Source organism: Haematobia irritans, chromosome 1 (genome assembly GCF_050003625.1).
Source record: "Haematobia irritans isolate KBUSLIRL chromosome 1, ASM5000362v1, whole genome shotgun sequence".
Classification (NCBI taxonomy): domain Eukaryota; kingdom Metazoa; phylum Arthropoda; class Insecta; order Diptera; family Muscidae; genus Haematobia; species Haematobia irritans.
In genome coordinates, this window is record NC_134397.1 from 86,723,659 (window position 1) to 86,867,837 (window position 144,179).

Consider the following 144,179-nt stretch of genomic DNA (forward strand, 5'->3'; position numbering starts at 1 on the left):
AAATTAATGGCCTCTAACAGGGATGATAAATTATGTTGACGAAAAAGTACTAAAATTGTATTAAAAATTTACTTTTCGAAACCAAATGGTGCTAAAATTATATAATATCAAATTTAAAGACTATTGTAAAAGTATACGTATATTAAAATCTAGTCCGATTGAACATTTTCTTTTTAGTTTTTCTAAAAAAAAATCTTATTTTGCAAAATTTTATGTCTGTAGAAAATTTTGTCAAGATTTTATTTCTGCAGAAAATTTTATTTCAGCGAACATTTTGTTAAAAAGGTTATTTCTATAGAAAATTTTGTCAAATTTTTATTTCTATATAAAATTATGTCAAAATTTTATTTCTATAGAAAAATTTGTCAAATTTTTATTTCTATATCAAATTATGTCAAAATTTTATTTCTATAGAAAATTTTGTAAAAATTTAATTTCTATAGAAAATTTTGTCAAAATTTTATTTCTAAGAAAATTTTGTCAAAATATTATTTCTATAGAAAATGTAACAAATCTCCATAGAAAATTTTGTCACAAAGAAGTACCTCTTTGCAAAATCTACCAAACGAATGTGTTATAGACAATATTCCTCTCAAAAATTTTGAGATCCTGTAATAAAAACTAAAATATCCTAATTTGAGAATATGTACACTGAAAGAAAAGTACATCATCAAATTAATAAAACAAAATCATCAACAAATCTTCATCAAATTGATGTAGAAATTACATCGTTTTTATGAAATCGGTATTCAATTTGATGTTTTCTGTTTTCAGTTGAAAAACACCGTCATCAACTCAATGAAGAAACTTACATCAATTTTGGTCATCATTTTGATGAAAATCTTTCATTCATTTAATGAAATCAGTAATCAAGTTGAAGAAAACTTTCATCACATGTTATTAATTTATATTTTTTTAAAGGGTGGTTAAAATTTCAAGGGCCGATGTTGATTTTGAATAAAACACAAACTATTTAGGAAATTATTGTAATTTTATTTTATTATAATATATTGGTATTACTCAATTATGTATGGAACAAAATATCGGCCAAATGGGCGTCGCGACCTCGGTGGCACATTTTCATCCGATGGTCCAAATTTTCGATGACGCTGAGGCATAATGGAGGTTCTATGCCGTTAATGTGCCGAATTATCTCATCCTTTAGCTCTTGAATTGTTGCTGGCTTATCGACGTACACCTTTTCTTTCAAATAACCCCAAAGAAAAAAGTCCAACGGTGTCAAATCACATGATCTTGGCGGCCAATTGACATCGCCATTACGTGAGATAACTGACCGGCCTCATTTTGGAAAAAATACGGCCCGATGATACCGCCAGCCCATAAACCGCACCAAACTGTCACTCCTTGTGTGTGCATTGGTTTTTCGACAATCACTCTTGGATTCTCATTCGCCCAAATGCGGCAATTCTGTTTATTGACGAATCCACTGAGGTGAAAATGTGTCTCATCACTTAAGATGATTTTCTTCGTTGCCATTTCTTGGAACCATTGTCCATTCACGACGTCCATGGTTCAAATTGAGTAAGTCTAAAATAGAGAAATGTCAAATAAAATTCGGAAAAAAACTTAGCGTTTAGGTGTGGTTCACATTCAACATCGGCCCTTACAATTTAACCACCCTTTATGACAAACTCTAACAATTACATTATTTCCACATATTTTAATTATTATAAACTTTTTTAAGTGATGATTTAATTAAAATTTGGAAAAATAGAAAATAAAACTACAAAAATCTTCAAATGGGATATACTTGTTGCGTTGCAAAGTTTTTTGTGCTTTTATTGCTAAAACACACACACACAAAAGCAATGCCTTTGAGAAAATCCGTTATGCCTGCTGCATGTGAAATTTGTTGAAGAATAAATAAATTCATTTGTGAAGAGCATTTATTGTGATCGCACGTTGATAAAATAGCTTTTAATACTTTTGCGAATTGGAGATATTTTAAGTGTTGTAAGTTTAATCGGAGTGCTATATAGCTCGAGAAATTTTAGTAATATATAAAAATATTTGTGGCGTTTACAAACATTGTAAAGGTTTCCAAAATAGTGATACGATATGTTACAGCGCATTCACAAAAAAATTTCCTGTAAAAGGCATCTTGCAAACGTTCATATATTTTTGGAAATACATTGCGGCTCCAAGAGAAACTCCATCGGCCTGCGAGTTTAGCGATTTGGAAAAAATATAGTAAAAAAGAAGTATATACCACAAGAAGTAAGCATCGAGAGGCACTGTGAAGAGAGTTCTCACCCTGGAAAATTAGGTGAAGTACCCGTCATAGAAGACCTTTTCTGAATGAGAAACTGAATTCCTACCGCATAGACAGGTCTGACGATTGGATATTGACGTACTGAATACGTCAAATATTTGACGAACACAATAACCATAGTGATATATTTAGGGCCTTGCCACAGTATAAAGAATTTCGAGGAGCACAGCACATTGGTACAATTTAATTGAGAAAGAAGTGTTCTTTGCAAAGATTATCTGAAATAACAAGATGTATATATGCTTCCTCTTTTTTTCCAATAGACTCATGAGTTTAGGTCCATACATGTATGAGAGAGTTGGAAAAATGTGTATGATGTTACGAATTTGAAAAAGAAAAGAAAATTAAGAATTTTCAATTTGGTTAATAGGCCTGTTTCTGTACTCTTTTTCATTCAACATTTATGCTAAAAGAAATTACTTCAAGTAAATTGTGTTTATTTTTATTTTGTTGGGTCTTTATTGGTACCGTATCTTTACAAATTACATTGCCATACAAGACATAATGACTAATATGGTTTATTTATAATTATATGATGATAAAAATGGCAATTTTAACGGCTAAACTGGAACTTAATACCCACCTTAAGTCATTAAATCATTAAGAGATGTCTATTATGCTTTCTGGTGTTCTTTATGCGTTAAGTTGTCTACAGTTTTTCTGAGAAAATAGGAATTTTTACTTTACAGTTTTAATTTTGGAAACATGCCCGTAGTAGCGGCCAATTCAAAATGTTTCCCTCTTTTAACTTCTTTATTTGTCAATTGTTGTTTTTTTATCTCTTTTTGTTCGTGTTTTTGTCTAAACGAAAAATTTAACAGTCACAAATTATTACACATTATTGGTCCCCCGAACACAGCTATTTAGATACATGATTGCTACGAATACAATTTTAAAGAGGAATTGGAGAAAATGTTGCAAAGAAACCTTCCAACAAGCAAAATAGATAACGAACGTGTGTGAACCTAAAGTCGTGCACTTTTATCTATTCAAGAACAAGAGGCAATTTGGACATCTTGTTATAATTACAAAGTCTTTGGTTCTTTGTTAAAAATGCTGGCATTAGACAGGTTTTTGATAAAATTGATGTGCCAAACGCAGGTTTGTTATGAAAAAAAATTAGTTAGTACAATTATGCATATCATTAAATAACTAATATTTAAATCTGCCTTTATAGCCTCATCATTTATTATGCGTTTGACTTGGCGTCTATATGGCTACTTATTTCCAACATCAAAATACTATGATAAAAATGGAAAATACGTATGGAGAATACTCCCAGAAGTAGACAACCACTTACATTTTTTTAAAAAGACAAATTAGAATATTAAACCTTTTATTGTTGTTATTAGATATATAGATTTAGAAAATGGTGACTACAATTACTCTATTTATCTAGACCAAGAGTACTTTTATAATATTAAATCAGCTAACACAAAACACTTTTCGAAAATACTAATCATGTTAAGCGAATAATAACGGCTTATATTCCAATAGGACCAATAAAAAGATTTCTCATCTATAAGTATATTTATGTTAATATTATATGAAACGCTGAAAAGGTCTTATATTTATGTAAATTTTTGATTAATATCATATGTATACACTAAAAAAAAGCATACCCGGTTCCAAAGATTTTGTCTTTACTTTAAAAATTTTGGTATTGATTCCGAGCCAAAGAAGCGGAGAATACAAATAAGGATACTTTTAAGACACAATTCTCTTTTAAATTCGGGTTTTGTGTACTTGCTTCTAGGAAGAAAATTTTAATTTTTCGCTTTTTCAGCTTTTTTTCTTCATATGCTATCAAAGTCCTTTAAAAACGAAATAACGACCACTTTATTTTCCAAATTAAGACTCGACTTCCAGCAGAAATTATGCCGTGTTTCAAGTAAAAAACGTCTTTAAAATAAAGTGTTGAAAAACATGTCCTATATTTGAACTATTTTTTGCTTTGTAGTCAAGATGCAAAAAGACAACAAATTTAAAGACAATTTCATTAAATTTAAAGATTTTTTCTGAATTATTAAAGTCAAGTTGACCTTAGCCCAAACAGTTTTTCTTTCATGTTATGATATCCATTTTTAAATGAAATCACTTAATTGTAAGGACAATACGACTTCATTGAAAAGTTTATCGACTTTTGGTCAAGGAAAAAAACTTTATACTAAAAAAATGCGTCTTTTATGCTAAGCAAAATTTGCATTCGTATTTTAAAGACATGAAATCTTTGACCTCACGACAATATTTTTTTCAGTGTACTTTTTCCATTCACACATCTAAGTTAATGTTGAAATTTATAATCCATTTATAATCGCAAGTGTACTGAATAATATTTTTAAGATTTTTTGATAAAAATAATATTTCCTAATTCACTTAAAATATTTGTAATTATATTGGATATTATAAAATTTAGGACTAGTTTCTAGGGCGGAAACCAAAGTTCAGTTCGATATCAGTGTTTCATTGGTTAAATGTAAAATGTACATTAGTTTGATGCAATGTAATCATTGAAGTAATGTAATTTTAATGAATAAATTACGTACTTTTGATGAATACCTTTCATTGGAATGATGCAGAATATTCATTGTATAGAAATTATCGGACATCAATTTGAATACCGTTTTTCATTTAAAGGAAGAAAAAAATACATCAATTAACCTGTATTCTCCCGAGTTATAAAATAATCATCCGATTATAATAATGTTTGATTCACAGCATGTATAGGCTACCTTTAGTATATATATGAAAAACAAATTGTCATATCGGGTTCAGGTTTCCGGAAAATGGGTGTCGCAATTAACAAAGAATACCCTTGTTGTTTTTTATTTTTTTCTGTGCAGCCAATGCAATGCCAATGTTTTTGTCGTCATATGACGACGCTATGAGAATATGGGTTAAATGACACTTTTTCTTCAAGATGATGAAATTATTTCATTAAATTGATGAATATATTTGATGAAAAATTGATGTAAAATCCTTCATTACGATGATGAAATGCGTTGTAAGCTCAAAATCGAAGAAACATTTCATAAAATTAATGTAGAAAATCATCATATTGATGAAGTTTTTCCGTTCAGCGTATATTTCTTCAATGTCCGCTTTTTATAAATTTTAGAGTTGATTTGATATGTGAGAAATGTTCACATTTAGGGCAGAATAACTTCATATAGAGTAATTGTGATGAAAAAGTACAAAATGACGCGGTCGTGCCACGGTGCTTTTGGCAGTCGAAATGTATCAAAAAAAGCACAAAAGTGTCAACTTTATCAACCCTGGCCTCTAATGTCCATAACTGATAGACCATTTATAAATCGATGTTTCACGATTTTATTTCTATAGAAACTGTCCAGCTATTCCTGTCATCTGTTGTATGGTATTTAAAATTCCGCCGTCCTAAGTTTTGGCAATTTATGTTTGTTTTCTATATCCGGCCAATTACATTTTTTAACAACTAAACTTTGTCTGATTAGCCCGACATTTTGATTTTTGTGTATTTTTCTTTTTTATATAGATTTATTTTTTATAAAATGCCTATATCGATTATAAATACATATTCTGGAGATTGTTGTTATCTACCCATATTTTGATGTGGTTTCTATATATAGTCTTACGATATATATTGGCCTGACATTAAAATGTAGAGTTCTTTACATCCCTAAAATGTTGAGATTTGTCGTCGAGTCGTATCAAAATTTAAAATTAGGGTTCTTTAGGACATATAAAAACATATGGCAAAATATCGTTTTGGAACACTACATCTTAAAATTACAATTGGAATACTGTTAAAATGAGGTTTAGGTACACCACCTGGAGTCGACTCCGTAGACGGAGTCGAGGCTAATAAAAAATTCTGGAGTCGAAGTTGGAGCCGAAGTCGAGCAAAATTGACTCGACTCCACAGCCCTGGCTGTAACATCAGCAAATCTTCCAATAAATGCAGTTTTTGATTGAGGAAGGTTAGATGTAAAGATTATATACAGAATTTAACACATAACACTGTTTGGAGAACACCAGCATCTCATTCTGTCACATTTTTCGGCGAGCTCTATTAAAAAACGAATGTTTGAAAATTGTTCGAAATGAGCAATCATGTTTGCTCAGTGAACATGGTTCTAAGAAAAATAAAATTGTCCTCATCTAAAATGTTATTATATTGATCAAAATAATTTAGTTTGAATCAAAAGACAATGGTCACCATCTAAAATGTTATGGTATTCGTCAAAAATGTTTTTCTTCCAGTTAAAAGAACATGGTCACAACCTAAAATGTTTTGATCTTTATGAAAAAACTTTTTTCGTCGTCGAAAAACGGACGCCACTTGACAAAAGAAACACACAAAATTAATTTTATTTATTTCTTTTTATTTATTTATAATAATTTTCGTTTTATTTATTTATATATAATTTATTTATAATAATGTAGTGCAAGCAAACATCACATAATTTTACACACTCTATTTTGGTTCAATTTCAAAAATATGTAATCATTCCATGTTTAAGTCGTGCCCATCAAATGTACAAACGCAGGCATCATGTAACTGCAAATAAAAATAAATTTTACCATAAGCAAAATGTAGAACAAAAACCAGGTAAATTTTTTTCAATTACACTTTCCTTTTTTGTGTTCACATAAAACCACGTGCCTCTTCTGAATAAATAAATTAACAGAAAACACAGTAATTCCGTATTCTCCATCCATTCCAAGCAACAATCAACACGCGACTGACGCGCAAAATGAAAATCGTGTGTACCTACTCAATGTTTTTATAAAATTCTTTTCGCTGCAAAAAAGTTAAAAAATTAAATGGTCACGAAAAAATGTACATGGTCTTTATGGCCATGTAATGGTTCTACGCATGTCCATACGTAACCTATAAAAATACTTTTTTCCTTTCAAAAAAGGCGAAAACATGACAGGTACATGATTTTCCTGGCCATGTAATGGTCTCAAATTCTATCATTTAAATAATAAAATATGCTTACGGCATTTGAGAACCATTTAAATGCTTATTGACAGCATACATTTTTCTCTGCTCGAAAATTATTTTTACAAAGACAAAATACATGGTTTCGGCGACAATTACATACTCTAGATAAGTATTAAATTTATGCGGCAACCATGTCCAAATATGTTTTTTCTGTGCGTGTATTAATGTGAGCCACTCACCCACATAAAAATGCCACTCGGCCACAAAAAAATTAAAAATCTAAATTATAACATATATATAAAAACGTTTTCTTAATTAAAAAAAAACTTTTAACCAAAGATGCTTAATCTTCAAAATAAGTCTTTTTAAAAAATGCTATTTTTCATCCCTGGTTCCTTTCAACAATGTATTTGTTCAATAGTTCCATGTTTCTTTCTAAATCCAAATTGGAAATTTGGTAATTCGATATGATTTAACATGGTCATCTGTTGTTTCAGGAAGTTCAGTTTGCATTGTTGGACCTAAGATCAAAATTTCTCTCAACCCTTCGCTCTTTTTCACTTTTGAGTAGTTTTTGAAGCTTATTACGTTTAGATATATCTTGTGGTGATTTAGTTGTCAGTTTCTGTCTGTTCTGTGTTGTGAGTGCAAAGTTATGTGGACTGGTGAATGATCAGACGATAAATCATGGCTGGTTATACATTTTCAGAATTTCTTGGTATACCACATGAAATACAGAAATCTTTAAGGTTTTAATAAGTGCGTAAGATTTCCCTTTTTTATTAATTTATTTTATTGAACAATTCAACTGTAGTAGAGTACAAATCTGTCCCACGTCATATGACATTAATAAGACAAATTGGCAACTTATTTATACAATATTAAAAACATACATACACATTTAAAAAGAATTCATATACGATTTAATATTTGTTTCAAATAAACTATTTTAAAGATATTACAATTATAGCAGAAGCGATTCAAAGATAGATATTAATTCAAGTAGAACATTATTTTTAGTTAAGTTATGCCACCTCTATAATTATCCTTTTTTTTCGAATCTACACGCAAATTCACTCTGTTCCTAGTATTACAATTTCTTTGATTTATGTTTCAAAGCTTCTCTAAGTGGTTAGGTTAGGTTAAAGTGGAACCTCGATTTAGTTTTAGGCTTACTTAGACTATTCTGTCCATTGTGATACCACATTAACTAAAAGTAGCTATTACATATGGGCACTTCTAGTTTTAACCGTTGAACCTTCTCGATTATTTCCTTCTGTTGAAACAACCAGATTGTTCCACAAACATTAGCAGACTGCTTAAGTTAACGTTTAACATTAGCAGACTGCTTAAGTTAACGCTATATGCCCCTAAAACTCGCTTACGCCTTACACAAAATGCAGGACATTCCCTCAAGAGGTGTTTAATTGATTCCTTTTCCTCCGCATCATGACAGCTCATACAGTAGTCATTATATTTCGCGCCAATAGTTTTTGCAAACTCGCCTATCAGGCAGCGACCAGTTCTAGCAGATATCAGGAGTGATAGCTGACGTCTTGAGAACACTAGCATTAAGTTTAAAAGGGTCCTTGTAATTCTCCCACCGAAGAGCTTGCTGGTAGCCGGAGGCATACCAACGAATTCTAATTACTCTGGAATATGTAAGGTAGTTCTTAGCCATGCTAACTTACCAGCAAAACATAATTATAAAATAGGAAGCACTAGAATTATAGTGTCCATACTGTAGGCACTTCTATTCTGCGCAAAATTTTCGGCCCACAATTCAGTGCTATTTCTTCTAAACATGTAATCTTCGAAGATCCAGGTCTTTAGAATATACTCAGACACCCACTTGTCCATCCAATTTTGAGCCATCAATGTATATAACTGGACCAAGTCTTACTGTTGGGAATTAGAGTTTCAAACTTTTTGTCGGAAAGTGGTTTCGCCAGAGTGTAATCCACTACGTTTGGCACATCTGGCATTATTTTGAGGACCGAACTGTGACCGTACCTTTTTTCCGACACACAGCCGTTGTTGCAGCTGACTGTTTGGCCAAAATGTCTAAAGGCAACAGATGCAGCATGACATTAAGGGAATCTGTTCCAGTCTTACTGAATGCGCCTGAGATACACAAGCAAGCCATACCCTGAATTTTATCTAAACTTGTCGGCTGCTGAAGTGCCAGCCACCAGATAGCAATTTTCGCTTTTAGTCCCCACTTGTTTCCTATTGCTTCTTTGCACGAGTACAAAGCTACCGTGGGTTTTCGCGCCCTTTCTTCAATATTAAGCTTAACGTTTAGTTTCCTGTCTAAAATAACGCCAAAAGTATTTTGCGGAAAGGAGTATAAAACGAGCAGAAACACATCGAATTTTCACGACCATCTAAAAAGATACCATTCTGGCTTGGAAATTCTAGCCTCCGATTCCAGCTATTTCGGCGGATACTGCCAATATTGCACCGACAAGCAGAAGTTGTAGATCGTCAATAAATTCAGTAGCTTCTTACTTTAAAAGAGCCGTTTTGTACGACACAAACATCCCTGAAACAAAGCGGGACAAATTGTTTTCGAGAGGCGAAAAATGTTAATATTATTTTATTTTTAAACCAAATCTTTTGGATCAAATAACATTAATATCGTAAAATATTTATATTAAAATATTAAACATATTTTAAATACGAACCAAATATGTATATTATTGTGGACGATACTATCGTCGAATATCGATAGTACTATCGTCAACTATCGATGGTTGTGAAATTACTATCGTCGACTATCGATGGCGCCGGCTATCGATAGTTCTCCACCTCTAATGACTAGTTCTGTCTTTGCAGGCTTTACCCCAAACCCATCCCCTTTCGCTCATTTCTCAGTCATCCGGAGGCTCTTTTATAATATCTCTAATTATGGATGGATTTATCCCAATCCTTTTTCATTTTTTTCTTATAGAACATCAAATAAGGATACGTTTTAGGATTTTATCGGTCATTTTGGTCAAGTAGTATATGAGTTCCTTTCCTCCCAAATCGGCAATTTTGCAAAAAAAAATTGTTTTCAAAAATTCTCATTTGGCAAACACTGATTGCTAAGCCGATATCTTTTCCAAAAAGCCCTATGTGTTCACTAACCAACTGTAAAAATGTTCAACATCCTACCTGTAAATATCTGAGAGATATACAAATTACAAAAAAAAAATACTATTTTTAAATATATGTCCCCACTTTGGGGATTTTAGGTATTTGTGAAATCAATTTTGGGAATGGTATATTCAGCAATATTTCTTTAAACATTTTTTCCTGCAAAAATCAGTAAAATGATATCATAATTAGTTCAAAAGTTACTAAGGTTTCAATTCATATTTTTAATTCTCCAAAAATAGGAATTTTTTAACAAAATTGTTCCGTGCCCCAAAAACTTCAAATTTTCGTATTTTTTGTTTTTGTTTTTTTTTTTTTCAATTCCATAGGAATAACGCTCTATCAAATACCTTTCTAACGATGTATTATATTTAGACCCGCGCTTAGCCAAATGTGCAAAAAAACTTGCACTAACCGTCACTAACTCGGGTAAAATAATGCATTTCAGCAAATGTACGTTTATATTGGGACTATACCTAAATATGGACCGATTTAAATCAAACTCGGCACACTTGTCGATATTATCAAATAACCCTTGTGCAAAATTTCTAACAAATCAGAGAATAAATCTAGATTCTGGAGCCTATAAGTGCATATCCAGCGTAAGATAACAGGTTGGCTGATAAGTCCCCGGTCTGACACATAGATGGCGTCGCTAGTATTAAATGCATACAATTTTTATATAGTACCAACCATGGCTGAATAAGGAGGTTGAATCACGATAAAAAAAAACAACAAATTTCAATATGTTGTTTACAATTTTAAGAAGTCAAAATCAGCTGATAAAAGAATCGTATGGCATTGGTAAAAGTGGCAATTATTTATTCTTTCAATTGTCCTGAAAAAATAATTAAAATCCAGAGAAAAATAAAGGTTCAAATTTAATTGCGTCACCTATGAGTGATTGTGAAGTGGATAATTCATCCGAGGAACGCCGATATGAGACAAATAAGACTATAATACCCACCAAAGTTAAGAATGGAAGTCAGTCAAATGGATCTTCGCCATCTATTAACAAAAACAGTTTATGATGCAGTTTAAAAACTGATGTGCGTGGTATTTTGGGTCTGGAATATGTTATCAAGATACTCCAGTCATTCTTGAACAATTCTCCAGCTATGAATGCGCGAGTTTGTTTGAGATGCATTTGCTATGCAGTGTCATTTGGAGAGCTGCAATCACCATAAACATATGATTTTGACATCTTAAAATTTTGTCGAAATAAAAAAATTGTAATCATATGGGCCCATGATTTAACCTTCTTGTTCAGCCATGGTACCAACCTTCAAATGATTCGTGTCATAATTTAACGTCTGTAAGTCAATTAGTTTGTGAGATAGAGCGTCTTTTGAGAAGCAACATTTGTTATTGTGAAAAAAATGGAAAAAAGGAATTTCGTGTTTTGAGAAAATACTGTTTTCTGAAGGGAAAAAAATACGGTGGAAGCAAAAACTTGGCTTGATAATGAGTTTCCGGACTCTGCCCCAGGGAAATCAACAATAATTGATTGGTATGCAAAATTCAGTGGTATGCAAACGCAGTGGACGCCCGATAGAGGTGGTTACCGACGAAAACATCAAAAAATCCACAAAATGATTTTGAATGACCGTAAAATGAAGTAGATCAAGATAGCAGAGGCCTTAAAGATATGAAAGGAACGTGTTGGTCATATCATTCATCAATATTTGGATATGCGGAAGCTCTGTGCAAAATGGGTGCCGCGCGAGCTCACATTTGACCAAAAACAACAACGTGTTAATGATTCTGAGCGGTGTTTGCAGCTGTTAACTCGTAATACACCCGAGTTTTTCCGTCGATATGTGACAATGGATGAAACATGGCTCCATCACTACACTCCTGAGTCTAATCGACACTCGGCTGAGTGGACAGCGACCGGTGAACCGTCTCCGAAGCGTGAAAGACTCAAAAGTCCGCTGGCAAAGTAATGGCCTCTGTTTTTTGGGATGCGCATGGAATAATTTTTATCGATTATCTTGAGAAGGGAAAAACCATCAACAGTGACTATTATATGGCGTTATTGGAGCGTTTGAAGGTCGAAATCGCGGCAAAACGCCCCAATATGAAGAAGAAAAAAGTGTTGTTCCACCAAGACAACGCACCGTGCCACAAGTCATTGAGAACGATGCCAAAAATTCATGAATTGGGCTTCGAATTGCTTCCCCACCTACCGTATTCTCCAGATCTGGCCCCAGCGACTTTTTCTTGTTCTCAGACTTCAAAAGGATGCTCGCAGGGGAAAAATTTGGCTGCAATGAAGAGGTGATCGCCGAAATTGAGGCCTATTTTGAGGCAAAACCGAAGGATTACTACCAAAATGGTATCAAAAAATTGGAAGGTCGTTATAATCGTTGTATCGCTCTTGAAGGGAAATATGTTGAATAATAAAAACGAATTTTGACAAAAAAAATGTGTTTTTCTTTGTTAGACCGGGGACTTATCAGCCAACCTGTTACATTCTTTCTCTCGTAACATTGTTTTATAGATTTCTCCCAATCTTTTTTTAATTTTTTTCTTATAGGCGACCACATAAGTATACGTGTTAAGCTTTTATCGGCCATTTTGGTCAAGTAGTATATGAGTTATTCTCCCAAAATCGGCAATTTTTCAAAAAGAAGAAATTTTGTGTTCAAAAATTCTCATTCGGCAAAGCACCGATTGCTAAGCCGATCTGTTTTCTAAAAAGCCCTATGTGTCCACTAAATAACTGTAAAAGGTTTCAACATCCTACCAGTAAACAGTTTTTTTTTCAATATATGTCCCTACTTTGGGGATTTGTGATACCAATTTTGGGAATGGTATATTCAGCAATATTTCTTAAAACAAATTTCCCTGCAAAAATCAAGACAAATCATAATGATATCACAATTAGTTCAAAAGTTATTAAGGTTTCATTTCATATTTTAAATTCCCAAAAAATCGGAAAATTTTTCCGTGCCCCAAAAACTTCAAAGTTTCGTATATTTTGTTCTTTATAATTGCATAGAAATAAAGCTCTCTCAAATACCTTTCCAACGATGTGTTATATGCTAATTGGTAATCTTTGGAGTTAGTCGATAGAAAAGACATACCGGATACCTGCAAATCCTCCTGATCCTGATGTAACCCAGATTTTCCAACCGCTGCACGGTGGTTCCAAATCGCTTGTTTCGGAGGTAATTCTTTAACTTTTGAACGGATAAAGATATGGTCCCTAGTGGGCCCACGAGCTGACCTGTAGGCGTTGAAAGTTGGTCACCTCGGGGGGTATGAAAATTTGTTTCAGCTGTAAACTCCGCAATTTTGAACCGATTTCGATGATTTTTTCTTTGCTGGATAGAACTTGTAAAGCTCTAAATCTGAACCGATTTCCACCAAATTTTGCACACTTGACTGTACTATTAATAAGACTCCTCGCACAAAACTTGAAGCAAATCTAAGCAAAACTTTGTCTGTATGTATATCTTTTCTATCGACTAACTCCAAAGCGGCTCCTTCCCAAACTTCACCAATTAGCATCAAAGCAGCTTTAAAGCAATCCATAGACCTCACAAATGCTATTAACTTATATCGTCCTTGATACCACCCAGCATCTTGCCGTCGAGGACTTGCTCCGGGAAACTTTTTTCGCACCTCTTAGTAGACACCAGACATCGCGTTCTCAATTTCCCCCATTTTTGCTTTGGACCCATACCGTCCAATGCTCCTTAATTAATGATAGCCATCACAAGGCTGTCCAGTCTTAATAAGTTGTTGTCCAACGAGTTTGTCCTTCTATTATGAATATAATCCCTAAAATATAAGGTTAGCATCACTGAATGTTACCTGATAATTGTAGATTCCAAAATGAAGACGAATGAAGGGGTTGTTACTCTGTTGGTGTTTTCTTGTTCATGCTTCCTTTATACACCATCACGTGTGTTGATAGATTTATATTGTTCTGTTATTGATTTTCAAACAAAAACCGAAAATGTACTCAGAAATTTAAAACCCCAAACAGTATCCTCCGTACACCCAGAAAAAAGTGCCTTCGAAACTAAAGGAAAAATTTTTCATCAATATAGTTTATCCATTTTATTTCCATTAAGGTAAATTTTTGTGAGAAATAATAAAATTTACTCGTTTCAGTAAAAAAAACCTAAACTGTAAGCAGTTAGGAATAGTTCATTAACTAGAATAAGGCATGGAATTTTACTCATACTATTTTCTTCGCTGGGTATAAGAATTTACTACTGAACAAGAAAATTTTATTCACCGATAACAAAGCATTCGTAAAAATAAACAAAAACCGAACTAAAACCAAGTTTCCTCAAAATTAGTAAAATTTCGTATAAAATGATAATTGCGACTTCCTTTATAATAGAAAGTTTTTCATACATACGAACAACACTTGACATAAAAAAATATTTAAGTTCATTCGTACTAAGAAGTATGCAATCCTTTCAAAACTTAAGGAAACACACTTGAATTTTTCCTATATTTCTATTGTCTACCTGTAATCGATACCTGTCATCGTAATCGATGTGTTTGCGCGTGGGTGTAATCGATATGTTTGCGCGTGGGTTGTTTTTTAGTTGGAATCGCGTTGTTGTGGTATACGGAGAGATTGTTAAAAAATAATATGGTAAAATAATATAATAAATAACAAATAACATATATAAAATATTTATTATTTTAAATTAGTGAGAACAATTTTCGTTTTTTGAAAATAAATCTATCAATGTTCGTGATGGCGTATAAAGAAAGAAAACACCAGCAGAATAACAACCCTTTCATTTGTCTTCATTTTGGAATCTTCAATTATCAGGTAATATTCAGTGACGCTAACCTTTTGTAACAAAAATGGTTTATGATTTTTTATATTTGTAGGTATTGAAATTATAAAAGGAGGACAAAATCGTTAGGCAGCAACTTATTAAAAGTGAAAGGTACAAGAAGAAAAATGCGTTTTACAGTTGATGACATTACATGGAAATTGGAAATAGTGGAATAATAAACTAGTATTTCAAGGCCAGTCGATGCTGTTGATTCTTAATAAATATATTTAATATATTAATAAAACGTGTATTTTATTGAAGAAAAAATTGCCTATATAAATAAATAAAATTGTATTTAAAAACGAAGGTAAGCAGTTCTAATTATGAAGTAAAAGTTTTACCACAAATGTGTAAGATTTGTCCAAATGAATGAAAAATTTTCAATAAAATCATTCCATATATGAATTCAAATCAGTTAAATTTTTTCATTCTGTAGTATAGTGGTACATAAATATAGGAAAAGGTTAACTAATATATGGAATGCATTATACCTAATTTCTACGAAAATCACATCGTTCAAACAAATAAAAATGTCTTTGGCGCTATACGAAGTTCAACTTTCTTCACAATGAGTTCATTTTAACTTAAAGAAGGGGTCACTTTTTTCTGGGTGTATACCATAATAACACTATACCAACTGAAAAAACAACGCGCAAACGTACGGACATATCAATTACATCGATGATAGGTATCGATTACAGCAGACAAAAGAAATATAGGGAAATTACGTATATTCTAACAAGTGGGTTTTCTTAAGTTTTGAAAGTATTGAATACACCTTAGTACGAGTGAACTAAAATATTTGTCTATGCTAAATCTTGTTCATATACAGTAGTTTTCGCATAATATAGTCCACACCCATAGTTGCACAAATTTTTTGGACAATATATAGAAGAGCGCATGGTTACAGCGGAAGTAGTAGACTTTTATTACTAAATGTCACTGAGATAAGGAATACAATAAATGTCACAATACATAAATATATACAAATAGCGATATAATAGTATATATAGATTACAAGATAGTATACTCCCAATACTCCATGAACATTCTATTCAAGCCCCATTGCCTTTCTGAATAATTCCAATTTGGTCTTCTCAATCGGTTTTGTTAAGCTATCAGCAACTTGTTCATTAGTGCTTAGGTACATAACTATATAAACTAAGTACATAAACTTTCCATTTTGTAATTGATCTTGCACAAAGTGATGACAAACATCAATGTGTTTACTTCTGGAATGGTCTCCACTTGCTGATGTAATTGATATGGCACTTTGATTATCTCAAACTATTTGCATCGATTTTGGTCTCGGGCAAAAATGTTATTCTATACCACTCCACCATATTGTTTCTAGAACAGTTGCTGAAAGTGCAATGTATTCAGCATCACACGATGAGAGTGCTACGGTTTGAGAACCAGGATATGACTCCTCCATGAGCGATAAAGACATAGCCTCTTGTAGATTTCCTATCATCGAAACTACCAGCAGAGTCTGCGTCAGTGTATCCCATAATATCACTTCTCTCATCTTTCATGAAATTTAATCTTAATTTTGAGGTGCCACGCAAATACCTTAAAATATGTTTTACTGCTAACCAGGATTTGCGTTGAAGCAACTCAATTTATTAACAGCAAATGTAATGTCTGGTCTTGTACATTGAGACAAATACATAAGACATCCGATAGCTTCCTGTTACGAAACATATTCCATTTTCATTTCCTCGGATTTGGTAGGACAATCACCTTTTGAATATTTGCATTCATAGGTGTGCTGACTGGTTTTGCATTCTTCATTACAATCTTTTCAAGAATGCTCTCAATATAGTTTTCTTTATCAAGAGAAAATTTATCTTCTTCTTCAAATTTACTTTTTACCATAAATATTTTTAATATAATAGCAAAAAGCAAATGCGTTTTTTGCCAACACCATTGTAGATGCGCTATTGGAGAGTAGTTCTTCTGACGACGATGAAGAACTTACAACATCAGTTCTTGGACGAAATGACCAACGGCATTTTGTTGAGGATGTAATTAATTTGTACTCTGAAGTAGAAGTAATATCATTAAAAATATATAAAATCAAAAGTTTTAACGATTTCCCTTAGTTCGAGAAAAGTTTGCGTGTTAGTCGAGATTCCAATAATAGTTGTTAATAATAATCGAAATATTACCGCCAAATTTATTTTGTTTTGATTTTATATAAGTGTTGCACCTTTTTTGTTCGTTTTCACAAACGGTGTTGTCATTTCAAGGGGTTTCGGCGACACTGTGGTAACACCATAAAATGTTGTACCATTTGTATGCAACACTTTTTTCCCAAACGAAATCACCATAAGTTTTCCTTGATCGCAAACTTCGCAGGAGTATTTGTAGATATATTTTCATCAATTAATGATACATTTGGGCTTTTCAACACCATATTTTTATCCGGATCATAAAAACCATAACTTTTTGTGTGCTCAAAACCTACTAAAATACATTATTTTGCTTTTACGTTCCACTTTTTACGATTTGCATTGGGTATGTGGACCATATCAGTTGTTCCAAAAACTTTTATATGTGACAGAGCAGGTTTCCTGCCATTCCAAGCCTCTTCAGGAGTGATGCTAATGCCTTTCGATGGTGACCGTTTAAGTAAATAACTGATGCCCTGTTCCTGCATTATCGAACGAAACCCCATTCGAAAGAAAGGCAGTCACTCGAATTCGAATGAATTTCGATTTTTATATTTTTAAAAGTTTGTTTCGCTTGTATTTGGCTTGAAAATTCATTCAAATGTTAACACTGTTTTCACTTTCTTCTTCACACATATTGTATATGATCGTTTATTAGTCGACAGCAAAATATAAAGTGACTTGACTTTCGAAAAAGAGGAACCAAAATCAATTTTCGTTCGTTTGGAATAAGAAAGATTACGTTCGATATATAGGAACAGGGCATGAATGTGCTGCAGACTCTGCCCAAAATATTTTTGGCAAATTTGAATCTGATAACATACATCTCGCTTTTTCATCAATTGGGTGTGTGTGTGTGTGTGTGTGTTCATTTGTTGTTTGGTGATTTATTCCTTTCTCTTTTACTATATGCCGAAAGGTTTTGTTTACAAACTCCGTCCCATTATGGGTGCGTATGGTTTTTAGTTGTTTACCTCTTTGCCTCCCCGCAAAACACAAAAATTCTTTATATTTGTCGGCAACTTCACTTTCACTTTTCGTTGAGAAAATAAATAAAAAAAATTACGTTTTTGTCGTCGATATATGTTAAAAATATCGACTTCCACCAAGAGAATGTTATTCCATTTGGCCGCAAACCTCGTACCACCTCGTGTATTTCCTAAGCTCTATGTGCATTTTTGTTGAATGGTAATATAATTTGCTTTTCCATCGGACAATTTTACAATCATTCGTGTTTTCATTCGAAAATTCTTTTTATTACTAAATGTTAATAAGATAATGAATACAATAAATGTAATAATACATAAATATTTACAAATAGCGATATAATAGGATATGTAGATTACATGATAGTATAATCCCAATACAATATGTCAAAATTGACAGTTAGGAAAATTCTTTTATATGCCACTTTGGTATATAACTGTTTTCGCAGTTTAGTTCGTTTTTTTTATTTCATTTTTATAAACGCGTTGTTATCAGTGAATAAAAATTTCTTGCGCAGTTGTAAATTCTTTTATCCCGAGAAAAAATCAGTAGAATATTCGTGCTTAATGAGTTAAAAAAAAAATCGCAAATATATTTGAAATTATAGATTTCTTATTTTTCGCTCATTGCGGGGATGGCTAACACTAGTAATGCACTTTACAGACTATCAGTTTTTCCGGACGACAGTGCTCGTGTCGAACATATCCCACATATTGGACACATTATAAGTTAAGTCCGAAGGCATAATCGATACTGCTGCATGTTTATGGGATCGATAACACATTTGCCGATTATTTACTCATCGCCGACAAGTCGTATTGATTCGACACACTGTAAGATTCTTTACAAACACCGACATTCCGTCCGGAATAACTAATAGTCTGTAAAGCGCATAAAATGAATGTTGTAAAATCTTAGCCTCGTCGGACAAAAACAAAAAAATTGGCTATCGAAAAACAAATGGGTATACCACATTTGCTGCACTTACCCTATTAGAAAAATTACCATATTCTACTTAATGAACTATTCCTAACTGCTTTCAGTCTAGGATCTTTTTTACTTAAACAAGTGAATTCGATTTTTTACACAGAAATTTAACCTAATGGAAATAAAATGGCTAAACTAAATTGATGAACATTTTTTCCTTTAGTTTCGAAGGCACTTTTTTCTGGGTGTATAAAAAGCGAAATTTATAACTGCTAGAAGTTTTCAGGAAGATACGAAGAATTCCAAAAGTTTTACGATTCTTTAAAGTCGCCCAATGATATTGGTTTGGATCACTTTCCCATAAGCATAACAATATATGTTAAAAGTCTTTGATTCCGGTCCTTGATGTACATGCTAGAACCATTCCAGATAACACGTAGCACGGACCGTTGTGCTTATGGTTTGGAAGAATGCTTACTTATCACTTTATGGAAGATGTGTAATGGTTGTGTGAGCTTCCGACAAATAAGTGATCGATTGAACATAGCAATGAGCTCCGTCAACAGCATTTTCTATATTTTCCCTCCAAGTCCAAATGTGCTCTTATTATCACTTTGGTGCTTTTGGAATCCGCCTTTACCATAAAAACTTGTTCAAAGCAGTTAAAATAATACTATATGAAATAAAAATAATTGAAAATTTTAAAACTTAAAAGTTTTCCATTTAAATACTTCGTGTTTTTTAGTAGACTTGCGCAACATATGTTTGATTGTTGCTTTTTAGAATATTTGACGCTTGTAGTGTTGCCAGACGTTGCAATTATAAATGTGTTGTGCAGTACATGCAGAGCGGCATTGCATTTCCGAAGAGGCCCTAGTTCTTACTTAATTAGGGAATTTGTCATTTTATATAGTTCGTAATAAAAGAATTAGATCAATTTTCTAAAACAAATAAAAATTTTAACTTTTATAGAAATTGTATTTTTATTATGTTGTGCCTATATACTTTGCTACACCAATATGAGTGGGTATCACACCATATAAAAATTGAGTACCCCTATTCATTTATTATAATATTAAATTTTCCTTTCAATCATCCCATCACATTCCATCAATTGTTTTATATTTTACAATTTAAACCTTAACATTAGTTATATATCTTTTACAAAATGGAAATAAATTACAAACAAATTTATAAAACATGTTTTAAATTTTTACTAACTGTAGATTTCACAAAACACCATAATGTAATGCACGAAGTGAAGATATTATTTGCCATAAACGCTTCCAGAAATTAAAACCCCTAAACATTTTTTTGAATGCTAAACTTTATATCGAAAATATTATATTAAATCTATTTGTAATTTTTATATTTAGGAAAAACTGTGTCTACTTAAAAGAATGGGATGGCTATGGAGCAAAGTATTTCAAACCGATAATAAATTGAGAGTAATGCACCTTATATTAATTAATTATTAGATATTGGCAGTTAATTACTCTAGATTGAGATTTTATTTAGTTTAATTAGAGTTTGCCCATATTCTTACAGTGCTGCGACAACTAACAATAATTTACTGTTGTTAAAATATATGGCGAAGGAGACAGTTCCGGTGGGTTTCATCTGGCGTAAAAATCTTGCTTTATTATTGGATTGATTTGATGCATGAGTTATTAAAAAGAAGTTTGAGTCATTGACGAGAGATTAGATAATATGACCCTTCATTGTGTAGATTAAAAGTGTTCGATTCGTTGTTCCAAATATCAGCTTGCAAGGAACAAATGACCAATGTCGTAAGTTAGTTTATGCTACGTATATCCAAACGGATGGTGGTAGCTACGTTGCCACTTTATATTAACCGCTTTGAAAAATAAGAATAACTTTGCTTACAATATATTTTATTCTTAAAACCAAATTTGAAGTTACATAGATTAGCAGGCATTTCTTGGCACATCGAATGTATCTGTTTTTGGAAAAATAGTAACGAAAGTGCTTGTTTCGCATATCCGGTATAGATTGAACATTGTTTTTCTTGGAATGTGTTATTGCAATATTGTTGTCGATATATCTAGCAGCAAATTTTATATTGTTAAGATGTTGTTTAAATGTAGGTGAGTATCGAGAATGATGCGTTAAATATAACATAATTTGATAAGACCTTCGTGACTGTTTTACGTTCGCAACATATGGATTTGACAGCAAATATTTTTTCGGCATCTTTGCTGGCTTTGGCTTTACGTTGTGGGGCGTTTTCATAGACTGTGACGGGGCCTGCCTGCCTGTAATTGGGCGCTATAGATGATTTTCAGTCTGTTGTTTCGTTGACACTGAGCTAGAAGATGAAGCAGCTGAAATATATATTGTATTAGATAAACTGTTGAAAGTTGCGGAAAAAATACAGAATGTCAAAAAAAAGGGGAAATGTAAATAAAACTATACTATGGTACAAGTAATTTATAAAGTAGCCTTAATTCATCAGGTGACTTTCAAAGTCTCAATAAAATTTCAAAATATCCCAATAAACATATTATAAGCGTTTTTCAAATGTAACACCTTTCAAGTTTGAGGGTAAACATCATTTTCAACATAAATTCAACTTGTCTTGAAACAGTTCAACTTCACTACATTTTCAAATTGCTTGCGAATTACGCCCACAATTTTGATGAAATGTTTACAAATGTGCTGAAAATTATTGGAGAAAACTTTGAAAAAGTACTACCCTTAAATGCAACGAGAAGAACATGTGATTTTTAATACTTCTTTGTGAATCGAATTTCGTGGTCATTTGCAAGAAATAAACAATTTTGTGACACCAACATTATGGAGGAAAACGAATTCTACAAAAATGTTAAAAATAATGTTTAAGATATTTAAAACTTTAATGATATTTTTATGTATTACTACCCAGCAAAAAAATTTGGAAGTACTTATAAAGGCACAACTTTAAAAGCACTTCCAAAAATGTCCTTCCAGAGATGTTCTTTATTTTAACTACTCAGGAAGCTGTTTTAATTCAATTTTTATATAACTCGCTTTTTACATACTTTTAAAGGGCAATTTTAACATTTTTTGTTTCAAATATGTTAAAAACAGGGTAACGATTAATAAAGTGGTATAAATTATTTAAATTTTGTTGAAAAAATTTCTAAATTCATTCTAGAAAAATTGAGAAATTTTGAAAATATATGAGGTCAAGGGTTTCAGACAAGCGCTAGATTAAAAATTTTAAAAATTATAAAAATTAATTACTGGTCAAAACACCACAAAACTGTTTAATTCACATCCAAACAGTGATGCCATGCGTAGGGAAAAATCCTTTTTTGTAGGGATTTTTTCCTAAAATTACATCTGTAGGGAAAAAAGGACAGATTTTTCATTTTTCCACAAATGTAGGGAATTTTTCCAATTTCCAGAATTTACTACATTTTGCAACAAGAAGAGTACTTTTCCTTAATATTCCAGATATTTGAAGATCCAAAATATATGGTAGTCAAAGCTTCAACTAATGGAATACGCTATTCACCGTTAACGATGTTATTGTAATGATTTTATTTAGAAAATTTCAGCGGTAACGTTAAAAGATGTTTTGCATTGGTATTTAATTACAAATGCGTAAATAGATTTCATTTGCAGGAATGAACGCTTCCATTAAGGTTCATAAACAGGTGATGGCTTCCTCAACTTGGTGCCTCTCAATATTTTCTAATACAAAGATCACTTGCAGTGCATACGCGGATTCGTGTACATAAATGTAGGATTAAATATTATTACAATACTTATTCGAGCCTATTGGACAGAAGATTAAGGGAATTAGTACTATTACTGAAAAGAACTTGTCCAATAAGCTCGAATAAGTATTGTAATAATATTTAGTTTAAATGACTTGGACATTAAGCCCGCCTGCATTGGTGTCAGGATAACATAAAAATAGTAAATGAAGGATTTTTATTCCGGAATATCTTCAAAAACTGTTTTAGAACTGTTACATTCACAACAGTTTTTAATGTTTTAGAAAAATGTCGTCTAGAGAAGAAAATAAAACCATTCCAACAAAATTTTGAAAATAGTCTTCTGACCATATTGGCTCATTGTTGAATTAAAGCGTTGGCTAGAGGCGGTCGAAAAAGACGATTTTAAATACCAATGCATTGCTTGTGGAAAGTTCGTAAATTTGTAGAAATCAGACCTGAAGAAACACGCGGCCATTAACGTCCACAAGAAAAATGTTGGTAGTGTTAAAAATGAACAATGATGTTGCAATGTTCGAAATCCGAATAAAAATGTCAATATTCATATTATTGAACATTTGGTCCCTTTATTGAAGGATATAATCCCTGACTATTAATTTTAAAGAAATTGAATTCAATATAAAATATTTGTCATTTTCTTGGCAAATTTGTATGAATTTAGTACCGTAGGGAAAAATGTAGGGAAAAAAATTTTGGGCGTAGGGAAAAAAGGGAATTTTTAGGAGCCGCGTAGGGAATTTTCAAAAAACTTCCTGGCATCACTGCATCCAAAACACTAAATTCGGATCACATCTAAAGAAGATGTATATTCAATGCAACGGCTGTTGAAATGGTGGACATCCGTCCTATGACAAGCCCATGTTAAATTCATCGCTTCTGCGCCAATTTTGCACCACTTCCGGATCCAAAAAGAACATTTTCACTACTTTTTTGGCGACGCTTTTTGCTGGGTACACACAAACAATTGTCACCGATTCAATTAATATGTTAATTGATTCAATTAATTATTTAATTAAATCCGAAAAAACAATTAAAAAATGATTGATATTTGTTACGTTTCCAATTAAAATGTTAATTGATTCAATCAATTTGTTAATAAATTCGGAAATAATTTTCAATTACAAACGTGATTGAAAAATTTTCCGTTCTCAATGTGTGATCAAACATGTGATTGATTCAATCAACTTTGTGATTGAAGTTGAATAGTTTTGAGCGATGGACAGAATGAGCAAAAAAGAAAAAGAAAATGTGTATTTTTTCAACAACACGTGATGGAGAGATCAGTCTGTGGAAGTAACTCGTAACGAACGATTGGTTTTTTGTTTTTCGCGTAAATTGAAAAACATGATTGGCGACATTCTGTCTGCTTCGTTGGAAATGTGTGCATAAATATTTTTAATACAATAACAAGTCGAACAAAATAGTCGATAAAAATAAAGTGTTTAACAACAACCGTGGTGCAATGGTTAGCATGCCCGCCTTGCATACACAAGGTCGTGGGTTCGATTCCTGCTACGACCAAACACCAAAAAGTTTTTCAGCGGTGGATTATCCCACCTCAGTAATGCTGGTGACGTTTCTGAGGGTTTCAAAGCTTCTCTAAGTGGTTTCACTGCAATGTGGAACGCCGTTCGGACTCGGCTATAAAAAGGAGGTCCCTTGTCATTGAGCTTAACATGGAATCGGGCAGCACTCAGTGATAAGTGAGAAGTTCACCAATGTGGTATCACAATGGACTGAATAGTCTAAGTGAGCCTGATACATCGGGCTGCCACCTAACCTAACCTAACCTAACAACAAATGTCCATGCGGTAAAGGAATGCATTTGGAATTACCTGCGTTTGTGCGACTCCTAGTTGTACATTAAAGACACATGTGAAGGAAGAAAAGAAAACGATGTGCTCGCCACGATGGTTTAATGGAAACTCAATTTATTGTTAAATTTACAAAGACTTATATATTAGAAAGTAAAATACTTCTTATTCTAATTATAGCTAAGCGTTTGCTGTTATCTCTTCGTGTAGAAAATCCTTCACATGGATTAATACTATACGCATGTGTAGCATACTCATCTGTTTGTTGTCAGCCGTAATGGTTCTATTATATTTGGGTAGACCGCTGATAACTTCAACAATGTTTGGGTACAGCAAACTGTGCTTAAATTTTATTGAAAATATTGGACTCTATGAAATATCAAAGCCAACTGTACAGAGCTGAACATATTGCCGGCCTTAAAAGATCCCAATCTTTTAAAACTATATAAAAAGAATTATAAAATATGGACTTAAGTATTTTACCACATGTGCTAAATAAAAATAATTATAATTCTCGCTTTTTGGATTTCCTTGACGGAAACCGATCTAGGCATTGTTGTTGGCACCACAACATTTTTTCCTTTTATCAGCTCTTTGCACGCCTCAGCTTGAACAGTCATTTTTTCTCATTCGTGGTATGCATCGCATCTGTATTTTTTCCTTCGGTCTCACATACAGGTAAAACGCCTCTTGTTTTTGTCGACCTTGTCTCATTTGGGTTTTGAAATCCTTGGACAAAGAAAGACTTCCTTTGATGACCTTGGTATGTTACACCGACTACTGGGAGGGTTGTTTTGGTTTTGTCTGTTTCTTTTTCAGCTATCCATTTTTTCGCCTTTTCAGATTTCGCTGCCGTGTATAGTGATGTTCCTGCCGTAGTTGTTGTTTGCGACTTTTCATGTTTGGCAGCTATAATTTCTTTCTTTTTAAGTGGTTTCTTCAATACTTTTACCACGGACGTCTTTGAATCGATACCCGAATAAGGTTTTGACAACACGTTAATATTGCCTTCACCATCACGCAACACATCGCTTTGAACCGTTCTTCCATTCGATGCTTTTATATCTTTTGGGACCACTGTTTTCGTCTCTAAAATGTCCCTATTATTCTCATCCAAACAATTCTCAGTTTGGATGAACCTTCCCGACCTCCAGTCCGATGGCGTTTTTCTGTGCTCTCATTAAGCATGGGCTTTTTAACGACTATTGGTTCCTCATATATTTCTTCACAGTTCAAATCTGGAAGTTTTATTTTGGGAAACCACATTCCATTTATTTCGAAATGGTCTTCACTAATATCAACCATTGTTGAGGATTTACAAATTACTTTGATTAATGGAAACCACATCCCACCGATTTCAAAATAATCGTTTTTGATGCTTAATTTTTCTGATGCTGATTTTAATTAGTTATCATTTCCGACAACATAGCCACAAATACCAAGAAAATATTCTTTTTCACTAAGATTCCTAAGTTCTTGATATATAAATCTATTTACTTTAAAGGATACTTCCTCGATCCCTATTTCAGTACCTAATACAATATATTCGCCCAACACTTTTGATGTTGAATGATTTCTTCGAAAATCATTTTCACGAAATGTATGTTTTTTAATTTGTTAGAAAATTCCTTCCTCGAAATTTAACTACACTTTTTAATAGTTTAGACATTTTCACTATGCCTACCTATAACGTCGGTGTCACAAAAATGTACAACGACTCCTAGTTGTACATTAAAGACACAGGCGAAGGACCGCTGATAACTTCTGCCTACATACAACAAATTATCACCGAAATTTTTTCATTTAAACACTTAATTGAATCTGGAAACGGATTCAATTAATATGTTAATTGATTCAATTAACTATTTAATCAAATCCGAATAAAAAACAATTAAAAAATGATTGATATTTGTTACGTTTCCTCAAGGAGTTCTATCAACTCTTCTTTGGAATGTTGCTATAAACAACCTTCTGGTTTCCCTAGAAAAAGAAAGGATACAAGTGGTGGCATACGCAGATGATGTGGCGCTAGCAGTCAGGGGAAAATTCCCATCAACAGTTAGAGATATTATACAGAGAGCCCTCCGGATAACTGAGAAATGGGCGAACGATAATGGTCTTGGGGTAAATCCTGCAAAGACAGAACTAGTCATGTACTGCAAGGATCGCAAAACTCCCACGGTTAGGCCTATTTCCTTAGGGGGTATTGAAATTCCCTTTGGTGATTGTGCAAAATACCTTGGCGTTATTTTGGACAGGAAGCTGAACTTTAAGCTTAATATTGAAGAAAGGGCGAGGAAGGCAACTGTAGCTTTGTACTCGTGCAAAAAGGCAATAGGAAAAAAGTGGGGACTAAAACAAAAAATTGTGCATTGGCTATACACGGCAGTGATTAGTCCTATAATGCTATATGGTGTTGTAGTCTGGTGGCCGGCACTTCACCAGCCGACAAGTTTAGACAAAGTTCAGCGTATGGCGTGCTTGTGTATCTCAGGTGCACTCAGCAAGACAGGAACAAATTCCCTTAATGTCATACTGCATCTATTGCCTTTAGACATTTTGGCCAAACAGTCAGCTGCAACAACAGCTGTGCGGTTGCGCGAGCTATCGCTGTAGTCGGAAAAAAGTTACGGTCACAGTTCGGTGCTCAAAATAATGCCAGATGTGCCTAACGTAGTGGATTACACTTTGGCGAGGCCACTTTTCGACAAAAAGTTTGAGACTCTAATTCCCAACAGTGAATCGTGGTGTACATGGACCCCGGGGAATAAAAGATATATAGATTTCTACACTGATGGCTCCAAATTGTATCGACAAGTGGGTTTCGGAGTATATTCTAAAGATCTGGAACTTCGAATAGCGGAAAGATTACCTGATCACTGTATCATAGTGTTTTTCAGGCTGAAATATTAGCAATAAGAGAAGTGGTGAATTGGCCGAGAAGTAATGCTCCAAGCAATATTGGCATTAATATATGCTAGACAGTCAACCTGCAATAAAATCCTTGGAATCTGTGTTCCTCAACTCGAAGACGGCCATCGACTGCCGCAAATCTCTCAATGAGATTGCTGAGCAGCACAATATTCACATAATATGGTGTGCCTGGCCATAGGAACATACCGGGGAACTGCGAAGCAGATGAGCTAGCAAGGCTAGGAACTACCTTACATATTCCAGGGGAACTAGAATCTGTTGGTATGCCTCTGGCTACCTGCAAGCTCTTACTGCGTGAGAAGGCTGTCATGATGGCAATTGTTCGATGGGAGAATTGCAAGGATTGTAACGACACCAAGCAAATATGGTCCCATTTAAACTTAAACCGCACACTAGACATACTAGTGTTCTCGAGACGCCAGATATCACTCCTGATATCTGCTATAACGGGTCGCTGCCTGATAAGCGATTTTGCAAAAACTATTGGTGCGAAGTATAATGACTATTGTATGAGCTGTCATGATGCGGAGGAAAAGGAATCAATAAAACACCTCTTGTGTGAGTGTCCTGCATTTTGTGTAAGGCGTAAGCATATAGCTTCAGATTACTGCCGGACCTGGAAAAGGTTAACTTAAGCAGTCTGCTAATGTTTTTGGAACAATCTGGTTGGTTCAACAGAAGAAAATAATCGAGAAGGTTCAGCGGTTAAAACTAGAAGTGCCCATATGTAATAGGTACTTTTAGTTAATGTGGTATCACAATGGACTGAATAGTCTAAGTGAGCCTGAATCTTAATCGGGCTGCCACATTAATCTAACCTACGTTTCCAATTAAAGTATTAAGTGATTCCATCAATTTGTTAATCAATTCGAAAATAATTTTCAATTACAAACGTGATTGAAAAATTTCCGTTTCCAATTACACATGTGATTGATCCAATCACCTTTGTGATTGAAATTGAATAATTTTGAGCAATGCAAAGAGCAAAAGGAGAACAATAGCATGTGTATTTATTCAACAATGTATGATGGAGAGATCAGTCTGTGGAAGTAACTCGTAACGAACGGTTGGGTTTTTGTTTTTCGCGTAAATTGAAAAACATGATTGGCGACATTCTGTCTGCTGCATTCAAAATGTGTGCATAAATATTTTGAACGCATCAACAAATCATAGCAAAGGGTTGAAATAAGTAAAGTGTGCAACAACAAATGGCCACGTGGTAAAGGATATATGACAGAACGCATTTGAAATTACCTGTGTTTGTGTTTTGTGGTATTGTAAAAATGGAACACAATCTACGTTTATTGAAGGTAAGAAATTGTGAAATGTGAATACCGTTTCCCATTGAAGCCTGTTTACATTAAACGGACTAAATAATATATTTTTTATTCATTTCTTTTAGTGACCAATTTTATTTTGTGAAATTGACCAATCAATCCCATCAACTCCATAATTTTGTCAAATATATAAGAATATAAGAATATGTTTGCAATCAAAAGTTGGGTACCGTATTGATCTTTTAAAATTATAATTTTTTTCACTCCTAGTTTTCTTAAAACCAAGAGCGGTATGGGTTTGTTGGAAGATTCACCTTGAAGTTGCGAAGTAGCGTTGGCATTAAATTGTATTTTTATTTTACCTGCCTTTTTCGGTTTGAACCCAAATAGAGAGCAGTATATCTGATATATAAACTAATGAGCTGAGTTATGTAATGGTAAAAAAGTTCATTCTTTTGGATTTAAAAATCTGAAAAATATCCGAAAATAATAAAAATATGTATTTTCCATTTATATTTTTCCTATTTCCAGAATTTGCAAAGTATCATCAAGGTCAAGTGGCAGCCCGATTAAGATTCAGGCTCACTTAGACTATTCAGTCCATTGTGATACCACATTAACTAAAAGTACCTCTTACATATGGGCACTTCTAGTTTTAACCGCTGAACCTTCTTGATTATTTTTCTTTGTTGAACCAACCAGATTGTTCCAAAAACATTAGCAGACTGCTTAACCCTCTAACGCCCAAGCCCGCCTTTAGGCGGGCATCATTTAATAAGGAGGCTTTTAGTAAAACACACCTTAAGTCAACAAAAATGGGCAAAATAAAAAGAAAACTTATTTGAAACTATTCAAGAGGCTTTGCAGCATATGCTGAATTTTACCGTATAAATTTTTCTTGCTTAGTTCTTCTGCTTTTGTGTCGTTAATATTGAAAATTTAATCAGCTGGCAAAAAAATTGGGGCATTAGAGGGTTAAGTTAACGTTTTCCAGATCCGCCAGTAATCTGAAGCTATATGCTCCTAAAAGTTGCTTGCGCTTTACACAAAATGCAGGACACTCACACAAGAGGTGTTTAATTGATTTCTTTTCCTCCACATCATGACAGCTCATACAATAGTCATTACATTTCGCGCCTATAGTTTTTGCAAAATCGCCTATCAGGCAGCGACCCGTTATAGCAGATATCAGGAGTGATATCTGACGTCTCGAGAACACTAGCATATCTAGTGTGCGGTTTAAGTTTAAATGGGGCCATATTTGCTTGGCGTCGTTACAGCCCTTGCAATTCTCCTATCGAACATTTGCCATCATAACAGACTTCTCATGCAGCATGAGCTTGCAGGTAGCCAGGGGCATACCAACAGATTCTAGTTCCCCTGGAATATGTAAGGTAGTCCCTAGCTTTGCCAACTCATCCGCTTCGCAGTTCCCCGGTATGGCCAGGCACCTATGGCCAGGCACCCATATTAGGTGAATATTGTACTGCTCAGCCATCTCATTGAGAGATTTGCGGCAGTCGATGGCCGTTTTCGAGTTGAGGAAGACAGAGCCCAAGGATTTTATTGCAGGTTGACTGTCTGAGTATATATTAATGCCCACATTTTTGGAACATTACTTCTCAGCCAATTCGCCACATCTCTTATTGCTAATATTTCAGCCTGAAAAACACTACAGTGATTAGGTAATCTCTTCGCTATTCGAAGTTCTAGATCATTAGAATATACTCCGAAACCCAATTGTCCATCCAATTTGGAGCCATCAGTGTAGAAATATATATATTCTTTATTCCCCGGGGTCTGTGTGCACCACGCCTCACTGTTGGGGATTAGAGTCTCAAACTTTTTGTCGAAAAGTGGACTCGCCAAAGTGTAATCCACTATGTTAGACACATCTGGCATTATTTTGAGGACCGAACTGTGACCGTAACTTTTTTCCGACCACAGCGATAGCTCGCGCAACCGCACAGCCGTTGTTGCAGCTGACTGTTTGGCCAAAATGTCTAAAGGCAATAAATGCAGCATGACATTAAGGGAAGTTGTTCCTGTCTTGCTGAATGCGCATGAGATGCACAAGTACGCCATACGCTGAACTTTGTCTAAACTTGTCGGCTGGTGAAGTGCCGGCCACCAGACTACAACACCATATAGCATTATAGGTCTAACCACTGCCGTGTATAGCCAATGCACAATTTTTGGTTTTAGTCCCCACTTTTTTCCTATTGCCTTTTTGCACGAGTACAAAGCTACCGTTGCTTTTCTCGCCCTTTCTTCAATATTAAGCTTAAAGTTCAGCTTCCTGTCCAAAATAACGCCAAGGTATTTTGCACACTCACCAAAGGGAATTTAAATACCCCCTAAGGATATGGGCCTAACCGTAGGAGTTTTGCGATCTTTGCAGTACTTGACTAGTTCTGTCTTTGCAGGATTTACCCCAAGACCATTGTCTTTCGCCAATTTCTCAGTCTTCCGGAGGGCCCTCTGAATAATATCTCTGATTGTGGATGGGAATTTCCCCCGACTGCTAGAGCCACATCATCTGCGTATGCCACCACTTTTATCCTTTCTTTTTCTAGGGTAACCAGAAAGTTATTTATAGCAACATTCCAAAGAAGAGGTGATAGAACTCCTCCTTGGGGAGTGCCTCTGTTCAAATACCTTTGTATGTTTGCTTGTCCTAGTGTGGCTGAAATACGTCTCTTCATTAGAAGTTTGTCTAACAGCCTAAGTATACATGGATCAACATTCAGAGTTGTCAGTCCATTTAATATCGAGGACAAATTTACCAATTTTTCAAGCATCAACAAGTCTAGGCAGCAATCACATTTTTTAGTCAATCCATTTTAAGCCAGCGACAAAGTTATAAACCTTTCTGCGGAGTGCTAATCTAACCAGCTATATAAAACATGTGAAATAATAGAGGAGACAAACCCCAATATACTATATTTAGAAAAACGGCATTTTGAGAAAGTCAGTAAATAAAATTTTTGAAAATTTTTTTATTTTATAATTAAAAAGTGTATTTCAAACAATCAATTGTTATTCCAAATAAAAACTCTAAGCCAATTCAGAAAATATTTACCTTTTTTAAATAAAAAACTAATTGAGTTTTGCAATCAACATCAATTAAATTTTTAATTGAATCAATTAAAAAATTAATTGAAATTTGCTAATGAAATTAATTATTTTTTTAATCAAGAATTTTTTCTATGCCCAATTAAAACTGTAATTGATACTATCATTTTCGTGATTGAAGACATTTCAATTTAAAAATTAATTGGATCAATTAATTTCGTGATTGAATCAGATTTTTTTTTGTGTACACATCACAATTCCTACGCATCAAACAACAACTCTACGACCAATGACAGATGAAGGCTTCTACGATCATTGATCCAGTAAAAGTATGTAAGTACTAGAGCTCCACCGAAGCGGGTTTCGGCAAAAAAAAGCAATAATCGGCCGAAGCCGAACCCGATTATTTTCCTCAAATTTGTAATTAAAGAAATTTGGTGTGTTTTAGTTCAATATTAGCACATTTATTCAACAAAGGCATAAAAACAACAATAAAAGGTAATTCAGTCCATGTCTTATAATATTCTTTTAGAACTAACAGGCTTTATAGTATTCAAACTTTGTTTGATATTATAATGACTGTTTAGAGTTCTAACCATGCACTATCTGTGATATGTGTATTTGGGGTAGATAGGGTTTATGTCAGACAATTAAAATAAAAATAAAAACGCATTACATATGCAGCGGTGGCTGATAACGCACTAATGTGCTGCACATGTGTGGCCATAGAATCTTATCTAAGGAGTAACAGATACAAGATAGTGTTGTATAAGTATTTGCTTATCTTTACTTTTTAAGAATATTTAGATTGTAGCTAGTTTATGATTTAGTATATAAGGATGAATATTTTTTTGAATAAATTAGTGACTTACAACCACTCAATCGTGTAAGAAGTTATTTTTATTTCTTTACAATGACAAAAAAAAATTTTATATTTTTTACGTTTTATATGTACTGTATGTTTTGACTGAGGCAAATTCAACATGAAATAAATTATTCGAAAAGCATAGGCTTTGGTTAATCGGCCTCTTGACGCTGAAGGCCGATTCGTGGCCGATTACCTCACAATTCATTCATAAAACGTTTCATTAATGATGAAAAAACAAACAAACTACATTTACTACGTAGTAATATTTCAAACATAACTTAAAGTGTTATACTCAGTCACAAAGACCCAGCAAAAAGAGCGTCACAAAAAAAGGAGTGAAAATGTTCTTTGTGGATCCGGAAGTGGTGCTTAAAAGTTGTTACACTGTGTGGACGTGTTTTCAAGCTGCTCCAATTAAAATTCATTGTGAATATCCCGCTTAATTGGTACTAAAACCTGTGTATCGCTTGGTCCATTTGTACCGATAAATTAAACAGGGAGACAAAATATTATTGGTGTAATGTTGAACTGAAGTTCAGTGGTGGTGGGAAACGAACCTCCAAACCGACTTATTGGCTAGCGATATCGCTAACTTGGTTCTCTCATATAACATAACTGGACATTTCTTTGAAATAATTTATAAACACATTAGTGTTGATTACAGAGGACAACATACTGGACACTTGGTTGGCGATGGCTATGGAGGTAAGACCAAATTTCAGTTGAAGCCGTGTAAACCTCAGCCTCAAAATTAACTATACCTCTGAAGAAGGATCACCTTCATCTGCGAAATGTAATCTTCAAACTCCTCCTCCCTTTGCCGGCGAAGTATAATTTTCGTCAGACAAACTCCTTCCCTGCGTCTGCGAAGTATAACCTTAGTCAGACAAACTCCTTCCTCCGCGTCTGCGAAGCATGACCCTCACCAGTCATCCTGCATTCCCGTGCACGATCTACCCTCCTTGTCTCCAATAGTAGAAGTCGTAACCACGAGACCCTTCGATCCCCTGTCAGCCTTGTGGAGAGTGACTACGTGCGTGTGGAGAACTGAACTGTTAATTGTATTCACCATTAATTGTGAGATTGTATAAATAACGTGTGACAATAAATAATTGTAATTGTAAGAAAATAATAATTACTGTTTCTCTCTCTGGAAGTCTATGAAAAATACATGTTTTATAACGACCCTGGAACCCGATTAGTATATCCTGGCTTGTAGGGTGTGTTTGTAATATTACGTGATATTTGATAATCAGTAGTTTTCTTTCTTTTACGCAAAGTTTTAAATACGAAAATTTAATAGTTAATTCAATTCAATTTAATAGTTAATTCACTTCACGCTCCTGCTCAATATCTCTTTCATCTGCCGTTATACCACCATCTTGTTCGCCAACTGTTGCTTCTTGCTGAGCATTCGCCCAGGTTGTTTGGTGTATTCATTTCATTTTCTGCACTGTGGATATGGGGACGGTCAGTATGCAAATCAATGTGTCTCTTATAGTACTTCCCTTGGAAGAGAATCTCGAAGTGGATATCTCTCAAACACCTGGTCACCTTACCTTTAAGCCATTTACTATAGCGTGGATTTCCGGAGAGGAAGTAAACAATTTTGCCAGTATCCAGTTCTCTATATCTACAGTTGTTTCTCAGGTATTGCTTGGACGTTACATTGCTTCCAATTTCTTCTGGTCGAACTAGATCAAGTTGTCGACCCAAAAACAGCTGGGCCGGAGAATGATCTGTGGTTGCATGCGGTGCGATCCTATATTGCCTGAGAAATTCGTTCAAGTTTTCTCTTAAATTTTCTCTCGTCGTACACATAGCCTTTAACGCATTTTTCACCGTCTGAACGTTTCGTTCTGCTTGTCCGTTCGTTGCTGGATGGTAAGGAGCGGTGTATTTCCTATATTTCACACCTACCCTTTCTAAATAATTGTTTAACTCGGTCGAAGTAAAATTAGTTCCATTACCGGAGACTATCATTAATGACACACCGTATGTTGCAAATACTTATCGCCGCCGTAATCGATTTAGTAATTTTCACCTACAACCATTTAGAAAAGGCATTGCTAATAATGAGAAGCCTCATTCCTTCGAATGGTCCCGCGTAATCTATATGAACTCGCTCCCAAGCAGCCTTTGGATACTCCCAATGATGGTCCTTGCACTTCGTTGAGACATTGGCATTCTTTGCTCGGCGATCATTACCCTTTTACCGCATCCTCAATGTCCCTGTCGATTCCCGGCCAGTAGACGAAAGATCGAGCGATACCTTTCATCTTAACGACTCCTAAGTGAGCTGCATGCAATTCCCTTATGATATCACCACGAAATCTAGGTGGAATTACAATGCGATGTTCGAATGTTATACATCCTGATAACTTGTAGTTAATTTCTGGGGACTTGTAACTCGCTTTCGCCAAACATTTGCCACTTTTCAGCAACTGCAACACTCTACCAAGGTGTGGATCCTTTCTCGTTTCCTGTGCAATCCTTCCGCCGTTACGGGTAATTGGTTTATTTGTCGAATTATAAAACTGTCGTATTCGTCAAGATCGTTCCAAATAGCCTCGTCTGCACCGATCTTGTTTAACCTTGTTGAGGGCGTTATACGAGACAAATAATCGGCATTAATGTTCTCCTACGATGTCTTGTGCACCACATTAAAATCTAATGTAGAAAGAAAATCCGCGTAATTCACCATCCGGGGTATACACAATCTGGGCAACGTCTTACTTGTTGCAGAATTTGTACGAGTGGTTTGTGGTCTGTTACCAAAGTCCAATGCACACTATAGCCAATGCTTCTTTATCAATTTGTGAGTACTTCTGCTCCGTTGTGTTCATAGTATTACTTGCATATGCTATCGGCCGCTCCTGGCCATTAGGAAGTCTATGGGATAGAACAGCCCATGCAATCCACTCGCGGCCGCATAATGTATCCAAATCCCCATCAACTACGTATAAATTCAGCCTACGGGTACTTCGACCTAGAGAAACATTTACTGTGGTCCGCCCTATACATGCAATCTTGTGACCAGTATAGCTTGAAAATCGCCGATCAGACTTTTTCAACACAGGTGTCCTTTTTATTTTACGCAGATTTTTCAAGCTAATAATGCTGCAGGGGGCTCCTGTATCTAACTCTATTTCAACCCTTTGGCCATCGATACTCACTGTTATTAATTTTCTATCGAATACCCCATTTGTCGTAACAGTGGCAATCTGAAACAAATGCTTCTTCACCCACCGACTCTGATATCTGCCTTGTGCTGCTCTTACACATTTTACTTATATGGCCCACTTTGCCACAAGTAATGCACTTTTCATTTCTAAATTTACAATCCTTTCGTGTATGTTGCCCGCCGCATCCATAACAACTAGTTTCGGCAGTTGAATTCGACTTATGCGTTACTTGCTTCTTTGTCTTGACCGGAATGAAACCTAGTTTGAATGTAGGTTCTGTTATGCTATTATCGCTCGTATTCACCATACCGGTTGATACTAGTGTTAGCTCCTTGGAAGAAGCAATTTCGTATGCCTCAGCAAAGCTCTTTGGTTGTTTGGTAAACACCTCATCACAAACAATGCGTGATTCCATTCCAAAAATTAATTGCTCTATTAGCATTCTATGCAAAACACTCCCTATTTGCATGATGCTGCAGCTTTTTTGAGGCGCAATGAAAGTTTTGCCAACGATTCTCCCACGTCTTGGCGTATCTGCTGAAATTTTAAACTCTTTGCATTTATATTTCTCTTACCGTCATAGTGATTTATTAAAGTTGATTTAATCTCTTCATAGCTTAGCTCCTCGGGCTTCTTGGGGCTGACCAGAATCTTGAGAGCTGAGTTCAGTTCTGCACCCATGTGCACGCGTGCATAGTTGTGGTAATCCTCCTCACTGATTTTTCTTAATTCCAAAGCTCAGTCAAATCTAACGAAATAATCTTCCACTGACAACCCATCTGTGCACCTGTATTCACCCATAGTAAAGGAAGTGACCTTACTGAGTTTGTGGATTATGTTGCCACCGATTGTGGACGTGATTCTTGTACAGCATCTGTCACCGCTGTACGTATTGCTTGAGCTAACGTATTAAAAACTGTATTTAATTGTTCCTCGTTCATTTTGGTCACTTGTGACAACACTTTTAAACACGCAAATTTAATAGGTAATTCAATTTATTTCTAATAGATCAAAATCTTAGTTCAGAGTTGCCATATGGCACTTTCAATAATGTGACATTGATTCAGAGTTCTGCATACATAACACAAAGAATCGGGAGACTTATTTATTATGGAAAACCATTGGCTCTTCCAATTTATTGATCTTACAATTAGCAAGGCATAATTATTCAGTTCCAAATATTCAGATGCCGTGGTAACAAAAGCACTCACCAAACTAACGCCGTAGGTATATTGAAACAGAGAGAACGGCTGATGCAGCAATATAAAGTGATGACTGATAAAGAGCAGATTGATGTGACGAAAAATAATAGCACAAAACAGCAACAACTCTCTTTTCGTATGATGGTATTATTATAACCTAGAAGGCATTGCAAAACAATAACAAAAACACTGCTATCAGGCATCAAAACATGTTGATGCACCAAATAGATAAAATCTTTTGAGACTGTTCCCACAATCGTAATCGCAATAAAATTCCGATATATTTAATAATTCCTTCGACCATCGCAAATCGCAAAAGTTTTCCGATTTCAAATCGATTAAACATCTCTCTGAGAATTCAAATTAAATAAATGATTTTTTCTAGAAATCGTAAAACTTACTTATTTAAATCTTGAAATAATGTACTTGTAAATTAATCGTCGCATTTTATTGGAAACAGTCTACTAAATGCTAGTTTTGCGATTCGCATATTGTGTCCCAAACATTACCATTTTATTTAGAGAGATAGAGTATGAAACTCTATACTACACTGAGAGACATGACGTAACACGTTTTGGATTTGAAATCTTTCCATTTTTAATTCCATATTTACGATACAAATCGCAAAGTTTTGTGAAAATGGGAACAGGCTCGTATGTTTTGCGCAAGAAGCTACACAGGGCCGCAAAATTTGAAGGAAGAACCAGGCTTGAGGTCATGATAAATGAAAAATTCTGTTGTAATTGTTTTTCATTGTTTTATTATTGAAATATTGCTATTTTTAACGTATCAAAATATATATCAAATATATTGAAAAATCTTACGAATGACTCAAAGTACAATATAAAAGATGGAATAGAATTTAAGGAACGAATAAACAAGCAAAGAATAAAGGACAACGAGTTACTAATCTCATTTGATGTGGTATTCCTCTTTCCCAGTGTACCTATAAATCTAGCGATAAAGACGATTAAAGAAAAATGGACTATAATACAAGAATTTATCAAAATACCAATGGATTTGTTTTTAGAAATAGTGACCCTATGCATAAAGGATTCCAGATATTTCACATATGACGATAAGATATTTGAACAAACCGAAGGAATGCCGATGGGATCTCCTATATCTCCCATAATCGCGGATATTATAATGGAGAAATTATTGGACGACTCGATGAACAAACTCTCAAAAAAACCAAGATTTATGACTAAATATGTTGACATATTTTGCATCATAACATAGATAAAGATAAAGTTAGCAACACATTGACGACACTTAACGCCTTTAATCGACAACTTCAATTCACAATGGAATGTGAAACCGAAGGAAAATTACCTTATCTTCAAAGACATAAGAATCAATTAATGTTGGATTGGTATCAAAAGAAAACAGCATCAGGGAGATTAATAAATTTTCACTTTAATCATCCTCAGCGTATTAAGATCAACACTGCCACCAATTTTATTAATAGGGGTTTAAACATAAGCGACGTAAGATATCACAAGACTAACGAGAAGAAAATACGATGGATACTACAACAAAATGACTTCCCCAATGACACAATCAATGATCTCATAAAATACGTGAAAAATAAAGGGAACAAGGATAACAACAAACAAGAAGCCACATCCATGGCTTTCAAAAAGGCGACATATGTACCGGGGTTTTCCGAAAGATTTGAAAAATCAAATATTTACAAAAAGGATAAATACAAATTAGCGCTAAAGTGTAACAGGACGATAAATGTCCTATTTAGCAAAACAAAAACCAAGATAAAAATGGAAGACAAATCGAATGTGGTATACAAAATAAAATGCGATGGGAACGAAACCAATCCATGTCCAATGTCTTATGTTGGCACTACTAGGTCCAAATTAAAAACTAGACTTTCTGCCCACAAGTCCGACCAAAAGATGAAAGACAAGCCCCTAGAACTAAAAAACGGCCCTTGCAGCTCATTGCCGACTACAGGACACATACCAAATTTCAAGAATGTTGAAATACTGACGATGGAAGAGAATACTAAGAGAAGATACACATTGGAGATGTTACATATAATAAATATTCGCACTGACGAACGTATGAATTACAAAACCGACACAGACCACTCTGCACAGATTTATTGAAATCGAAATCTTATACAAAGACACAAACATAAGTAAGATAATTACAAAACCGACACAGACCACTCTGCACAGATTTATAGAAATCGAAATCTTATACAAAGACACAAATATAAGTAAGATAGGTTTAGTTAGATATGAGTTTTGCAAGGAGAAAGTCTATTACTTTGTAAAATGTAAATATAGAATCATTGTTATATTTTTGTTAATAACCATTGTGATAGTAAATATTGTTAAATGTTTAAATTATGATATTTTATAGATAATATCTTGCTGAAGATGATCACCGAAGGTGTATCGAAATATCCGAAATAGCAATATTTCAATAATAAAACTGAAAAACAATTACAACAGCATTTTTCATTTATCATGACCTCAAGCCAAACGAAAAAATCCCAATAATTATAAAATTCCAAAGGTCAACTAAGAAAACTAAACATAATTTAATATTATTATTTTTTTTTTCTTACGAATAAATATACTTTCAATCTATACATACCTTCGGAATCCTTTCTTTGTTGTGTTGGTGGACTTACAGCGCTACCTTCGCCCACGTTTTTATTTGCATTAGAGGAAGATTGTTGAATATATTTGTCAGGAGATATGGATATTTCAATGTTCGGTAATTTTGATTTAGTTGTTCTAACCGCATCATCAGGATAATTCTGTGATTGTCATTTCACCAACTCGACTGATAAGAATTTTTTTAACCTTTCGAAGTATTGAGGATGTAGTTCGACATCATTATGACCAGCACCCTTATAAAAACAGGAGGGAATGAAAATCATTTTAATATGTTGCGTAGCGATTTATATAGAAAATGTTTCTTTTACAACTACAAAAAAAATATAAAAATAATGTATTTTACTCATAGGTGAAAGGAAAAAGAAAAATTGTTCCCCTAAATACAATAAAAATGTAGTTAAACTTATAATTTAAGTTCTTAAATTTATGTTTAGTTTAATTCCTGAGCACCTTTATTATTAGTCGTTTACTCGATTTAAATAAAAACAAACGCACTACCCAGCAGTGATACCGTTCCTCCGACCTTTGAAGGGGGATCACAAAATAATAATTCTACGTACTACGGTAATAATCTGTTAGGAAATATCCCGCCGAATACAGGACCTAGACAGCCGACAACTGGTCATATGTTAATAATATACATTGTTCGCAACCAACTTTCGATCAAAGGAATTGAAATAACCGAAATGGTTTTGGAAACTTTAATGCGAATGTCAATGGGCATCCAGGAACTTTACGTTCCGAGCAATCCCATGAATATCCAATACATAACACCCAACCACGTTTTAACCCGAACCAACGATTTGAGAATCTGGCTTGTCCTGTCGACCCCAACATGTTTCATTCGCCGAACGGCGAATGTAAATGCTTCCCCAAATATTAGTGAGAATTATCACAATTATGATTGGTTAAGTCAACGAGCAATTCTTGCCGCAAAGAATAGTGATGTACACGCCCTGCATTTCACCATTCAATCAAAAATTGCTGGCGATTTGGTAACATAAAATTCCATAACAAATCCCGATGACGTGGTAAATTATCCAACGGAGTTTTTGAACGGATAATTTGCGGACACGAATAACGCTTCGATTCAGTAATTACTCTGGATTCACTTTCATTTACTTAGAGAAGTTCAACTAAATAACACTTCAATTTTGTATTCGAAAGAAATTCATTCTTGTTGTGAATTGAAATAAAAACGGCGTAGAATTTTCTAGGAAGATATATTTAGAGAAATGTGGTATGTGACGGGACCGAAAAGACTATGAATGCCGAGGATTTCATCTTCAGAGTAGAGAGAATGCGTGAGGATTATAGGCTGAAGTATTGAAGGGATTTGTTCATTTGTTATCTGGTGTCGCTCTTGATTGGTATTTGATGCAAAAGAAAATCCAATCGTTTAGTTCGTGGCAGGAGTTTAAAGAAGCCTTACAGAACCGTTTTAAAAGATTTGAGAGCGATAATGAAATACAGCGCAAGATAATGGACAGGCGCCAGCCTCAATTAGTTTTTCCTATTCGAAAAAAAACCGAGACATTTACATAGGGAATATCTCATAAATAACCAGAAACAGGCATATTCCGATCGTAAGGCGCAAATAGGGCGAGTACATAAGCTAGGTTACGAGCAGGAAATCGATTTACATCGTATCAATTTCTGCTAATATATTTCATTTCGTCGATGGTGGGTCAGCTGAAGTTGCGGTGCAATATACAGGGAACACGACAGTTAAAGAGACGAACAATGACAAGCTTTTTTCATTCTAATAATGCTATCGTTAATATGTTCAAAACAGCATTGGAACGAAAGCCATCGGATACGCACAAATTTGTCATAAGAACGAATTGTACCCCAACATGTGCGAAGATTCAATGCACCCACCGTTAATGATGCTGCAATTATTGTTGGCGATCCAACTATATCACGAGACATTGTCGTTCAGCGAAGAAGCAATATCATGCATCGTGTAAATGAGACACATCGTTTGTACGATGCGTTACAAAAACCAATCACAGGTACAATATTCATACACTAATTATTGCTATTATTGGTTTCCATTAACAATTCATTTAATTTTGCATTTTCAACGAATAAAAATCTTTGCGCAATGAATTACTATGCGTATCATATGATGATTCGTATATATGAGGAGAATGTCATTCTGAAGTGTCATCGGCTATTCCAGCAATTCGCTGTCGATACTTATGTAAAAGTCGGGGCCGAACGTTTAGCGTTCATCCGATTCAATCATGCAAAGCTACGATCTGAGACTATATATGCTATTCATATGCTTGACTATTGCAAACAAGCTACTGATCGAATAGGTATGATTGCGCCAAATCGATCGATGCATGATACATTCAACCAAGAATTAAATCGAGAGCTGCAATACAATGTTGATACATTGGAAGAATTAGTTCGAAATAATTTGCCGTTGCTGATTGAACAGCAAAAACAAGCATACGAAACATTAATGCTAGCGGTGGACAATAATACTGGTGGTCTATTCTTCCTGGACGCACCTGGAGGAACAGTGAAAACATTTATCATTTCATTGATTTTGGCCATTATTCGATCAAGATGTGGCGTTAGCATCATCTGGAATTGCGGCGACTCTTCTAGACGGCAGTCGTATTGCACATTCTGCGCTTAAGTTGCCAGTCACTTTAAATACAACTGATACTCCAACATGCAATATTTCCCGATCCAGTGCAATGGGAAAATTGTTGATGCAATGTAAGCTCATTGTTTGGGATGAGTGCACAATGGCATATAAGAAATCACAGCGGTTTGATAATATTGTTGACAGGCGATGCCAGTAATTCCCCGTGGAACGCATAATTTTATGACTTTTTTTACTGATTTAGTTTTCACTTTAGTGAAAATTAGCGGCTAAACTCCAACTTAATACTCACCTTAAAGGTGGGTATTAAGTTCGAGTTTAGCCGCTAAAAACGTCATTTTTTTCACGATTACTTTTCTTTAATAATCCATTTTAAGGAATACAAACTTTGTGAAAATTTGCTCTGGGCTATTCCCCATCATGTTATAATAATATTTGCAACAAATACGTATAATTTCATGCATTTTTCTTACAGATTTAGTTTTCACTTCAGATAAATTCAAAACTCGAACTGGTATAAGTCCCTCTTCATTTGTTGTTACCAGGGCATTTGCTATCAAGATGTTGTTTTTATTTTCTGCTGGTTCAACAACCCACAATTTGCCGACTTCACAATCTGCATTCATAGAAACCCATATAATTGTTTCGGCATTTGGTGGTATTGACTCTGGCTGGCTCATTGTCAAACATCTGACAGGTGTATTCCCACGTTTACCGGTATTTCAATATCGCACCAGGTCATTACACGACGCTTCATATCCAAGTTGAGACCAAAAGCAATCATAAAATCCGCTCCAATTATAACTTCGTCCACTATATCGGCCACAATGAATTCATAATTAACGGATTTGTTTGCAATGGTTAACTTTACAGGAACCTTTCCATATACAGTTGCGGGTTCACCTGTAGTCGTGCGTAGTGTGACTCCAATTAGTGGTGTAACTTTTCCTCTTACTAAATCGGATCTAATGATAGATTTCGATGCACCAGTATCCAACGTCAAAGTTCGCTTGTATCCATTAATACCACCCACAATAGTCAAATTGTTATTTTTCTGTTGAACTATTGCTATAGAGATTGTGGGGCCATCACATGTGGGAGCCAACTCTTGCCCTGCTGAACTAGCTCGATTTAGTTTAAATGTGAATCACTGGCCTGTGGGTTCACCCACATATGGCTATTGTTTGGTGGTGAAGGTGATTTCGATCTTGATCGCTTACGACGTGCTTTACATTCACGAGCAACATGTCCAGGCTTATCACAGTTATAGCACTTTATTCTGGATTTAGTTGTCTCCTGCTTTATTTCTTGCATTGCCTGCTTAATGGCTTCTTTCACTGAGTCAATCACGGGAATGCTTCGTATCACATCAGCGGCATTGCCCTTTAATGCCAATAGAAGTTCAATTGCTTTGCCATTGTCGTTCCATAAATTTCTAGAAGCAACCATTTCGAACTGGAATTTGAATACATCAAATGAAGTTGAGCCATCGAAAACAGGTTTGGTTTTCGAGCCCTCGATAACGCGCACTGGTCCACCTTTAATTTCCAGCTCTGACATTTTTCTTTCAATGTGTGGAAATTTCTCATCATGAACCACAATTTTTTATCCACGGAAAGGACTTTCTTATCTAATTCCACAATTTGACTCTCTATTTGGTCCACACGCATCTCCATACCTTCAGAAATTTGTTGTAGTTTCTCATGGAGAATTCTAGAATTTTCGTCCAATTTTCTAGAGTTTGCTTCCATTTTTAGGGCGTTTTCTTCCAGCAATTTTCTAGAATTTACTTCCATTTTTAGAGAATTTGCTTCCAGTTTTCTAGAATTCTCTTCCATCATTTTGCTCAAAACATTGAGCATTGAGGTGTAATCCACAACACATGAAGCCACAGATGGATTTTCTACACTGCTGGTATTGACGAGTATTGATTCGTCAATGTCCTCCTTATAATCAAACTCATGTGTCTCGATATCCATTTTGCGCCGTTCGAACTCTTCCAGTAGACGCTTTTGAAGCTGAGCTTTGTTTCCTGTAGTCGGCTGCTCCAGTTTGCTCAATTCCTTTTTTTAAGTCTTCCACTCGAAGCTCATTAAACTTCATTGTAGATTTCTTTTCGTTATTTCACTTCCGACACCAATTGTTACGTTTTTATATTGAGGCGTATTTAATTACCCGATAATTCAAACACAGTTCTTTTCAGATAACGACAATCTACAATTTATTTCTTTAACTGATTGGTTTCACTTATTTGCTCTACGATGTGTACTGTATAAACTTTAGCTTACGACTGACTTGACAGCTCTCTCCGCTAGGGGTTTATATACCGAGATATGACGATTTCGAATGTTCTCGCTAATTGGCCTACAACCTTCTAGACTAATCTACTACTATCTGGTACGCACATATTTATCGGCTTATGTTCATTGTCTTTGCTATCTAGAACATTCTATCGGGCGTTATTGTACAGGTGATATAGCACACATACTTTTAGGCTTATGGTCATTGTCTTGGCTAATAATCTAGTGCATTCTACTATCTGGTAGATGTCGTGCAGGCATAAAAGATTATGGTCATATTACTACAACTATAACAATAAGTAAAACAAAAGGCGTTACTTTTACAATGAACGAATGGATAACTAAGAACACAAAAGATGCTTAGGAAAGTACTAGAAAATAAAGGAATGACTCTAACAAGTTATGACGTAATTTTATCGTTACAATTTGAAATTTAAATTAACGGAAACTAATTTAAATAAACTTAAATCTAGAAATATCACATTCGCAACAATATGATGAATGTTAATGATAATTTGGAGCGAGAGCTAGTGGTGTTGAAAGTAGAAAAGACTCGTACTCGCTCCGATATTTTCCATGCCAAGGAATATGTTAAAAGCCTTATACAGCCTCTTAACGAGGTAACAAATATCAGTTTAAAGCAACAACGAGAACAGGATATAAAACTAATCTTGGAGGAGAAGGATAATTTCTATCTGCAACGAGATATTAATTCAGAAGCGACTCTGACACAACACAAAAAGTTAGTAGATTACCTTCCGTTGAAAGTGGAAGATCTGACTCAAACAGAAAGTATACACGAGAAGAATATCTCAACATTAAGAACTTCTTTAAAAGGAAAGGAAAATCATATGGAATCGGATATTAATAAATCTCCAAGCAGACACCCAGATAAATATCGACCAAATATAAAAGATAATGAATTGGACATTTCCAAGTTGGACAAAAACGATTTGTTGGTGGAAACGAAAGAAGAGCACAAACAATCCGTCGTATTAAAATTGGCGGAACGAAGGAACAATAGCAAATATATAAGGCAAATGACAGGATCACAACCACACGCAGTTGGACTAAAGCTCAGGTACATCTCACTTGCCGCCAAAGTGATGGATGTAAAGGAAGGACGTCCAATTTCCATTTACAAAGAAGGAAGAAAAGCACTCAATGCCGGAGTGAAAAGAAGATGATAATGCGTTGGCGACGGAAAAAGAAGATCCCGAAGGAGCCCGACCATGACGTACTTGTATACTTTGGAGCTTGCAGCAGGATGACAGCGCAAACCGTATGCTCCAAAAATTTGAGGAAGCAGACATCAGTGGTTGGCTCTACGGTCAATCTGCTAAAATAGCAACAGATTATTTCACTTCACACTTTATGGAAGTAAAGTATAGATTTGAAAATAACAGTGTTACCACAAAGATTATATAAAGATTATTTCTAAATTAGATTAGTCCTAAATAATATTTGTGACTTACAGTTAATGATTATATATCTCAAACATTAGAATGTGATTATATGAATACAGTCCACTAACTTAAGTATATAGCCCGGTAGAATGTTGAAAGATATGGGAACTTAGCACTTATTTTAATTATCCTAGGATTAATAATTCTCAAAATCTCAATTTATAACAATGCTCAAAATAGCAGCAATATTAGACATTCTATTTTCCGGTCGTCAGAATGTTCAAAATAAATATCTTTTGAACATGGATGCGATAATGGCGACAATAAAAATATGTTAGAATTGGTCCCTATCATTAGATGGAGATTATGGACGCATTTGTTTACTTAGGATCGCAATAAAATCATTACACAAGCTGATAAGAGCGCATGCGTGTACTTAGGTTCTTAATGTAACAAAGTGGATAAGAGAGTTGTGTGCTACGATCAGTTGGTCTGATGCACAGGCAGTTTAGTTTGTAAGTGTATATAAGGAAGAATAGTTTTGTAAATAAATCAGTATCAAAAGAATACTCATCTCGTTTGGTTGTTACCCAAACAGGTCGAATCATACGATTCTTTTCCTTTCGGTAAATATCAATATTCTATAACAATTCATTCCTTTACCCAATAAGAATTTGGAAATACCACTCCATAAAGATTATTTTCTAAGTGGAAGCTAAACAATAAAATTATTATTATTGGAGATATACCTAGATTAAGTTTATGGCTATTTGCAATTGTTTTGAACAGCACTGTATATACATACATATTTTAATCTGTTTGTTTATTTATTTTGTTTGTTAACCCTCACGGGGCCGCGGGTCGTAAATATTTTGAGGAAAATTATAAAAATTGTTGAAATTGAGTGTTTTGGGGTTTCGTGTTGTATGACCCATTAAAGTAGGGGTGTATTTTACAGTCCGTGCACCCTACATTTGGCCTTACAGACATTTTTATATATATATATATTTTTTTTTTTTGATTTTTTAGTTTTCGTGTGTGAAGTTTTGATATAGTCGATACCCAGTGGACGGGTATCGTCTGGAGTTATAGGTTAGGTTAGGTTAAAGTGGCAGCCCGATTAAGATTCAGGCTCACTTAGACTATTCAGTCCATTGTGATACCACATTAACTAAAAGTGCCTATTACATATGGGCACTTCTAGTTTTAACCGCTGAACCTTCTTGATTATTTTTCTTTGTTGAACCAACCAGATTGTTCCAAAAATATTAGCAGACTGCTTAAGTTAACGTTTTCCAGATCCGCCAGTAATCTGAAGCTATATGCTCCTAAAAGTTGCTTGCGCTTTACACAAAATGCAGGACACTCACACAAGAGGTGTTTAATTGATTCCTTTTCCTCCGCATCATGACAGCTCATACAATAGTCATTATACTTCGCGCCAATAGTTTTTGCAAAATCTCCTATCAGGCAGCGACCCGTTATAGCAGATATCAGGAGTGATATCTGACGTCTCGAGAACATTAGCATATCTAGTGTGCGGTTTAAGTTGAAATGGGGCCATATTTGCTTGGTGTCGTTACAACCCTTGCAATTCTCCCATCGAACATTTGCCATCATAACAGCCTTCTCACGCAGCATGAGCTTGCAGGTAGCTAGGGGCATACCAACAAATTCTAGTTCCCCTGGAATATGTAAGGTGGTCCCTAGCCTTGCCAATCATCCGCTTCGGAGTTCCCCGGTATGTTCCTATGGCCAGGCACCCATATTAGGTGAATATTGTACTGCTCAGCCATCTCATTGAGAGATTTGCGGCAATCGATGGCCGTTTTCGAATTGAGGAACACAGAGTCCAAGGATTTTATTGCAGGTTGACTGTCTGAGTATATATTAATGCCCACATTTTTTCGAACATTACTTCTCAGCCAATTCGCCACCTCTCTTATTGCTAATATTTCAGCCTGAAAAACACTACAGTGATTAGGTAATCTTTTCGCTATTTGAAGTCCCAGATCATTAGAATATACTCCGAAACCCACTTGTCCATCCAATTTGGAGCCATCAGTGTAGAAATCTATATATTCTTTATTCCCCGGGGTCTGTGTGCACCACGCCTCACTATTGGGGATTAGAGTCTCAAACTTTTTGTCGAAAAGTGGACTCGCCAAAGTGTAATCCACTACGTTAGGCACATCTGACATTATTTTGAGGACAGAACTGTGACCGTAACCTTTTTCCGACCACAGCGATAGTTCGCGCAACCGCACAGCAGTTGTTGCAGCTGACTGTTTGGCCAAAATGTCTAAAGGCAATAGATGCACCATGACATTAAGGGAATTTGTTCCTGTCTTGCTGAATGCGCCTGAAATACACAAACACGCCATACGCTGAACTTTATCTAAACCAGTCGGTTTCTGAAGTGCCGGCCACCAGACTACAACACCATATAGCATTATAGGTCTAACCACTGCCGTGTAAGCCAATGCACAATTTTTGGTTTTAGTCCCCACTTTTTTCCTATTGCCTTTTTGCACGAGTACAAAGCTACAGTTGCCTTCCTCGCCCTTTCTTCAATATTAAGCTTAAAGTTCAGCTTCCTGTCCAAAATAACGCCAAGGTATTTTGCACAATCACCAAAGGGAATTTCAATACCCCCTAAGGAAATAGGCCTAACCGTGGGAGTTTTGCGATCTTTGCAGTACATGACTAATTCTGTCTTTGCAGGATTTACCCCAAGACCATTGTCTTTCGCCCATTGTTCAGTCATCCGGAGGGCCCTCTGAATAATATCTCTGATTGTGGATGGGAATTTTCCCCTGACTGCCAGAGCTACATCATCTGCGTATGCCACCACTTTTATCCTTTCTTTTTCTAGAGTAACCAGAAGGCTATTTATAGCAACATTCCAAAGAAGAGGTGATAGAACTCCTCCTTGGGGAGTGCCTCTGTTCACATACTTTTGTATGTTTGCTTGTCCTAGTGTGGCTGAAATACGTCTCTTCATTAGCAGTTCGTCTAACAGCCTGAGTATACATGGATCAACATTCAGAGTTGTCAGTCCATTTAATATCGAGCTCGGATGGACATTATTGAACGCCCCTTCGATGTCTAGAAACGCCACGATTGTGTATTCTTTGACAGATAGCGAGCTTTCAATAAAGCTGACTAGTTCATGTAGTGCGGTCTCAGTAGACCTGCCCTTCGAGTATGCATGCTGTCGTTTCGAGAACAAACTTGAATCGATGCTAGTTCTAAGATATATATCTATCATCCTCTCCAGAGTCTTAAGTAGGAAGAGGATAAGCTGATTGGTCGGAAATCCTTCGCCCTCGAGTGAGAGGCTTTTCCCGCTTTAGGTATGAAAACGACTTTTGTTTCCCTCCACTTTCCTGGGATATATGATAAGTTGATACATCATTTATATATCACCGACAACCAGGGGATAATTTTGTCAGTTACAGCTTGTAACTCCGCCGGAGTAATTCCATCAGGTCCAGGGGATTTGAATGGTCCAAAGCTATTTAGCGCCCATCTTATTCTAGTTTCCGATACAATTTCCTCGACAGGAAACGACCGCTGAGCAACTGTGGCACCGCCAGTACATGGTTCAACCGTCTGATTTCCAGGAAAATGTGTGTCCAATAGTACCTCCAGCGTCTCCTCACTGGACGTTGTCCAATTGCCCTCCGATGTTTTAATGAAACCTGGAGCGGAGTTGGTGGATGCTAGAACCTTCCGTAGTCTGGAAGCCTCGGACGTATTCTCAATACTGCTGCAGTAAGCATTCCAAGAGTTATGCTGAGCCTTTCTCAGTTCTCGCTTGTATCCTCTCAGATTCTTCTTGTAAGCGTCCCAGTCCTCAGGGGCTCTGGTGGACTTTGCCTTGTTAAAGAGCTTCCTGCAGGATTTCCTCATATTACTTAATTCCGTAGACCACCATGGTGGTCGATGTTTCCCCCTTGGCTTTCCTCTAGGGCATGCAGCTTTCAGTGAGATGTTGAAGGCCTTAGTAATCCGCTCCACTGCGTGTTCGATATCTTGCACATTTCTCATATTTGTCTCTGTTATTTCCGGTATCATCATATTGAACGATTCCCTATACCTATTCCAGTCAGCTTTCCTAACATTTGGCGGAAATATGATCTTGGTGATATGAACATCAAATTTGAAACTGATGTAGCGATGATCTGAGAAGCTGTGTTCACTTAAAACCTGCCACTCAGATATCATTTCATTCAGTTCTTGCGAGGCCAAGGTGATGTCCAAAACCTCTTGCCTGTTTTTAGTGACAAAGCTTGGGACATCTTCCTTGTTGCAAACTACCAGATTAGTACGCAAAATAAACTCTATTAGCGACTCTCCCCTTGCATTAGTATCACTATTTCCCCATATACTATGATGTGCATTCGCATCGCATCCCATAATGAGTTTCGTCTTTGTTTTCAGTGACTCCTCCACTATGGTCTTAACGGCATATGGAGGCATCTCCCTGTCATGTCCCATGTAGACCGATGATACCCAATATTTGCATTTGGCTATGTCTAAACTTGCAACGACAGTGTCTGTATTGCACATTGAAGGAAGCAGAAACAAGTTGAGCTCGTTTTTAGCAATTATACAGGCTCGATTTACATCATTACCAGTATACTGCAATAGTTTGAACCCCGGAGTACTTAATTCACATATTTTGTTTTTATAAACATATGGTTCTTGAATAAGAACTATATCTATGTCCCCTTTCATCAGGAGAACTTTTAAGGCAGCACATGCAGCCTTACAATGATGAAGATTTATCTGGAGGATCCGTAGGACCATCGAGATTTTCAACAACCGTCACATCAGCCGCTTCAATCGAGTCATCAAGAATGTCCTCTTCAGAGATATCGGTGACTCTCGCAATAACCATAGGTTCAACTTTGGTGAGTTCTGAGGCAGTAGAAGCCTCCTCACGCATACGGTATCTATCCATGTCTTCAAATGTCTTGGTATCCCCCTCGACTTCGCAAGAGGATCCGCTTACTTCTGATTCAGACAGAGGCTTGTCCATTTCTGAATCCTTTAGCTGATCGTTTTTATACACCTTCATTTGGATATAATGAAAGCCATAACATACACGGCCCTGGGACTTTGCTAGATGTGGCAAAGACTGAGTGTTCAATATAAACACTGCATGCCGTCTTGGCCCATCCACTTCATCCAAACGGCCAACCTTCCAATCAGCTGTTGGAAGATCTGGATTGCATTGTTTCAGTCTATTTAAACTAGATTCAGGGTCAGGAGGGTTTGCAGGTATCCACGCATGTGCTCTTGGTCTAGCCGGTATGTCTTTCTTCTCGACTAACTCTAGAGCAGCTCCTTCCCAAACTTCACCAATTAGTATCAGAGCAGCTTTAAAACATTCTATAGACCTCTGGTCCTCAAATGCGACTAGCTTAAATCGTCCTTGATACCAACCAGCCTCTTGGTGTCGAGGATCTGGGCCGGGAAACTTTTCCAGCACCTGTGAGTAGACGCCAGACAAAGCATTCTCAATTTCCCCCATTTTTGCTTTGGAACCATACCGTCCAATGCTCCTTTATTTATGATAGCCATCACAAGGCTGTCTTTAGCAACTGAGGCAAACGATCGTTGATCCCTTTTGGAGGATGGCAGCTCATCCGGTGATCGTTCCCTTTTTCCAGCCTCAAGAATTCCGTGAGCCCATTTTAAGGAATCGCTTTGTTTAGCCGACAACGTGCTTGGGTCGACTGATCCTAATTTCTTTAGGATAAAAAAAGCATTTCTGCGTTCTTTGAATCTCTTTCGTGAGGGATTACCTCCTTTTGATGCCGTTACCTTGGAAAAGGTCCGACTTGTCAAATTGTCGCCACCTGTCAACCCGTCTACAGGTCGACTAATTGGGCCTAACTCTTGGTCATTGCCCAGTCGATACCCATAACTCCAGTCGATACCCGTCCACTGGGCCCTGAAGTTAGCAACCCAGTGGATGTCTTTGAATTTCTCTGCATGGTGGCCTAATATCCCACCACACTTGAAATTCGTAGTAGGTACTTATTACGATGATTTTATCCGCTATTAAAAAAGGCCCAATTAGTCGTCCTGTAGACAGGTCGACAGGTGGCGATACTCTGACAAGTCGAACTTTTTCTAAGGTAACGACATCAAAACAAGGTAATCCCTCACGAAAGAGATTCAAGGAACGCAGAAATGCTTTGTTTATAATAAAGAAGTTAGGATCAGTCGACCCAGCGATTCCTTAAAATGGGCTCAAGGAATTTTTGAGACTGGAAAAAGGGAACGATCACAGGATAAGCTGCCGTCCTCCAAAAGGGATCAAAGATCGTTTGCCTCAGTTGCTAAAGACAGCCTTGTGATGGCTATCATTAATAAAGAAGCATTGGACGGTATGGTTCCAAAGCAAAAATGGGGGGAAATAGAGAATGCTCTGTCTGTCGTCTACTCACAGGTGCTGGAAAAGTTTCCCGGCCCAGATCATCGACACCAAGAGGCTGGTTGGAAGGAGCTGCTCTAGAGTTAGTCGAGAAGACATACCGGCTAGACCTAGAGCACATGCGTGGATACCTGCAAACCCTTCTGACCCTGAATCTATTTTAAATAGGCTGAAACGATGCAATCCAGATCTTCCAACAGCTGATTGGAAGGTTGGCCGTTTGGATGAAGTGGATGGACCAATACGGCATGCAGTGTTTATATTGAACACTCAGTCTTTGCCACGTCTAGCAGTCTCCGGGCCGTGTATGTTATGGCTTTCATTATATCCAAATGAAGGTATAAAAAAACGATCAGCTAAAGGATTCAGAAATGGACAAGCCTCTGTCTGAATCAGAAGTAAGCGGATCCTCTTGCAAAGTCGAGGGAGATACCAAAGTTGAAGACATGGATAGATACCGTATGCGTGAGGAGGCTTCTACTGCCTCAGAACTCACCAAAATTGAACCTATGGTTATTGCGAGACTCACCGAGATCTCTGAAGATGGTACTGATGTAAGGCTGTATGTGCTGCCTTAAAACTTCTCCTGATGAAAGGACATAGGCATAGTTCTTATTCAAGAACCATATGTTTGTAGAAACAAAATATGTGAATTAAGTACTCCGGGTATACTGGTAATGATTTAAATCGAGCCTGTATAATTGCTAAAAACGAGCTTAACTTGTTTCTGCTTCCTTCAATGTGCAATGCAGACACTGTCGTTGCCAATTTAGAAATAGCCAAATGCAAATATTGGGTATCTTCGATCTACATGGGACATGACAGGGAGATGCCTCCATGTGTCGTTAAGACCTTAGTTGAGGAGTCACTGAAAACAAAGACGAAACTCATTATGGGATGCGATGCGAATGCGCATCATAGTATATGTGGAAGTAGTGATACTAATGCAAGGGGAGAGTCGCTAATAGAGTTTATTTTGCGTACTAATCTGGTAGTTTGCAACAAGGAAGATGTCCCAACCTTTGTCACTAAAAACAGGCAAGAGGTTTTGGACATCACCTTGGCCTCGCAAGAACTGAATGAAATGATATCTGAGTGGCAGGTTTTAAGTGAACACAGCTTCTCAGATCATCGCTACATCAGTTTCAAATTTGATGTTCATACCACCAAGACCATATTTCCGCCAAATGTTAGGAAAGCTGACTGGAATAGGTACAGGGAATCGTTCAATATGATGATACCGGAAATAACAGAGACAAATATGAGAAATGTGCAAGATATCGAACACGCAGTGGTGCGGATTACTAAGGCCTTCAACATCTCACTGAAAGCTGCATGCACTAGAGGGAAGCCAAGGGGGAAAATCGACCACCATGGTGGTCTACGGAATTAAGTAATATGAGGAAATCCTGCAGGAAGCTCTTTAACAAGGCAAAGTCCACTAGAGCACCTGAGGATTGGGACGCTTACAAGAAGAATCTGAGAGGATACAAGCGAGAACTGAGAAATGCTCAGCATAACTCTTGGAATGATTACTGCAGCAGTATTGAGAATACGTCCGAGGCTTCCAGACTACGGAAGGTTCTAGCATCCACGAACTCCGCTCCAGGTTTCATTAAAACATCGGAGGGCAATTGTACAACGTCCAGTGAGGAGACGCTGGAGGTACTATTGGACACACATTTTCCTGGAAATCAGACGGTTGAACCAGGATCTGGCTGTGCCTCAGTGGCTCGGTGGTCGTTTCCTATCGAGGAAATTGTATCGGAATCTAGAATAAGATGGGCGTTAAATAGCTTTGCGCCATTCAAATCCCCCGGACCTGATGGAATTACTCCGGCGGAGTTACAAGCAGTGACCGACAAAATTATCCCCTGGTTGTCGGCGATATATAAATGATGTATCAACTTATCATATATCCCAGGAAATTGGAGGGAAACAAAAGTCGTTTTCATACCTAAAGCGGGAAAAGCCTCTCACTCGAGGGCGAAGGATTGCCGACCAATCATCCTATCCTCATTCCTACTTAAGACTCTGGAGAGGATGATAGATATTTATGTTAGAACTAGCATCGATTCAAGTTTGTTCTCGAAACGACAGCATGCATACTCGAAGGGCAGGTCTACTGAGACCGCATTACATGAACTAGTCAGCTTTATTGAAAGCGCACTATCTGTCAAAGAATACACAATCGTGGCGTTTCTAGGCATCGAAGGGGCTTTTAGTAATGTCCATCCGAGCTCGATATTAAATGGACTGACAACTCTGAATGTTGATCCATGTATACTTAGGCTGTTATACGAACTTCTAATGAAGCCACACTAGGACAAGCAAACATACAAAGGTATGTGAACAGAGGCACTCCCCAAGGAGGAGTTCTATCACCTCTTCTTTGGAATGTTGCTATAAATATCCTTCTGGTTACCCTAGAAAAAGGAAGGATAAAAGTGGTGGCATACGCAGATGATGTGGCTCTAGCAGTCAGGGGAAAATTCCCATCCACAATCAGAGATATTATTCAGAGGGCCCTCCGGATGACTGAGAAATGGGCGAAAGACAATGGTCTTGGGGTAAATCCTGCAAAGACAGAACTAGTCATGTACTGCAAAGATCGCAAAACTCCCACGGTTAGGCCCATATCCTTAGGGGGTATTGAAATTCCCTTTGGTGAGTGTGCAAAATACCTTGGCGTTATTTTGGACAGGAAGCTGAACTTTAAGCTTAATATTGAAGAAAGGGCGAGAAAAGCAACGGTAACTTTGTACTCGTGCAAAAAGGCAATAGGAAAAAGGTGGGGAAAACCAAAAATTGTGCATTGGCTATACATGGCAGTGCTATATGGTGTTGTAGTCTGGTGGCCGGCACTTCACCAGCCGACAAGTTTAGACAAAGTTCAGCGTATGGCGTACTTGTGCATCTCATGCGCATTCAGCAAGACAGGAACAAATTCCTTTAATGTCATGCTGCATTTATTGCCTTTAGACATTTTGACCAAACAGTCAACGGCTGTGCGGTTGCGCGAGCTATCACTGTGGTCGGAAAAAAGTTACGGTACATAGTGGATTACACTTTGGCGAGTCAACTTTTCGACAAAAAGTTTGAGACTCTAATCCCCAACAGTGAGGCGTGGTGCACACAGACCCCGGGGAATAAAGAATATATAGATTTCTACACTGATGGCTCCAAATTGGATGGGCAATTGGGTTTCGGAGTATATTCTAATGATCTGGAACTTCGAATAGCGAAAAGATTACCTAATCACTGTAGTGTTTTTCAGGCTGAAATATTAGCAATAAGAGAGTTGGCGAATTGGCTGAGAAGTAATGTTCCAAAAAATGTGGGCATTAATATATACTCAGTCAACCTGCAATAAAATCCTTGGACTCTGTCTTCCTCAACTCGAAAACGGCCATCGACTGCCGCAAATCTCTCAATGAGATGGCTGAGCAGTACAATATTCACCTAATATGGGTGCCTGGCCATAGGAACATACCGGGGAACTGCGAAGCGGATGAGTTGGCAAGGCTAGGGACTACCTTACATATTCCAGGGGAACTAGAATCTGTTGGTATGCTCCTGGCTACCTGCAAGTTCATGCTGCGTGAGAAGGCTGTTATGATGGGAAATGTTCGATGGGAGAATTGCAAGGGATGTAACGACACCAAGCAAATATGGCCCCATTTAAACTTAAACCGCACACTAGATATGCTAGTGTTCTCGAGACGCCAGATATCACTCCTGACATCTGCTATAACGGGTCTCTGCCTGATAGGCGATTTTGCAAAAACTATTGGCGCGAAGTATAATGACTATTGTATGAGCTGTCATGATGCGGAGGAAAAGGAATCAATTAAACACCTCATGTGTGAGTGTCCTGCATTTTGTGTAAAGCGCAAACAACTTTTAGGAGCATATAGCTTCAGATTACTGGCGGATCTGGAAAACGTTAACTTAAGCAGTCTGCTAATGTTTTTGGAACAATCTGGTTGGTTCAACAAAGAAAAATAATCAAGAAGGTTCAGCGATTAAAACTAGAAGTGCCCTTATGTAATAGGTACTTTTAGTTAATGTGGTATTACAATGGACTGAATAGTCTAAGTGAGCCTGAATCTTAATCGGGCTGCCACTTTAACCTAACCATATAGATTATCTGCAGTCGGTATTCTTCGATGCACTGAGCGTAATTTTCGTAAATTTATTCATACGCTGAGAGAAATATTTCGAAGGTTTTGGTAGAATTTTGTGATTTTTGGAATTCGACGTGAATAATTTGCCTTTGTTTTTTGTACATGGGAGGAAATATCGGGTGATTCGGTACACTGAGAGAAAAATAGTCCAAGTGTTTGTTTTACGAACAATTGTTTACACTTCAAGAAATTTTGTGGTAATTTCGGTAGTGTGATAATTCGATACACTGAAAGAAAAATTTTGTTAATTTTTTTCCGCGTTTTTTGACATTTCGTGCAAATTTGATTTTTCGACGGGTTTTCGCGTTGCGTTTGGAGTTATAGTCAATATGCCAAGTACTGCATTCACTCGATTCATTAGGGCCGCTAATGCGGTTGTGAGATTTGAGGCCAGTTCTTTGAAAGAGGAGAATGTAGATGTGTATTCTCTAGAGGCTCAAAGCGAAGAGATTAAATCTCTATGGGAGAAAGTGAAGGATAAGTAAAAGGATTGTATAGATTATCTTCAGGAAGAATCGAGTAAGGAAACGATAGAATCTGCTGACGGCAAGTATGAGGCAACTTATGATGCCTATATTCGTATTGTTTCCTCTATCATAAGGAAGATAGACGGTCTGAAAAGCGTTCCTACGTAGGGTTTTATTTTTCCCGGACTTTATTCATTCCCGGGAACGCGGGATTTTTTTTTTTTTTTTTGAATTTCCCGGGACCCCATTCAAAGGGAAACTTGCTTCGATGTGGCATATATTTAGACATTTGAATAAATTAGAAATCGCCTACAGCTACTGTTATAAGGCGCTGTCTGGCCAATTACCAATGTATGTTATGTTAGTCTCTTACATCAGCCATAAATCATACTAAAATAAGAAATATTTTCTAATACACAAAATGCAAAAAACCTTTTTAAAATGGTTAGGTTAGATATAGTGGCAGCCAGATATTTCAGGCTCACTTAGACTATTCAGCCCATTGTGATACCACAGTGTTCTTCTTCTCTCTGAGTGCTGCCTAATCCGAACGTTTACAATGGTTGCAATGGAAGGTATCTTCCGGTATAGAGATTTTTTTTCAATCTATATTCCCAAAAAGAATACGCCATCTGTCCAAATTTTCCATTTTCAAATTTCATAAACACATCCCTTCAATAAATTTGAAAATATTTTGAAATTATGCAATTGCAAAAAGAGTTTATATAACGTAAATGGCCCATTCTTTATAAGGGTTTATTTAGTATGCCAGACTATTAAATTTCGGTTTACAGAAATATGACGATAATAAATTAGAATCTGGGCTAGAACCCACGACTATTTATATCGGACAAGGAAACTATTACTATAATCATATTTGAATATGGTACAAGTAGGATAATTGACTCAAAGTCTACTAAAATTGGATTTGAAATTCCTTATTTACAAAGAAAATGACAGTTGAAAAATATTTAAAGTTGATTTTGGAAGTGTAATGGTTCTAAAAATAATGTTTTTATATATATTTATCACTCCATTTTATATAAGATATTGTAAAGAAAAATTCCCGGGAACGCGTGAGCGACAGAGTAGTGAATTCCCGGAATTGGAGTAGAATTCCCTATTCCTGGGGCTTCTACTCCAATTCCACAGGCCGATGTGGCAAATATTTCTGCTCATTCTGAGAATGGTAATGGTAATATTTCCTTTTTGTCAGGTGTTGACCGGGGTGCGGCCCATAGTTTGGCGTATCATGCGATATTGAAGTTTTCGATGCAGACTGTCAGTCTTGGCCAACATTTAGCGAATTGTTCATGTGAGGAATTCCCGTTTGACTGATATTGAGCGATTGTGTCATCTGCTCAAAAAGACTAGTGACAACGCCCGTGAAATTGTTAGGCGATTTCCTCGACTTGGCTTGGAATACTTTAACGGACACTTATGACAATTTAAGGATTTTAGTCAGCAATCAGCTGAAACAACTTTTTGACCTTCCGGTCTTGGACACTGAGACAATTTCAGGATTGAAGAATTTGCAGCGTGGTATAACCGCTTGTATTTCAGCAATGGCGGTCAACCGAAAATTAGTGTTACATTGTGGGAACAGTGCATTAGGTATAAATCTTCTTTGTCGTCCTGGCGGGATATGGATCGCTTTTCGGAAAGGATTCAGACACTTACGTGTCTTTGAAGAAAACAGAGTGCTACTTCTGACGATTCTACATATATTTCGCGTTCTTCGCGATCTACTTCTCATTCTTCTAGAGATTCACTCGGCAAGATGTGCTATATGTTCAAGACAGTCTCACCATCTTCGAATTTGTCAAAGATTTAGGAATCTCTCAGTTAAAGATAGGTTGGCTGTGGTCAAACGTCTATCACGTGGACATTACGTTAAAAACTGTGCTAGTACCCAAAGTTGTGAGAAGTGTAATAGGAGACACCATACTTTTCTGCATCGAGATGTTTCTACGGATGTGACGACTACGTCGTCTACAAGTTTGAATGGACATTTCTTTTTCATCCTGAAGCTACGCGAAGCCCTCAGCCTTCAACTGCAGTTGAAATCCATGGGATTGTTTTGGGCACCTCAACTACACACAAACAATTATCACCGAATTGGAAGGTCGTTATAATCGTTGTATCGCTCTTGAAGGGAACTATGTTGAATAATATAAACGAATTTTGAAAAAAAAATTTGTTTTTCTTTGTTAGACCGGGGACTTATCAGCCAATCTGTTATCTACTATATCGAATAGGATGTGTTCGATATCAATTGGCTCGCCTATGGGTAATTCAGTGAGGATAGATCATCGCATCAGCGATGATTCTACCAAGTATTTCGGATGATTTACCATCATGCTCGGTCGGCAGTGATGCAAGAAGTCTCTTGCCAAATCTACGTTTAGCAGATTCAGATCTTTTCTACAGTTTTTTATGGTACGAGACATGTTTTGGATTCCTTAATCATCCAGAATACGGTCTTTGGATGGATTATAACTGGTGCGATTTCGCCACGCTATATTCGGGTGTTTACGACAACATTTAGCGAGGCTAGAGGTTACGCCAACAGCGATTCGGGTTATCGGAGCCCACATGAGAGAAATCGTATAACGTGCGGTTTCAGTCGAATTTGTTAATGTGACCAAGATTTTATTTCGGTCGGGATAGGTTTGTGTCGACGACGAACATTGTGCTCACGGTACATCGCATTTTGTTTTTGTATTTCATTACGTGAAATTACAACCGGTTGAAGTAATTGAAAGTTGTAAGACGACGGCAGGTAACAGGTAACTGATCGAATAGTTGTTGAAAATTTAGCCGTTTTTTTATTTTACATTGTTGTTCAGACTGGACAACGGCGATGATTACGTCCTCATAACTGAATGGGTCTACGGAATATTGGTGTTCCGGTTCCTAAAGAGCCTAAACCAACTATCGAACAGGCTTCTGACGTTGGAATAACCCCATTTGTCGGCTCTTTACAACAGGTTGTACCAGCGCCTCAATTTGTTACAACATAGTTGGATGTTGCAAGGCGGGCGGAATGTTTAAGTTCAAATGATGTTTTTTTTTATATTTGTTCGTATTAAGGGGATTTAATTCAAAGTTTTCCCCTCTCGTTAGAAAATATGCACTAAGCTCTGAATGCAGCACAACTTGTTACATTTTCTAACGTGTCGGGTTATTGACGTTTACCGCCTTTCGGCATTCTAGCTGTGTTAGTTATTGGATTAGGTCGTTGTAACAACGAGTTGTAAAAGTTATATATTGATCTCCTAAAATTCAATAAAATTACGTTTTATTGATTGCTTGAAAACAAATTAAATTCTGTGTTTTTTTTTTTATTTTATTTTCGGTGCTACGCATTCACTTTGTTTGACAAAACTCATTGAAACTTTTGTAAATGAAAAAATATTTTAATGCTTGTTACTATAAGGACGGTACTATGGTCGATTTCCGCAACGAAATCCCATAGAAACCCCCTTCACTTGCTACAAATTGTTACTATAAGGACGGTACTATGTTCGATTTCCGCAGCGAAATCCCATAGAAACCCCCTTCACTTGCCAAAAATTGGGCTTTGTTTTGACAAAACTCATTGCAACTTTAATAATTGAAAAAATGCTTGCTACCTTAAGGTCGGTACTATGTTTGATTTCCGCAGCAAAATTCCATACAAGTGGGTAAATATAACCATAGCGATAGGCAAACATATGTTTACGTGCATTTTTTATGGGAAGCCCAAAATTCGCGACGGAATACCGTGACGACTAGCGGCGTGTCGCCGAATTAAAATACATACTAATTCTTTGGAGGGATATGGAATAGTGTTACCATCGCTTATCAATTTTTTGAACTCACTAGGCATTGTTGTTGCCTGTCCACGTGGAAAATATTTTTTCTTGAAATAACTCAACAAATAACAAGCCATTACATGTTTTTATTCAACTTCAATATTTAATATTGGAAGATCATGCTGTATTGACAACAAAAACGCGTTGAAACACGAAAAAAAGGAAATATAATAAAACCAAAAAATGCGAGAACTAGCGAAATGTTTTCCATTTGTGGTACTATGTATTTTCGAGTTGAAGAGCCGACGGAAAGCGTATAGTTCGTAATTGGAGCGTGTTAATAGAAGCATAAAATACAAAATAATCCACAATTTTAAATTTATAAGGCGATGAAAATACATAAATGCGTAAATAGAAACTATCGTACATAAATTATGAATTTAGAAAATAAAATAATATAATATACTTATGGTAAGTCTAAACTCCATGTCCTGTAGCTACTGGTCACTAAACGGTTTTTGAAAGAAACAGAAAATAACTTCATGCGATCGCAAACAATCGCCACAAATTTTAGTACATAAACATGTATATACGGCCGTAAGTTCGGCCAGGCCGAATCTTATGTACCCTCCACCATGGATTGCGTAGAAACTTCTACGAAAGACTGTCATCCACAAATTTCAACTCACATGGTTGTTAAATATCATATACTACCACCACTTACCAAATTTCAACCAGATCGGATGAATTTTGCTTCTCCAAAAGACACCGGGGGTCAAACTGGGGATCGGTTTATATGGGAGCTATATATAATTATGAACTGATAGGAACCAATTCCTGCATGGTTGTTGGATACTATATACTAACATCACGTACCAAATTTCAACCGAATGGGAAGAATTTTGCTCTTCCAAGGTGCTCCGGAGGTCAAATCTGGGGATCGGTTTATATGGTGCCTATATATAATTATGGACCGATATCGACCAATTTTTGCATGGGTGTTTGAGACCATATATTAACATAACGTACCAAATTTCAACTGAATCAGATGAATTTTGGACTTCCAAGAGGCTCCGGAGGTCTAATCTGGTGATCGGTTTATATGGGGGCTATATATAATTATGGACCTATGTGGACCAATTTTTGCATGGTTGTTTGAGACCATATACTAACACCATATACCAAATTTCAGCCGGATCGGATGAAATTTGCTTCCCTTAGAGCAACCGCAAGCCAAATTTGGGGGTCCGTTTATATGGGGGCTATACGTAAAAGTGGACCGATATGGCCCATTTGCAATACCATCCGACCTACATCAATAACAACTACTTGTGCCAAGTTTCAAGTCGATAGCTTGTTTCGTTCGGAAGTTAGCGTGATTTCAACAGACGGACGGAGGGACGGACATGCTCAGATCGACTCAGAATTTCACCACGACCCAGAATATATATACTTTATGGGGTCTTAGAGCAATATTTCGATGTGTTACAAACGGAATGACAAAGTTAATATACCCCCCATCCTATGGTGGTGGGTATAATACAAATATTTACCTATAAACCTTCTTGTTCTTACTTTTTAATTATAATGAAAATAAAAATATTAAAACCAAAATGTTAATGCAATGTTGTTGCCTAATTTGTCAATTTTAAAGTTTCAATGAAATAACGGAACTAACGATAAAACTTTTTTGATAATTTATAATTAAAATAAGAGAGTTTTCGCCAATTCAAAACATTTACAACTAATAAAGGGTGATTTGTTAAGAGCTTGATAACTTTTTTAAAAAAAAAAAACGCATAAAATTTGCAAAATCTCATCGGTTCTTTATTTGAAACGTTAGATTGGTCCATGACATTTACTTTTTGAAGATAATTTCATTTAAATGTTGACCGCGGCTGCGTCTTAGGTGGTCCATTCGGAAAGTCCAATTTTGGGCAACTTTTTCGAGCATTTCGGCCGGAATAGCCCGAATTTCTTCGGAAATGTTGTCTTCCAAAGCTGGAATAGTTGCTGGCTTATTTCTGTAGACTTTAGACTTGACGTAGCCCCACAAAAAATAGTCTAAAGGCGTCAAATCGCATGATCTTGGTGGCCAACTTACCGGTCCATTTCTTGAGATGAATTGTTCTCCGAAGTTTTCCCTCAAAATGGCCATAGAATCGCGAGCTGTGTGGCATGTAGCGCCATCTTGTTGAAACCACATGTCAACCAAGTTCAGTTCTTCCATTTTTGGCAACAAAAAGTTTGTTAGCATCGAACGATAGCGATCGCCATTCACCGTAACGTTGCGTCCAACAGCATCTTTGAAAAAATACGGTCCAATGATTCCACCAGCGTACAAACCACACCAAACAGTGCATGGGCAGTTCTTGAACGGCTTCTGGTTGCTCTTCACTCCAAATGCGGCAATTTTGCTTATTTACGTAGCCATTCAACCAGAAATGAGCCTCATCGCTGAACAAAATTTGTCGATAAACACATTTCGAACCGAACACTGATTTTGGTAATAAAATTCAATGATTTGCAAGCGTTGCTCGTTAGTAAGTCTATTCATGATGAAATGTCAAAGCATACTGAGCATCTTTCTCTTTGACACCATGTCTGAAATCCCACGTGATCTGTCAAATACTAATGCATGAAAATCCTAACCTCAAAAGAATCACCCTTTATTAAGTGTCACATATATTTAAAAATAATTAAAGTTTTTGTAACTTTTAACGATTAGGTTAGGTTAGGATTAAATGGTCAATGATATCCTATGGTTCAGATTCAAATAGATTTCGTAAGTCTGCTGCAAAAACTTCGAAAAAATTTTTCGTTTTACAGCTTTCCAATTTTTCATCGGAAATCCATTGTTTTACCACATTACACGTGTACTAGAGGTCATGATGGCGCTGAATAATCCATTTAGACGGTATTTCCCGGAATGCTTACGGCAATATCACATGGGACAAAATGTTTGTGTGGACTTCCGACAGCATAATACCCTTGACTCTACAAATCAGGCCAATAACTTGTCCAGAAAAATACCCTCAGACCCTAATATTGGCCCACCAGGATTGACGTAACTTTTTGTATATTTTGGATTAAGGCTTTCTTTGCAGCCTTCGTACTAAATTTCTACCATCCGATCTATGCAAGTTAAATTTTGAGTCGTAGGAAAATATACCACATATCCACTGCTCCTGAGGCCATTTAAGGTATTTTTGTGAAAATTGAAGGCGCCCTAACCTAGTTTTCTTTGAAATCGGTGATTTTTGACATTCTTCTATAATGGCACTCCGACTTCTAATGCTCTACCTCTTTACCGTTATGGTAGATATGGTATGGTTATGGTAGAATGATGTTATGGCAGAATGATGATACCATTAGGTATAATTATTCACATAATTGAGCATTCACTTAAAAAATCAAAAAGAATATGTAATGTAACGTAACAAATAATTCATAATAATTGTGTTTTAAATAAATGACATTATCATATTATGTTTTAAATAAATGCTTTCTTATACCTCATTCACATTACACTTCCAAAATGCATTTAAACTAGATTTCAAATGCCATTTGCCTGATAAAAAAGGGGCTTAAAATCCACTTTTAGTACATTTCGAAACTAATGTGAATTGGCTATTGGATATATTATAACGTAATTCACGAATCCAACTTTCTTAAACAACCTACATTTATTTCTATTTTAAGTGTAATTGTAATGTTATTTAGATGATTTATTAGATTTTTTGTTTATTTATACAATATTCGTTTTTATTCAAGTAGTGCTCCTATTACAGCATTACTCGCCACATTTTGATCCATTGTAATCGGCAATAGAAATCAATATTTTCGAGATTTGGTTGCCTGAATAAGTGGCTATTTTGCAAGCTTTGGTGTATCTATGAATAAGTGATTACATATTAGGTGATTATATGCTTTAAAAACACTACTTATTTCATGGCCGAAAGTATGCTGGGGGAGAAGTACTTTCCTCATGCGTATATAAATGTAATCCGGAGTGGTGCCAATTAATAAGTGGTTATTAATTTTTAAATAGGCTTACCTACACGATTACCGGGTAATGAGAGTTTTTGCTGGGTTATTAAGCGAAGACTTAAGATTAGAAAAAATAATAAATAGTTCCGATACCGTAAACCATCTGAGTTCTTCCGTGATCTTAGCGCTCTCCGTGTGATTCCTTAATCGGCATCAAATTGCTAGAAAAATTATGGACACGAAAACTGTCACCAACCATCCAAATGCACCTCGCAGCCTCCAACCTCAGTAATATTAATTAAAAATTAGCTTTGGCAGATCTAATACATAGCTTAACGACTAAGCAGCCCATTCAGTCCATTTCAAGCAGCCCATATCCACTATCACAACAGTTAACTTCAAAAGGTCGGTACTCCGTTCGGTTTTCGCGTTGAAACTCCATACAAAACCAAAAAATGCGAAAAACTAGCGAAATTTTTTCCATTTGTGGTACTTTGTTTTTTTTTTCAGTTGAAAAACTGACGTTTATAGCATGGCGCCATTTGCAATGTGAATTAAGAAATAATTTATTTATTAAAACTATTTGTGTGGGTTTATAACCAAAACACGGATCATATTTTTGTTCCGAAAATATACAAAGGATCACAGGAGTAGCAGATCAATTGCCCAAGGAAAAATAAAATGTTAATTTTGTATTAGCAAGCAGTAACCACCAACTTAATTCAATATCGCTTCCTGTTTAATAGCGCTCCCTGTTACCTAAATAAACACCGCTTTCTATGTGCGAAATAATGGTTTCTGTAACTTTTTTTCGCAAGAATGAACATAGTACCGGCCGTAACTTTGTAGAGATTACTGCAAATTTGGCTGATCGACTGGATAAAGTATCTCTTGAAATATAAGAAACACGAAAGAAATAGATCAATAGGAACAGACCCAGCAACGCCAACAATGTACCACCGCAATCGTAGATGATGCTGGTATCATCTTAAATTCAGTATATTGGGCCCAGTTTTATACTTAATATATACATATGACCTACCCTAACATTCTCAATGTACGATAGGGACATTCGCCGACGATACCATTTTAATTGCTATAGGAAAATGCAATGAAACATCAACATTGAAAATACAAATCGCCTTGGTGGAAGTAGATGAATGGACGAACAGATGGGGACTTAAATTAAACGGTTCGAAATCTGTCCACGTTGATTTCACGCAAAGACAAGTACAATATAAACCCATCTTCATAAAAGGCCAACAAGTACTTGTAGCTGACTCTGCAAAATACCTAGGAATGACACTAGACAGCAAATTAAACTGGAAAACCCATGTATCAAACAAAAAGAAAGCCCTTGAATTAAAATATCGGGAGTTGAAATGGCTGATAGGTAGAAAGTCATCAGTATCCATGGAAAACAAACTTATGATATACAAACAAGTCCTGAAGCCAATATGGTCGTATGGTATCCAGCTCTGGGGATGTGCTAGAGAAAGTATTATTCAAAGTATTCAAATACTCCAAAACAAAATCTAGAAATATTGTAAATGCCCCTTGGTATATAAGGAACAGTGATATAGGTATCTGAAAATCAACACTGTAAGAGATGAAATTCTGCAAGCAGCAGACAACTATGAAACACGTCTGCACCATCTCATAATACGGAAATTCCCAAACTCATAGAAGCAAATGTAATGCGAATACTAAGTCGGTATAAGCCTCTAGATCTAAAGACCAGATTTACCCAGCGAGTTGTGCACTGAATCACAAGCTGCATCACATTAATATTAATACATATATTAAAAAAACTACTAGTTAGTCGTACATTAAAGGACTAGTCGTAGTATAATACTTAAGCAATTGTGTTATGTTTAAGAAATAAAAAAATAAATAAATTCGGAAATAAGGCTTCATAGTGCGTTGAACCTTGCTTCTTTTTCAAAAAACATAATGATCGAAATTTAAACTCAACAATCCCATTATTATGACGACTAATAAAGGGATGCCCAAGAAACAACCCAATCACTGGAGACCGTGCGGCGATTATCGCAGATTGAATTGCATTACAGTACCAGATAGATACCCAATTCCCCACATACAGGATCTCTCAATAGAATTCCGGGGAAACCCTATATTTTCGAAACTCGACTTAACCAAGGCATACCATCAAATTCCCATGGGCGAGGAAGACATCCACAAAACGGTCATTAGTACACCATTTGGTATGTTCGAATTCTTACGAATGCCCTTTGGACTGAGAAACAGTTTACAAACATTCCAAAGATTCATTAACGAGATACTCTTCGGAATCGATTTCGCTTTCGCATATGTCGACGACGTTTTAATCGCTAGCGAAAACGAAAGTCTACATATTAGACATCTAAGAACTGTATTTGAGAGTCTGAAAAAATACGGTCTGAACATAAAAACCGAAAAATGTGTATTCGGGGCCCCGAGTTTAGAGTTTTTAGGGTACCAAATATCTGCAGCACGGATCAAACCTTCAGAAGAACGCGTTAAAGTTATATCATACGGAACTTTGACGAAGTTGCACAAATTCATTGGAAAGGTGAACTATTACCACAGATATATACCAATAATAGCAAAATAATTATCACCACTCCATGCAATGGGCACCAACGCTTCTAACACAAAATATAAAGATCTCGTATGGAGTGAAGAAAGTACAAAAGCGTTAGAGGCATTAAAAAATAAAATTTTCGAAGCAAACTTTGTTAACACACTACAACAAGACCGCACGTTTAAGCTTAGCAGTAGATTTGAAGCATCTGAATGAAGCATGAAGTGGCCGGAGTGGTCGGAGCAGTGTTACAACAAAACACAAAAGGATTGGCCTACTTCTCCCTAAAGTTGTCGGAAGCTGAATACAAATATTCAACATTCGACAGGGAGTTACCAGCAATATATTCCGCCATCAAACATTTTAAACACTTTCTAGAAGGAAGAGACTTCGAAATCTTTATAGACCACAAGCCTCTGACGTGTATCCTGGCTTCAAAAGCAGACCGATCGCCGAGACAAGCCCGTCACTTACAATACATCGCTCAATTTACATCGAAGATATACTACATTAAAGGGAAAGATAATTTAGTCGCGGATACATTATCCAGACTACCAGAACTTGATGCAATATGCCCCAACGACATCGACTTTAAGCAACTTCTTAAGGAACAGGAAAATGATGAGTTACAGGTGATAGTATCAAATAACATAACTGGAAATAATATGAAACAATTTAGGATCCCGGGCCTCACTGGAAACATATGGTGCGAAATTACGGCCACATTCCGCCTTCTTTGAGAAAGACAGTCTTCAACAATGCACATTCCCTATCGCACCAGGTGTAAGGCCTACTAGGAAAATGATTCAGACGAGATATTATTGGCCCTCCATGAGGAAAGATATTAATACATGGGCCGCAAATTGCATCAGCTGCCAAAAGTCTAAGATTCACATCCACACCAAAACTCCACCGCAGAAAATAATCATTCCGTGTGGAAGATTCGAACACATATATATATATATATATATATATATATATATATATATATATATATATATATATATATATATATATATATATATATATATATATATATATATATATATATATATATATATATGGATTTAATTGGTCCTTTTCAAGTATCCGCTGGCAATAGATACGTGCTGACTATAGTAGATCGGTTTACTAGGTGGCCTGAAGCATATACCATAAGGGATGTATCTTCAGAGAAATCATAAAAGCATTTGTGGAAAATTATGTACCAAGCTTTGGAGTACCACTACAAATAACTGTGGATCAAGGAACACACTTTACTTCCACATTGTTTACTGACTTAACAAAAGATAATTGGCGTCCACAAAATTCATATTTCTAGTTATCACCCTCAAGCTAATGGTATGATCGAACGATTCCACTGTCAACTAAAGACGGCCTTAAAAGCATGTTTACGGACTAGTTTACGGACAGACATTGCGGCTACCGGGTGATTTAGTGGTGAGTGATAATTCTGAGAATGACGACGTAGCCGATGTACTTCGATCTTTAAGGGAGCCTATGACGACAGTGAGCAGTGAAATTATTTATCACAGTAATAATATCCAATCATTTATTCCCCCACCTTACACAATTGTGAATACGTGTTCCTCAAGTGGATTCCATATGAAGATCCTTTCAAAGTAGTGGAAAGAAACCAGAATACATTTAAAATACATTGTGGCAATTTAATTAAAATCATTAACATAAATTTACTTAAACTTGCAATTGTAGACAAAACGGAAGAACATTCTTCTCACAATACGAAGCGCAACATCACATATGATATTATTTAATAATTATTGACATATTTTGTAACATTATCATTGGAGGGTGGCTGATGTAGTGTTCTCTTACTTGTTTACCATTTACTATACATTATAAATATTTTTATCAAATATCTTCTCTCCGGTTAACTTTTACTGAAAAAAATTCAGCGGTTAAGTTCCTAACTGCCATATGAAATATATAGGCAAGATGACAGATATGTCCATAGTACGGTTTAAAATTTCGTTAGCTAACGGAGTTTCATGAAAATGGGGGTCAAATGTAGATACTTGAATAAAGAAGTAATTTTAAGCTTGTTTGGTACGTCGTGTTTTATCATATACCGCGTACCGCTATCGACTTCAGTGTGTATGATTATGCTCAAATTTTTAATAAAAACAAACTCATTTTTGAACCAAATAAGACAATGAAAAGAATATTTTTGATCCCAGAATTTCTATAAACGATTGGGCAGCATAACTTCTGCAAAGCGTGACACGCAAGAGTCAGTCAAGTATAATAAACTGCGTTAAGAGTTATACAAAATAATCCACAAATTTGAATATTTAAGACGATGAAAATTCATAAATTACACTTGCAATCGATTTTAGTGCGAATATCAATATTTTTTATTTAAAGGGTTAGGTTAGGTGGCAGTTCGATGTATCAGGCTCACTTAGACTATTCAGTCCATTGTGATACCACATTGGTGAACTTCTCTCTTATCACTGAGTGCTGTCCGATTCCATGTTAAGCTCAATGACAAGGGACCTCCTTTTTATTGCCGAGTCCGAACGGCGTTCCCTCAGAAATGTCACCAGCATTACTGAGGTGTGTGGGATAATCCACCGCTGGAAAGTATTTTACTATACAGTAGTTCTTCTTTAGATTTCAGAAGACGAGTTTCTTCGCATTTCCCTAACATTTTGCCACAATCTTAGAAATAAAAAAATGTACAAAAAGATGTTATATGTTTCCATTCATTCAACCGTCGAACTGAACGGACGTGTTTTTTAATAGCGGGTAAACTCATCGTAATATGTACCTACTACGAATTTCAAGTGTGGTGGAATATTAAGCCACCATGCAGCGAAATTCAAAGACATCCACTGGGTTGCTAACTTCAGGGCCTAGTGGACGGGTATCGACTGGAGTTATAAATTTGGGCAATGACCATGAGTTAGGCCCAATTAGTCGACCTGTAGACGGGTCGACAGGTGGCGACACTTTGACAAGTCGAACCTTTTCCAAGGTAACGGCATCAAAAGGAGGTAATCCCTCACGAAAGAGATTCAAGGAACGCAGAAATGCTTTGTTTATCCTAAAGAAATTAGGATCAGTCGACCCAAGCACGTTGTCGGCTAAACAAAGCGTTTCCTTAAAATGGGCTCAAGGAATTCTTGAGGCTGGAAAAAGGGAACGATCACCGGATGAGCTGCCATCCTCCAAAAGGGATCAACGATCGTCTGCCTCAGTTGCTAAAGACAGCCTTGTAATGGCTATCATTAATAAAGGAGCATTGGACGGTATGGTTGCAAAGCAAAAATGGGGGGAAATTGAGAATGCTTTGTCTGCGTCTACTCACAGGTGCTGGAAAAGTTTCCCGGCCCAGATCCTCGACACCAAGAGGCTGGTTGGTATCAAGGACGATTTAAGTTAGTCGCATTTGAAGACCAGAGGTCTATAGAATGTTTTAAAGCTGCTCTGATACTAATTGGTGAAGTTTGGGAAGAAGCTGCTCTAGAGTTAGTCGAGAAGAAAGACATACCGGCTAGACCTAGAGCAAATGCGTGGATACCTGCAAACCCTCCTGACCCTGAATCTATTTTAAATAGACTGAAACAATGCAATCCAGATCTTCCAACAGCTGATTGGAAGGTTGGCCGTTTGGATGAAGTGGATGGACCAAGACGGCATGCAGTGTTTATATTGAACACTCAGTCTTTGCCACATCTAGCAAAGTCTCAGGGCTGTGTATGTTATGGCTTTCATTATATCCAAATGAAGGTATATAAAAGCGATCAGCTAAAGGATTCCGAAATGCACAAACCTCTGTCTGAATCAGAAGTAAGAGGATCCTCTTGCGAAGTTGAGGGAGATACCAAAGATGCAGACATGGATAGACACCGTATGCGAGTTGAACCTATGGTTATTGCGAGAGTCACCGAGATCTCTGAAGAGGACATTCTTGATTACTCGATTGCAACGGCTGATGTGACGGTTGTTGAAAATCTCGATGGTCCTACGGATCCTCCAGATAAATCTTCACCATTGTAAGGCTGCATGTCCCTGCCAGCATTTCAATGTTCCATTTCATCCTCATCGCTACCACAGACTCGTAAGCGACACTGCAACAATCGCCAACTGTGATAGTATTTTGCCATCACTATTAGCATGATAGTATTTTGCCATCACTATTGTTACAAGAGCCATTTTATATTTTGTGAAACACCACAACTAGCTTCTTATAATTTATTTAACCCTTCCGATCCCGAATTTTTATAGGTATCGCTAAAATTTTTTTTACTTTTAATCATGTTGAAGTCATTTAAGAAGCGTCTAGCCAAAATTTCGGGTCGCCACGCCCATTCGTTTAGGCGGTAGAGAATGTTGCCTGTAGGCAACTTTGGGCAATTGTGACTACAAACTATTTTGTTTTGCAATGATAGACGTATTACGTTGTATTGGATTTTTGTTAAGTTTTTTTGTTATTTTACAGTAAATATATACTTAGATGCGCGCGTGAGTGGAATTTCAATCACGCTCAAACACATTCACGAAGAAATATTTGTACTCACGCATGCCATGTAGGTAGGAATTCACGGTCACGAATTGGAAAGTCATAATCGCACACGCTCACACATGAACAATGGTTTTGTCTCACGCTTTCGCACGATTCACGACAATTTTCGTAATTCACGACAAATCTCGTAAGTCACGAATATTTTCGGAACACGACAATTTTCGTGGCTCAATAAAATTCTGGTAATTAACGAAATTTCTCGTAACTCACGCTATTGAAATCTTAAGCGTGATTAAATATGTAAAGGTGATTAAAATCGGTGAGCTTGAATTTAATCGTGAACGTGAATTTGTTCGTGATTGTGACTTTTTGTGTCTGTTTTACTGTGAGTGCGAATTTTATCGTGAATATGAATTTTATTGTTAACGTGGATTTTATCTTGAGCGTGAGTTGGATCGTGAGCGTGGGTTGGATCGTGAAAGTAAATTTTTATCGGGAGCGTAATTTCGCAGAAAGTTTACTCACTCACAATCACGAACACAATTTGATTTTTACTCACGCTCACGCGCCACACATTTTTCTTTAATCCCGTTCACGCACATTCACGAGGTTTCGTTTAAATTTCATTCACGAGATTTCTTTTAAATTTCATTCACGTCTTCGTGTGAATCAAGCGTGACTCACGAAAATGTTTTGTTTTTTTGTTTGTTTTTAACCCATGTCAATTTAACTGGCGGTGTAAAAAACCAAAGTATTATAAAGCGTCAATATTCGTGCTAGTATGTTGCCAAGAAGTGGCTTCCTCCCTTTTTACGATTCCTTCCAAATTCCCCACTGCACTCAGATATGTTTTCCACATCATCGCCGCATTTCTCGTCACTGGGACATCCCAATTGAAGTTCAAAATTTTTTCAAAATTATTGTTTTTCAAACCTTTTTTCTCCAGGTCTTATGTTCAAAAATATGTAATTTTACTACCACAATTGCCCAAAGTTGCACACAGGCAACTTTTCAATTTTAAAAATTTCCCATCTGTTGTTTTTTTGCAATTCTAAGATTTGACTTCCAGAAATATTTTATTTGACATGTACTACAATAGATTTAATAAAAACTTTCAACATTTTAGTTGTAATTTTTGAAAAAAGTCACATGTATAAAAACCTCTTTTTAAATTCGCAAATATTTTTTTCTTGAGGTACGTACGTATTAATGAAAATTTTTTTGCTAATTGACAACCAAATTAGCCGATTTTTCATTCAACTTGAAGAAAACACTTGTAGCTTTTGATACCGTTACAGCTTTATGAACAGAAACAAAAACAACGCTGACAGTGAGTCTCAAAACACAAAAAGTTGCCCACAGGCAACTTTAGGGTCGAAAGGGTTAAATAAAAACGATAATGAAGTGCTGAAAACATAGTTATTTCGCTTAAAATTGTGAAAGGTATATTAGTGAATTTTGACTTTCCAAATGGAATAAACCCAGTCAGAAATTCCTGATGGTTATAAATATTGAGCGTTGTAACGCTTGCTAAACAAATTGACGGTTTTTAAAAAGTATATTTTCCACAAAATTATCGTTGGAAATGCATTTTCCTTCAATGCTTGAGGTCTTTTTTTATGAATAATGGAGGTATTACTGTTGATTTGAATTGATTTAGAGTAACATAATATTCATTTTTCATATAAATTGAAGGTGTACACTAAAAAACAGTGAACCTACCAGAAAGAACAAGAAAATTAGGAATTCCCGACTTATGTTGTTTTGTCATATGATATTTTATTTAAAACAAAAAAGGAAACATATCTATTCTATTTATATGTTTTGTCGCATTGAATCCTGATAATATTCTGACTAAAAAACAACACAACTGAAGTTAAATATGCGTTTATTTTTATTTGTTTTTTTTTTTTTGACAAAACACCATGACTCGAAATATGTTGTTTTGTAAAAAAATTGCCAATTACACAAACCTTATGTGGACTTATGTTGTTTTGTCAAATGTATCATGCAAGTATTTCGATTTTATTTTACAACATATGATGAGATATGTTGTTTTGCTAAAAATTAAACTTAAAAAATTCGAGACACAATTCTATATCACCCGAACTAGGGCAGATATTCACCAATGTAGTATCACAATGGACTGAATAGTCTAAGTGAGCCTGATACATCGGGCTGCCCCCTAACCTAACCTAGGGCGCATATTGTATCTATATCTGTAAACACAGAAAGATGCGTCTTCAAAACTACACACAACATAAAATTTTTGAGAAATTGTTCTATCTCGACTTATGGGGTTTTGTCATAAGTCCACAGATATTTTTTCACATTTTAAAGATAATTTCGTTGTTTGAAGGAAAAAATTGGAGTTCAAAATTGCAAGAATGTTCTTTTGGCGCATTTGGGGTAAAATGTATGTTATAAACATTAATTACAATGTACCCTCTTTGCATAGTAAATATTAATCCTTTTTATTTTCAAACATCTGGTTACATTGCATAAACATCTGGTTACAAGCATAATGTCAAAGTAAACCTACACTAACATCATTATAACTTTTGATCTTGCTTTTTGTTATTCATTCCCTTCGTAGACAGTTACCTACAACACCGGCTTTTGTAACTCCGTTTATAATTGGAAATAAATTAGAATTAAAATATCATTAGAGATACAGTCGTGCATTTTTATTCCAACTTGGCCTTCTGGTTAACAGGGATATAACAGTTTTGGCGACGAGGATAAAAATTCGTTGAATTTATATTCAAATATAAGTGGCTTGAAGTACGTTACACTAAGCGTGTGCTAGTTTCTTTCATTGTTTTACAAAATGGAGGCCGCTCAATTTGAGCAGTTCATGAAAATGCAAAGCGAATTGGTTACGCAACTTTCAAAGTTGACTGCGAGTGCCCCTTCTACAAGTACATCACAAGGAGGTAGCAGCATTATAAACACGGCGTTGGTACCCAACTTCGAAACTTTCGATCCAACCAAAGAAACGTACAGGAATTATATTCAAAGATTTACCAATTACGTGACAATGAAAGGTGTTGACGGTAACAAGGAGTACTGTGCAAAACTCCTCTTAAATTCAATCGGGGCAAAGCTTTTCAATATGGTGTCGGCGTTAGCAGCTCCGAAAGCAGCAACAGACTTGTACTATGATGAGCTCGTAAAATTGTTGGAGGACCATCTTTCCCCGAAAAAGAATGTTCTAGTGGCACAACATAAATTCTTGTCGAAGTATCAGAGCGAAGGGCAGTCTGTGGCAGATTTTGTGGCTATGCTTCGCACTGATATCAACGATTGCGAATTTACATCTGCGTGCAAGTGCAACAATCCTATTTCAGATGTGTTTTTAAGGGCACAATTTATCAGAGGGATTTTCGACAACGGCATAAGAGAGCAGCTTCTCCAGTCCAGTAATGTTAAATTTGATGACATCGTTTCGAAAGCACTAGCACTAGAGGCGGCGAAAATCAATGCAATGGAATTGTCACATGCATCCACAAGTTCAGCCAGTGTAACTGTAAACAAAATTTTTAATAAAAAAAGTACACAACACAGTGCAAAAAACCATTACGGGCCATCATCGAAAAAGAAAATTAATTATGAACAATTGGGAATTGCTGGACTTTGCTTGCGATGTGGCAAAAATGACCACTTTGCGAAGGAGTGTCGATCAAGTTCGATATTAAAATGCAGGTTATGTGCAAAGAAAGGCCATGTTGCCAAGGTATGTATAGCATCTCTAATGGGTGAAAGTACATCATCTAGGAATAAATCCACAAACCAAGTACAAATGGACCCAGAAAACCCGATACAACCGGGAAATTCAGAATACGGCATTTACAAAATTGTGGATGTATACTCCAACGAATATACAAATGTGAGTTCGGAGCGGTATTATGCGGAAATTTCAATTGAAGGTAAATTGGTGACATTTGAAGTCGATTCTGGTTCCGGATACTCGTTCCTGCCGAGGTCCATGTATAAAAACTTAAAATTAAAGAATGAATTGATTGCCACTGATATTGTTTTCCGTTCGTATACACAAAATACGTTCATTCCTGATGGAAAAGTTCGTGTTCATATCAATTTCAACAACACGGCTATTTATGACGATCTTTACATAGTACCAGACGGGTGTGCCGCTCTGATTGGCCGAACATGGATCCGCCGACTGTCCATTAACCTCAACGAATTAGATAGAAATCATTTTGATAATTTTGCTACAAATACAATAGATGTGTCATATACAATTAAAGAAATAACAACTGAATTTTCTACTGTATTTCAACAGAAAATTGGGTGTATTCCGAATTACAAAGTGTCGCTGCAGCTAAGGGAAAACGCTACACCCACTTATACCAAGGAACGTCAGATCCCTTACGCATTAACTGAACGTGTAAATAAAGAACTAGATGAATTGGAAGCTGCAGGGATTATTTCAAAAATAGCCAATAGCGATTGGGGGTCGCCATTAGTGGTCATCCCTAAGGCGGATGGAGGAGTGAGACTTTGCGTCGACTATAAAATCGGTGTGAATCAAAGACTTGTCAACGCTCACTATCCAATTCGGAAAATCGACCAAATTTTCAACAGCTTGAAGGACTCAAAATATTTTTGCAGGTTGGACCTGTATAAGGCGTATTTACACGTCCCTGTCGACGAGTCTTCTAGTGAAATTCAAACCATATCAACCCATCGTGGGACATTTCGCATGAATAGACTGTCTTTTGGTATTAAGACCGCCCCTGCTGAATTCAACAGGATAATTGATCAAATACTGCGTGAAATACCAAAGACTGAGTCATATTTCGATGACATTGTGGTGCATGGAGAATCCATGGGTGAGTGCAAACGGAATTTAAAATCTTGTCTAGCACAATTGAAAAAGTACGATCTTCACCTCAATATGGCAAAATGTACGTTTTTCAAAACGCAAATTGAATTTTTGGGCCACATTGTGGAATTTAACAAAGTTCGAAAATCCAGGTCAAAAGTAAAAGCAATTTTGGAAATGCCACAACCAAAATGCGTGGAAGATGTCCGTCGTTTCCTTGGAATGGTGACGTACTATTCCAGATTTATACCCAATTCGTCTACCATAACTACACCATTACGCTTGCTGCTACGCAAAAATTCAAATTTTCAATGGTCTTCAAAATGTGAAAAAGCATTCAATATTCTGAAAGAGGAAATTGCTAGCGATAGAGTTTTAATGCCATTTAATCCAGATTTAAAAGTGCAACTCGCATGCGATGCTAGCCCTACGGGCATAGCAGGTGTCTTGTCTCACATTGTAGATAGGGAGGAAAGGCCTATTGCGTTCGCATCGAGGTCTTTGACCTCCGCAGAACAGAATTATTCGCAGCTAGACCGCGAGGCATTAGCCATCGTTTTTTCTGTCCAACATTTTCATGAATATTTATTTGGCAGGCATTTTAAACTCATTACGGATAATAAGCCGTTATCTAGAATATTCCACGAGAATTCTAAATTACCTTCAATGACTTCATCAAGGCTTCAGCGTTATGCAGCTTTCCTAACTGGCTATGACTACGAAGTGTCAACGAAAAAGAGCGATGAAAACGTTAACGCTGATTGTTTATCGAGAGCCCCGTTAACAACAGATGTAAAATATATTAATTCTATTGATATGGAAGTACATGCTATATGCGAAACAACATTGTTCCAAATTAATTCGTCAAATTTGAATTATTTTTCAATTCGGGATGCTACAATGAAAGATCCAGAACTTTCGAGAATTTTATATAGTCTTCGCAATTCAGACAAAACGGACACAGAATACACAATTGATTCAAATATTTTATTTAAGGGCCAAAGAGTTGTAGTACCACTAGCCCTTCGGCAGGACGTTCTTTTCGAACTTCATCAAACTCATATTGGGATAACCAAAATGAAGCAGCTAGCTAGACGGTACGTGTACTGGCCTTCCATAGATAAAGATATTGAGAAGTTTGTAAGGTCGTGTTCTGCTTGCGCTTCTGTTCAAAACAATCCAGCAAAAGTAATTCTTCATCCTTGGGAGGAACCACAACATAATTGGCAGCGCATCCACATTGACTATGCGGGACCGTATCAAGGTCATCAACTCCTTGTAGTCATCGACGCAAAATCAAAGTGGGCTGAGGTGGGCGTTTGTTCAGTTGCCCCCACATCAGCCTCCACCATCGAAATGCTTCAAAACATTTTTGCACGTAATGGATATCCTGATGTCATAGTATCCGATAATGCCACAATTTTTAAGAGTGAAGAATTCACCATGTTTTGTCGTAAGTCGGGAATTTTTCAAAAATTTATCGCCCCAGGGCATCCCGCAACAAATGGATTGGCTGAGAGGAATGTCCAAACCCTAAAAAAGAGACTTGGAGCAATGGCGGATGACCCATCGCCGATACATAAGAAGATTCGTAAAATTATATTCCGTTACAGGGCGACGCCACTCCAAAATGGCAAATCACCATCTGAGCTATATCTGGGAAGGCAAATAAGAATCCAGCTCGATGCGTTAAAGCCCACCAAAGCGTTTGGGAAAACCGTTACAGACGTTCCTATTCGACAGTTGAACGTAGGAGATAGAGTTCAAGTCAGATATTACACCCAAAACAAACCGATCTGGAAGTTTGGAGAAGTTAGTAAAAAACTTGGACGTTTACATTATTTAATACACCTTGACAATGGATACGTTTTGAAACGCCACATAAACCAGCTGCGACTTACGGAGGTAACCACATCTGATGCAAATAATAGTCAACAATCTAGGAACGAAGTAGATAAGAACCAAAATGGTGACCATATTCTTCAACATTATCCGATTGTGGAACAATACCTTCTACCACAAACATATATCCGAGGGCTAAGACCATCTACTTCATCTGCACCAGAACAAGTATCGGAATCTGTGCCTTCAAATTCTTCTAGGAGTACCGAAGAGGCATCAACACCAAGTCGACGGACTTCATCTCGTCAACGAAGACCCCCTCGCTACTATAGCGACTATGTTCGTCATTAATTTGTTATGTCTTCTTCAAGTGGGGGAGAATTGTTATAAACATTAATTACAATGTACCCTCTTTGCATAGTAAATATTAATCCTTTTTATTTTCAAACATCTGGTTACATTGCATAAACATCTGGTTACAAGCATAATGTCAAAGTAAACCTACACTAACATCATTATAACTTTTGATCTTGCTTTTTGTTATTCATTCCCTTCGTAGACAGTTACCTACAACACCGGCTTTTGTAACTCCGTTTATAATTGGAAATAAATTAGAATTAAAATATCATTAGAGATACAGTCGTGCATTTTTATTCCAACTTGGCCTTCTGGTTAACAGGGATATAACAATGTACAAATTGTAAGAAATTCTTAAGTATTTTGTTTCAAATGCGGACATTTGTAAATAACTTTTCCCCTTTTTTAGTTCATTTAACCAACCTACGCAAAAAAATATTAATGTAATTCCCTTACTTTCACAAAACACAATAAGTTCATGAGCTAAAATAGAGTTAAAGTGACTTTAGTGTCCTCGAGGGTTCACCTTATTAGTGTACCTTTGGCTTTTTGAATGGATAATGTATAGTCAAATTAAAAACTTCAATTTGAATTTTCAGTGTTTTTTATTGGTTGTAAACCATCGATACACCGTATAACGATGTTATCATTTTGGGGTTGTCAAAGCGTTCCTTAAACAATCAAAAAAGCTTATAAAATATTGTTTTCATGACGCTTTGGAAACGTTGTTAAATACGATCGATACACCGTAGAATGATGTTATCATTTTGGGGTTGTATCAACCCTTTTTCCCACAGTGTATCAACCGTTTACAATGCTTTTACAACGCTTTTCCGATGGTTTTTTCTGACTGGGAAGTGATAGTTTTTCAAATATTTTTCGAGACACGCTGCCTCCATTGGCAAAGCACTGGCTGATAGACGCTACAACATGTAACTTGCAACTTGTAACTCAACATCAATCTTTTATTAATGCATAAAAATATGTTAAATGTGATGTGATAGTCGTATAAATGTTATATTTATGAGAATTTATAAATGTTTAATAAAATTAATAAACATCTAAACATCGTGTTGTACTTGACCACAATGATTCTTTTACAACTATCTTAAAATGCACTTTCTCTAATTGTTTGAAGGGGCTCTTATTGGCGTCCTTCTAAATGTATCCAGAAGGGCACCTAATAATTACACTCATGCGATACTTTTTTGTAGTAACTTGGCGTGGTACAACTTCTCAATAGTGACGGCGCTTTTCCGAGGAGTTTTAGATATCGTATACGACTGTTTTCGACGTAGTGGGGATTCTCAGAAGCGCCCCCAAATTCAAAAAATGTTGGCAGTGGTGCTGCCTTAAAAGTTTTCCTGATGAAAGGGGACATAGATATAGTTCTTATTCAAGAACCATATGTTTATAGAAACAAATATGTGGGGTTCAAACTATTGCAGTAATGGTAATGATGTAAATCGAGCCTGTATAATTGCTAAAAACGAGCTCAACTTGTTTCTGCTTCCTTCAATGTTCAATACAGACACTGTCGTTGCCAGTTTAGAAATAGCCAAATGCAAATATTGGGTATCTTCGGTCTACATGGGACATGATAGGGAGATGCCTCCATGTGCCGTTAACACCTTAGTTGAGGAGTCATTGAAAACAAAGACAAAACTCATATGGGGAAGTGGTGACATTAATGCAAGAGGAGAGTCACTTCTAGAGTTTATTTTGCGTACTAATTTGGTAGTTTGCAATAAGGGAGATGCCCCAACCTTTGTCAATAAAAACAGGCAAGAGGTTTTGGACGTCACCTTGGCTTCGCAAGAACTGAATAAAATGATATCTGATTGGCAGGTATTAAGTGAACACAGCTTCTCATATCATCGCTACATCAGTTTCAAATTTAATGTTCATACCACCAAATGTTAGGAAAGCTGATTGGAATAGGTATAGGGAATCGTTCAATATGATGATATGAGAAATGTGCAAGTTATCGAACACGCAGTGGAGAGGATTACTAAGGCCTTCAACATTCCACTGAAAGCTGCATGCCCTAGAGGGAAGCCAAGGGGGGAAAATCGACCACCATGGTGGTCTACGGAGTTAGGTAATATGAGGAAATCGTGCAGGAAGCTCTTTAACAAAGCAAAGTCCACCAGAGCTCCTGTGGATTGGGACGCTTACAAGAAGAATCTGAGAGGATACAAGCGAGAACTGAGATAGGCTCAGCATAACTCTTGGAATGATTACAGCAGCAGCTTCGAGAATACGTCCGAGGCTTTCAGATTACGGAAGGTGCTAGCATCCACGAACTCCGCTCCAGGTTTCATTAAAACATCGGAGGGCAATTGGACAACGACCACTGAGAAGACGCCGGAGGTACTATTGGACACCCATTTTCCCCGGAAATCAGACGGTTGAACCATGTACTGGCGGTGACACAGTGGCTCAGCGGTCGTTTCCTATCGAGGAAATTGTCTCGGAATCTAGAATAAAATGGGCGTTAAAAAGCTTTGGACCATTCAAATCCCCCGGACTTGATGGAATTACACCGGCGGAGTTACAAGCGGTGGCTGACAGAATTATCCCCTGGTTGTCGACGATATATATTGGATGTATAAACTTAAGATATATTCCAGGAAAGTGGAGGGAAACAAAAGTCGTTTTCATACCTAAAGCGGGAAAAGCCTCTCACTCGAATGCGAAGGATTTTTGACCAATCAGCTTATCATCATTCCTACTTAAGACTCTGGAGAGGATGATAGATATTTATCTTAAAACTAGCGTTTGCTCTCGAAACGACAGCATGCATTCTCGAAGGGCAGGTCTACTGAGACCGCATTACATGAACTAGTCAGCTTTATTGAAAGCTCACTATCTGTCAAAGAATACACAATCGTGGCGTTTCTAGACATCGAAGAGGCGTTCAATAACGTCCATCCGAGCTCGATATTAAATGGATTGACAACTCTGAATGTTGATCTAGAGGCACTCCTCAAGGAGGAGTTCTATCACCTCTTCTTTTTTGGAATTTTGCTATAAACAACCTTCTGGTTTCCCTAGAAAAAGAAAGGATAAAAGTGGTGGCATACGCAAATGATGTGGCGCTAGCAGGAAAATTCCCATCAACAGTTAGAGATATTATACAGAGAGCCCTCCGGATGACTGAGAAATGGGCGAAAGATAATGGTCGTGGTGTAAATCCTGCAAAGACAGAACTAGTCATGTACTGCAAGCAGGGCTGTGGAGTCGAGTTAATTTTGCTCGACTCCGGCTCCGACTCCAGCATTTCTTATAAGCCACGACTCCGACTCCGGAGTCGACTCCAGGTGGTGTACCTAAATCTCATTTTAACAGTAATCCAATGCTATTTTTAAGGTTTCAAAAAAAGACCGATATTAGTATTCTATTTGTCCAAAACAACTCTAATTATAAATTTTGATACGACTCGACGACAAACCTCAGTATTTTAGGGATGTAAAAGCTCTACATTTTAAATACGAAACAAGACTATATAGAGACCACATCAAAATATGGGTAGATAATAACCATCTCCAGAATATGTACATATTTATAAAAACACAAAATTTCAAAAATTAAATTCTAGAAGTTTAAAAAGTAAAATCCTGGCATTGGTCTATATAGGCATTTAAAAAAATAAATCTGTATAAAAAAGAAAAATACACAAAAAAAAAAACAAAATGCAAATGGGCTAATCAGATTGAAAGTTTAAATGCTAAAAAATGTTATGCGTCGTATATATAAAACAAACATAAACTGCCAAAAATTAGGACGGACGGAATTTTTAATAACCACTACCATACAACAGATGACAAGAATAGCTGGACAGTTACGAATATTGTTTCTATAAAAGTAAAATGCTGAAACATCGATTTATAAATAGTCTATCACCCACCAAAAAATTTGGAAGCTCTTCTCAAGGCACAACTTTAAAAGAACTTCCAAAAATGCTCTTCCAAAGATGTTCTTTATTTTAACTACACAGGAAGTTCATTTGAGTCACTTTCTTTATAACTCGCTTTTTTCATATTTTTAATGGGAAATTTGTTTTTTTTTTCAAATAGAATTTGAATGGAATTTGTATATACACAGTAAAGGATATTTGGCAACTCTGAAATGTCAAGCATGTAAAAATTGCTGGCTCGCGAAAAATTTAATAAAAATTAAAAAATACGTCTGTTTTGTAGCAGAAAAATACTGATTTATACGTTTTAGACGTCAGTGTTTTCTGGACAGTTGGAGTTTATAATTTGTTCCAGTTATTCAAAACGTTTTTGGCCTGTGTTTCATTGAGTGTGACTGCGGTTTACCCGCCATTGGTGCTTGCTGTTTTGTTATTTTGCGCTGTGCCTGTTGATGTCTCATATATTTCAAAGATAACATTGTCATTTGCTATTCTTCAAAATATAAACATTGTCATTTGCTGCTTTCCTGATCTTCAAAAACAAAAATTGGTGTCTCATATGCTCTTAACATAAACATTGTCATTTGCATCTCTATTTATTGCGCCCAAAGCTGTGTATTTGTAATTGTTGGAAATATGCCTTCAAAGAAAAAAGTATACAAATGCCCTGCCTGCACCTCAAAAGTATCTGGATATAGTATTGGGTGCTTTGTTTGCGGTGAATTTTATCATATTGCCTGCTTAAAGGTTCAAATGCAACAGTTGCATGATAAAGGAAAGTGCTTGTGTTGTGAGTGAAGATGATGCGTCTTGTACTAGTGCCGGTGGTACTCTGCCACATATTGGTTTAAGCAGCACAATGTTTGAGCCAGTGGGAGATAGTTGCAACATGACTACTCCTGACTTAAATGTACAGCTACGTAAATACTGTGAAGAATTCAGCTCAGTTATTGAGGCACAACAAAATAAACACAAAAAGGAGCTTGAGGAAAAAATTTTGGCCATTCAGGCTAAATCAAATGAGACCATACACAAAATTCGTGATGAATTTAGTAACAAGCTTGAGAGTTTGGAGAAAGAATTTAAAAATGCCTACGACACTTTCAAACATTTGGGCAACAGTTATGCCAATGATATTCGAGAAATAAAAGGACACAATGATATCTTGCAGCGAAGGCTTAATAGGTCTAACATTGTTGTCAATGGTTTACCTCGTGGCATTAAGGATTTGAGGATACCCATCATTAAGATTGCTGCCATGTGTAATGTGGAGCTTTGTCCTTCTGATTTGCAACATTGTTGCTACATATTGAGTGGGAATTCTGTGCTTGTTAAATTTAATTGCATATATAAGCGTGATTTAATAATGGCCAATTATCATCGTGGAACTCGTATACTGCTCAATGAAGTTATGGGTGTTAATGTGAGTAGCCGAATATTCTTAAATGATCATCTTCATAGCTCTGCATCCAAATTAATTTATATATGCCGGAGGCTTAGAAGTGAGAACAAAATAAAAAGCTTCAAGCTCGTAAATCGTGATATTCCGAAAGTGGAAATATATTTACTTAATGGGGAATGTAAGCTATTGGATGCTGAGGAATGTGAAAAGCTACTGGATGAGATATAAAGCCAATCGTTGTAGAACTTAACACTAGGTAAATTTATTTTATTTTACTTTATAGATTTGTTATTTTTTTATTTAATTTTTCGTTGCCATTAAATGTTTTTTTTTTATGGAAAATTTTTTGTCAAATATTGCTAGTGATAATAGTTACTTATCGTCACAATTGAGAAATTTTAGAGGAAATTTAAATGTTGGTCACTTTAATTGTCAGAGTTTTTCTGTAAACCGTTTGTCATCGAAACTTAGTGAAGTTCGAAATGTACTAGAGGGGAACTATTTAGATATCGTGGGGGTGAGTGAGACGTGGCTTAAGCCATACATGGCTTATGATGTTGTTGATGTGCCGGGGTATGAATGTCATAGGGTTGATCGACCAGCTGGTAGGGGGGGTGGTGTGGCGTTATATATTTTAAAAGGTATTAGACATAGAGTGGTTTTTGTTGGTCAATTGTTTGGTGAAGTTGAGTGCATATTTATTGAACTTTTAATTGGGGGGACAAAATACTTGGTTGGTACTGTCTATTTGCCACATGGTGATGTTGGCAAGTTTCATGAACATATATCAGATATTATTGTTAGATATGACAGGGTAGTTCTTATGGGGGATTTCAATACGAATTTATTTGAATTGCAGAAATCTGCTACTATGAGGGCGGTCTGTTCAGACTTGAATCTTTCCATAGTACACAATGGCATTCCTACACATTATGATACCTTTCACAACTCAACTTCACTTATTGATTATTTTCTTGTGTCTTCGTCTGATTTGGTTGAGTTGTCTGGTCAGTTTCAATGTCCGGGTTTATCTCACCACTCGTTTATTTTTTGTTCGATTCATGTTGTGTTTTCCAGTGTACCGCAATTTTATGAGTACGTTGATTATGATGCTATTAGCATCGATCAGATAAAGGACGCGTTTGAATCCTGTGATTTCTCTGGAGTCTATTGCACGTCGGATGTTGACGTTCAGATGGACCTGTTGTATGCCAATTTGCGCCAAGTCCATGGAATTTTCCCTATTCGTAGGAAGAGGTGTTCTTACCAGAGGAAGGATGTGTGGTTCAATGATCCGAGTATTAGATATCAGGTATCTCTGCGTGATATTGCTTGGAAGGAGTACGTCCGTCACCCTTCCGCTGAGAATAGAAGGATATTTTGCCGAAGTCGGAATAGAGCGAAACGTGTTATTAGAAGGGTCAGAGCGTCATTTCATAATAGATTATTTGATGGTAAATCAAATAAAGAAGTTTGGTCAATACTTAAAAAGTATGGGGTGGGGAAGTGCAATGATGTTATTGATGTTGACGTTGAGGAATTGAATAATGTGTTTGTGTCTCATCAGAATGTAGTGTCTCATCAGAATGTTTTCCCGAGTGTCTCTGATGCTAGTGAAGGTAATTTTTCGTTTCGTGCTGTTACTTATGCTGACTTAGTTGATGCTCTGTCTCTTATCAAGTCGAATGCAGTGGGTTCTGCCGGTTTTACTTTAAAGTACCTGAAAATGTGTTTCCAATTTTTTGCTAGGCATCTTTTGCATATTGTCAATACTATTTTCATGACTTCGTCGTATCCATCTTTATGGAAAATTGGGAAGATTATTCCTATACGGAAGAATGATGCTGTAGTTAGTTATAGGCCTATTTCTATTATGCCCATTCTATCGAAAATGGTGGAATATCTCATGAAGTCTCAGATGATGGACACTATTATCGAGAACTCCTTGCTCCATGATTCACAGACTGGCTTTAGAAGGAATCGCGGCGCAGCATCTCTTTTGATCGGGCTTACTGATAATATTAGAAAAGTAGTGAGTGACCGTGGTAATTGTGTTCTAGTGTCGTTAGATCTTGAAAAAGCGTTTGATAGGGTAGATCATGCTATTCTTATATGTAAACTTATGACTTTCTTTGGATTTTCATCTTCTGCATGTTTGTTAGTTAAGTCTTACCTTGGAAATAGATTTCAATATGTTTGTAGTGGTGGTCATTGCTCGAGTATGTTGCGTGTAGTTAGTGGTGTTCCACAGGGGTCTGTGCTTGGGCCGCTTTTATTCATTATGTTCATTAATGATCTGTTTGATTTAGTAGCTAGTCCGAATTGTTTACCATTTGCGTTTGCTGATGATATACAACTTCTTTTTAAAAGTCAGTCTGATTTCCCTGATGTCCTGCAAAGTGTTATTGACGATACGTCAAGAGTTTTATGTGACTGGATGTGTACAAATGGTCTTTCTGTTAATACTGACAAAACTAAGGCGATTAGGTTCACTAATCATGGGGATGTGTCTGTGAATTTTGGGAATGTGCCAATCGCCTTTGTTGATCGTGTCAAGTGTCTTGGTGTTGTCTTGGATTCTGACTCATCATTTCAACCTCATATCAGTGCAATATGTTCTAGGATTAATTTTCTTTTAAGTAAGTTGTACAATGTTGAATTACATATGCCGTTTGTGATTAGGAAGAGAGTAGCTCATTCCCTGTTGATGCCTGTCATTTTGTATTGTTTAGAGGTGTTTTCTGGGACGTTAGGATTTGTCTTCAAGAAAATTCAGCTGATTTTTAATAGAATAATTAGATTTGTTTATGCTCTCAATGTTCGTCAGCATGTGACACCATGTGTCATTGACTTTTTGGGATGTGAATTTTGCAAATTTGTAGATATTCGTGTTTTGTTGCATTTCCATAAGGTATATAGGACACAAACGCCTAGGTACGTTGCGGAATTGTTTACCTTCTGCAGGTCGGTTCGTAACCCACAAATATTTATACCTAGGTTAACGACTTCATTAGAAAAGTCTTATTTTGTCCGCGTTGCTCGCATTTTCAATGCATTACCTATTTCTCTCAAGATATTTAATTGTTCCTCAACTACATTTCGTAAAAGACTACATGTTCATTTTTCTAATTCATGAGTCAAATGTGTGATAAGTACTAAGTCTTATATAATTTATGTCAGTTAATAATTTTAATTTTATTTTTATTATTTTTATTATTTTTTTCTTTTTTTTTTGTTATGTTAAATGTTAATTTAATTTTTATCCTGCATGTATTGTCTCATCCCTAACGTTGTGTTAGCAGATGTTGACTAGTTACTGAGTAGCTGTAAATTCTTTAATTAATTTTTTTAATTTTTATTTATTTTTTTATATATATATATATTTTTTATTTAGTTTTTAGTTTTTTTTTTATTTAGTTTGTATTATGTTATATCATTTTTTTATTTATTTTATTGAGTCTCTTTACTAGCTTTTTATGTTAGTATTGCTGTCTTACTCACATATTCATGTTTTTTTTTTTTTACTTTGTTATTTTTTTTATTGTTCTTATTTTTTAATTTTTTAAATTGATAATTTAATTTATTTTTTTTTAATAGTTTTTTTTTCTTAATTTTGTTAATTTGTTTTAATTATTATGTATTTGTTTGATTCAAATTCAGTTTAGTCACTTATTGATACTATTTTTGTTATTAATTTCTAGTTTTTAAGCGCATAATTTTTATAATTTGTTATTATTGCTATGTTTGTGTAGTTTTGGAATCCGTATATGGCTTTGCAGCTTGGATTCGCCAAGAGAAAATAAATAAAAAAAAAAATAAAAAAAAAAAAATAAAAAAATAGGTTAAAAACAGATTATGAATCAATTTGGCACCACTTCCGGATCCAAAAAGAACATTTTCACTACTTTTTTGGCGACGCTTTTTTTGGTGGGCAGTTATGGACATTAGAGGCCATTAATTTAATGTAAAGAATTTCGTGTGGCTTTGATGAAACAAACTTTCTCCCAAAAGACCGGCTCAGATGGCACGTAGGCAGAGGTTATTACAGCTTCCAAGGACATCGGGTGTATATGAAGGGCTATCTCAAAATTTGGGCCGACGGGAAATTTACGCATTTATTTATGGATCTCAAATAACTCTAAATTCAAAATTTATGACAAATCTTATGAAAATTTAGACTGGAAAAAAATTCTTAAAACAAATCGGTAGTTGGGTTTATATGTAGCTGCTATATCACAAAATTTTCCTGTATGACCCATCTTCGAACTCGACATGCTTGCCAAGAATCAGAACGTTAGGTTCTACTGCTGTATTGCCTTAAAATTGTACCCTTATCAAGAGTATATAGGGTCAAAAATCGATATTTTTATGTGATAAAAATGGACAATACAATTCAGCCCATATTCTAGTAAAACCTTACTTTTTATATCACCGTGAAATTTCACCCATATAAATACACTTTGAATGGCTTGAAATCCAGTACTTCGTTTTTCGATTAAAACCCCTAATGGAATCTAAATTGTCGAAATATTTCCTTAATTACAAAGATATGAAGTGTTTTTCAAATTTTGTTTCGCCGAAGTCGGAGTCGAGTAAAATTTCTACGACTCCAGCAAAATCTTCAGACTCCGACTCCACAGCCCTGACTGCAAGGATCGCAAAACTCCAACGGTTAGGCCCATTTCCTTAGGGGGTATTGAAATTCCCTTTGGCGAGTGTGCAAATACATTGGCGTTATTTTGGACAGGAAGCTGAACTTTAACTTAATATTGAAGAAATGGCGAGGAAAGCAACGGTAGCTTTGTACTCGTGCAAAAAGGCAATAGGCCGGCACTTCACCATTCGACAAGTTTAGACAAAGTTCAGCGTATGGCGTGCTTGTATATCTCAGGTGCATTCAGCAAGACAGGAACAAATTCCCTTAATGTCATACTGCATCTATTGCCTTTAGACATTTTGGCCAAACAGTCAGCTGCAACAACGGCTGTGCGGTTACGCGAGCTATCGCTGTGGTCGGAACAAAGTTACGGTCACAGTTCGGTCCTCAAAATAATGTCAGATGTGCCTAACGTAGTGGATTACACTTTGGCGAGACCACTTTTCGACAAAAAGTTAGGGACTCTAATTCCCAACAGTGAGGCGTGGTGTACACGGACCCCGGGGAATAAAAGATATATAGATTTCTTCACTGATGGCTCCAAATTGGATGGACAAGTGGGTTTCGGAGTATATTCTAACGATCTGGAACTTCGAATAGCGAAAAGATTACCTGATCACTCTAGTGTTTTTCAGGCTGAAATATTAGCAATAAGAGAAGTGGTGAAGTGGCTGAGAAGTAATGCTCCAAGCAATATTGGCATTAATATATACTCAGACAGTCAACCTGCAATAACATCCTTGGACTCTGTATTCCTCAACTCGAAACGGCCATCGACTGCCGCAAATCTCTCAACGAGATGGCTGAGCAGCACAATATTCACCTAATATGGGTGCCTGGCCATAGGAACATACCGGGAAACTGCGAAGCAGGTGAGCTAGCAAGGCTAGGAACTACCTTACATATTCCAGGGGAACTAGAATCTGTTGGTATGCCTATTGCTACCTGTACTGCGTGAGATAGCTGTCATGATGGCAAATGTTCGATGGGAGAATGCAAGGGTTGTAACGACACCAAGCAAATATGGCCCCATTTAAACTTAAACCGTACACTAGATATGTTAGTGTTCTCGAGACGCCAGATATCACTCCTGATATCTGCCTATCGCTGCCTGATAGGCGATTTTGAAAAAAACTATTGGCGCGAAGTATAATAACTATTGTATGAGCTGTCATGATGCGGAGGAAAAGGAATCAATAAAACACCTCTTGTGTAAGGCGTAAGCAAATTTTAGGGGCATATAGCTTCAGATTACTGGCGGACCTGGAAAACGTTAACTTAAGCAGTCTGCTAATGTTTTTGGAACAATCTGGTGGGTTCAACAGAAGAAAATAATCGAGAAGGTTCAGCGGTTAAAACTAGAAGTGTCCATATGTAATAGGTACTTTTAGTTAACGTGTTATCACAATGGACTGAATAGTCTAAGTGAGCCTGAAACTTAATCGGGCTACCACTTTAACCTAACCTTACCTAACCTATGTTTCCGTTTTTCTCTACAAATCACTTGAATTTTTCGACAAGCAAATATCTTGTTTCACGTAAAACCAAAAATATTTTGGGGGGAATCAAAGCACAAGGTGAAATCTATTTGAAGAGGTATTAAGACCATGCCCGAATTTTTTGGGGGAAACTAACATTTTGATTTTGTCGTTGGGAGCAACCGTGGTGCAATGGTTAGCATGCCTACCTTGCACACAAAGGGTCAATACCAGTATTGTCCGAGCATCAAAATGTTTTTCAGCCATGGATTGTCTCCTCTCACATATTTCCAAAGTAATAAAATTTATGTAGATTATATTCTTACACTATCATTGATAAAAGAAAAATATACATATATCTCTATCATCAAAAACTATCTTCGCAGCAAAAAAAAACGTCGCCAAAACAGTAGTGAAAATGTTCTTTGCGGAATTGGTGGAAAATTTGTGCAGAAGCGATGAATTTAACATGGGCATTTCAGCAGCCGTTGCAGTGAATATGCATCACTTCATAATGTGTGACCTGAATTCACTGTTTTGGACGTGAATTAAAACATGTGATATTTTGCCAAATAAATAAACTTTATAATTTTTAATGCATTGTAACACTTGTCTGAAACGTTTGACCTCAAGTATTTTCAAAAATTCACAATTTTTCTAGAATGGATGTGACATTTTTTTCGACAAAATTTACATTATTTGTACGATTTTACTACCTCTTATTCAGTTTTTAGCCTTTTTGGAACAAAAATGTTAAAATTACCCGTTAAAAATGTGAAAAAGGTAGTCATAAAAAATGAATTTGAAGAACTTCTGCGCAGTTAAAATAAAAACATCCTTTGGAGGACTTTTTTGGAAGTGCTTTTAAAGTTATGCCTTTAGAACAAAACCCAATTTTTTGCTGGGAATTGTTATAGGCATATCATAGGAAACAGTACATCTAAACTAAACCACATCAATTTTAATAGAGCAACAAAATTAATGGTACCAATGGTACTAAATGTAAAACATTCTTAAGATATCTTTTATGTCTTATAGTTTAAAATACATTATATTACTATCGATCATTTAACTAACGAACAAAACTGCAAGCGAAACTCACCTCAACCCATAGTGGTTCGACGGCTTTAGGACACCTTTCATAAATTCCAATTCCATGAGAAAAATCTATTACTTCATCCTCCGTTCCATGTATCACCAAAACAGGAGACTTTACTTTTGATACTTTATCGATACTGTTTGAAATATCTTTATTAAAGCAATTCAATTATTAAAATTGCTAAAAACGCTTAATATTTACCTTGGAAAAGCATCAAAGAACCAGGTCCTCTTCGTATTTCTAAAAACGACTCTCAAACCAGACATAAGCGGAGAATGAAGTATGACAGCACCTACTTCATGTTTAGTGGCCAAATCTACCGTGGGTACTGTGCCAATACTTTGGCCGTAGAGAATAATTGATTCAGGGTTGATATTAAATCTAGACGAGGGATTTTTATTATAGTAATAATTATTTTAATAATTCGTACCTCGATCTCAAGGCCTGCCATGCCGCTTCGATATCGGCATACAAGTTCTTTTCTGAGGGTTTACCACCGCTCATACCATATCCAGAATAATCATAGCCAAATATGTTGCAATTGAGTTGGGATCCTAATGATAAAAAGAAACTGCTCATCTGTCCCAGGTCTACTGCATTACCATGTGAAAATAAAAGTGTATATTTGGCGTTTTTACTACAACGAACATATACACATGTTATAAGGTTACCACGAGAAGTACGGGTAAAAAATGCTTCGACTTTCGATTTGTCTCTTTCAGAATATTGCCATTCAGCTCTATCATAAAAATGTAAATTATATTTGATATTGTTTTCGTCAGCAGGAGTTAATTTATAGGTTGCATCTGGAGGTTGAAAAGCTAATTTTGCTGCTATGGGTCCTGGACAGGGAGGACAACAAAACATACAACAAAGCTCGCTAATGCTGAACATAACGCCAAAAATTATTTCAAGGATGAGTAGCTGGGCAAGTACTATTGTACTATTGAAATCCTGCTGAAACAGATCAAAATTAAAGAAACTCATAATTTCTTTAAACCACTTTATATCATAGATAATACCTTCAGAATAATGCTTCCTAAACTTCTTTTAAATCCCAGGAATATGTAGATGTTATAGACACTTCAAAATATTCTGTTGTTTATGTTACCATCATTTAGACGTCAACATGTAGATGTACTAGCATTTTTAGCTTTTAAATATGTCAAGAATTTTAGATATCTACTGTAATCAGTGTGAAAATACATCCATAGCGACTGTCGGTAGCGGAACACTTATTTCACAACAAACACAAAAGCGACCATATATTAGGTCTATTTGTTTGCGACCATATATTAGGTCTGTTTCCAGTAAAAATTATACATTAAAAACTTGCAAGAGAGTAAAATTAGATTTTACTCTCTCTCTCTCTCTGCTAAATTTGGCAGAAATGTGCACTAAAATATTCCAGTACCATTTACAATAAACCAATTCACAGCATTTAAACCAATTCACGGCCATTTTCATGTAGCTTCGATAAGCATTTAAAGCCGACACACAATGAACACGCTGCTTATTTCATTACTTCGAAAAAAAAAGTGTAAACATTCACAATTATATTATATAAATATAATAAGGCGCCGAAGCGTAAAAATGCAGCCAGAAAAAAGTGACCCCTTCTTTAAGTTAAAATGAACTCATTGTGAAGAAAATTGAACTTCGTCAAAAACGATGTGATTTCGTAGAAATTAGCTAGAATGCATTCCATATATTAGTAAACATATTCCTATATTTATGTACCACTATTGGAAAGTTGGCAACACTGATATTAAACAGACGTTTATTTTTGTGCGAATTTTCATCACAAGTTTAATTTTTTTTAAAGGTGAGTACTATGTTCTTATTTTTCACCAAAACACTAAATTAAAAGTACAAAAATATTTATCAAGACGATTATATTTATAAAAAGTCTTGCGAAATAATGAATAGAAAAGATCTAAGGAATTGCCCTGCCAACATTTTTTAAATTTGGGGGCGCTTCTGAGAATCCCCACTACGTCGAAAATAATCATATACGACATCAAAAACTCGTCGGAAAAGCGCCGTCACTATTGAGAAGTTGTACCACGCCAAGTTACTACGAAAAAGTTTCTCATCAGTGCAATTATTAGGTGCCTATTTAGATCAATTTCGAAGGGCGCCAATAAGAACCCCTGCAAACTATCAGAAAAAGTGCATTTTAAGGTAATTGTAGAAGAATCATTGTGGTCAAGTAAAACACGATTGTGTAGATGTTTATTGATTTGATTAAACATTTATAATTTCTTATAAATATAACATTTTTCGGTTTATCTCATCACATTTAACATAATTTTTTGCATTAATAAAAGAATGATGTTGAGTTTTAAGTAGCAAGTTACATATTGCAGCGTCTATCAGCCAGATGGAGACAGCGTGCCTGGAAAAATATTTGAAAAACGATCACTTTATTCTATTTGGAAAGTCGAAAATTGTTCACCATATACCTTTCACAATTTTAAGCGTAATATCTATGTTTTCAGAACTTTATTTTCGTTTTTATTTAAATAAAATATAACACGCTGGTTGCGCTTGGCGTTTCACAAAAAATAAAATGGCTCTTCTAACAGTAGTGAAGGCAAAATACTTTCATGTACATTTTGTACTTTTTGATATGCTTCCCCCATCACAGTTCGCGATGGTTGTGGTGACATTTACGAGTCTGTGGTAGCGATGAGGATGAAATGGAACTTTGAAATGCTGGCAGGGTGATTGTGAACCATTTTGTATTTATAATTTAATTAAATTAAAAAAGTAACCGTGAAAATATGCGGGTTTTCAGCTTGAAAACTGAACATAGTACTCAGCTTAATACATAAAAACAACATCTCTGACATCCTATTTGCATACAACTGCATCTATGATACCTGGTCCTTTACCCCAAGAGCCACCGTGGTGCAATGGTTAGCATGCCCGCCTTGCATACACAAGGTCGTGGGTTCGATTTCTGCTACGACCGAACACCAAAAAGGTTTTCAGCGGTGGATTATCCCACCTCAGTAATGCTGGTGACATTTCTGAGGGTTTCAAAGCTTCTCTAAGTGGTTTCACTGGAATGTGGAACGCCGTTCGGACACGGCTATAAAAAGGAGGTCCCTTGTCATGGAGCTTAACATGGAATCGGGCAGCACTCAGTGATAAGAGAGAAGTTCACCACTGTGGTATCACAATGGACTGAATAGTCTAAGTGAGCCTGGTACATCGGGATGCCACATAACCTAATCTAACCTACCCCAAGATATGGAATTTGATGTCGTAGAGGTTGAAGCTTCAACTTCTCAGCACTACTCACACAGGATGAGCGTTTTTCAAATGCAACAACTTTTCAGTTTGAGGGTAAATATAATTTTCAAAAGTTGGAAAATTTTAGACAAATAACTGAATTTACTCCAAATAGTTTATAATAATAGGTAAGTGAAAATAAAAAAAAAAAAACATTAAGGAAGTCACTAAATGTATATCTCTTTGTAGAAAACTAAAATTATGGATTCTACGTTCTTGAAAACATTAAAAAGCTTACCGATGAAAAAATGTTGGACAATTGGCTGTGGCTGCTTCAAATAGTTTATAATAATTGGTAAGTCAATTTGAAAAATTAAATCAACATTTTAGAGAAGTCACTAAATTTAAATCTTTTTGCAGAAAACTAAAATCTTTGGATACTACATTCTTGCAAACATTAAGAAGCTGACCAATGAAAAATGAGTGGCTTATCGAAAAGAAAAAGTTTCCAGAAACCTTTCAAAGTGCAACAAATTAAAATTGTTAAAAACAACCAATTGTTAAAATCAACAACTTCTGGATGAAAATGTGCATCACATCGTCGGTTTAATTTATATCCTATTATCAGTTTAAAATGGATATTTTGTGAATTCCTTCTGCTGGACATCTATTCTAACACGCGGTCCAGCACGTTCTAATTTCAAATTTTAATGCTGTTTTATGACACCAACAGGAAGGAAATCAATGCAAAAGTGTTTACAAATAATGTTTAAGATATTTAATGTTTTGTTCTTTTTTGTTGATATGTTAAATAAGATTATTATTTTTCATTTGGTATTGTAGTGTATTATGTAGCGAAGTGTATTATTATATATTTTATTTTGACGAAAATTAATAAATTATACAAAATTCATAGAATTTTGGCTTTGACTTCAAATTTGAAGTGGGGATATCATTCATACAAATTTTGGCCGAAAAGTATTTGCAACGATAGGGCTGTTTTTTTTAGCACTGGATACCCTAAGACTAAAAGAAAACAGAGTACTCGTTTATCCAGGACATCTCCAAAAATATGCAACACTGTCATCAGCTGTTTAAAAACAATCACAGAAAAGAAGTGAAATCTTGCATTTTTAATGTATGAAATGCTCCAATTAGTAATAAATATTTACTGCTGCGATTATTTATGACACTATACCACTTTGAATTACATGTGTTTCGATAAATTAATCACAATAAAGTGCTATTGTGAATCGATGAAGCGTCACTTTATCAAAACACAATCTGGCAAGATCGGCGCGACTTGCACTGATGAGATGTTCTGGATAGAACACCAGTGCAACGATGTTCTGGATAGCCCATACAAATGTTGTATCCAGTGCAAAAAGAAAACAGCCTTGATGTTAATTTTGAATTTGACTCGCGTCGAAAATTGTTTGAGAAATTATTGAGTAGCGATGCATTTCAATTTGAGGATAACACTTGAGACATTATTGCTAATGTGTTGAAATTTACTGTTGAGGGTAATGTCTGTTTTTTGTTGATATCGCGATTTTCTCAACAATTTCTCAACTTGTATATTACACTAATCCTTTGAAAAAATGTTTGAAAAATTGTTGAAATTTAGCATTTTTAAAACGTTTGTGTTTATTTATATGGTATGTTATTCCCCTGCCAGCATTTCAAAAATCCATTTCATCCTCATCGCTACCAGAGACTCGTAAGTGACACTGCAACAATCGCCAACTGCGATAGTATTTTGCCATCACTATTGTTACAAGAGACATTTTATATTTTGTGAAACACCAAGCACAACTAGCTTCTTATAATTTATTTAAATAAAAACGATAATGAAGTGCTGAAAACATAGTTATTTCGTTTAAAACTGTGAAAGATATATTGGTGAACAATTTTTGGCTTTCCAAATGGAATAAAGTGATAGTTTTTCAAATATTTTTCCATACACGCTGACTCCTTAAGGCCGGTATGCACCTCTAGCGAAAAATTTCATTCCCATAAGAAATGCATTGCTATTTATGCTAACGAAATTTTCGGTAGCATTCAATTTCGTAAGCTGGTACGCACCTCTAATGAAAACAACAGGGTTGTCAAAAGCATATTTTGGCAGCAAACATTTAATTTATTACAATCATTGTGTGCGTAAAAGTTTTAAAAGGTCTGTAAATAATAAACAATTTATTTGAGGAGTATTTGGAACATATATTAACAATTTTTAAAAGCCATTAGCTGGTTTAAACTTTGTGTACACAGCCCTGTTTTTTTTTATAGACTTAAATAAATTTTTGCTACCGAAAATTTCGCTAGAGGATACCGGCCTTTAGGGAATAAAAGCAATGGCTGATAGACGCTACAACATGTAACTTGCAACTTGTAACTCAACATCAATCTTTTATTAATGCATAAAAATATGTTAAATGTGATGTGATAGTCGTATAAATGTTATATTTATAAGAATTTATAAATGTTTAATAAAAATAATAAACATCTAAACAATCGTGTTTTACTTGACCACAATGATTCTTTTACAACTATCTTAAAATGCACTTTGTCTGATTGTTTGAAGGGGCTCTTGTTGGCGTCTTTCTAAATGTATCCAGAAGTGCACCTAATAATGACACTCATGCGATACTTTTTTTGTAGTAACTTGGCGTGGTACAACTTCTCAATAGTGACGGCGCTTTTCCGAGGAGTTTTGGATATCGTATACGACTGTTTTCAACGTAGTGGGGTTTCTCAGAAGCGCACCCAAATTCAATAAATGTTGGCAGGGTTGGGGTATATTCCAAATTAGGTGGGTTCACATTCTAAAATTGACGCGTTTTGGAGGAAAACTTGTGTTTTTAACTTGTTTTTTAGTATGGCGAAAACGACTCGTTTTGAAGTATAATAAGAGTGACGGGCGATGTGTACATATTTTAGAGCTAAAATAAAATTATTAATCTTTATAATTTTACTATCAAATCCACTTTCATTAAACATTTCAAATTTAAATCCATATAAATAATTTTATTGTAACCCATTTTGGATTTGGAAGGTTTTTGTATGTCAGTTGCGCATCTAATTAAAGTATGATCGAATTAGAAAATATAAATAATGCTAAAAAATATTATACTTACCTATACTTCGCTATATTCACTGAATTCATTTAATTTTCGTCATCTTATCCCAAACTATTGTTATTTACAAGCCGCATGAAAAAAACTAAACTACTAGGGCTACCAATTACAATTGGTCGCAACGTCTACATATCATGTGTTACGGCGTTGTGATAGTTAAAGGCCGATACTCTGTTTGTTGGTGCGAAAAAAGTTCCCCTAAATCATTGTTTCGCGTTGAACAATGATAGTGTTGACAATATATTTTGAAGGAAAAAACAGCCATTTTGGAACTTTTTCGCGTTTATTTAATCGAAATGTATTGACAACATCGCAAAATGTCACGAAATGATTACATATACATAGGCAACTAGTGGCTCGATTTACACACACACACACGCATACATAATAATTAAATTGAAAAAGAAGAAGCAGAAGTTATTTTACAAATAACTGGATTTAAAAAATCTAATTTTACAATGCTGCATTTTATATTTTGGAACATAGCAATTAATTCTTATGATTCCATTCATTGCTACCCCGGTACTATACATGTTGGTTGAAGTGCTAATGTTTGTTTTGCAACAAATGAAACGATTGTAAAATATAATTCACCAAATAAAGCTTTTATTTTGTTAACAATTGCGTTTAAATTTCATGTTTTATACATTATTTATGTCCTACAATAGCATATAGTAGCGAGCGGCTGGATGTTGGTCTCTAGTTTATTACGGAAATACAACTCCATGTTATACTTTGTTTTATCAATCGATCAGATTACATTTGTAAATAATAATCCGATCCACTTTTGCATTATAAATTCACAAAAATCAGTTTAATAAATAAATTATTTCTTAATACACATTGCAAATGTCGCCATGTTATGAATATACTGACTGGTCGATTTACGTCAGTTTTTCAACTCAAAAAAAAAAACAAAGTATCACAAATGGAAAAAATTTCGGTAGTTTTTCGCATTTTTTGGTTTTGTATGAAGTTTCAACGCGAAACCCGAACAGAGTACCGGCCTTAATACAACAATAGCTCCGTTCGAGAACCCGATAATTTTTGATAATTATTACAAATTTTTACTGGAAGTCGTTCGTTTACACCAAAATGCCAGCAAAAGAGAGCCGGAGAGAGACTTCATTTGACAGTTATGAGATCGAGAAATTGCAAGTTTTTGCTAGAGATTTTTTCCCCAGTAAAATCTTGCAAATCATAGCATACGTTGCAAGCTGGTTATTGACAACAAACAAAGTACCAATACAATGTACATGTTCGTTTTTTGTTTTCAATGTTTTAGCAGCTGAAATTTTCAATGTGCAAATAGTTACTGGATACCGTTCGTGTACTTTTCTGCAATTTTAAGCAAAGAGTGTAAAATACACTCTTATGCGCTTTACAGACTATCAGTTATTCCGGACGACAGTGCTCGTGTCGAACATATCCCATATATTGTGCACATTATAAGTTAAGTCCGATGGCATAATCGATACTGCTGTATGTTTATGGGATCGATAACACATTTACCGATTATTTAGTCATCGCCGACATGTCGTATCGATCCGACACACTGTAAGATTCTTAACAACCACCGACATTTAGTCCGGAATAACTGATAGTCTGTAAAGCGCATTACTCTCTTGCTAATTTTTACTGGATATTTTTTACTGGAAAAGTACGCGAACAGACCTATTAATACCGGATGAAAATGATTTGATACAAAGTGGTACCAAAATTAAAAGGTAACGTGAATCAATTTATTAATACCAAACGGTAATGGCCACATACCGCCTTTTTTCTACCAGTGTAATGACCGCAAACGCCAGCGACTCGAAAGTGCATTGTCACCAATAAACATCTCAATTCCTGACGTTTCCGAGAGATTGGCGAACCACAACACCACTGATCAGAACAGATTTGGCATATTAGGTGTTCTGGCAGATATTGACATTGGAGCGAGCCACAAAAAACTTAGCAAACACACCAAAGTAACGAGAACAAAAACAATACTAAAGTAAAATGGTGTCCTCCAAAATTTCTTTATAATTTGAACATTGCCACACTTGTTGACAAATTGAAAGCAACAATTCCCACTTTCTCATTTAAAGGTGGGTATTAAGTTCAAGTTTAGCCGCTAAAATCGTATTTTTTGCACGATTACTTTTCTTTAATAATCCATTTTAAGGAATACAAACTTTGTGAAAATTTGCTTTGGGATATTCCCCATCAAGTTATAATGAAATCTGCAACAAATATGTATAATTTTATGACTTTTTTACTAATTTAGTTTTCACTTTAGTGAAAATTAGCGGCTAAACTCGAACTTAATACTCACCTTAAAGGTGGGTATTAAGTTCGAGTTTAGCCGCAAAAATCGTCAATTTTTCACGATTACTTTTCTTTAATAATCCACATTAAGGAATATACATTTTGTGAAAATTTGTTTTGGGATATTCCCCATCAAGTTATAATGAAATCTGCGACAAATATGTATAATTTTATTACGTTTTTTACTCATTTAGTTTTCACTTTAGTGAAAATTAGCGGCTAAACTCGAACTTAATACCCATCTTAAAGTAAAAAATATAAACAAAAGTAAAAGCAAAATTTATTTTTCTGACCCAGCAGTTCACACATCCATGATGTCAATTTTACGTGAGAAGAAAATACATTCTCACTCATTCACGCCAAAGGAATTTAAACAAACATCTGTAGTTCTAAGGGGACTATTTGCCAACACTGCGATAGAAACACAATTGCAGATGTCACACAATTTAGGACATCTAGTTCCATCAAAAAAATTATGACACTGGCCTATTTCTGGTAACTTTGCTCCCAGGAAAGGACATTTCTCTTATTTCCAACATCAGAGGCCTTCTAAATCAAATTATCAAATGGGAAGCCCCCAAGAAAAAAGATACTGATATTCAATGCCGTAGATGCCAAAGGTGGGGTCACATCTCGAAGAATTGCAATTCCCCTTACAGGTGCGTCAAATATAATCTCGACCATGAACCAGGTGAGTGTCTCCGTACCAGAGAGGATCCTTTCAGTAATAACAGTGGTGAAGCTGGTCACCCAGCCAATTGGAGAGGCTGTCCTACATACAAAAAGTATGTGGCCATACGAAAACAAAGTATAAACAAAGCCATAGAAGAAAAGGCAGCTGCCAGAAACAATGTAAAAAGAGCCATAACTTCGTCCATAGTGTCTCCTGGACGAACATTTTCTAATCTGTTCCAACAACAACCCACTAAAAGGCCCCCTATCCAACATGCACCAAAAAGCATCATAGAGCAATTCATGAATCTAGCAAGTTACCTTATGGAACCTGAAGAACTTACGCTAGAACAGGAAATAAGTATATTATTATCAAACTACAAAAGTATGTCAAAGTCTGACGCAAGATCAGAGTTCATGCGTCTATTTAATAAAATTAAACATACACTGGTAGACAAAAGGCGGTACGTGGCCATTACCGTTTGGTATTAATTGATTGGTTCACGTTACCTCCTAATTTTGATACCACTTTCTATCAAATCATTTACATCCGGTATTATTATGGTATTAACTATCACATACCCGTAGCATATGATATGTCGCCGTTGCTAAAAACTAAGTTATCGTCTTAGTAGTTTAGTTTGTTCACATAAAGTAAACAGACGCGTTAATTGCAATATTTCTTGGAAAACATGATGACTGAAAAAACTAAATTTGTGGATATAGCGATGTATTCGTAAGTATAAAATGTTTTAGTATTATTAATGTTTACCAATTCGGAACCATTCAACCATACAGCGCCTGTGATGGGACATAAAATTCAAAGAATAATTTTGCATGAAAAAAGAGGTGAAGTGTATGTACTATGTATTTTATAAATGTATTAAACCCAATACCGTTTTGGTATTATTTGGTAATACCACACTGTTTATACATCAATAACTTAATGGTATAAATATTAATACCGTTTAGGTGTTATTTTTAATACCATTTTGGTATTTTCATAATACTGTATGGTACTTTTAGGCTTTGTGTACCGTCTGTACCGTTCGGTATTGATATTGTACCTACGGGGTTGGCTAACTATCAATAACGTACGGTATTGATTTGAGCCCGTATGGTAATAATTTTTCTATGGGTGTATTAATAATGATCCATAGGTCCCTAAAATTAATAACATTTAACGTAAGGTCTCCTAATCACACTAGTCGACAATTAGACCGTATTCACACTAGTCGACAATTAGATCGTATTCATCCAGGCGTGTCACCTGCGAAGAAACAGAAAAGTTAGAATCAATGGATACAATATAATAACCGATAACTCACCTGTTGGTACAGTTGTGGTAATCAAAAATTGCATTAACTTCAATCGAGTATATCTCAACAACACTGGAATGAATACCCGTCTTGTTCAAATTGATTTCATGACATCTCGCACACGCAAGCGATACCTCTTTGGCTCTGTTTATATCCCATGTAACCATCCATCAAAAACATTAGAATCTGATCTTAAAAAGCTGATTCGATTTTGCAAAACTTTTGATGCCTTCGTTCTAGGGGGTGATTTAAACTCAAAACATCCATCATGGGGTGACTCTAACGAAAACTCAAACGGCAGGACACTTCATTCTTGGCTTGGTAATAATGTGCTTGATATCATACGTATTTGCTTGATATCATATCATTTCTCGACCATTTTTTTGTCAGTACCCAGCTCACAGATACCGTAAACCAAAATTATAAAATTCAAACACTTTCAACATTTTCCGATCAAACTGGATTTGCGGCTTCATCAGGCCGGACCGCTTATGAGATCTCCTAGAACTTTACTTCATACCCTGCCACAAACTGGGACAATTTTCGTTACGATATTGATGACGCCATCTGCAGGTTAATCCCTACAACAAATAATAATCAAAATCATGAAATTGATTCACTAATATCTGACTTCAACTTATCTTTCAGCACAATCCATAATAATCATTCACAGCAAACTGAAATCAAGTATGGAAAATTTCCACTCTCAGAAAGGACAAAAAAGCTCTTTAGATTGAAGCACTCCAGGCAGAAAGATCTTACAAAAATGTTTCAACGTGCTGGAAACAGGACATCCAGTGAGAATAAAATCTTGTCCAAATAAATTCAATTACTGAAAATAATAATAAAAGAGTCAGTAGCTATCGAACAATATAATAAATTAAAAAATACATTGGGGAAAATAAACCCTGGTCCTTCCGCCTTCAAACAAATTTACCAAGTAATTGGGAAAAATAAAAGCTCTTTCTGCAATAAAATAATGCACAATGATAGCACCATTACCAACGCCACTGATATAGCTGAGCACTTCAAAAATTTTTACTCCGAAGTTTTCCGGGAAACAATTCCGCAACACCTGGTTCCTGATCTTGCTTCTAGAGTGACTTCATGCATCGAGCCTATTCCACGTCATATATACTCGTTTAATGAAAGCTTTACAGCATTTTCCAACACGGATTCCCAAAATTTTACAACTTCTGAAAAAAATTACAAATATTATTCAGTTTAGAAACAACAAAAAATCATCCGGCATGGATGGAATTTCAAATTTTATTCTTAAAAAATTTCCCGAATCGGCAGCAAATCTGTTGTTGCAAATTTTATTAGAAATTGATGGGGAATAGCCCAGAGCAAATTTTCACATAGTTTGTACTCCTTAAAATGGATTATTAAAGAAAAGTAATCGTGAAAAAATTACGTTTTTAGCGGCTAAACTCGAACTTAATACCCACCTTAATATGGGGAAAATTTTTGAAAATGTCATAAAAGAAAAATTGGAAAATAACTTCATTGTAGAGCCCATCTCTGATTTCCAATTTGGTTTCAAAAAGATGCACGGAACGCAACACGCACTCATCAAGTTTCATAATGACATTGTCGCGAACTTGCGAAACAAAACTTGCACCGTAGCAATGTCCTTGGATATTGAAAAGGCATTCGACTCAGCATGCCATAAAGGCATCCTGTATAAACTGGTAGAGTTTGAAACACCACCTCACCTGGTTAAATTAATCGAGAGCTTGCTAATAAATCGCCAATTTTCAGTATTCATCGAAAACGAATCATCCACAATGGGTTCTATCAATAGTGGAGTCCCCCAGGGCAGTGTCTTAGCTCCCTATCTATTCAACATTTTCCTCAATGAATTCCCACACACAACAGCTGACTCTCAGGCTATTCTTTACGCCGACGATTGCTTGATATACGCGTATAGTCTGTTACCGATTGATGCCTTACAAAAAGCTGAGTCACATCTTAGCCTCATAAACGAATTCTACCAAAAATGGGGCATCAAAATAAATGCAGCCAAATCAGAAGCTATCTGTATCAGGATTAGTCGTCCTATACAGAAAAAAAAAGTGTCTCGTAAATTTAAGAAGATTTTTACAATAATTTATTACAAGAATTTTCCAGAATTTTAGTTCATTTTTCGTATCTTTAACGAAAATTAACTACTCCAAAGGAAGTTTTACAAATTTTAAGTAGCAATCGTTTAGTTCATAACCTACAAACTACGATGGAAATTTTCTTAAAAATTTTCTTAACTGGTAGTTAAAAATTCTTTCGTCATACTATAAAACTACTTATGAAATGTAAAATACTTTCTAAATAATAAGTGTATTTTACTATAAAGAGTTTTTGTATGAGAAAATATTTTTTTACGAAAATTGAACTTGAAAGCGGATAGCAATTTCTTACTGGCAATTCCTATAGTTAATAATAGTTGGTACAACATTTCTCAATGAAATATTTTTAGTTCACATGTAATTAAATTTATAGACATTTTCGTCAAAAATGGGTAGATATCATTTCATGAAGTTTTTGCTAATTTTAAGTTAAACGTTTCATCGTTCTTATACTGACATGCATTTAAGAGTATTGTTTTTAGAGTAAATTGTGGACAGATGCGATGAACTAATGCATAGTATAGAGATCTTTCTCGTCAACGTGGAATATGTTTTATGTAAAGATGATGTTACTTGAAATTTTTTGAGAGTGAGAGCATGCAAGGCAATAATGAGAAATGGTAGCGAGTGATGGGGATGTTGTGTATATCTGAGCGTGGGGTTGTTTTTATTTTTGTTCTTTCAGTGGTTTGTGTGTGTGTGTGTGTTATTATTCGCGAATGGTTTATTTGTGTGGATGAGGTGTTGTTTTCAATGAAGGCACATGTGTTTTTGTTGTTGTAGAAATGTTTTGGTTTTGCTTGGTTTTGTTTGGCATGCTTCAGTTGTGTAGTTGGCGTTGGCGTTGGCGTGGGCTGTTGCACCTTTTTAGCAAGTATGTAACAAGGGAATACAAAGGTATGGAATATTTTGGTTTTTTGAGACATTATTGGTGTTTGTTTATTAAAACTTTTAAATGAAAGTTATTAATATTTTAGCGATGAGGTGTACAATGGTGATGATCGGTAGCTTAGAAAAAAGTTATTAAGAATGTTCAATATTTAGGAAAAAATGCTGAAATGGAAAGTATATTGAAATTGTTTTATCTAATTTAATTTTTATTATTCAATGTAAAAAATAAATATTCAATTTCAGAGTAACTCCAGATGAATTTGGAAAATTGTTTGTTACACCTCAGCGTATAGTTTAATCATAAATAGGTAAGTGTTCTTTTTTCAACGTGGTTTTCTTTTAAAAAATAATATTCTTTATGTATATTATTATTTGCTAATTATTATTATTATTATTTTTTTTTAACCAGTTTCATGTTTTTCTTTGTTGTAAAAAATATTTAATTTAAGAGCAACCCTAGATGGATTCGGGCAAATTTTTATATTTCTCCTCAGCGTATAATTTAATAGAGAAGTGGTAAGTTTTCTTTTAAAAATTGGCTTTCTTTTCACTAGAATATTTACGTTTTTATGACCTTTTTAGTATCAAAATTACAGGTTTTAAACCTTATTATAATATTACTTTAATGAAATATTTTTGGAAATCAATTTAATATTTTTAATGTAAAAAACAAATATTTAATTTCAGAATAACAATTTGGAAACATTTTTATGAATTGATAAGCTTTCTTTAACATTCTTTTAACCAGAATATTTATTTTATTTATTTCTTAATTAGATTTTTTGGAAACTAATTTAATTTTTTTATTTAATGTAAAAAATAAATATTTAATTTCAGAGTAACCCCAAAGGAATTTCGATAACTTTTTAACCTCAGCGTACAATGTAATAGAGAATTGGTAAGTTTTATATTAAAACTTTGGCTTTCTTGTACAAGAATATTTATTGTATTATGTCCTTCACATCGATAACAACACAATTTTATGAGTTAATATAACATATTACTTAATTCATTATTTCTCTAATTGTTTCAGGTACAAACTTTATGAGGTACGTTTATCTAAGAAAAGTTGAATTCCTTACACCATTTAATAAAATGCCCCCAAATATGGTAAGTTACAAGCTAATTTAAAGAGCTATAAAATTATATTTTATTACATGTTAATTTTTAACAATTTTCATTATTCCTTCCATTTTTTTCAGCAAGATATGTGAAAAATATACTTACGATGAATAAAAAACTAAGGAAAAGTCAAAATGTCCAAAAAGCGAGTTAAAATAAACTACTTTCTTGTTCCACGTGGTCATAATTTTTATTCACAAAAACATTGTATTAAGAACTTTCATCATAAGTTTTTATAATAAAATACTTTTGCTTAAAGAAAGTTTAATTTTATTGTATGAAAATTTTCATAATTGTAAAACGGTTTGTTGTTTCTTTAATTATTTAATTTCTCTGTACTGTGGAATGATTGATTTAAAAATAGTTTAGTCGTCGACATTTTAAAGAGACTGTTAACCAATATTTATTATCGGGTTTCCCAAAAAATAAGCAAGTAAACCATAATAATACTGACTTTTTAACTTGGTAGGGGTATATATCTTATGGTGTTGTAAAAATGAACTAAAATACAATGTTATAGATTAACTAAAATTTAAGAGAATTATAAACTAAACAAGTTGAAAAAAATCTTAAGGGCTAAATCATGGTCAATATTACTACAGTTTAGTTCATTTTGCAATGGAAAAGGGTTCACTGTTTTTTCAGTGTACAAAGTAAAATACTACAATTGTTTCTCGATGACACTGAAATCCCATTCATGGATACCATCAAATATCTCGGGGCCAATTTCAATCATCTACTTAAATTTAATGAGCACGGCCGGAATTCCCTACAAAAGGCAAAACGAGTATTAGGATAATTTTCATATATCATGAATAGCAGATACTTACCACAAAAAACTAAATTATTGCTGTACAAAGTGGTCATCAGACCGCTGCTTACTTATGGATTTCCAATTTACTTTACCATCTCGCCGATAGTGTTCAAAGAATTGGAAATCTTTGAACGTAAAATACTGCGGGGATGCAAAAATAAACATTATGCTTCACAGAAAAAAATTCCAATAAATACATTTACGACGTCTCGGAAGTTAAGCCTTTCAGTGAATATGCGTTTAACCTCCATACGACGTTCGCTCAGAAACTTGCCTCTCATGAAAATTATCTTTTGAAAGAAATCTATAACTTGGAAGAACATACACATTGGTCTGGTTCGACCTACTTGTCATCAGTCGCCATAATCAATGAAAATACATCCGATAATCCAGACCATCCCAATACACAGCGATTCTATCACAAGATTCGTAGAACGCACAGACGATAAATTCCTGCATTATTTGCACACTTTTTATGGTCTACATAACTAATATTACCCATATCCTTGTATTATTATTACTATATTTTGTGTAACATATTTATTACAGTCATATGTAAGAATAATCCATAACTCACCAGAACAAAATGTACCTGATATACTCTCCTTAGTAAGCCATTTACACTTGCATTCGGAACTGTGATTTTTTATCCAATCAGAAACTTTCAACATATAAAAGCTTCACATGAGCATCCGTTTTATAATTATCCAACATAATTACCGTAATTCATTCTGCATTACAATAAGATATTTTATACACTGTTAGTAATTTTTTAACAGTCTAATTGTTATCTCGTTTTAAGTGTTTTTGTTATTTATTTATTATCGGTAATCCCTCTTGCATTATCTTCAATCGATATAGGCCGTGAGTAAACCTTTTCTTACATTTGTTTTGCTACGTATTTTCTTTATACGTCCACTAGTAGCCATTGCAAGCAAGTAGCAGTGTATTAGAATAAGATAACAATAGTTCTAAGTATTATAAATATACATTCGCTCTTTATTCATTGTACCACAAACAAGAAGAAGACTCAAAAAAAATTACTTACTTACTTACTCTACCACTATCCCTGCCAATATTTTTTGAATTTGACGGCGCTTCTAAGAATCCACACCACGTCGAAAACTGTCGTACACGAAATCCAAAACTCGTCTGAAAAGCGCCGTCACTATTGAGAAGTTCTACCACGCCAAGTTACTACAAAAAAGCATCGCATGAGTGCAATTATTAGGTGCCTTGTTAGATAACTTTAGAACGACGCCAATACCCTGCCAGCATTTCATTTTATATTTTGTGAAACGCCAAGCGCAACTAGCTTATTATAATTTATTTAAATAAAAACGAAAATAAGGTGTTGAAAACATAGTTATTACGCTTAAAATTGTGAAAGCTATATTGGTGAACAACTCGCGAATTTCCAAATAGAGAAAAATGATAGTTTTTCAGATATTTTTCCAGACACGCTCCATCAAGAAAATCACTGATAGACGCTGGAGCATCATCCGAATATAGCAGAATTGCAACTTTTAAATCAACATAATTCCTTTTTAAGGCATACTTTCATGTACATTTTGTACTTTTTGATATGCTTCCCCCATCACAGTGTGCGATTATGTAGTGTCATTTACGAGTCTGTGGTAGCGATGAGGATGAAATTGAACTTTGAAATGCTGGCGGGGATGCTACAGAATGAAAAAATTTAACTGAATTGAATTCGTATATGGAATGATTTTATTGAACTTTTTTCATTCATTTGGACAAATCTTACTTTTACTTCAAAATTACGTTCGTTTTTACCCTGCCTTGTGGTTATTAATTTGATTAAAAATTTATAAATTCTTATAAATATAACATTTATACGACTATCACAAATATAATATAATTTTTTTGTAGTAACTTGGCGTGGTACAACTTCTCAATAGTGTCGGGCTTTTGCGAGAAGTTTTGGATATCGTATACGAATGTTTTCGTCGTAGTGGGGATTCTCAGAGCCGTCAAATTCAAAAAATGTTGGCAGGGTTAGTACCCACCTGCCATTTCATCCCCATCGCTACCACGGACTCGTAAGTGGCACTACAACAAACGCCAACTGTGATGGAGAAATGTATCAAAAAGTACGAAATGTACATGCAAGTAGTTTGCCATCATCACTGTTATTACCATTTTGATATTTTGTGAAACCCCAATCGCAAATAGTTTCTTGTAAATTACTTGAATAAAAACAAAAAAATAAGTTTTGAAAACATAGTTATGTTAATAAACTTAAAATTGTGAAAGGTATATTAGTGAAAAATTCTGTACATTCCAAAAGGAATAAAGTGGTATCTTTTCAGACATGCTGCCTTGATAAAGGATTAACACACTGGCTGGCGATGGTACATCAGCAGAATTTAGCAGAATTGCAACTTTTAACACAACACATCCCTTTATTAATGTAACGTGTCTTACAGACTATAAGTTTTTCCGGACGGAATGTCAGTGTTTGTAAAGAATATTACAGTGTATCCAATCGATACGACAATTCGTTGATGTATAAATAATCGGTGAATGTGTTATCGATCCCATAAACATGCAGCAGTATAGATTATGCCCTCGGACTTAACGACACGACCACTGTCGTTCGGATAAACTTATAGTCTGCAAGGCGCATTAAACATTATGTGCAATGTGATTTTAGACGTATACATTTTATGCATGGAAGAATTTATAAATTTTTATTCGAATTAATAAAACTCTAAACAATCCTGTTTTACTTTACCTAAATGATTCTTTTACAACTATCTTAAACTTGTTATGACTTATTGGCTTCGTGCTGAATGTATTTTTTTCACATGAATTGTTATTCAATTATTTCAAATTAATTGTCTTTCAATAAAATATATTTTTATATTGCGAAAGATTTATGAAGTTGCAAAAGTGGTGTGACAAATATTCATGTTACAAACCGGCATTGTGTACACTGTGAAATTGTGAAAAAAATATTAAAAAATAACTTAATAGTTTCCCAACATTTCAATTGGAAATCATCAAATCAATTACGTGTATAGTGCAAATTTTTAGTGAATTTAAACAGCAGACATTTGCCTTTAAAGGCCGGTACTCTGTTCGGTTTTCGCGTTGAAACTCCATACAAAACGAAAACATGCGAAAAACTAGCGAAATTTTTTCCATTTGTGGTACTTTGTTTTTTTCGAGTTGAAAAACTGACGTAACTGCGTAGTCAGTATTTTCATAACATGGCGCCAATTGCAATGTGAATTAAGAAATAATTTATTTATTGAACTGATTTTTGTGAATTTATAACACAAAAGTGGATCTGATTATTATTTAAAAATGTAATCTGATGATTGATAAAACAAAGTATAACATGGAGTTGTATTTCCATAATAAACTAGCAACAATATCTAGCCGCTCCCTACTATATGGTAGAATATAAATAATGTACATATATAACATGAAATTTAAACACAAATGTTAACAAAATAAATGCTTTATTTGGTGAATTATATTTTACAATCGTTTCATTTGTACTGGGCATCGGGATAATAAACACAAAACATAATTTAAACAAAAGGAGGCACAGCAATTGATGTTCCAAAACAAGCATTAGCACTTCAACCATGTATAGTACCGAGGTAGCAATGAATGGAATCACAAGAATTAATTGCTATGTTCCAAAAAATAAAATGCAGCACTGTAAAATTAGTTGTTTAATTCCAAAGATATTTGTAAAATAACTTCGCCTGCTTTTTCTTTTTCAAATTATTTATTTTGTATGCGTGTGTGTGTTAATCGAGCCACTAGTTGCGTATGTATATGTAATCATTTCGTGACAGTCTGCGATGTTGTCAATACATTTCGACGAAATAAACGCAAAAAAGTCCCAAAATGGCTGTTTGTTTCCTCAAAATATATTGTCAACACTATCATTTTTCAACGCGAAACAATGATTGAGTGGAACTTTTTTCGCACCAACAAACAGAGTACCGGCCTTAAAGCTGAATACTATGTTCAGTTTTCATGCTGAAAACCAGCTTGTTTTCACAGTTACTTTTTTAAATTAAACTATAAAAATAAAATGGTTCACAATCAATTCCTTAGATCTTTTCCTTTCATTATTTCACAAGACTTTATAAAAATATAATCGTCTTCATATAGATTTTTGTACTTTTAATTTAGTGTTTTGGTGAAAAATACGAACATAGTACTCACCTTAAAGCTGAATACTATGTTTAGTTTTCATGCTGAAAACAAGCTTGTTTTCAGGGTTACTTTTTTAAATTAATTAAACTATAAAAATAAAATGGTTCACAATCAATTCCTTAGATCTTTTACTTTCATTATTTCACAAGACTTTATAAACATATAATCGTCTTCATATAGATTTTTGTACTTTTAATTTAGTGTTTTGGTGAAAAATACGAACATAGTACTCACCTTAAGGTAGTAAGTTGAACTGTGTAAATTATGGGGATCGTGCATTTGAAGTTAACTTCACCACTCTGTCCATAGACCAAAATGCCTTCAGAGCGGCGTGCGAACATCGGCCGCCGCACAAGACATGCAAGCCAGCAGCAAGTGTATTCACAGAATTTAAGGGAAGAAAGACAAAATATAATAAGAGAAAATGCCCGATTGAGACAACGCGTGAGCACACGAAGATCATTGGCATCATACAATCGCTTGGCATTCCAATGTGATCCCATTGCGAACTACAGTGAAAATTAAGATATTGGACCAATGACGACTATATGCCGATATTGCAATGCGTTAAAGTTCAAAAGAGAAACGGTTGGATTGTGCTGCGCAAGTGGAAAAGTCAAACTGGAACCATTACTTACACCACCACAGCCACTGAAATCATTGTTCGATTGAAGTAATCCCGATTCCAGCAATTTTCTTCAACACATCCTTGAATACAATAACTGCTTTCGCATGACTTCTTTTAGAGCTAATATCATTCGAGAAGGCGTCTTCATGCCGACTTGCAAGGTAAAAGATACAACATACATAACCAATCACTCACACCAACACAATGAATTGCAACACATAACAACTACGTATACACCACTCAGGGCTGCCAATAAAATTTCAAGAAAAATCGTCACTTTTTTCCGAAGAAATCGTCAAATCATCATTTCTATTTTAAAAATTATCAAAAAATCTGCAATGTAAATAATATTAAAACCAAACTAAATGTTTGGTTAACAACAAAAGTATTTATTTCATATAAAGAATAGAAAATTAACATACGTAACTATGCATTTCAACAACAAAAGAATAATGAATTCAGTTTTGTAAAAAAATAAAAAAACAAACAGTTTTATGATTTTTATTTAAATATAACAATAAAGATCTTTAGTATTTACGTATATAATCGTGCAACGATTTTCCAAAATTTGATCATAAAACTCTTATTGATTGACTCTCTCATAAGGAGGTACAATTTTCTATAGAAATAGGTTAGGTTATACGGTGTTCTCACCAAGCATGTTTTGGGGTTTGAAATGTTTTCCTTTTATAAGCACTTGAAAACGAGTCGTTTTCGCCATACTAAAAAACAAGTTCAAAACACAAGTTTTCCTCCAAAACACGTCAATTTTAGAATGTGAACCCACCTAATTTGGAATATACCCCGAATAACATACCCTATTCAAAATATATGTCAAAATATTGAAATAAGTTTCATAGAAAAAAAGAATAAACAAAGGCTTTTAAGAACATGGACATGTGAAAATAACATAAAAAATTGTTTCCCTTTGCGCTCGCGGTTATTATTTGGACATAGATTGCATACATGTGAATTTCGAGTAAATGCGAATTTCGAGTTTCCATGGTAACTGTCAAACTAAAACAGCTCAACCCGGTGTGAACGGTGAAATGTTTTGGAAAAACGAATGAGGAAAACGAGTCGGTGGGAACATAGCATTAGGTTAGGTGGCAGCCCGATGTAACAGGCTCACGTAGACTATTCAGTCCATTGTGATACCACATTGGTGAACTTCTCTCTTATCATTGAGTGCTGCCCGATTCCATGTTAAACTCAATGACAAGGGACCTCCTTTTTATAGCCGAGTCCGAACGGCGTTCCACATTGCAGTGAAACCACTTAGAGAAGCTTTGAAACCCTCAGAAATGTCACCAGCATTACTGAGGTGGGATAATCCACCGCTGAAAAACTATTTGGTGTTCGGTCGAAGCAGGAATCGAACCCACGACCCTGTATACAAGGCGGGCATGCTAACCATTGCACCACGGTGGCTCCTTTCTTTAAATAAAATTAACAAAATCTTCTATAGAAATAAAATGTTGACGAAATTTTCTATAGAAATGAAATTTTGCAAAAATTTTCTTAGCAATAAAATAATAAAGAATTTACTGTAAAAAAAATGACAAAAATGTTTTATAGACATAAATTTTTGCAAGAATGTTCTATAGAAATAAAAATGAGCAAAAATTTTCTACAGATATAAAGTTTTGGGAAAGTTTTCTATACAAAATAAAATATTGACGAAATTTTCTAATGAAATAAAATTTTGACAACATTTTCTACAGAAATAAAATTTGGACAAAATTTTCTATTTCTATAAAAAATTTGACCAAATTTTCTATTCTCCAATGAAGTTAGATGTAAAAGCTTGAAATCAATCGAGCTTTTAATGTGTTCTCTACACCATGTGGTCGATAACAAACTGGAGATGGCGCGTGTCCAAAGCCTTTCATTAAAATGAGGCAAATTCATGTTTCCAGTAGGAATAATTTTAGTTGTATAGATGTCGCTTTTAGTTGTAGCGACAAAGAGTATATACAAAGAGTTCGAATCGAAAATTCGACGTTTACGAACTCCGTTCAATATTCGATCCCGTAACTTTTGGGGTACAGTGTTGCATTGTGGGCTTACAAAATATTAATGTCGTTTGTTTTTTACGAAATCAGATTGACACTACATTGCCATTTACATGACATCAACATAGCATAGAAAAACCTACCCATATACGATGACAAACAATTAACAGCAGCTATACCAAAGAAATGTTATGATGAAATTCCCATTTTGAATTTGGAAATACATATGTTAATACCAACAAGTATGTACGGCCGTAAGTTCGGCCAGGCCGAATCTTATGTACCCTCCATCATGGATTGCGTAGAGACTTCTTCTAAACACTGCCATCCACAATCGAATTACTTGATTTGCGGTAACGCTTGCCGATGGCAAGGTATCTTAAAACCTCCTAACACTGTCTTCTAAATTGTATGTAAGTCCATACGTGGTATATATTAAATCAAAAAAAGATCGATCCAATACGTATATAATTCAGTTTGACAAAGTAGACATAAAATTTTGACAAAATTTTCTACAGAAATAAAATTTTAACAAAATTTTCTATAGAAATAAAATTTTCACAAAATTTTCTATAGAAATAAAAATTTTCACAAAATTTTCTATAGAAAGAAAATTTTGACAAAAATGTCTACAGAAATAAAATCTTAACAAAATTTTCTATAGAAATAAACTTTTGAAAAATTTTTCTATAGAAATAAAATCTTGGTAGATTATTTTTGGCTCGAGTGGCAACCATAATTATGAACCGAATAAAATTTGAACAAAATTTTCTATAGAAATAAAATTTTGACAATGATGAAAATTTTATTATGAACCGAATAAAATTTTAACAAAATTTTCTCTAGAAATAAAATTTTGACAAAATTTTCTATAGAAATAAAATTTTGGTAGATTATTTTTGGCTCAGTGGCAAACATGATTATGAACCGATATGGACCAATTTTTGTGTGATTGGACCAATTTTGGTATGTTTGTTAGCGACCATATACTAACACCACGTTCCTAATTTGAACAGGATCGGATGAATTGTGCTCCTCCAAGAGGCTCCGGTCAAATCTGGAGAACGTTTTATATGGGGGCCATATATAATTATGGACCGATATGGGATCGGTTTATATGGGGGCTATATATAATTATGGACCGATGTGGACCAATTTTTGCATGGTTGTTAGAGACCATATACCAACATCATGTACCAAATTTCAGCTGGATCGGATGAAATTTGCTTCTCTTTGAGGCTCCGCAAGCCAAATCTGGGGATCGGTTTATATGGGGGCTATATATAATTATGGACCGATGTGGACCAATTTTTGCATGATTGTTGGAGACCATATACCAACACTACCTACCAAATTTCAGCCGGATCGGATGAAATATGCTTCTGTTAGAGGCTCCACAAGCCAAATCTGAGGGTCCCTTTATATGGGGGCTATACGTAAAAGTAGACCGATATGGCCCATTTTCAATACCATCCGACCTACATCGATAACAACTACTTGTGCCAAGTTTCAAGTCGATAGCTTGTTTCGTTCGGAAGTTAGCGTGATTTCAACAGACGGACGGACGGACGGACATGCTTAGATCGACTCAGAATTTCACCACGACCCAGAATATATATACTTTATGGGGTCTTAGAGCAATATTTCGATGTGTTACAAACGGAATGACAAAGTTAATATACCCCCATCCTATGATGGAGGGTATAAAAACAATGGAAGATAAAGATGGGAAAATGGCAGCAGAGGGTATCAAACCATTGACGGCGTTCGATACGTACTTCATACATGTGAGAAAATGGGAGAAAATCTAATATGGCGTTAGATTCCACAAAATATTGAACAAAGAAGAATAGTAAAATTGCAACACCAAATCATTTTCAGTCATTATTCAACCAACAGGACAAACAGTATGAGGTGGCAGGGATGGAAAATACAAATTTTAAGAAAGTACAAAAAAGATATTTTTTTGAGCGAAAAAGTACTTTTCACTAATTTCAACAAAAATTCCATTGGAAGATTATTGCACCTCTAAATTTTCTATAGAAATAAAGGGTGATTTGTTAAGAGCTTGATAACTTAAAAAAAAAAAAAAACGCATAAAATTTGCAAAATCTCATCGGTTCTTTATTTGAAACGTTAGATTGGTCCATGACATTTACTTTTTGAAGATAATTTCATTTAAATGTTGACCGCGGCTGCGTCTATGTGGTCCATTCGGAAAGTCCAATTTTGGGCAACTTTTTCGAGCATTTCGGCCGGAATAGCCCGAATTTCTTCGGAAATGTTGTCTTCCAAAGCTGGAATAGTTGCTGGCTTATTTCTGTAGACTTTAGACTTGACGTAGCCCCACAAAAAATAGTCTAAAGGCGTCAAATCGCATGATCTTGGTGGCCAACTTACCGGTCCATTTCTTGAGATGAATTGTTCTCCGAAGTTTTCCCTCAAAATGGCCATAGAATCGCGAGCTGTGTGGCATGTAGCGCCATCTTGTTGAAACCACATGTCAACCAAGTTCAGTTCTTCCATTTTTGGCAACAAAAAGTTTGTTAGCATCGAACGATAGCGATCGCCATTCACCGTAACGTTGCGTCCAACAGCATCTTTGAAAAAATACGGTCCAATGATTCCACCAGCGTACAAACCACACCAAACTGTGCATTTTTCGGGATGCATGGGCAGTTCTTGAACGGCTTCTGGTTGCTCTTCACTCCAAATGCGGCAATTTTGCTTATTTACGTAGCCATTCAACCAGAAATGAGCCTCATCGCTGAAAAAAATTTGTCGATAAAAAAGCGGATTTTCTGCCATCTTTTCTAGGGCCCATTCACTGAAAATTCGACGTTGTGGCAGATCGTTCGTCTATTCATGATGAAATGTCAAAGCATACTGAGCATCTTTCTCTTTGACACCATGTCTGAAATCCCACGTGATCTGTCAAATACTAATGCATGAAAATCCTAACCTCAAAAGAATCACCCTTTACAATTTTGACAACATTTTCTATAGAAAGAAAAATTTATAAAAATAAAATTTTGCCAAAATTTTCTATAAAAATAAAATGTTTACAAAATTATTTATAAAATTTTTACAAAATTATTTATAAAAAAAATCACACAATTTTCTATAGAAATAAAGTATTCACAAAATTTTCTATAAAAACAAAATTTTTACAAAATTTTCTATAGAAACAAAATTTTCGATAAAAATAAAATTTTGACAAATTTTGTTATAAAAATAAATTTTTGACAAAATTTTCGATAAGAATAAAATTTTGACAAAATTTTCTATCGAAACAAAATTTTGACAAAATTTTATTTTTATCGAAAATTTTGTCAAAAATTTATTTTTATAAAAAAATTTGTCAAAATTTTGTCAAAATTTTATCTTTATCGAAAATTTTGTCAAAATTTTATTTTTATCGAAAATTTTGTCAATAATTTATTTTTATCGAAAATTTTGTCAAAAATTTATTTTTATAAAAAAATTTGTCAAAATTTAATTTTTATCCAAAATTTTGTAAAAATTTTGTTTCTATAGAAAATTTTGTAAAAATTTTTTTTTTATAGAAAATTTTATTTTTATAGAAAATTTTGTCAAAAATTTATTTTTATAAAAAAATTTGTCAAAATTTTGTCAAAATTTTATCTTTATCGAAAATTTTGTCAAAATTTTATTTTTATCGAAAATTTTGTCAAAAATTTATTTTTATAAAAAAATTTGTCAAAATTTAATTTTTATCGAAAATTTTGTAAAAATTTTGTTTCTATAGAAAATTTTGTAAAAATTTTGTTTTTATAGAAAATTTTGTGAATACTTTATTTCTATAGAAAATTGTGTGATTTTTTTTTTTTATAAATAATTTTGTAAAAATTTTATTTTTATAAATAATTTTGTAAAAATTTTATTTTTATAGAAAATTTTGTCAAAATTTTACTTTTGTAGAAAATTTTGGCAAAATTTTATTTTTATAAATTTTTCTATCGAATTAGTTTCTGTAGTTTGACCACATAATTGCAACCTAATAACCATCTGTCATTGGTATACAAACATTACCTACACCCAGAAAAAAGGGGCTCTAATGCCAACTGAACTTTATTTTAGTTCATGAAGATTAGTTGATTTTAGTTAAATTTGTCACAATACGAGTAAATGTTCCTTAGTTGAATAATTTTTTGCTAACTTTAATGACATGAACTAAAAACAAGAAAAAAAGTTGTATACAAATATAGTGCACAATTTTACTAAAAAATAAAATAGTTCATATTTTCCTAAAATGGCAGAAGTTTGCTTAAATTGAGTTCATAAGTCTCTCAAATGAGTAAATTTTACTAAAATTGTACCTGTCATGAACTTCGTATAGCGCTAAAGACACTTTAACAATTTTTAAATCCAATTTTTTCTTTCAACATATGAAATTTTCTTAAACAAGAGAAAAAAATTAATTATTTTTAATAAATTTTCTTCAATTTAACAAAAAGTATTAACTTATTTGTAACATGTTGCAATTAGAAAACAATTTTAGTTAAAATTTTCTAAAATAAACCTACATTTTCTTCCACGCTGGGTTCACTTTTTTTTGGGTGTATAAAAAATTGTAAATTGTAATGTAAATTAATCTCACATACATGTAGATCAAAAGCCTTTGTTGTTAGCACCTTTTGTATTTATTTTCGTAGTTTATTATGATTGTAAATCTTGTAATAAATTAATAAAATCTTAATATAATCTGTCCTTTCATTTAATATTGGAATTTGGTTAGGATAATAATAAAGAAAATCGAGGGCGGTTGCACCAACAAACAAAACAATTAATATGAGATTACGACAACCAATGCAAAGTTGATCCAACATACTACCATGCAGTTACAATTGCCAAATGTTAGTTGTGCTGACAGATATCATTGATAGTTGATGGAACCACCTGCTTTCGGTTGGCAAATAATTCGGTTGAGGCAACGAATTTGTTTTCTGGGTGTATAGAAAATTTTGTCAAAATTTTATTTTTATTGAAAATGTTGTCAAAATTTTGTTTCTTTAGAAAATTCTTTGAATACTTTATTTCTATAGAAAATTTTGTCAAAATTTTATTTCGTTAGAAAATTTTGTCAAAATTTTATTTCTATAGAAACTTTTGTCAAAATTTTATTTTTATCGAAAATTTTGTCAAAATTTTATTTTTATAGAAAATTTTGTCAAAAATTTATTTTTTATAAAAAAAATTTTCAAAATTATATTTTTATAGAAAGGTTTGTCAAAATTTTATTTTTAACGAAAATTTTGTCAAAATTTTATTTTTATCGAAAATTTTGTCAAAATTTTGTTTCGATAGAAAATTTTGTCAAAATTTTGTTTCTATAGAAAATTTTATTTTTATCGAAAATTTTGTCAAAAATTTATTTTTTTAACAAAATTTGTCAAAATTTTATTTTTATCGAAAATTTTGTCAAAATTTTGTTTCTATAGAAAATTTTGTAAAAATTTTGTTTTTATAGAAAATTTTGTGAATACTTTATTTCTATAGAAAATTGTGTGAATTTTTTTTTATAAATAATTTTGTAAAAATTTTATTTTTATAGAAAATTTTGTCAAAATTTTATTTTTATAGAAAATTTTGGCAAAATTTTATTTTTATAAATTTTTCTTTCTACAGAAAACTTTATTTCTATAGAAAATGTTGTCAAAATTGTATTTCTATAGAAAATTTAGAGGTGCAATAATCTTCCAATGGAATTTTTGTTGAAATTAGTGAAATGTACTTTTTCGCTCAAAAAAAATACCTTTTTTGTACTTTCTTAAAATTTGTATTTTCCATCCCTGCCACCCCATACTGTTTGTCCTGTTGGTTGAATAATGACTGAAAATGATTTGGTGTTGCAATTTTACTATTCTTCTTTGTTCAATATTTTGTGGAATCTAACGCCATATTAGATTTTCTCCCATTTTCTCACATGTATGAAGTTCGTATCGAACGCCGTCAATGGTTTGATATCCTCTGTGCCATTTTCCCATCTTCATCTTCCATTGTTTTTGATGACAATGTTGTGCCAATCTGATTTCGTAAAAAAACAAACGACATTAATTTTTTCTAAGCCCACAATGCAACACTGTACCCCAAAAGTTACGGGATCGAATGTTGGACGGAGCTCGCAAACTTCGAATTTTCGATTCGAACTTGATGCAATCTCTTTCTAAATATATACTCTTTCCATGAGCGTCCATTTCTAACGTATATGGCGCACAATTTAATTACGGTATAAAAATGTTTCAGTCATATTTTGTGCAACAATATATACTCTTTCCATGAGCGTCCATTTCTAACGTATATGGCGCACAATTTAATTACGGTATAAAAATGTTTCAGTCATATTTTGTGCAACATATCTTCGACTATAGCTTAGAATGCAACTCTAAATTGCCTTATCATTCAACGTTTTTCGACAATAGTATAAAATGCAACTCTAAAACTGCATTTAGCGAAAGACGTATATAACCAGATGTCGCACTTACATATTTGGCAATATCCAATAGATGTCGTCGTTGCATATTGGTCCAATCTTTCACTCATTGGAAAAGTTCATTTCTGATCTTGCACTCAATGGCAGTGTTGCCGTTTTAGGAATTGGGCAAACATATTTGTAAAGCGAGAAGCAATTTTATGAAATTTTGTAAAATTGATTTCTGCAATTGACAAAACAAAATTATTAGCACAAACCGCTAACCAATAAGCTAAATGAATATTAAGAATTGTCAAGGAATGCAAAATTTACTACAAAGTATAACTTCCTCTTACATATTGGAGTTTTAATAAACTGCGGTATGATAATGATTTTGTAAGATAAAATTTGCTTTGAAAGGCAAAGGCTGGCTATGTAGGAAATCATTTATAATTCTGCATTCTTTTATCTGTCATTATTATTACCATGTACTTCTTACGCACTGAAAAAACAGTGAACCCTTTTCCATTGCAAAATGAACTAAACTGTAGTAATATTGACCATGATTTAGCCCTTAAGATTTTTTTCAACTTGTCTAGTTTATAATTCTCTTAAATTTTAGTTAATCTATAACATTGTATTTTAGTTCATTTTTACAACACCATAAGATTTATATACCACTACCAAGTTAAAAAGTCAGTATTATTTCGGTTTACCTGCTTATTTTTTGGGAAACCCGATAATAAAAAGTGGTTAACAGCCTCTTTAAAATGTCGACGACTAAACTATTTTTAAATCAATCATTCCACAGTACAGAGAAATTAAATAATTAAAGGAACAACAACAACCCGTTTTACTACTATGAAAATTCTCATACATTAAAATTCAACTTTCTTTAAGCAAAAGTACTTTATTATAAAAACTTATGATGAAAGTTATTAATACAATGTTTTTGTGAATAAAAATTATGACCACGTGGAACAAGAAAATAGTTTATTTTAACTCGCTATTTGGACATTTTGACTTTTCCTTAGTTTTTTATTCCTCGTTAGTATATTCACATATCTTGCTGAAAAAATGGAAGGAATAATGAAAATTGTTAAAAATTAACATGTAATAAAATATATTTTTTAATCTATTTAAATTAGCTTGTAACTTACCATATTTGGGGCATTTTATTAAATGGTGTAAGGAATTCAACTTTTCTTAGATAAACGTACCTCATAAAGTTTGTACCTGAAACAATTAGAGAAATAATGAATTAAGTAATATATTAACTCATAAAACTGTGTTGTTATCGATGTGAAGGACATAATACAATAAATATTCTTGTCAAAAGAAATCCAAAGTTTTAACATAAAACTTACCAATTCTCTATTAAATTGTACGCTGAGGTTAAAAAGTTATCGAAATTCATTTGGGGATACTCTGAAATTAAATATTTATTTTGTACATTAAATAGAAAACATTAAATTGGTTTCCAAAAAATCTAATTAAAGAAATAATATGCATAAAGAAACTAAATGTTCTGGTTAAAAGAATGTTAAAGAAAGCTTACCAATTCATAAAAATGTTTCCAAGTTGTTATTCTGAAATTAAATATTTGTTTTTTACAATAAAAATATTAAATTGGTTTCCAAAAATATTTGATTAATGTAATACTAAAATAAGGTATTAAAAACCTGTAATTTTGATAATAAAAAGGTCATAAAAATTTTAATATTCTAGTGAAAAGAAAGCCAATTTTTAAAAGAAAACTTACCACTTCTCTATTAAATTATACGCTGAGGAGGAATATAAAAATATGTCTGAATCAATCTTGGGGTTGCTCTGAAATTAAATATTTTTTTTACAACAAAGAAAAACATTAAACTAGTTTCAAAAAATAATAATAATAATTAGCAAATAATGATATAAATAAAAAATATCCTTTTTAAAAGAAAACCACATTTTAAAAAGAATACTTACCAATTTTTGATTAAACGATATGCTGAGGTGTAACAAAAATTTTCCAAAAACATTTGATTAATGTAATACTAAAATAAGGTATTAAAAACCTGTAATTTTGATAATAAAAAGTTCATAAAAATTTAAATATTCTAGTGAAAAGAAAGCAAATTTTTAAAAGAAAACTTTCCACTTCTCTATTAAATTATACGCCGAGGAAAAATATAAAAATCCATCTGGGATTGCTCTTAACTTCAATATTTTTTTATAACAAAGAAAACCTTGAAACTGGTTAAAAAAAAAATAATAATAATAATTAGCAAATAATAATATACATAAAGAATATTATTTGTTAAAAGAAAACCACATTGAAAAAGAACTCTTACCTATTTATCATTAAACTATACGCTGAGGTGTAACAAACAATTTTCCAAATTCATCTGGAGTTACTCTGAAATTGAATATTTATTTTTTACATTGAATAATAAAAATTAAATTAGATAAAACAATTTCAATATACTTTCCATTTCAGTTTTTTTCTAAATATTGAACATTCTTAATAACTTTTTTCTAAGCTACGATCATCACTTCGCCATCGTACATCTCATCGCTAAAATATTAATAACTTTCATTTCAAAGTTTTAATAAACAAACACCAATATACAGTCTGTCAAGAAAGTCTTTTGACATTGCCAACTATTTCAAATCCAAAAAAAAAAATTGAAATATTAAATATTTTATTAAATTTTTAATTCTGTGTACGTATGTATACTTTGCAAAATACATAATAAAATATTATTTTAAAATTTCAATAAATTTAATTTTGGAACAAAACATAATTTTGATCCCATTGTCAAAACACTTTCTTGACAGACTGTATGTCTCAAAAAACCAAATTATTCCATACCTTTATATTCCCTTGTTACATACTTGCTAAAAAGATGCAACAGCCCACGCCAACGCCAACTACACAACTGAAGCATGCCAAACAAAACCGAGCAAAACCAAAACATTCCTACAACAACAAAACCACATGTGCCTTCATTGAAAACAACACCTCATCCAGACAAATAAACCATTCGCGAATAATAAACACACACACAACCCACTTAAAGAACAAAAACAAAACAACCCCACGCTCAGATATACACAACATCCCCATCACTCGCTACCATTTCTCATTATTGCATTGCATGCTCTCACTCTCAAAAAATTTCAAGTAACATAATCTTTACATTAAACATATTCCACTTTGACGAGAAAGATCTCTGTACTATGCATTAGTTCATCGCATCTGTCCACAATTTACTCTAAAAAAATACTCTTAAATGCATATCAGTATAAGAACGATGAAACGTTTAACTTAAAATTAGCAAAAACTTCATGAAATGATATCTACCCATTTTTGACGAAAATGTCTATAAATTTAATTACATGTGAACTAAAAATATTTCATTGGGTAATTTTTTACCAACAATTATTAACTATAGGAATTGTCAGTAAGAAATTGCTATCCACTTTCAAGTTAATTTTTCGTAAAAAAATATTTTCTCATACAAAAAAATCTTATGGTAAATTGCGCTTATTATTTAGAAAATACTTTACATTTCACAAGTAGTTTTATAGCATGACAAACGAATTTTTAACTACCAGTTAAGAAATTTTTTAAGGAAATTTCCATCGTATTTTGTAGGCCATGAACTAAACGATTGCTACTTAGAATTTATAAAATTTCCTTTCGAGTAGTTAATTTTCGTTGAAGATACGAAAAATGAACTAAAATTCTGGAAAATTATTGTAATAAATTATTGTAAAAATCTTCTTAAATTTACGAGACACTTTTTTTCTGTGCGTATATTAGTGAACAATCAACGACTTGTGAAGAAAAAGTCATATAATATGAATAAAATTATCTCCAGATTTGAATAACTTCAATATAATTAGTTTCATTGAATTATATCCGAAAATATTTTGATGTATTTGATTTTCAATTGGCCTTGATTATAAATAAAAAATTAGACAAAACCTTTACCTCATTTTTCTGATGTGTGATTTTTTATATTTACGTATTTATAAATTGTACTACGACAACACTGTTCATTCAAAAGTTAATTTCTTTTGAGCATGTTCGAATCCAACATTACTCTATGTGTCTCTTTTTCACTTTATATTAGAATTTGAAAAAATATCAACCATCGCCTTTTCGCACACATAATGCTTAGTTTTTTGTTTGTTTCCTTAGCCAATCAAACTGACGCTTACACTGATTGTGCGATTATTCTCTTTATTTCGATTATTTCTTTTATTTTCATATTAATTCATCTATTTGGTTAGACATAAGGCTAAACTTGAGTTGTCCTTAAACCCAGAATAATATGTATAAGTCGTTGTGATCCTTAAATGTCTTCCAATAAGGTTTATCCTTCTCATGCTTAAGTTATTGAAGCTGGCGTAAATTGCTGGCGTAAATTGGAATCATGTTCAAAGCAATGCATTACATTGTCATTCGCCGTTGAAAAAAGTCGGTAAATTCATCTAATGTATGTAGTCCTTCTTTACAACTTCATGCTAATCAATGATATTTCCTATAGGAACTCGATAGTATCGCAAACAAAGCTCTTCTGGAAGAGGGACCATCCGGGTGGAATAATGTGTGAGAGGAAGAAGCAAAACTAAATAAATAAATGGCAACGTGATATATAGATGTATCTTCATTTACAAAATGGTAATTCTAGTAATTCAAATCCCATCATCTGGTTATTTGTTTAGATTTTCTGGGTGTGGAAATAAAAACATCGTAAAAATTGAAGCCTATGAAAATATAAGTCAAATTATTGTTTTAGTCCAAAGCTGGGTTTCCGCACTTATGGAATAATGTTGCTAATGCAGGATAGACAATCGTTATTGTGGACTACAAAGAGATACAGTCGACTCCGCTTTAGCGCAATGCGCTTTACTGAAAAACCTCGGATAACTGAAATCGATCGCATTCCCCAGTTGTTTTTTCTGTCCATTTCATTTAAATTACTCCGCTTTAGTGAAACTCCGCTTAACTGAAAAAATCGGATTACTGAAAAGTTTTTTGTGTTCAAATGAGTTTCGTCACATTAGTATGACTTCGCTTTACTGAAAATGCCACATTCTCGCTATTGAGAGAGAGTACATTTTCTTCTCCGTATTGAGAACGCTTTATTTCAAGTGAAGATGGCACTTTCAAAACAGTTTAAATCACTCTGTAAATAAAATCAACTGAAAGGTAAAATTGTAGATGGCACACACACGGAATCAAACACCTTGTTTTTATTATTTTATGTACATAGCATTGGTCATAAGTTCGGTTAACTGAAATTGAGTGGATTTTTTTCCAGTTATACGGAGTCCGCTTTACTGAAACTTTTTCAGTTATCCGAAGTTCGCATTACTGGAAGTTTTTTTCAGTTATCCGTAGTCCGCTTTAGCAAAAACTTCGGATAACTGAAATTAAATGGCTGCATTTTTAACGTTTCAGTAAAGCGGAGTCGACTGTATGTGGAAATATGGTTCATAGTCGATTTTTTGATATAGCCTCCTTTTCCCTGCCAAAATTTTTTGCATTTGTATGTAACGGCAAGAAGGAAAAGTCAGACCCATCGTTTAGTGAACCGATCGTATTAGAATTAAATTCTAAGTCGATGTAGCGATGTCCATCTGTCTGTCTTCATGTATTATTGTGAAACCCATGTAAAATTGTAGTAATAAATAAAAAAAGTACCTCTCGCAGTATATGTCTGATCGTCCACAAATTTGGCACAGAGTTTTACTTTGGCTCAAAGACAATCACTATTGATTTTGAAAAAAAAATCGGTTCAGGGAGCCATCCAAATTATAAAAATTCTGAAATACTTTAGTTTTTAAGCTTTTCATATATTCTACATATAGATTTCTTTCTACAGCACATGTATAATAGGCCTTTGTTGGCTTCCATTGTATTGATGACTGAATAAATAAAATAAATAAATAAATAAATAAATAAATATATATGACAGCTAAAGGGTGATTCTTTTGAGGTTAGGATTTTCATGCATTAGTATTTGACAGATCACGTGGGATTTCAGACATGGTGTCAAAGAGAAAGATGCTCAGTATGCTTTGACATTTCATCATGAATAGACTTACGATCTGCCACAACGTCGAATTTTCAGTGAATGGGCCCTAGAAAAGTTGGCAGAAAATCCGCTTTTTTATCGACAAATTTTGTTCAGCGATGAGGCTCATTTCTGTTGAATGGCTACGTAAATAAGCAAAATTGCCGCATTTGGAGTGAAGAGCAACCAGAAGCCGTTCAAGAACTGCCCATGCATCCCGAAAAATGCACTGTTTGGTGTGGTTTGTACGCTGGTGGAATCATTGGACCGTATTTTTTCAAAGATGCTGTTGGACGCAACGTTACGGTGAATGGCGATCGCTATCGTTCGATGCTAACAAACTTTTTGTTGCCAAAAATGGAAGAACTGAACTTGGTTGACATGTGGTTTCAACAAGATGGCGCTACATGCCACACAGCTCGCGATTCTATGGCCATTTTGAGGGAAAACTTCGGAGAACAATTCATCTCAAGAAATGGACCGGTAAGTTGGCCACCAAGATCATGCGATTTGACGCCTTTAGACTATTTTTTGTGGGGCTACGTCAAGTCTAAAGTCTACAGAAATAAGCCAGCAACTATTCCAGCTTTGGAAGACAACATTTCCGAAGAAATTCGGGCTATTCCGGCCGAAATGCTCGAAAAAGTTGCCCAAAATTGGACTTGCCGAATGGACCACCTAAGACGCAGCCGCGGTCAACATTTAAATGAAATTATCTTCAAAAAGTAAATGTCATGGACCAATCTAACGTTTCAAATAAAGAACCGATGAGATTTTGCAAATTTTATGCGTTTTTTTTTTTTTTAAAGTTATCAAGCTCTTAACAAATCACCCTTTATATCTAAATCTGAACAAATTTCAATCAAATTAGACATGTATAGCATTCTCTGTGCACAATTTCAAGTAAATCGGCATGAAATGGACAAAAATTAATTAAAAACCAATAACAACTGCTATCATACTTAACGAACACTTAGTCCAACTGAACAATATGAAGAAAAAAATATGACAAAATAAATTAAAGTCCAATTTCACATAGCTATCTAAGACCACTACGGTACGTCTCTAGTAAATGGGCATTCTTACAAAAACTATACCTGATATTTTCTCGCCCTCTTTTTTTGTAATTTTTCTAAAACTTTGAAAGATATTAGAGGCCAAATAAAGCTTATTTTCGTAGGGCCACAACTCAAGAATCAAGTTTTCAGAAGAATTTCATATATCTCTTGAAGTAATTGAAGTTGGCCCACATATAAAATAACTAAAATTTTTATTCTATATGCTATCTGTAATTGTATATACACCAAATATGTAAAAGCAGAGCGAAATTATAAATTTTTACGATAGTAAGAAAGTTAAACAGCATTTTTCAAACATTTTGTGATTTGAATTATTCCCATCCAATAAAAATTAAAACAAACCGATTTATTTTTGATTTTAACTCGACTTAGTACTCACCTTTAATATAAAGAGAAATTTAATGCTCATAAATAAAAAAGGCAAATAAGATTTTTTATCGTACACAGAAAAAAAAGTGTCTCGTAAATTTAAGAAGATTTTTACAATAATTTATTACAAGAATTTTCCAGAATTTTAGTTCATTTTTCGTATCTTCAACGAAAATTAACTACTCGAAAGGAAATTTTACAAATTCTAAGTAGCAATCGTTTAGTTCATGGCCTACAAAATACGATGGAAATTTCCTTAAAAAATTTCTTAACTGGTAGTTAAAAATTCTTTTGTCATGCTATAAAACTACTTGTGAAATGTAAAGTATTTTCTAAATAATAAGTGCAATTTACTATAAGATTTTTTTGTATGAGAAAATATTTTTTTACGAAAAATGAACTTGAAAGTGGATAGCAATTTCTTACTGACAATTCCTATGGTTAATAATTGTTGGTAAAAATTTTCCCAATGAAATATTTTTAGTTCACATGTAATTAAATTTATAGACATTTTCGTCAAAAATGGGTAGATATCATTTCATGAAGTTTTTGCTAATTTTAAGTTAAACGTTTCATCGTTATTATACTGATATGCATTTAAGAGTACTGTTTTTAGAGTAAATTGTGGACAGATGCGATGAACTAATGCATAGTACAGAGATCTTTCTCGTCAAATTGGAATATGTTTAATGTAAAGATAATGTTACTTGAATTTTTTTTGAGAGTGAGAGCATGCAATGCAATAATGAGAAATGGTAGCGAGTGATGGGGATGTTGTGTATATCTGAGCGTGGGGTTGTTTTTGTTCTTTCAGTGGTTTGTGTGTGTGTTTATTATTGACGAATGGTTTATTTGTCTGGATGAGGTTTTGTTTTCAATGAAGGCACATGTGTTTTTGTTGTTGTAGGAATGTTTTGGTTTTGTTTGGCATGCTTCAGTTGTATAGTTGGCGTTGGCGTGGGCTGTTGCATCTTTTTAGCAAGTATGTAACAAGGGAATTTAAAGGTATGAATATTTTGGTTTTTTTAGACATATATTGGTGTTTGTTTATTAAAACTTTAAAATGAAAGTTATTAATATTTTAGCGATGAGATGATCGATGGCGATGATCGGTAGAAAAAAGTTATTAAGAATGTTCAATATTTAGAAAAAAATGCTGAAATGGAAAGTATATTGAAATTGTTTTATCTAATTTAATTTTTATTATTAAATGTAAAAATAAATATTCAATTTCAGAGTAACTCCAGATGAATTTGGAAAATTGTTTGTTACCTCTCAGCGTATAGTTTAATGATAAATAGGTAAGAGTTCTTTTTCAATGTGGTTTCTTTTAAAAAATAATATTTTTATGTATATTATTATTTGCTAATTATTATTATTTTTTTTAACAAGTTTCATGTTTTTCTTTGTTGTAAAAAAATATCTAAGTTAAGAGCAACCCCAGATGGATTCGGGCAAATTTCTATATTTCTCCTCAGCGTATAATTTAATAGAGAAGTGGTAAGTTTTCTTTTAAAAATTGGCTTTCTTCTCACTAGAATATTTACGTTTTAATGACATTTTTATTGTCAAAAATTACAGGTTTTTAATACCTTATTTTAGTACTACTTTAATCAAATATTTTTGGAAAATTTTTGTTACACCTCAGCATATAGTTTAATCATAAAATCTTTTTAAAATGTGGTTTTCTTTTAAAAAGGATATTTTTTATTTATATCATTATTTGCTAATTATTATTTTTTTAACTAGTTTAATGTTTTTCTTTGTTGTAAAAAAAGTATTTAATTTCAGAGCAACCCCAAGATGGATTCGGGCATATTTTATATTCCTCCTCAGCGTATAATTTAATAGAGAAGTGGTAAGTTTTCTTTTAAAATTTGGTTTCTTTTTACTAGAATATTTAAATTTTTATGACCTTTTTATTATCAAAATTACATGTTTTTAATACCTTATTTTAGTATTACATTAATCAAATATTTTTGAAAATAAATTTAATATTTTTATTGTAAAACACAAATATTTAATTTCAGAATAACAATTTGGAAACATTTTTATGAATTGGTAAGCTTTCTTTAACATTCTTTTAACCAGAATATTTAGTTTTTTATGCATATTATTTCTTTAATTAGATTTTTTGGAAACCAATTTAATGTTTTCTGTTTAATGTAAAAAATAAATATTTAATTTCAGAGTATCCCCAAATGAATTTCGATAACTTTTTAACATCAGCGTACAATTTAATAGAGAATTATTAAGTTTTATATTAAAACTTTGGCTTTCTTTTGACAAGAATATTTATTGTATTATGTCCTTCACATCGATAACAACACAGTTTTATGAGTTAATATATTACTTAATTCATTATTTCTCTAATTGTTTCAGGTACAAACTTTATGAGGTACCTTCTTCTAAGAAAAGTTGAATTCCTTACACCATTTAATAAAATGCCCCTAAATATGGTAAGTTACAAGCTAATTTAAAGAGATTAAAAATTATATTTTATTACATGTTAATTTATAACAATTTTCATTATTCCTTCCATTTTTTTCAGCAAGATATGTGAATATACTAACGATGAATAAAAAACTAAGGAAAAGTCAAAATGTCCAAAAAGCGAGTTAAAATAAACTACTTTCTTGTTCCACGTGGTCATAATTTTTATTCACAAAAACATTGTATTAAGAACTCTCATCATAAGTTTTTATAATAAAGTACTTTTGCTTAAAGAAAGTTGAATTTTAATGTATGAAAATTTTCATAATAGTAAAACGGGTTGTTGTTCCTTTAATTATTTAATTTCTCTGTACTGTGGAATGATTGATTTAAAAATAGTTTAGTCGTCGACATTTTAAAGAGACTGTTAACCACTTTTTATTATCGGGTTTCCCAAAAAATAAGCAGGTAAACCAAAATAATACTGACTTTTTAACTTGGTAGGGGTATATAAATCTTATGGTGTTGTAAAAATGAACTAAAATACAATGTTATAGATTAACTAAAATTTAAGAGAATTATAAACTAGAGAAGTTGAATAAAATCTTAAGGGCTAAATCATGGTCAATATTACTACAGTTTAGTTCATTTTGCAATGGAAAAGGGTTCACTGTTTTTTCAGTGTACTATATTTTCTTATTATACTTTATTGTCTTATAAAACAAGAGTAACAATGAATTTAATTCTTGCTGTTTGTCTACAAAATAATCCATTTTGTAATTTAGTTAATATACTTGTTACGTATTACAAAACCAATAAGGCAAATGAAACTGTATTATATGACTAAAACTTTTTCGTTGTTACATTGCACATAAATAAGAAAGGCAAATAAGATTTTTTTATATCATATTATTTTTTCTTATTATACTTTATTGTCTTATAAAAAAAGAGTAACAATCAAATTAATTCTTGCTATATGTCTACAAAATAATCAATTTTGCAATTTAGTTAATATACTTGTTGCGTAATACAAAACCATAAGGCAAATTAAACTATATTATATGACTAAAGCCTTTTCGTTGTTACATTGCACATAAATAATCACAAGTTTTAATAATTTCGGTGTTATGTATTTACAATAATAATTCAATTTTGATTAATATAAGACACCCAAAGAAATTTGTTAGTAGACACAGCAGAAAAAGTGTATAAAACAGCAAAAAGTGTATTGACAAATGGAAAGCAGTAAATATTTTCCAAAATAGCAAACAAATAACGTTTGAACATTTTCTTAAATATTTGTAGCCTTTTCCATAGAGGTATAAAATTAATGTCAAAGTCCCAGTAGCTTTACATTTTTTTGAAGTATTACCAAAACATGGATGAAATGTTTCGAAACAAGTGTTCTTTGCATTATGTATTATTCTAATCTACTGTTTAGATTTAAGATTTATTTTAGCGGCAGCTCACTATTATTTGGTTTATTGTATTGCCTTAATAAATTGAAAATGTTCTTTTGTATTAAACATGTCATATATTAAAATAAATGATCAAATATTAATCTTGAATAACATCTCAAAATTAAAACCATTTAGTATACATATTAGAACTTTGATATTAAGCTGAAAACCTATGCAAAGCGGAAAGAGGACCAATTGATTGCTAAAAGTAACAAATAAGTAAATATGGTTGTGTGGATACCTGCACCAAGAAAAAAGTGCCTTCGGAACTAAAGGAAAAAATGTTCATCAATTTAGTTTAACCAATTTATTTCCATTAAGTTAAATTTTTGTTTAAAATAATAAAATTTACTTGCTTCAGTAAAAAAATCCTAAACTGAAAGCAGTTAGGACTAGTTCATTAACTATAATAAGGCATGGCATTTTACTAATACTGTTTTCTTCGCTGGGTATATTTACTACTGAACAAGAACATTTTATTCACTGATAACAAAGCATTCGTAAAAATAAAGAAAGACCGTACTAAAACCAAGTTTCCTCAAATTTAGTAAAATTTCTTATAAAATGATAATTCTGACTTCCTTTATTACAGAAAGCTTATCATACATACGAATAACACTTGGCATAGAAAAATGTTTTAGTTCATTCGTACTAAGAAGTATTCAATCCTTTCAAAACTTAAGGAAACACACTTGTTAGAATATAGGAAATTTTCCTATATTTCTTTTATCTACCTGTAATCGATAACTGTCATCGATGTAATCGGTATGTTTGCGCGTGCGTTGTTTTTTAGTTGGTATCGCGTTGTTATGGTATACGGAGGGATTGTTAAAAAATAATAAGTGAAATAATATAATAAATAACAAAGAAAATATATAAAATATTTGTTATTTTAAATTAGTGAAAAAATTATGTTCGTGATGGTGTATAAAGAAAGAAAACAGAATAACAACCCCAAATAACAGGTAACATTCAGTGACGCTAACCATTTGTGAAAAAATTGGTTTATGATTTTTTATATTTGTAGGTATTGAAATTGTAAAAGGAGGACAAACTCGCAACTTATTAAAAGTGAAAGGTACAAGAAGAAGGAAAAATGCGTTTTACAGTTGATGACATTACATGGAATAATAAACTAATATTGGAATAATAAACTAATATTTCAAGGCCAGTCGATGCTGTTGATTCTTAATAAATATATTTAATATATTAATAAAACGTGTATTTTATTGAAGAAAAAATTGCCTATATAAATAAATAAAATTGTATTTAAAAACGAAGGTAAGCAATTCTAATTTTGAAGTAAAAGGTTTACATCAAATATGTAAGATTTGTCCAAATTAATGAAAAAAGTTCAATATATGAATTCAATTCAGTTAAATTTTTTCATTCTGTAGTATAGTGGTACATAAATATAGGAAAATTTTAACTAACATATGGAATGCATTCTACCCAATTTCACCGAAAATCACATCGTTCAAAAAAATAAAAATGTCTTTGGCGCTATACGAAGTTCAACTTTCTTCACAATTAGTTCATTTTAACTTAAAGAAGGGGTCACTTTTTTCTGGGTGTGGTATGCTACACTAAATACTATTAGTTTCAATTTTTTTACGAATTTAAGGCCGATACTTCGAGCATTTTGCTTCATTTCATTAATAAAAATTAGAGAAAGAAGGCAGGAGAGGGAATCATGAAATCTTGCTTCATTTCACTAATAAAAATTAGTGAAAGAAGGCAGGAAAGTGAATCGTAAAATCTTGCTTCATTTCACTAATAAAAATTAGTGAAAGAAGGCTGGTGAGCACTTTTTAAATTGCAACAAGACTTCAATCGGAGCCTGTTGAGTGAGTCGATTGAAAGGTTAAACCGATGGTTAAAGCCCTAAAACATAAATGAAATTATAAAATAGGTCTGATAATAACAACAGTATATTGGTGGTAATTTAAATTTTAATATATTTTTTACTGTTTTAGTGTCGGCTGTTATATTTTTGTAATTATTAGTCTAGGGAATAACACTTCGTAAATGTTACTCTAAATTTTAAGCGTTACCAAGTTTAAACTGTTTGTTACAAAAACTTTTTTTAAATTATTCAAATGAGCAAAGTTATTAAAAAGTATTGAATATTGCTGCAATTGGTACCTCACTATTTCAAAATAGCTGTCTTCGGGTGCCACAAGATAAAGCTGCGAGGAACTAAAATTTTTGTTTATAATGAAACGTTCGGACAATTGGTTTAAAATAGAACTTTTTTGCATTGGGGACAGGCATCGGTCGCATTTGGACGTCGCTACCACTGTTTTATAAATAATGTAGCCCGTTAAATAGCGTTGTGTCTGCTCCTCGGATTTATGGGAATAATTTTGAATTTTGTAGTTGCACAAATCATTTTGGACATCATTCAATTCATTCATTTTTTGTGCAATATGAACGCTGGTCTCTTTTTCAATAACATCTATTTCATTAGTAATAGCTCATTCACATTATGCTCGAAATCTACTAAAAGTGGATTTGAAATCTTTTATTTATAAGGCAAATTACAGTTGAAATCTAGTTAAAGTGGATTTTGGAAGTGTAATGTGAATGAGGTATAATGCTATTGTCCCATTCCAATTGGAAATCTTCGTCATTTTCGCAGTTCTTTGTTACAGCTAGATTTTGTTTTACAATTTTTAGGGAAATTAGTTTTGCCGTGATATATCGAACTTCTCTTGCAGTTGGGTGGGAATTATTCCCCAATGATGCCCGTAATTGTGAAAAGAAATTCTCTAAGGCGTCTTGGTTCAATTTTCCAAGCAGTATAAACTCGATGTCGTTGTAATTTTCAAAAATATCCGATGCCAATGCCATCATGTTGTTTATCGTGGTTTTTAGGCCTTCAAGGCACATGATTTTGTTATTCCGATATTTTATTGAGTTTATATATTCTATTGCTTTCTTAAGTGTCGCAATTTTTTCGGTTGATGTTCGTGTAATCGGCAAATTGTTGGGGTTTTTCGAAAAATATGACTTCACGTTCAATTCATCGAAGATGTCATTCATTGTTTTTACAAATGTTTGTGTTGGTGACGCTGTTTGATCCAACCAGCCTGAATCTATTCCTGTCTGTATCGCGGAAGCCATTGTGTTGCTGAGTAACTGTGTTGCTCGTGATACCGACATTTTTTCCCAAAATTCCGGATAAATATGTTTCGAGGTTTTTTTGGACACATCTTGAAATTTACGTTATGTTCATCCACCTTGAAAACTTTTTCAACAACTTTGAAATCGACGAGCCCATCCTTCGTTTCATATCCAGTTGACATAAAGTTATTTCTAATATTTTTGATAATATGGGGATAATCATACAAAACGTAAATTTTTTTCTCTTTATGGACGAAACACATGTCGTTGGTGGGATATATACGCTTAAGAGCTGCACAATTATTCGATCCTTGATCACAAATAGTTGCCTTCACATCAAGGCCAATTTCACAAGCCACGCTAATGTTATCAAAGAGGAGGTCCTCAATTGTTTCGCTGTATAACTTGTTGACAGGGTAATAGCTAAGCACATACTTCCAATTGCTGCATATTCCCTTCACCATAAAAAAACAGCAGTTGCGAGCCAGATTTTTTGAACGTTTTCCCTGACCAAAATCTTCAAAGCCATCAACAATATATTCCGGAATATTGTATTCTAAAGCCTTTTTTTATACATACTTCGTCAAAAAGTATGGCACAAATACGTTCTCGTGGTGAGAAATTTTCTATTGCCTTTTTTAAATTAGCCACAACAGATGGATTTATGCCTGGCTTTACCGATTTTATTGGTCTATGGCGCAACAATGTGGATGGATGTGGAAGTTTTACTGGAAAATCATTCCTCAACATATTATAACATTTATTGCTTTGCATAAAAATGCTTTGGGCCACACAAATTTCTTCTTCGCTGTACTTTTTATTTGCACCAACAATCAAACGGGCAAAAGAAACTGCATTTTGACTTGAGTTAGGATGAGGCATAATACCTCTCTTTTTGAAGGAAGACAACTGAAAGTCATCCTTCGAGATTTTCTTTAATAATTCTTTTCTATTTTTAACCATATCTACCAACTGTTGACCTTTTTTTGCAACAACGCCTTTAATTTCGAATTTTCTTCCTTGATTATCGAAATTTGTAAATTGCTCTCAAACTGATTAGCTTTGAGTTTTTCTATTTCCGCTCGGAGTTCGTTTATTGTAACGGATTCTTTAATGTGACATGTGCAAAAACATATAGCGTCGTCTCTTTGTTGGTCCATAGTACGTGGTCGTTTGCCATTTCCATAATCGCGGTCATACGTATAGTTCGGTACTCCGTCAAATGAAGTCACAGCTGAAGAATTTGGATTTTCGTTAGTCGAAGCTAAAGATTCCACTGTTCCTAATTGTACCGGTGGCAACGTATCCTCCAAAAAGTCAGATGCTCGTCTTTTCCTTCCATACTCAAATTTGGGAATTGCGACAAAAGGTTCCTTGAACTCTCTATTTTCCAAGTTTTCAGGTATTTCAACTGCAAATACAAATAATTGGTTATATGTATAGGTTCAAATAAAGAAGACGCTAATTAGTTTTACTTTAGTTCATGAAAATTGTTAAGTTTTTAGTAAAAATTTCCTCTATATGCCAAAGAAAAAACTTCTAACAAGTAGTTGTAGATGAAATGGGAGGCATTTGCTCGCCTTATTGCTCGTTGGATGGAGTGGGGACAATATGTTATGTGCAGAAGTGTTGTACCCACCCTACCAGTAATAAACTCCCTTCCTCATTCTGTGGTAAACCCATCACAATAAACACCGGTTGAGCGTTTTGCAAATGTAACAACTTATCAGTTTGAGAGTAAATATAATTTTCAAGATAATTTCAACTTGACTTGAAACAGCACATCTTCAATACGTCTTCAAATTTTATATAAATTATTTCCAATTTGCCAAAATGTTGACGAAATCTTTGAAAAGGTGTTGAAGATAATATGAGAAAACTTTGAAAATTGGACAGTTGGAAGAAATACAAAAATTTGAAATATTTTTGACATTAGACTGAAATTACTCCAAAAAGTAAAACCATAATTGGTAACAGGGCTGTGGAGTCTGAGTCTGAAGATTTTGCTGGAGTCGGAGTCGTAGAAATTTTGCTCGACTCCGACTCCGGCTAAACCAAATTTTTTAAAACACTTCACATTTTTGCAACAAAACAAGTTTTTACGCAAATCAGTTTCCAATGCGTTATTCATTCGATCAATGTACAGTATGATTGGAAATGAAAATCAACTTCCAATTACGGCTATCATTGTATGTTTCCTAGAATTTTAGACTACCAGATGGGCTGGATCGATCCATTTTAATGCCCATATCAATTTATTTGAAATAATTCGAACAATCGAATTTATTGTTTTTAATTTTATTTTAAGGCCATATACCTGCACACATATGACAGAAAAATTGTCAAAGCTGTTTTTTTATAAAAAATTTTGTCACTATTGTATTTATATAGAATGTTTTGTCAAAATGTAATTTCTATAAAAAATTATTGGAAATATTATTACTATAGAAATATTTTTTTTTTAGAAAATTAAATAAAAATTTATTTCTATAGAAAATAAAAAAATATTTCTATAGAATATTTTGCAAAATTTTGTTTTTTTTTTCAAAATTTTACTTCCATAAAATTTTTTGTACAAATTTTATTCCTATAGAAAACTTTGTTCAAATTTTATTGCTATAGATTTTTTATAGAAAATTTGATCTACAGAAAATTTTCTCAAAATTTTGTTTCTATAGAAAATTTTGCAAAATTTTATTACTATAGTTTTTTTTTATAGAAAATTTGGTAAAAATGTTATTTATATAGAAAATTTTGTCAAACATTTATTTATATAGAGAATTTAATTCAAATTTTGTTTCTATAGAAATTTTTGCAAACTTTTATTTACTACACAAACATTTTTGTAAAATTTCTATTTAATTAATTTTTTCAACATTTTATTTCTATAAAAAAAATTGTCAAAGTTTTTTTTATATAGTCGAAAACTTGTAAAAATGACTCAAATTCTCCTATATAAAAAATTATGAATATTTCCCAAATATTGGACAAGATTTTGTAGAAGTCTGATTTTATCAAAATGTAGATCTAAATACAAAGTTGTGCAGAGTATATTATAATCCGCCTGTTGGACGCAACGTTACGGTGAATGGCGATCGCTATCGTTCGATGCTAACAAACTTTTTGTTGCCAAAAATGGAAGAACTGAACTTGGTTGACATGTGGTTTCAACAAGATGGCGCTACATGCCACACAGCTCGCGATTCTATGGCCATTTTGAGGGAAAACTTCGGAGAACAATTCATCTCAAGAAATGGACCGGTAAGTTGGCCACCAAGATCATGCGATTTGACGCCTTTAGACTATTTTTTGTGGGGCTACGTCAAGTCTAAAGTCTACAGAAATAAGCCAGCAACTATTCCAGCTTTGGAAGACAACATTTCCGAAGAAATTCGGGCTATTCCGGCCGAAATGCTCGAAAAAGTTGCCCAAAATTGGACTTGCCGAATGGACCACCTAAGACGCAGCCGCGGTCAACATTTAAATGAAATTATCTTCAAAAAGTAAATGTCATGGACCAATCTAACGTTTCAAATAAAGAACCGATGAGATTTTGCAAATTTTATGCGTTTTTTTTTTTTTAAAGTTATCAAGCTCTTAACAAATCACCCTTTATATCTAAATCTGAACAAATTTCAATCAAATTAGACATGTATAGCATTCTCTGTGCACAATTTCAAGTAAATCGGCATGAAATGGACAAAAATTAATTAAAAACCAATAACAACTGCTATCATACTTAACGAACACTTAGTCCAACTGAACAATATGAAGAAAAAAATATGACAAAATAAATTAAAGTCCAATTTCACATAGCTATCTAAGACCACTACGGTACGTCTCTAGTAAATGGGCATTCTTACAAAAACTATACCTGATATTTTCTCGCCCTCTTTTTTTGTAATTTTTCTAAAACTTTGAAAGATATTAGAGGCCAAATAAAGCTTATTTTCGTAGGGCCACAACTCAAGAATCAAGTTTTCAGAAGAATTTCATATATCTCTTGAAGTAATTGAAGTTGGCCCACATATAAAATAACTAAAATTTTTATTCTATATGCTATCTGTAATTGTATATACACCAAATATGTAAAAGCAGAGCGAAATTATAAATTTTTACGATAGTAAGAAAGTTAAACAGCATTTTTCAAACATTTTGTGATTTGAATTATTCCCATCCAATAAAAATTAAAACAAACCGATTTATTTTTGATTTTAACTCGACTTAGTACTCACCTTTAATATAAAGAGAAATTTAATGCTCATAAATAAAAAAGGCAAATAAGATTTTTTATCGTACTATATTTTCTTATTATACTTTATTGTCTTATAAAACAAGAGTAACAATGAATTTAATTCTTGCTGTTTGTCTACAAAATAATCCATTTTGTAATTTAGTTAATATACTTGTTACGTATTACAAAACCAATAAGGCAAATGAAACTGTATTATATGACTAAAACTTTTTCGTTGTTACATTGCACATAAATAAGAAAGGCAAATAAGATTTTTTTATATCATATTATTTTTTCTTATTGTACTTTATTGTCTTATAAAAAAAGAGTAACAATCAAATTAATTCTTGCTATATGTCTACAAAATAATCAATTTTGCAATTTAGTTAATATACTTGTTGCGTAATACAAAACCATAAGGCAAATTAAACTATATTATATGACTAAAGCCTTTTCGTTGTTACATTGCACATAAATAATCACAAGTTTTAATAATTTCGGTGTTATGTATTTACAATAATAATTCAATTTTGATTAATATAAGACACCCAAAGAAATTTGTTAGTAGACACAGCAGAAAAAGTGTATAAAACAGCAAAAAGTGTATTGACAAATGGAAAGCAGTAAATATTTTCCAAAATAGCAAACAAATAACGTTTGAACATTTTCTTAAATATTTATAGCCTTTTCCATAGAGGTATAAAATTAATGTCAAAGTCCCAGTAGCTTTACATTTTTTTGAAGTATTACCAAAACATGGATGAAATGTTTCGAAACAAGTGTTCTTTGCATTATGTATTATTCTAATCTACTGTTTAGATTTAAGATTTATTTTAGCGGCAGCTCACTATTATTTGGTTTATTGTATTGCCTTAATAAATTGAAAATGTTCTTTTGTATTAAACATGTCATATATTAAAATAAATGATCAAATATTAATCTTGAATAACATCTCAAAATTAAAACCATTTAGTATACATATTAGAACTTTGATATTAAGCTGAAAACCTATGCAAAGCGGAAAGAGGACCAATTGATTGCTAAAAGTAACAAATAAGTAAATATGGTTGTGTGGATACCTGCACCAAGAAAAAAGTGCCTTCGGAACTAAAAGAAAAAATGTTCATCAATTTAGTTTAACCAATTTATTTCCATTAAGTTAAATTTTTGTTTAAAATAATAAAATTTACTTGCTTCAGTAAAAAAATCCTAAACTGAAAGCAGTTAGGACTAGTTCATTAACTATAATAAGGCATGGCATTTTACTAATACTGTTTTCTTCGCTGGGTATATTTACTACTGAACAAGAACATTTTATTCACTGATAACAAAGCATTCGTAAAAATAAAGAAAGACCGTACTAAAACCAAGTTTCCTCAAATTTAGTAAAATTTCTTATAAAATGATAATTCTGACTTCCTTTATTACAGAAAGCTTATCATACATACGAATAACACTTGGCATAGAAAAATGTTTTAGTTCATTCGTACTAAGAAGTATTCAATCCTTTCAAAACTTAAGGAAACACACTTGTTAGAATATAGGAAATTTTCCTATATTTCTTTTATCTACCTGTAATCGATAACTGTCATCGATGTAATCGGTATGTTTGCGCGTGCGTTGTTTTTTAGTTGGTATCGCGTTGTTATGGTATATGGAGGGATTGTTAAAAAATAATAAGTGAAATAATATAATAAATAACAAAGAAAATATATAAAATATTTGTTATTTTAAATTAGTGAAAAAATTATGTTCGTGATGGTGTATAAAGAAAGAAAACAGAATAACAACCCCAAATAACAGGTAACATTCAGTGACGCTAACCATTTGTGAAAAAATTGGTTTATGATTTTTTATATTTGTAGGTATTGAAATTGTAAAAGGAGGACAAACTCGCAACTTATTAAAAGTGAAAGGTACAAGAAGAAGGAAAAATGCGTTTTACAGTTGATGACATTACATGGAATAATAAACTAATATTGGAATAATAAACTAATATTTCAAGGCCAGTCGATGCTGTTGATTCTTAATAAATATATTTAATATATTAATAAAACGTGTATTTTATTGAAGAAAAAATTGCCTATATAAATAAATAAAATTGTATTTAAAAACGAAGGTAAGCAATTCTAATTTTGAAGTAAAAGGTTTACATCAAATATGTAAGATTTGTCCAAATTAACGAAAAAAGTTCAATATATGAATTCAATTCAGTTAAATTTTTTCATTCTGTAGTATAGTGGTACATAAATATAGGAAAATTTTAACTAACATATGGAATGCATTCTACCCAATTTCACCGAAAATCACATCGTTCAAAAAAATAAAAATGTCTTTGGCGCTATACGAAGTTCAACTTTCTTCACAATTAGTTCATTTTAACTTAAAGAAGGGGTCACTTTTTTCTGGGTGTGGTATGCTACACTAAATACTATTAGTTTCAATTTTTTTACGAATTTAAGGCCGATACTTCGAGCATTTTGCTTCATTTCATTAATAAAAATTAGAGAAAGAAGGCAGGAGAGGGAATCATGAAATCTTGCTTCATTTCACTAATAAAAATTAGTGAAAGAAGGCAGGAAAGTGAATCGTAAAATCTTGCTTCATTTCACTAATAAAAATTAGTGAAAGAAGGCTGGTGAGCACTTTTTAAATTGCAACAAGACTTCAATCGGAGCCTGTTGAGTGAGTCGATTGAAAGGTTAAACCGATGGTTAAAGCCCTAAAACATAAATGAAATTATAAAATAGGTCTGATAATAACAACAGTATATTGGTGGTAATTTAAATTTTAATATATTTTTTACTGTTTTAGTGTCGGCTGTTATATTTTTGTAATTATTAGTCTAGGGAATAACACTTCGTAAATGTTACTCTAAATTTTAAGCGTTACCAAGTTTAAACTGTTTGTTACAAAAACTTTTTTTAAATTATTCAAATGAGCAAAGTTATTAAAAAGTATTGAATATTGCTGCAATTGGTACCTCACTATTTCAAAATAGCTGTCTTCGGGTGCCACAAGATAAAGCTGCGAGGAACTAAAATTTTTGTTTATAATGAAACGTTCGGACAATTGGTTTAAAATAGAACTTTTTTGCATTGGGGACAGGCATCGGTCGCATTTGGACTTCGCTACCACTGTTTTATAAATAATGTAGCCCGTTAAATAGCGTTGTGTCTGCTCCTCGGATTTATGGGAATAATTTTGAATTTTGTAGTTGCACAAATCATTTTGGACATCATTCAATTCATTCATTTTTTGTGCAATATGAACGCTGGTCTCTTTTTTAATAACATCTATTTCATTAGTAATAGCTCATTCACATTATGCTCGAAATCTACTAAAAGTGGATTTGAAATCTTTTATTTATAAGGCAAATGACAGTTGAAATCTAGTTAAAGTGGATTTTGGAAGTGTAATGTGAATGAGGTATAATGCTATTGTCCCATTCCAATTGGAAATCTTCGTCATTTTCGCAGTTCTTTGTTACAGCTAGATTTTGTTTTACAATTTTTAGGGAAATTAGTTTTGCCGTGATATATCGAACTTCTCTAGCAGTTGGGTGGGAATTATTCCCCAATGATGCCCGTAATTGTGAAAAGAAATTCTCTAAGGCGTCTTGGTTCAATTTTCCAAGCAGTATAAACTCGATGTCGTTGTAATTTTCAAAAATATCCGATTCCAATGCCATCATGTTGTTTATCGTGGTTTTTAGGCCTTCAAGGCACATGATTTTGTTATTCCGATATTTTATTGAGTTTATATATTCTATTGCTTTCTTAAGTCTCGCAATTTTTTCGGTTGATGTTCGTGTAATCGGCAAATTGTTGGGGTTTTTCGAAGAATATGACTTCACGTTCAATTCATCGAAGATGTCATTCATTGTTTTTACAAATGTTTGTGTTGGTGACGCTGTTTGATCCTACCAGCCTGAATCTATTCCTGTCTGTATCGCGGAAGCCATTGTGTTGCTGAGTAACTGTGTTGCTCGTGATACCGACATTTTTTCCCAAAATTCCGGATAAATATGTTTCGAGGTTTTTTTGGACACATCTTGAAATTTACGTTATGTTCATCCACCTTGAAAACTTTTTCAACAACTTTGAAATCGACGAGCCCATCCTTCGTTTCATATCCAGTTGACATAAAGTTATTTCTAATATTTTTGATAATATGGGGATAATCATACAAAACGTAAATTTTTTTCTCTTTATGGACGAAACACATGTCGTTGGTGGGATATATACGCTTAAGAGCTGCACAATTATTCGATCCTTGATCACAAATAGTTGCCTTCACATCAAGGCCAATTTCACAAGCCACGCTAATGTTATCAAAGAGGAGGTCCTCAATTGTTTCGCTGTATAACTTGTTGACAGGGTAATAGCTAAGCACATACTTCCAATTGCTGCATATTCCCTTCACCATAAAAAAACAGCAGTTGCGAGCCAGATTTTTTGAACGTTTTCCCTGACCAAAATCTTCAAAGCCATCAACAATATATTCCGGAATATTGTATTCTAAAGCCTTTTTTTATACATACTTCGTCAAAAAGTATGGCACAAATACGTTCTCGTGGTGAGAA

General features: G+C 34.2%; 2 protein-coding genes and 5 long non-coding RNA genes across 9 annotated transcripts; 5 read left to right on the top strand and 2 right to left on the bottom strand.

The window, feature by feature from the left end:
- The first annotated feature begins 14,940 nt into the window (after positions 1–14,940).
- On the top strand, positions 14,941–15,484 carry LOC142239826 (uncharacterized). The gene is made up of 3 exons (XR_012723120.1): positions 14,941–14,985; positions 15,045–15,168; positions 15,231–15,484. It is a non-coding gene; the product is annotated as an uncharacterized LOC142239826 (long non-coding RNA).
- A 4,739-nt stretch (positions 15,485–20,223) lies between these two features.
- LOC142221352 (alpha/beta hydrolase domain-containing protein 17B) lies at positions 20,224–93,085 on the bottom strand. 3 transcript variants are annotated; one of them, XM_075291063.1, is made up of 6 exons: positions 92,932–93,085; positions 92,340–92,863; positions 92,111–92,290; positions 91,913–92,045; positions 39,990–40,248; positions 20,224–21,611 (listed from the first exon to the last, which is right to left on the bottom strand). In XM_075291063.1, the coding sequence occupies exons 2-5, from the start codon at positions 92,801–92,803 to the stop codon at positions 40,165–40,167; spliced, it is 861 nt and encodes a 286-aa protein (XP_075147178.1). In that variant the 5' UTR covers positions 92,804–92,863; positions 92,932–93,085; the 3' UTR covers positions 20,224–21,611; positions 39,990–40,164. The 3 variants fall into 3 exon arrangements, with proteins under 3 accessions (XP_075147178.1, XP_075147179.1, XP_075147180.1); XM_075291064.1 differs by having other exon boundaries at positions 92,340–92,866; positions 92,932–93,077; XM_075291065.1 differs by lacking the exon at positions 20,224–21,611 and having other exon boundaries at positions 40,189–40,325.
- On the bottom strand, positions 36,170–36,846 carry LOC142227394 (uncharacterized). Its single transcript, XM_075297929.1, has 2 exons — positions 36,741–36,846; positions 36,170–36,699 (listed from the first exon to the last, which is right to left on the bottom strand). Exons 1-2 carry the CDS (start codon positions 36,844–36,846, stop codon positions 36,170–36,172), a joined length of 636 nt encoding a protein of 211 aa, XP_075154044.1.
- Positions 93,086–109,717: 16,632 nt separating the features above from the next.
- Positions 109,718–110,306, top strand: LOC142239831 (uncharacterized). Its single transcript, XR_012723121.1, has 2 exons — positions 109,718–109,820; positions 109,877–110,306. It is a non-coding gene; the product is annotated as an uncharacterized LOC142239831 (long non-coding RNA).
- A 14,712-nt stretch (positions 110,307–125,018) lies between these two features.
- LOC142239837 (uncharacterized) lies at positions 125,019–125,600 on the top strand. Its single transcript, XR_012723122.1, has 2 exons — positions 125,019–125,290; positions 125,361–125,600. It is a non-coding gene; the product is annotated as an uncharacterized LOC142239837 (long non-coding RNA).
- Positions 125,601–133,043: 7,443 nt separating this feature from the next.
- LOC142239845 (uncharacterized) lies at positions 133,044–133,514 on the top strand. Its single transcript, XR_012723123.1, has 2 exons — positions 133,044–133,199; positions 133,262–133,514. It is a non-coding gene; the product is annotated as an uncharacterized LOC142239845 (long non-coding RNA).
- A 7,727-nt stretch (positions 133,515–141,241) lies between these two features.
- On the top strand, positions 141,242–141,712 carry LOC142239850 (uncharacterized). The gene is made up of 2 exons (XR_012723124.1): positions 141,242–141,397; positions 141,460–141,712. It is a non-coding gene; the product is annotated as an uncharacterized LOC142239850 (long non-coding RNA).
- Positions 141,713–144,179: the final 2,467 nt, after the last annotated feature.

What these genes read in the sequence shown, in the direction of transcription:
- LOC142221352 (XM_075291063.1), bottom strand. Translation starts at nt 92,803, where the DNA reads ATGTTCAGCATTAGCGAGCTTTGTTGTATGTTTTGTTGTCCTCCCTGT. An exon ending in TGGCAGGCCTTGAGATCGAG is followed by an intron (nt 92,291 to 92,339) that starts GTACGAATTATT and finishes TCCCTCGTCTAG; the next exon opens with ATTTAATATCAACCCTGAAT. An exon ending in TTCTTTGATGCTTTTCCAAG is followed by an intron (nt 92,046 to 92,110) that starts GTAAATATTAAG and finishes TATTTCAAACAG; the next exon opens with TATCGATAAAGTATCAAAAG.
- LOC142227394 (XM_075297929.1), bottom strand. Translation starts at nt 36,846, where the DNA reads ATGGGTGCAGAACTGAACTCAGCTCTCAAGATTCTGGTCAGCCCCAAG. An exon ending in TTTAATAAATCACTATGACG is followed by an intron (nt 36,700 to 36,740) that starts GTAAGAGAAATA and finishes AAATTTCAGCAG; the next exon opens with ATACGCCAAGACGTGGGAGA.